Source organism: Protomyctophum parallelum, assembly GCF_964188405.1.
Source record: "Protomyctophum parallelum genome assembly, chromosome: 10".
Taxonomy (NCBI): Eukaryota; Metazoa; Chordata; class Actinopteri; order Myctophiformes; family Myctophidae; genus Protomyctophum; species Protomyctophum parallelum.
The window spans coordinates 25,420,289-25,564,467 of NC_139704.1; the positions used below are offsets into that span (position 1 = coordinate 25,420,289).

The window sequence follows — 144,179 nt, forward strand, 5'->3', positions numbered from 1 at the left end:
CAATCCCTAAACCTGGCAAAGACCCATTATCCCCGAAGAGCTACCGACCCATTTCCTTCCTCTGCATCACCTACAAGCTCTATGAGAGGCACTAACATTTCTGAACAGACTATATTTACATCAATATGTCTGGGTCCCCACATACTCACTCAGGGTTGACGTGTCACACCTGCAGTGATGGGAGGGGCACCAAAATGTGGTGTTTTGATTGGTTGATGGGGGCACTCCCTTAGTATAAAAGTGTATGTTTTGTGTACACATGACCTGATGAAGATCAAATAGATCGAAACGTTGTCAGTATTTCAATACAGAACGTTTTTTTTACACCTGTGATGTGCGGGCTCCATCCAATACCTACACCAGTTGTGATGCAACAGAGTTTGCTGTGACCGTTGTGAATTATGGGTGGTGTGGTCTTTGCCAAGACGGTGGATTGTGGCTCATGCCTTCCTGCTGTTATTTGTCATGTTGGTGTTCTCTATATCTTTTCGTCCTGGGCATGACGTTAAACTGTTCCGTTCGAGAGGACCGGCAACCCTCGAATGTAAACAGGAGTAGCAGCCTCTCTTGTAGGTGATGCAGAGGAGGGAAATGGGTCGGTAGCTCTTTGGGGATGATGGGTCTTTGCCAGGTTTGGGGATTGCAACCACTTTGGCCTTTCTCCAGACAGAAGGGATGGTTTTCTGTGCCATGCATGTATTCAGTATCCCCACGAGCCAGGTCTTTGCGTTAGGTCCCAGGTGCTGTATCATTTCTGCCAGTATGTCATCAATCCCTGCTGCTTTTCCGGGTTTCAACTTTCCCATTGCAGTTTCGAGTTCTTCTAGGTCGAAGGGTTTGGTTTGAGGGCTGGCTGATTGAGGTTGGTCTGATACCACTGTGCGATGGTATTCTCCTGTGGGTCGGTGGCGGTTTTTCGCGTCTCGGTTCCTCAGGTGCAAGCTGCATAGTTGGGTTTGTGTGTGTCTTTCTTTTTCTGTCTTTCTTTCTTAGGACGGAGATCAAGGTAGACGCCGTTGGAAGGCTCAACACAAGCCGATGCCCCTAGAGATCCATCCCAAAGCTTCCCTCAGGGAGTTCAGCAAGCCAGCTAGCCAGCAAGCCTGCCCAGTCAGCGAACGCAGCCAGTCGGCTCCGCCAGTCAGCCAGTGTAGAAAGTCAGGCTGCCAAGCCAGAGCATATCAGCCGTTGCAGTCAGCCACTGCAGCCATACCAGCCTTGCTCAGTCAGCTCAGCCAGGCCTCTCTCGAGGCCTGGCTCTCTGTCTGCCTGGCCCGGTCTGCCCTGCCCTGCCTTGCAGCAACAGAACCAGCCTTTCTGGCAAGCCAGCCAGCTCAGAATGCGAGCTGAGCAAGCCAGTGCAGCAGCAAGCCCAGACTAGGTTACCGCAGCCTTACTGTGCAGCCACAGCCACTCAGCCAAGACCAGCAGGAGCTGGCCAGGCTCCAACCCTTGCAGCGCAGCCTTAGGCCGGATAGTCCCCCTGCCTGCACTTTGTTGCCTTCCTGGCCTGTCTGCCTGCCTAGGCGCCTCGGTCTTCCTGTCTGTCTGCCTTGGCCTGCCTGTCTGAAACTGGTTTAGACTAACTGCGTGCTTGCCAGCTGCGTTGGCTTGCTGAGCTCGTATTCTGAGCTGGCTGGCTTGCTAGCAAGGCTGGTTCTGTTGCTGCAAGGCAGGGCAGGGCAGACCGGGCCAGGCAGACAGAGAGCCAGGCCTCGAGAGAGGCCTGGCTGAGCTGACTGAGCAAGGCTGGTATGGCTGCAATGGCGGACTGCAAGGGCTGATATGCTCTGGCTTGTCAGCCTGACTTTCTACACTGGCTGACTGGCGGAGCTGGCTGGCTGCGTTGGCTGACTGGGCGGGCTTGCTGGCTAGCTGGCTTGCTGGGCTCCCTGAGGGAAGCTTTGGGATGGATCTCTAGGGGCATCGGCTTGTGTTGAGCCTTCCAACGGCGTCTACCTTGATCTTCATCCTAAGAAAGACAGACAGAAAAAGAAAGACACACACAAAGTCAACTATGCAGTTTCCACATGAGGAAGGCAGGCAGGAAGGCAGGCAGGCACGCAGGCAGGCACAAGCTGCCTGCGTGCTTGCTTCGCCCTCCAGTTGCTGCTCCAGTTATTTGTTTTCCCTCAAACCCATCCTCAATGTGTTGGGTGAGGTTGAGCTCTGTCCAGCACAGGACGGGTCGGAAACCAGCTTGGTCTTTAGTCAGCTTGGTGTCTGAGTGGTATGAGGCGTTGGAGTAGCAGCCTCTCTTGTAGGTGATGCAGAGGAGGGAAATGGGTCGGTAGCTCTTTGAGGATGATGGGTCTTTGCCAGGTTTGGGGATTGCAACCACTTTGGCCTTTCTCCAGACAGAAGGGATGGTTTTCTGTGCCATGCATGTGTTCAGCATCCCCACGAGCCAGGTCTTTGCGTTAGGTTCCAGGTGCTGTATAATTTCTGCCAGTATGTCATCAATCCCTGCTGCTTTTCCGGGTTTCGAGTTCTTCTAGGTCGAATGGTTTGGTTTGAGGGCTGGCTGATTGTGGTTGGTCTGATACCACTGTGCGATGGTATTCTCCTGTGGGTCGGCGGCGGTGTTGGTTACGACTGTTGGCCACCAGTTGTGATGCAACAGAGTTTGCTGTGACCGTTGTGAATTATGGATGGCTCCCTGAGGTCCTTGATCGCCATTGGGTCCAACAGTGGTCATTGAAGCGTGCACACACACATGCACACATGCACCTACACACGCACAGGCGCACATGCGTATGCACACCTGGACCTTTAAATGAACAACAACACAAAAACTAAGGCACTGGTGTCGGACTTCTGGTTTACCGGAACGGGGTTCAACTCCCTGCAGTGCCCTGCTCAATGTGTTGTATTTCATTCATTGGTCCATGGTCTCAGGTCATTGAGCGGCGCGCTATAGTGCGCGATTCTTCATCATTGTTGAGGATTTTTTAAAGGTGAAAATCAAGGAAAAGCAAAAGGCTATAGTCCATGGTCACGGACCGCATACTGGTCAAGGTCATTTATACTGGTGAAGATCATTTACTAGTCTTATAAAGGTCATTTATACTGGTCAAGGTCATTTACTAGTCTCATGAAGGTCATGTATACTGGTCACAGTCATATACTGGTCACGGTCATTTCTACTGGTGAAGGTCATTTATACTGGTCAAGGTCATTTGTACTTGTCAAGGTCATTTATACTGGTCAAGGTCATTTACTAGTCTTATTGAAGGTAATTTATACTGCTCAAGGTCATTGATATTGGTCAAGGTCATTAAGTGGCACGCTATAGTGCACGATTCTTCATCATTGTTGAGGATTTGAAAAAAGGTTAAATCGCAGAAAAGCGAAAGGCTAAAGTCCATTGTCACGGAGGGCATACTATAGTATGTTGTTTTTCTATTTTTGGTGGTGTGCGGGCTCCATCCAATAACTACACCAGTTGTGATGCAATAGAGTTTGCTGTGACCGTTGTGAATTATGGGTGGTGTGGTCTTTGCCAAGACGGTGGATTGTGGCCCATGCCTTCCTGCTGTTATTTGTCATGTTGGTGTTCTCTATATCTTTTCGTCCTGGGCATGACGTTAAACTGTTCCGTTCGAGAGGACCGGCGACCCTCGAATGTAAACAGCCACGAAAGGAAACTATGTGTGTGTGAGGTGTTCTATCATTTCATTCCAGTACTACTACTTTGGGTAGTGGCTGGACGTTTGTGTAGATATTGAAAAGGAGGGGGCGAGCAGGCTACCTTGTGGTAGGCCGTTCTTTTGGGCTTTCCATTTACTCCTCTGGTCATTTAACTGGACATAGAAGCGCCTGTTGTTGAGGAGGCTTTTCCTGACCATTGTGCGGTGTTGGACAGTGTCGTAGGCAGCAGAGAGATCTCTGAATGCTGCTCCAGTTATTTGTTTTCCCTCAAACCCATCCTCAATGTGTTGGGTGAGGTTGAGCTCTGTCCAGCACAGGACGGGACGGGAACCAGCTTGGTCTTTAGTCAGCTTGGTGTCTATGAGTGGTATGAGGCGTTGGAGTAGCAGCCTCTCTTGTAGGTGATGCAGAGGAGGGAAATGGGTCGGTAGCTCTTTGGGGGTGATGGGTCTTTGCCAGGTTTGGGGATTGCAACCACTTTGGCCTTTCTCCAGACAGAAGGGATGGTTTTCTGTGCCATGCATTTATTCAGTATCCCCACGAGCCAGGTCTTTGCGTTAGGTCCCAGGTGCTGTATCATTTCTGCCAGTATGTCATCAATCCCTGCTGCTTTTCCGGGTTTCAACTTTCCCATTGCAGTTTCGAGTTCTTCTAGGTCGAAGGGTTTGGTTTGAGGGCTGGCTGATTGAGGTTGGTCTGATACCACTGTGTGATGGTATTCTCCTGTGGGTCGGTGGCGGTGTTGGTCACAACTGGTGGCCAACAGTCGTAACCAACACCGCCACCGACCCACATAGAATACCATCGCACAGTGGTATCAGACCAACCACAATCAGCCAGTCCTCAAACCAAACCCTTCGACCTAGAAGAACTTGAAACTGCAATGGGAAAGTTGAAACCCGGAAAAGCAGCAGGGATTGATGACATACTGGAAGAAATGATACAGCACCTGGGACCTAGCGCAAAGACCTGGCTTGTGGGGATGCTGAACACGTGCATGGCACAGAAAACCATCCCTTCTGTCTGGAGAAAGGCCAAAGTGGTTGCAATCCCTAAACCTGGCAAAGACCCATTATCCCCGAAGAGCTACCGACCCATTTCCTTCCTCTGCATCACCTACAAGCTCTATGAGAGGCACTAACATTTCTGAACAGACTATATTTACATCAATATGTCTGGGTCCCCACATACTCACTCAGGGTTGACGTGTCACACCTGCAGTGATGGGAGGGGCACCAAAATGTGGTGTTTTGATTGGTTGATGGGGGCACTCCCTTAGTATAAAAGTGTATGTTTTGTGTACACATGACCTGATGAAGATCAAATAGATCGAAACGTTGTCAGTATTTCAATACAGAACGTTTTTTTTACACCTGTGATGTGCGGGCTCCATCCAATACCTACACCAGTTGTGATGCAACAGAGTTTGCTGTGACCGTTGTGAATTATGGGTGGTGTGGTCTTTGCCAAGACGGTGGATTGTGGCTCATGCCTTCCTGCTGTTATTTGTCATGTTGGTGTTCTCTATATCTTTTCGTCCTGGGCATGACGTTAAACTGTTCCGTTCGAGAGGACCGGCAACCCTCGAATGTAAACAGGAGTAGCAGCCTCTCTTGTAGGTGATGCAGAGGAGGGAAATGGGTCGGTAGCTCTTTGGGGATGATGGGTCTTTGCCAGGTTTGGGGATTGCAACCACTTTGGCCTTTCTCCAGACAGAAGGGATGGTTTTCTGTGCCATGCATGTATTCAGTATCCCCACGAGCCAGGTCTTTGCGTTAGGTCCCAGGTGCTGTATCATTTCTGCCAGTATGTCATCAATCCCTGCTGCTTTTCCGGGTTTCAACTTTCCCATTGCAGTTTCGAGTTCTTCTAGGTCGAAGGGTTTGGTTTGAGGGCTGGCTGATTGAGGTTGGTCTGATACCACTGTGCGATGGTATTCTCCTGTGGGTCGGTGGCGGTTTTTCGCGTCTCGGTTCCTCAGGTGCAAGCTGCATAGTTGGGTTTGTGTGTGTCTTTCTTTTTCTGTCTTTCTTTCTTAGGACGGAGATCAAGGTAGACGCCGTTGGAAGGCTCAACACAAGCCGATGCCCCTAGAGATCCATCCCAAAGCTTCCCTCAGGGAGTTCAGCAAGCCAGCTAGCCAGCAAGCCTGCCCAGTCAGCGAACGCAGCCAGTCGGCTCCGCCAGTCAGCCAGTGTAGAAAGTCAGGCTGCCAAGCCAGAGCATATCAGCCGTTGCAGTCAGCCACTGCAGCCATACCAGCCTTGCTCAGCCAGGCCTCTCTCGAGGCCTGGCTCTCTGTCTGCCTGGCCCGGTCTGCCCTGCCCTGCCTTGCAGCAACAGAACCAGCCTTTCTGGCAAGCCAGCCAGCTCAGAATGCGAGCTGAGCAAGCCAGTGCAGCAGCAAGCCCAGACTAGGTTACCGCAGCCTTACTGTGCAGCCACAGCCACTCAGCCAAGACCAGCAGGAGCTGGCCAGGCTCCAACCCTTGCAGCGCAGCCTTAGGCCGGATAGTCCCCCTGCCTGCACTTTGTTGCCTTCCTGGCCTGTCTGCCTGCCTAGGCGCCTCGGTCTTCCTGTCTGTCTGCCTTGGCCTGCCTGTCTGAAACTGGTTTAGACTAACTGCGTGCTTGCCAGCTGCGTTGGCTTGCTGAGCTCGTATTCTGAGCTGGCTGGCTTGCTAGCAAGGCTGGTTCTGTTGCTGCAAGGCAGGGCAGGGCAGACCGGGCCAGGCAGACAGAGAGCCAGGCCTCGAGAGAGGCCTGGCTGAGCTGACTGAGCAAGGCTGGTATGGCTGCAATGGCGGACTGCAAGGGCTGATATGCTCTGGCTTGTCAGCCTGACTTTCTACACTGGCTGACTGGCGGAGCTGGCTGGCTGCGTTGGCTGACTGGGCGGGCTTGCTGGCTAGCTGGCTTGCTGGGCTCCCTGAGGGAAGCTTTGGGATGGATCTCTAGGGGCATCGGCTTGTGTTGAGCCTTCCAACGGCGTCTACCTTGATCTTCATCCTAAGAAAGACAGACAGAAAAAGAAAGACACACACAAAGTCAACTATGCAGTTTCCACATGAGGAAGGCAGGCAGGAAGGCAGGCAGGCACGCAGGCAGGCACAAGCTGCCTGCGTGCTTGCTTCGCCCTCCAGTTGCTGCTCCAGTTATTTGTTTTCCCTCAAACCCATCCTCAATGTGTTGGGTGAGGTTGAGCTCTGTCCAGCACAGGACGGGTCGGAAACCAGCTTGGTCTTTAGTCAGCTTGGTGTCTGAGTGGTATGAGGCGTTGGAGTAGCAGCCTCTCTTGTAGGTGATGCAGAGGAGGGAAATGGGTCGGTAGCTCTTTGAGGATGATGGGTCTTTGCCAGGTTTGGGGATTGCAACCACTTTGGCCTTTCTCCAGACAGAAGGGATGGTTTTCTGTGCCATGCATGTGTTCAGCATCCCCACGAGCCAGGTCTTTGCGTTAGGTTCCAGGTGCTGTATAATTTCTGCCAGTATGTCATCAATCCCTGCTGCTTTTCCGGGTTTCGAGTTCTTCTAGGTCGAATGGTTTGGTTTGAGGGCTGGCTGATTGTGGTTGGTCTGATACCACTGTGCGATGGTATTCTCCTGTGGGTCGGCGGCGGTGTTGGTTACGACTGTTGGCCACCAGTTGTGATGCAACAGAGTTTGCTGTGACCGTTGTGAATTATGGATGGCTCCCTGAGGTCCTTGATCGCCATTGGGTCCAACAGTGGTCATTGAAGCGTGCACACACACATGCACACATGCACCTACACACGCACAGGCGCACATGCGTATGCACACCTGGACCTTTAAATGAACAACAACACAAAAACTAAGGCACTGGTGTCGGACTTCTGGTTTACCGGAACGGGGTTCAACTCCCTGCAGTGCCCTGCTCAATGTGTTGTATTTCATTCATTGGTCCATGGTCTCAGGTCATTGAGCGGCGCGCTATAGTGCGCGATTCTTCATCATTGTTGAGGATTTTTTAAAGGTGAAAATCAAGGAAAAGCAAAAGGCTATAGTCCATGGTCACGGACCGCATACTGGTCAAGGTCATTTATACTGGTGAAGATCATTTACTAGTCTTATAAAGGTCATTTATACTGGTCAAGGTCATTTACTAGTCTCATGAAGGTCATGTATACTGGTCACAGTCATATACTGGTCACGGTCATTTCTACTGGTGAAGGTCATTTATACTGGTCAAGGTCATTTGTACTTGTCAAGGTCATTTATACTGGTCAAGGTCATTTACTAGTCTTATTGAAGGTAATTTATACTGCTCAAGGTCATTGATATTGGTCAAGGTCATTAAGTGGCACGCTATAGTGCACGATTCTTCATCATTGTTGAGGATTTGAAAAAAGGTTAAATCGCAGAAAAGCGAAAGGCTAAAGTCCATTGTCACGGAGGGCATACTATAGTATGTTGTTTTTCTATTTTTGGTGGTGTGCGGGCTCCATCCAATAACTACACCAGTTGTGATGCAATAGAGTTTGCTGTGACCGTTGTGAATTATGGGTGGTGTGGTCTTTGCCAAGACGGTGGATTGTGGCCCATGCCTTCCTGCTGTTATTTGTCATGTTGGTGTTCTCTATATCTTTTCGTCCTGGGCATGACGTTAAACTGTTCCGTTCGAGAGGACCGGCGACCCTCGAATGTAAACAGCCACGAAAGGAAACTATGTGTGTGTGAGGTGTTCTATCATTTCATTCCAGTACTACTACTTTGGGTAGTGGCTGGACGTTTGTGTAGATATTGAAAAGGAGGGGGCGAACAGGCTACCTTGTGGTAGGCCGTTCTTTTGGGCTTTCCATTTACTCCTCTGGTCATTTAACTGGACATAGAAGCGCCTGTTGTTGAGGAGGCTTTTCCTGACCATTGTGCGGTGTTGGACAGTGTCGTAGGCAGCAGAGAGATCTCTGAATGCTGCTCCAGTTATTTGTTTTCCCTCAAACCCATCCTCAATGTGTTGGGTGAGGTTGAGCTCTGTCCAGCACAGGACGGGACGGGAACCAGCTTGGTCTTTAGTCAGCTTGGTGTCTATGAGTGGTATGAGGCGTTGGAGTAGCAGCCTCTCTTGTAGGTGATGCAGAGGAGGGAAATGGGTCGGTAGCTCTTTGGGGGTGATGGGTCTTTGCCAGGTTTGGGGATTGCAACCACTTTGGCCTTTCTCCAGACAGAAGGGATGGTTTTCTGTGCCATGCATTTATTCAGTATCCCCACGAGCCAGGTCTTTGCGTTAGGTCCCAGGTGCTGTATCATTTCTGCCAGTATGTCATCAATCCCTGCTGCTTTTCCGGGTTTCAACTTTCCCATTGCAGTTTCGAGTTCTTCTAGGTCGAAGGGTTTGGTTTGAGGGCTGGCTGATTGAGGTTGGTCTGATACCACTGTGTGATGGTATTCTCCTGTGGGTCGGTGGCGGTGTTGGTCACAACTGGTGGCCAACAGTCGTAACCAACACCGCCACCGACCCACATAGAATACCATCGCACAGTGGTATCAGACCAACCACAATCAGCCAGTCCTCAAACCAAACCCTTCGACCTAGAAGAACTTGAAACTGCAATGGGAAAGTTGAAACCCGGAAAAGCAGCAGGGATTGATGACATACTGGAAGAAATGATACAGCACCTGGGACCTAGCGCAAAGACCTGGCTTGTGGGGATGCTGAACACGTGCATGGCACAGAAAACCATCCCTTCTGTCTGGAGAAAGGCCAAAGTGGTTGCAATCCCTAAACCTGGCAAAGACCCATTATCCCCGAAGAGCTACCGACCCATTTCCTTCCTCTGCATCACCTACAAGCTCTATGAGAGGCACTAACATTTCTGAACAGACTATATTTACATCAATATGTCTGGGTCCCCACATACTCACTCAGGGTTGACGTGTCACACCTGCAGTGATGGGAGGGGCACCAAAATGTGGTGTTTTGATTGGTTGATGGGGGCACTCCCTTAGTATAAAAGTGTATGTTTTGTGTACACATGACCTGATGAAGATCAAATAGATCGAAACGTTGTCAGTATTTCAATACAGAACGTTTTTTTTACACCTGTGATGTGCGGGCTCCATCCAATACCTACACCAGTTGTGATGCAACAGAGTTTGCTGTGACCGTTGTGAATTATGGGTGGTGTGGTCTTTGCCAAGACGGTGGATTGTGGCTCATGCCTTCCTGCTGTTATTTGTCATGTTGGTGTTCTCTATATCTTTTCGTCCTGGGCATGACGTTAAACTGTTCCGTTCGAGAGGACCGGCAACCCTCGAATGTAAACAGGAGTAGCAGCCTCTCTTGTAGGTGATGCAGAGGAGGGAAATGGGTCGGTAGCTCTTTGGGGATGATGGGTCTTTGCCAGGTTTGGGGATTGCAACCACTTTGGCCTTTCTCCAGACAGAAGGGATGGTTTTCTGTGCCATGCATGTATTCAGTATCCCCACGAGCCAGGTCTTTGCGTTAGGTCCCAGGTGCTGTATCATTTCTGCCAGTATGTCATCAATCCCTGCTGCTTTTCCGGGTTTCAACTTTCCCATTGCAGTTTCGAGTTCTTCTAGGTCGAAGGGTTTGGTTTGAGGGCTGGCTGATTGAGGTTGGTCTGATACCACTGTGCGATGGTATTCTCCTGTGGGTCGGTGGCGGTTTTTCGCGTCTCGGTTCCTCAGGTGCAAGCTGCATAGTTGGGTTTGTGTGTGTCTTTCTTTTTCTGTCTTTCTTTCTTAGGACGGAGATCAAGGTAGACGCCGTTGGAAGGCTCAACACAAGCCGATGCCCCTAGAGATCCATCCCAAAGCTTCCCTCAGGGAGTTCAGCAAGCCAGCTAGCCAGCAAGCCTGCCCAGTCAGCGAACGCAGCCAGTCGGCTCCGCCAGTCAGCCAGTGTAGAAAGTCAGGCTGCCAAGCCAGAGCATATCAGCCGTTGCAGTCAGCCACTGCAGCCATACCAGCCTTGCTCAGTCAGCTCAGCCAGGCCTCTCTCGAGGCCTGGCTCTCTGTCTGCCTGGCCCGGTCTGCCCTGCCCTGCCTTGCAGCAACAGAACCAGCCTTTCTGGCAAGCCAGCCAGCTCAGAATGCGAGCTGAGCAAGCCAGTGCAGCAGCAAGCCCAGACTAGGTTACCGCAGCCTTACTGTGCAGCCACAGCCACTCAGCCAAGACCAGCAGGAGCTGGCCAGGCTCCAACCCTTGCAGCGCAGCCTTAGGCCGGATAGTCCCCCTGCCTGCACTTTGTTGCCTTCCTGGCCTGTCTGCCTGCCTAGGCGCCTCGGTCTTCCTGTCTGTCTGCCTTGGCCTGCCTGTCTGAAACTGGTTTAGACTAACTGCGTGCTTGCCAGCTGCGTTGGCTTGCTGAGCTCGTATTCTGAGCTGGCTGGCTTGCTAGCAAGGCTGGTTCTGTTGCTGCAAGGCAGGGCAGGGCAGACCGGGCCAGGCAGACAGAGAGCCAGGCCTCGAGAGAGGCCTGGCTGAGCTGACTGAGCAAGGCTGGTATGGCTGCAATGGCGGACTGCAAGGGCTGATATGCTCTGGCTTGTCAGCCTGACTTTCTACACTGGCTGACTGGCGGAGCTGGCTGGCTGCGTTGGCTGACTGGGCGGGCTTGCTGGCTAGCTGGCTTGCTGGGCTCCCTGAGGGAAGCTTTGGGATGGATCTCTAGGGGCATCGGCTTGTGTTGAGCCTTCCAACGGCGTCTACCTTGATCTTCATCCTAAGAAAGACAGACAGAAAAAGAAAGACACACACAAAGTCAACTATGCAGTTTCCACATGAGGAAGGCAGGCAGGAAGGCAGGCAGGCACGCAGGCAGGCACAAGCTGCCTGCGTGCTTGCTTCGCCCTCCAGTTGCTGCTCCAGTTATTTGTTTTCCCTCAAACCCATCCTCAATGTGTTGGGTGAGGTTGAGCTCTGTCCAGCACAGGACGGGTCGGAAACCAGCTTGGTCTTTAGTCAGCTTGGTGTCTGAGTGGTATGAGGCGTTGGAGTAGCAGCCTCTCTTGTAGGTGATGCAGAGGAGGGAAATGGGTCGGTAGCTCTTTGAGGATGATGGGTCTTTGCCAGGTTTGGGGATTGCAACCACTTTGGCCTTTCTCCAGACAGAAGGGATGGTTTTCTGTGCCATGCATGTGTTCAGCATCCCCACGAGCCAGGTCTTTGCGTTAGGTTCCAGGTGCTGTATAATTTCTGCCAGTATGTCATCAATCCCTGCTGCTTTTCCGGGTTTCGAGTTCTTCTAGGTCGAATGGTTTGGTTTGAGGGCTGGCTGATTGTGGTTGGTCTGATACCACTGTGCGATGGTATTCTCCTGTGGGTCGGCGGCGGTGTTGGTTACGACTGTTGGCCACCAGTTGTGATGCAACAGAGTTTGCTGTGACCGTTGTGAATTATGGATGGCTCCCTGAGGTCCTTGATCGCCATTGGGTCCAACAGTGGTCATTGAAGCGTGCACACACACATGCACACATGCACCTACACACGCACAGGCGCACATGCGTATGCACACCTGGACCTTTAAATGAACAACAACACAAAAACTAAGGCACTGGTGTCGGACTTCTGGTTTACCGGAACGGGGTTCAACTCCCTGCAGTGCCCTGCTCAATGTGTTGTATTTCATTCATTGGTCCATGGTCTCAGGTCATTGAGCGGCGCGCTATAGTGCGCGATTCTTCATCATTGTTGAGGATTTTTTAAAGGTGAAAATCAAGGAAAAGCAAAAGGCTATAGTCCATGGTCACGGACCGCATACTGGTCAAGGTCATTTATACTGGTGAAGATCATTTACTAGTCTTATAAAGGTCATTTATACTGGTCAAGGTCATTTACTAGTCTCATGAAGGTCATGTATACTGGTCACAGTCATATACTGGTCACGGTCATTTCTACTGGTGAAGGTCATTTATACTGGTCAAGGTCATTTGTACTTGTCAAGGTCATTTATACTGGTCAAGGTCATTTACTAGTCTTATTGAAGGTAATTTATACTGCTCAAGGTCATTGATATTGGTCAAGGTCATTAAGTGGCACGCTATAGTGCACGATTCTTCATCATTGTTGAGGATTTGAAAAAAGGTTAAATCGCAGAAAAGCGAAAGGCTAAAGTCCATTGTCACGGAGGGCATACTATAGTATGTTGTTTTTCTATTTTTGGTGGTGTGCGGGCTCCATCCAATAACTACACCAGTTGTGATGCAATAGAGTTTGCTGTGACCGTTGTGAATTATGGGTGGTGTGGTCTTTGCCAAGACGGTGGATTGTGGCCCATGCCTTCCTGCTGTTATTTGTCATGTTGGTGTTCTCTATATCTTTTCGTCCTGGGCATGACGTTAAACTGTTCCGTTCGAGAGGACCGGCGACCCTCGAATGTAAACAGCCACGAAAGGAAACTATGTGTGTGTGAGGTGTTCTATCATTTCATTCCAGTACTACTACTTTGGGTAGTGGCTGGACGTTTGTGTAGATATTGAAAAGGAGGGGGCGAGCAGGCTACCTTGTGGTAGGCCGTTCTTTTGGGCTTTCCATTTACTCCTCTGGTCATTTAACTGGACATAGAAGCGCCTGTTGTTGAGGAGGCTTTTCCTGACCATTGTGCGGTGTTGGACAGTGTCGTAGGCAGCAGAGAGATCTCTGAATGCTGCTCCAGTTATTTGTTTTCCCTCAAACCCATCCACAATGTGTTGGGTGAGGTTGAGCTCTGTCCAGCACAGGACGGGACGGGAACCAGCTTGGTCTTTAGTCAGCTTGGTGTCTATGAGTGGTATGAGGCGTTGGAGTAGCAGCCTCTCTTGTAGGTGATGCAGAGGAGGGAAATGGGTCGGTAGCTCTTTGGGGGTGATGGGTCTTTGCCAGGTTTGGGGATTGCAACCACTTTGGCCTTTCTCCAGACAGAAGGGATGGTTTTCTGTGCCATGCATTTATTCAGTATCCCCACGAGCCAGGTCTTTGCGTTAGGTCCCAGGTGCTGTATCATTTCTGCCAGTATGTCATCAATCCCTGCTGCTTTTCCGGGTTTCAACTTTCCCATTGCAGTTTCGAGTTCTTCTAGGTCGAAGGGTTTGGTTTGAGGGCTGGCTGATTGAGGTTGGTCTGATACCACTGTGTGATGGTATTCTCCTGTGGGTCGGTGGCGGTGTTGGTCACAACTGGTGGCCAACAGTCGTAACCAACACCGCCACCGACCCACATAGAATACCATCGCACAGTGGTATCAGACCAACCACAATCAGCCAGTCCTCAAACCAAACCCTTCGACCTAGAAGAACTTGAAACTGCAATGGGAAAGTTGAAACCCGGAAAAGCAGCAGGGATTGATGACATGCTGGAAGAAATGATACAGCACCTGGGACCTAGCGCAAAGACCTGGCTTGTGGGGATGCTGAACACGTGCATGGCACAGAAAACCATCCCTTCTGTCTGGAGAAAGGCCAAAGTGGTTGCAATCCCTAAACCTGGCAAAGACCCATTATCCCCGAAGAGCTACCGACCCATTTCCTTCCTCTGCATCACCTACAAGCTCTATGAGAGGCACTAACATTTCTGAACAGACTATATTTACATCAATATGTCTGGGTCCCCACATACTCACTCAGGGTTGACGTGTCACACCTGCAGTGATGGGAGGGGCACCAAAATGTGGTGTTTTGATTGGTTGATGGGGGCACTCCCTTAGTATAAAAGTGTATGTTTTGTGTACACATGACCTGATGAAGATCAAATAGATCGAAACGTTGTCAGTATTTCAATACAGAACGTTTTTTTTACACCTGTGATGTGCGGGCTCCATCCAATACCTACACCAGTTGTGATGCAACAGAGTTTGCTGTGACCGTTGTGAATTATGGGTGGTGTGGTCTTTGCCAAGACGGTGGATTGTGGCTCATGCCTTCCTGCTGTTATTTGTCATGTTGGTGTTCTCTATATCTTTTCGTCCTGGGCATGACGTTAAACTGTTCCGTTCGAGAGGACCGGCAACCCTCGAATGTAAACAGGAGTAGCAGCCTCTCTTGTAGGTGATGCAGAGGAGGGAAATGGGTCGGTAGCTCTTTGGGGATGATGGGTCTTTGCCAGGTTTGGGGATTGCAACCACTTTGGCCTTTCTCCAGACAGAAGGGATGGTTTTCTGTGCCATGCATGTATTCAGTATCCCCACGAGCCAGGTCTTTGCGTTAGGTCCCAGGTGCTGTATCATTTCTGCCAGTATGTCATCAATCCCTGCTGCTTTTCCGGGTTTCAACTTTCCCATTGCAGTTTCGAGTTCTTCTAGGTCGAAGGGTTTGGTTTGAGGGCTGGCTGATTGAGGTTGGTCTGATACCACTGTGCGATGGTATTCTCCTGTGGGTCGGTGGCGGTTTTTCGCGTCTCGGTTCCTCAGGTGCAAGCTGCATAGTTGGGTTTGTGTGTGTCTTTCTTTTTCTGTCTTTCTTTCTTAGGACGGAGATCAAGGTAGACGCCGTTGGAAGGCTCAACACAAGCCGATGCCCCTAGAGATCCATCCCAAAGCTTCCCTCAGGGAGTTCAGCAAGCCAGCTAGCCAGCAAGCCTGCCCAGTCAGCGAACGCAGCCAGTCGGCTCCGCCAGTCAGCCAGTGTAGAAAGTCAGGCTGCCAAGCCAGAGCATATCAGCCGTTGCAGTCAGCCACTGCAGCCATACCAGCCTTGCTCAGTCAGCTCAGCCAGGCCTCTCTCGAGGCCTGGCTCTCTGTCTGCCTGGCCCGGTCTGCCCTGCCCTGCCTTGCAGCAACAGAACCAGCCTTTCTGGCAAGCCAGCCAGCTCAGAATGCGAGCTGAGCAAGCCAGTGCAGCAGCAAGCCCAGACTAGGTTACCGCAGCCTTACTGTGCAGCCACAGCCACTCAGCCAAGACCAGCAGGAGCTGGCCAGGCTCCAACCCTTGCAGCGCAGCCTTAGGCCGGATAGTCCCCCTGCCTGCACTTTGTTGCCTTCCTGGCCTGTCTGCCTGCCTAGGCGTCTCGGTCTTCCTGTCTGTCTGCCTTGGCCTGCCTGTCTGAAACTGGTTTAGACTAACTGCGTGCTTGCCAGCTGCGTTGGCTTGCTGAGCTCGTATTCTGAGCTGGCTGGCTTGCTAGCAAGGCTGGTTCTGTTGCTGCAAGGCAGGGCAGGGCAGACCGGGCCAGGCAGACAGAGAGCCAGGCCTCGAGAGAGGCCTGGCTGAGCTGACTGAGCAAGGCTGGTATGGCTGCAATGGCGGACTGCAAGGGCTGATATGCTCTGGCTTGTCAGCCTGACTTTCTACACTGGCTGACTGGCGGAGCTGGCTGGCTGCGTTGGCTGACTGGGCGGGCTTGCTGGCTAGCTGGCTTGCTGGGCTCCCTGAGGGAAGCTTTGGGATGGATCTCTAGGGGCATCGGCTTGTGTTGAGCCTTCCAACGGCGTCTACCTTGATCTTCATCCTAAGAAAGACAGACAGAAAAAGAAAGACACACACAAAGTCAACTATGCAGTTTCCACATGAGGAAGGCAGGCAGGAAGGCAGGCAGGCACGCAGGCAGGCACAAGCTGCCTGCGTGCTTGCTTCGCCCTCCAGTTGCTGCTCCAGTTATTTGTTTTCCCTCAAACCCATCCTCAATGTGTTGGGTGAGGTTGAGCTCTGTCCAGCACAGGACGGGACGGAAACCAGCTTGGTCTTTAGTCAGCTTGGTGTCTGAGTGGTATGAGGCGTTGGAGTAGCAGCCTCTCTTGTAGGTGATGCAGAGGAGGGAAATGGGTCGGTAGCTCTTTGAGGATGATGGGTCTTTGCCAGGTTTGGGGATTGCAACCACTTTGGCCTTTCTCCAGACAGAAGGGATGGTTTTCTGTGCCATGCATGTGTTCAGCATCCCCACGAGCCAGGTCTTTGCGTTAGGTTCCAGGTGCTGTATAATTTCTGCCAGTATGTCATCAATCCCTGCTGCTTTTCCGGGTTTCGAGTTCTTCTAGGTCGAATGGTTTGGTTTGAGGGCTGGCTGATTGTGGTTGGTCTGATACCACTGTGCGATGGTATTCTCCTGTGGGTCGGCGGCGGTGTTGGTTACGACTGTTGGCCACCAGTTGTGATGCAACAGAGTTTGCTGTGACCGTTGTGAATTATGGGTGGCTCCCTGAGGTCCTTGATCGCCATTGGGTCCAACAGTGGTCATTGAAGCGTGCACACACACATGCACACATGCACCTACACACGCACATGCGCACATGCGTATGCACACCTGGACCTTTAAATGAACAACAACACAAAAACTAAGGCACTGGTGTCGGACTTCTGGTTTACCGGAACGGGGTTCAACTCCCTGCAGTGCCCTGCTCAATGTGTTGTATTTCATTCATTGGTCCATGGTCTCAGGTCATTGAGCGGCGCGCTATAGTGCGCGATTCTTCATCATTGTTGAGGATTTTTTAAAGGTGAAAATCAAGGAAAAGCAAAAGGCTATAGTCCATGGTCACGGACCGCATACTGGTCAAGGTCATTTATACTGGTGAAGATCATTTACTAGTCTTATAAAGGTCATTTATACTGGTCAAGGTCATTTACTAGTCTCATGAAGGTCATGTATACTGGTCACAGTCATATACTGGTCACGGTCATTTCTACTGGTGAAGGTCATTTATACTGGTCAAGGTCATTTGTACTTGTCAAGGTCATTTATACTGGTCAAGGTCATTTACTAGTCTTATTGAAGGTAATTTATACTGCTCAAGGTCATTGATATTGGTCAAGGTCATTAAGTGGCACGCTATAGTGCACGATTCTTCATCATTGTTGAGGATTTGAAAAAAGGTTAAATCGCAGAAAAGCGAAAGGCTAAAGTCCATTGTCACGGAGGGCATACTATAGTATGTTGTTTTTCTATTTTTGGTGGTGTGCGGGCTCCATCCAATAACTACACCAGTTGTGATGCAATAGAGTTTGCTGTGACCGTTGTGAATTATGGGTGGTGTGGTCTTTGCCAAGACGGTGGATTGTGGCCCATGCCTTCCTGCTGTTATTTGTCATGTTGGTGTTCTCTATATCTTTTCGTCCTGGGCATGACGTTAAACTGTTCCGTTCGAGAGGACCGGCGACCCTCGAATGTAAACAGCCACGAAAGGAAACTATGTGTGTGTGAGGTGTTCTATCATTTCATTCCAGTACTACTACTTTGGGTAGTGGCTGGACGTTTGTGTAGATATTGAAAAGGAGGGGGCGAGCAGGCTACCTTGTGGTAGGCCGTTCTTTTGGGCTTTCCATTTACTCCTCTGGTCATTTAACTGGACATAGAAGCGCCTGTTGTTGAGGAGGCTTTTCCTGACCATTGTGCGGTGTTGGACAGTGTCGTAGGCAGCAGAGAGATCTCTGAATGCTGCTCCAGTTATTTGTTTTCCCTCAAACCCATCCTCAATGTGTTGGGTGAGGTTGAGCTCTGTCCAGCACAGGACGGGACGGGAACCAGCTTGGTCTTTAGTCAGCTTGGTGTCTATGAGTGGTATGAGGCGTTGGAGTAGCAGCCTCTCTTGTAGGTGATGCAGAGGAGGGAAATGGGTCGGTAGCTCTTTGGGGGTGATGGGTCTTTGCCAGGTTTGGGGATTGCAACCACTTTGGCCTTTCTCCAGACAGAAGGGATGGTTTTCTGTGCCATGCATTTATTCAGTATCCCCACGAGCCAGGTCTTTGCGTTAGGTCCCAGGTGCTGTATCATTTCTGCCAGTATGTCATCAATCCCTGCTGCTTTTCCGGGTTTCAACTTTCCCATTGCAGTTTCGAGTTCTTCTAGGTCGAAGGGTTTGGTTTGAGGGCTGGCTGATTGAGGTTGGTCTGATACCACTGTGTGATGGTATTCTCCTGTGGGTCGGTGGCGGTGTTGGTCACAACTGGTGGCCAACAGTCGTAACCATAAATTTTATACTGCTCAAGGTCATTGATATTGGTCAAGGTCATTAAGTGGCACGCTATAGTGCACGATTCTTCATCATTGTTGAGGATTTGAAAAAAGGTTAAATCGCAGAAAAGCGAAAGGCTAAAGTCCATTGTCACGGAGGGCATACTATAGTATGTTGTTTTTCTATTTTTGGTGGTGTGCGGGCTCCATCCAATAACTACACCAGTTGTGATGCAATAGAGTTTGCTGTGACCGTTGTGAATTATGGGTGGTGTGGTCTTTGCCAAGACGTTGGATTGTGGCCCATGCCTTCCTGCTGTTATTTGTCATGTTGGTGTTCTCTATATCTTTTCGTCCTGGGCATGACGTTAAACTGTTCCGTTCGAGAGGACCGGCAACCCTCGAATGTAAACAGCCACGAAAGGAAACTATGTGTGTGTGAGCTGTTCTCTATCATTTAATTCCAGACTTTCCTTCGTTCATTCCCAACTTCACTGTCTATCTCCTGTGTTCTCCATTCATCTTGAGCGATACACAGTTGTCTGATGTGCGGGGGGAGGTGCCGGCTAGTGCATAAAGGCACGGGACAGGTGTTGTCTTGACGCATCCCGTGTTGATGCGACAGGTGTCATTTAGGGCTGTGTCGACCAATTTGGTGTGACGTGATCGGCTCCAGCTTGAGCAGGCATACTCTGCTGTAGAGAAAGACAGGGCCATGGCAGTTGCACGGATTGTTTGTGGGTCTGCGCCCCTCTTGGAGTTCACTAGTTTTCACAGGATGTTATTGTGGGTGTTGACCGTGGCTTTTGTGTTCTCCAGGTGTTTTTTGAAGAAGAGGGTCCTGTCCAGTGTAACTCCAAGATACATGGGGTGGGTATGGTTGGAGAGTTTGTGACCATCCCAAGTGACGCTCAGTTCTTTTTTTGCGTCTCGGTTCCTCAGGTGGAAGCTGCATAGTTGGGTTTGTGTCTTTGTGAAAACCGTGTCTTTCTTTTTCTGTCTTTCTTTCTTAGGACGGAGATCAAGGTAGACGCCGTTGGAAGGCTCAACACAAGCCGATGCCCCTAGAGATCCATCCCAAAGCTTCCCTCAGGGAGCTCAGCAAGCCAGCTAGCCAGCAAGCCTGCCCAGTCAGCGAACGCAGCCAGTCAGCTCCGCCAGTCAGCCAGTGTAGAAAGTCAGGCTGCCAAGCCAGAGCATATCAGCCCTTGCAGTCAGCCACTGCAGCCATACTAGCCTTGCTCAGTCAGCTCAGCCAGGCCTCTCTCGAGGCCTGGCTCTCTGTCTGCCTGGCCCAGTCTGCTCCGCCCTGCCTTGCAGCAACAGAACCAGCCTTTCTGGCAAGCCAGCCAGCTCAAAATGCGAGCTGAGCAAGCCAGAGGTTGGGTGAGGTTGAGCTCTGTCCAGCACAGGAGCGGCCGGGACCGAAACCAGCTTGGTCTTTAGTCAGCTTGGTGTCTATGAGTGGCATGAGGCGTTGGAGTAGCAGCCTCTCTTGTAGGTGATGCAGAGGAGGGAAATGGGTCGGTAGCTCTTTGGGGATGATGGGTCTTTGCCAGGTTTGGGGATTGCAACCACTTTGGCCTTTCTCCAGACAGAAGGGATGGTTTTCTGTGCCATGCATTTATTCAGTATCCCCACGAGCCAGGTCTTTGCGTTAGGTCCCAGGTGCTCAACTTTCCCATTGCAGTTTCGAGTTCTTCTAGGTCGAAGGGTTTGGTTTGAGGGCTGGCTGATTGTGGTTGGTCTGATACCACTGTGCGATGGTATTCTCCTGTGGGTCGGCGGCGGTGTTGGTTATGACTGTTGGCCACCAGTTGTGACGCAACAGAGTTCGCTGTGATCGTTGTGAATTATGGGTGGCTCCCTGAGGTCCTTGATCCCCATGGGGTCCAACAGTGGTCATTGAAGCGTGCACACACGCACGCACACACACATGCACCTACACACGCACGGGCGCACATGTGCATGCACACGCTAACCAAATGTAACTCTGAGAGTGTAACACATGTAACCAAATGGACCCTTACAGCTCTAACTCTGAGAGTATATATGGTGGCCGACGGGCACGTACAGGTCTAGTGTAACCAAATGGACCATTTGGTCCATGTCTGTAAGTCTGAGAGTGTAACACATGTAACCAAATGGACCCTTACAGGTCTGTCATTCTGAGAGTGTAACACATGTAACCAAATAGACCCTTACAGGTCTTTAACTCTGAGAGTGTAACACATGTAACCAAATTGACCCTTACAGGTCCAACACTGGTTATCGAAGCATGTACACACGCACGCACGTGTAACCAAATGGATCCTTACAGATCCAACACTGTTTTTTGTTAATCATCGAATGAAATGTGGGAGGTCGGCAAAAGAGAAAGTTTAAAAAATCAAAGCAAAGGTAATTCGAAAATGTTATTTTTGTGCTTTTGTGTTTCTCTTCTTTATACATTACTTTACTGTTTGAAATGTAAAATTTACATTTCAACGAAAGGACCTGTAAAGGACAACACAAAACCTAAGGCACTGGTGTCGTACTTCTGGTTTACCGGAACGGGGTTCAACTCCCTGCAGTGCCCTGCTCAATGTGTTGTATTTACATGGTTCATTGAACGGGGTTCAACTCCCTGCAGTGCCCTGCTCAATGTGTTGTATTTACATGGTTCATTGAACGGGGTTCAACTCCCTGCAGTGCCCTGCTCAATGTGTTGTATTTACATGGTTCATTGAACGGGGTTCAACTCCCTGCAGTGCCCTGCTCAATGTGTTGTATTTACATGGTTCATTGGTCCATGGTCTCAGAGGTCATTAGAGCGGCGCGCTATAGTGCGCGATTCTTCATCATTGTTGAGGATTTTAAAAAAGGTGAAAATCGCGGAAAAGTGAAGGGCTATAGTCTATGGTGTCGGACTGCATACTGGTCAAGGTAATTTATACTGGTCAAGGTAATTTACACTGATCAAGGTCATTTATACTGGTCAAGGTCATTTATACTGATCAAGGTCATTTATACTGGTGAAGGTCATTTATACTGATCAAGGTCATTTATACTGGTGAAGGTCATTTATACATGTCAAGGTCATTAATCCATGGTCTCGGAGGTCATACAATAGTATGTCGTTTTTTTTCGATTTCGGAGGATTTGAAAAAAAAAAGGTGAAAATCGCGGAAAAGAGAAAGGCTATAGTCCATGGTCACGGACCGCATACTGGTCAAGGTCATTTATACTGGTCAAGGTCATTTATACTGGTCAAGGTCATATATACTGGTGAAGGTCATATATACTGGTGAAGGTCATTTACTAATCTTATGAAGGTCATTTATACTGCTCAAGGTCAGTGATTGATTGATTGATTGTCGAATTACAGTACATTTCAAGCACAAACTCAATACTAAAAAGTTCCAGCATGTGTCTCCACAGTAAGCTGAATAACAAAGTGTGAATGTAGTTTCTAGGTGAAAGTGATTTTTAAATTTCCCCATTGACATGAATGGGAAAAGGCAAAAATTCACATTCAAGTATTTGTTCCTCGGAGACTGTAATCACTATAGTTACAAAACTTTTAGGGATAATTCAACATTATACCTAAAATTATTTAACCCTAAAATTTTATCGGTCGGCCTCATGGTGGCGCTATAACAGCCCACTTTACCTTTTGGCTTATAACTCTTGAACCGTAGGTCGTAAAACAAAAAATATTTTTTTTTCCCTGGATTCCTTGGGTCATGACGCATCTCCCCATATAGGCCACGCCCATTTCCGCCATGATAGATTTTCCGCCATTTTGAATTTTGTCCAAAACACACTTTTTGCTTTTCCTCCTACAGATTTTGTCCAAATCTCACAGAATTCGGCACACGTGATCTCTGGACCCATCCAATTAAAACTGAACTGCAGAATTTTGAAAGTGCGTATCGTTCGGCCGTAATCGTCTTCCGAAGTTAGTAGGAGGGGCCTATATCACAAAAAATGCCATAAATCACGAACGGAATGTCCAATCCATCCCAAATTTGAATCACATGTCCGGGGTGGTTCAATCAACCAAGTTCTAAAAGCATTTTCATCCATAGGGGGCGCCGCAAATGTGAGAAATGTAACCGTTTGTCGCAAAAACATGAATTTCGGGGGTTAAATCCCCTCCGAATTACTTACGCATGATCTAAGGCGTGACTTGAAATTGTAATTAGCTGGCAATACTAGTGGGAGGGGCATATGTAAGCCACTGCGGCAACCACACTCTGCAATTTTTTTAAATTGCGAATTTTCTAGTTTATTAAAGTTCCTGTTGTTTAGCACAGCCCAACCGTTTTGGGTTTTTGGACTCAATGCGTTCTGGGTTTAGATTATTGGATTTATTGGAACCAAATGGACCCTTACAATTTGGTTCCATTTTGCACACCCCTCATTTTGTTGCCCCTCGGAGTTATGGGGGTCCTCCTAGCTCTGGTCCATAGCTCTAAGGCATTAGAGCAAGAGCTATGGTATGGGGGTCCCTTGGAATTAGTGTGAGAACCAGTCTGATCCCACAGTACTGATGATCTTAGTCAACTCAACTGTAGGCTACATATATATTTGTCTACTCTATTATTAATATTTTAGATTCGAGTACTTGAGGACACCAATGGAAACATAAAGCCGAACGAAAGGTTTTCTTGGTTTCATGACCCTTTTAGCAAACGGTTAATAAAGTATTCAATCAATCAATCAATCAATCAATCAAATAGTCGATAAACGCCGCTCTCCCGTGCGGCCCTCTGCCTCAAAACCACACACCAACCATAGAAGGATAGAACCACACACCCTTCTGGCCAGTGTTGCCAGATTTTGCGACAGAAATAAGCGACCAGCTCTATGAAAACAAGCCCAAAATAAGCCAATCCATCCACACAAAGGAGCCATTTAAATCTAATATCATATATACTCTAAGGCTATTATCCTAGATTTTTTTTTATGAAAATGTTTGAGAACCACTGGTTTAAAACAATTAACATCAGGAAACAATAATAAGAGGACATGGCAACATTGTTTCTGACGTAACTGACTGTAAACACTAGTAAACAGTGGGTAGGAGGACGGTCCCAACGACAGGGGAGGAGGGAGGGGGGGTTGGTTCACTGCTTTGTTGTCTTTCTGGAACTTTTACATTTACAACCTAAACACAGTACACACGGGACGGGATCCAAACAAGCCTCGATCATCATGTCTTGGGCGGCTTTATTATAACCCGATAACTCTAACGTTGATTAATAATATCAAACACATTTGGGAACACGTATAAACGGCAGCGGTTAGCGGCTAAAAGGCTAAAGCCGCCAATAATAAATGGATGAGCCGCGGGTGTCCGAACTCTTCGGTTCGGCGAGTGGACCGCCGTCTCGGGGACGGGGAACTGCTGCTGAACAGGACCAGACCCCTGGTGGTGACGGGTCCCTGCAGCAGGGGGTCCATGCTGCGGGGTCCGCCGCCGGGCTGCCCTCCTCCCCCTGTTCGGCGGCGGCGGTCCCGAAAGCAGAAAAGAAAGCAAAAAACAAGAAGTCAAAGTATCGGTCGTCCAGGAACTTGAAAGTGAGCAACAACCCCCCGTATAATCTACCTCCTGCAGAGGAAAGTATAAACGACAACAACCAGCCGTTTAATCTACCTCCAGAGGTAAGTCACATCGCCATCCTGCACGGTGTTGCCTGCCGACAAGAACTACCGTATCTACTGAAGTTATAGCTGTAAAATCATAGTTGTTTTCCTAGCATGCTAGAATATAGGATAGAGATCCACAAAAAGCTAAATACGTTGAATACACCTGGAGCTTTAAAAGATGAAATATTGAAAAAGCTTAAATGGTTTTTATTTTATTATATATATTTATTTGTATTTGTTTATTATTGTTGCTTTCGTTTGTAGCCTTGGATCAACAGAACACCGTGATAGTGATTATAGATGTATTTTTCTTTATCGAGTCTGACTTTTACTTTCGTATCTGTCAGAATCGATACAAATATCTGATAGTCTTTCTTTTGGTCGGTTTTTACACCCACACACACATTTCAAGCGTAGATGTTAGTTTTACCCAGTGCATCATTGTTGATTTGCATGTAATCAGTGTTTGAATATTTAAAAGGAACTAAAGGTAAATCCAGACAGTGTGCAGAGCACTGCAGACAGTGCATGCTGCAGCAGCAGACCAATGACACGTAATCAAAAGGAGGAGGGTGAACGGATGGGTTGGGGGGGTGGATGTTTTATTATTTTTCTTTCTAACTTGTTGCTATAATGTATATATATGTGCTATCATATAATAATATGATGTCGACGCAAACTTTGCACAGGAGCAAAAAAAACTATAGGCAGTCATTTGCGTGTGTCTGACGCACATGCAAATGACAGCGAGCAGCTGTGTTTTGTAAATAGCAGAGCCCTGGCTGGCGTGGAGGCTGCTGGCAGATCTACAAGCTCACAGCGCGTCGCGGTGCGGCGCGCTGTATAGCTTGTAGAGCTGCTATTTTACAGCAGTAGCGTTAGTGCGCCAGAACGGGGACGTGTCATCACGGGTCATTTTACAACGATGACCCTGGAGTCACCTCTGTGTCTGAGAGTCTGACCTGCTGCTGCTTTACTAAACTATGCTGCAAACTGATAATATACAGTCTGCCATGTTTTAAGTTCTACAGCTGAGCTCAGAGCCTCAAACGTGTAACTTCCTCCTGAAACGACTTGAACTTTGAGTAATGACCACAGAGGTATTGACGAGTAGCACAATCGTAGTACAATCAAAACGAAACGCTTGGACATGCCCCAACATGCTTGTCGTTTTTTTTTGGTGTGTGTGTGTGTGTGTGTGTGTGTGTGAGTGTGAGACATGTGTCCGCACGTATGGTATAGATATTATTAGACATTTGTCTTTTAGATGTGAATGCTTTTATGCTGCTAAATGGAGCAGACTATCATCTAATTTAACAAGTAGTTTGTTGGCTTATCATGGGACATTTCCTTACATGTTCAGAATTCAGATGAATGTCATTTGTCTGGATGGAAACATGAAGTGTTCAGTGATCTTCCATCAACAATTCCTTCATAGATGATGGTACATGTTGGTTTAGTTCAGTGGGTTCTCAACCTGTGGGTCGTACATAGCACCTGAATTAAAAAAAAAGGCTTAATGACAATGTATCTGTATTTGAACAAGATTGTAGGTATAGTATTGTTTGTTCCAAGAGAAAGTGATATGGCCCCATGCCATGAGTATTAACCACTTACTTATTTGTTCACCTGTGATAATCCATTCATTATAATGTTCTCTTCACATTTTGTGAATGAAGACTTTTTTTGTAACTTTATCATTAATCACAAAGTTTTTTGTTCGTTGAGGTTTGGCCTTACCCTTATAGATGGAAATGTGGCAACTGTGGAAAACGGTGTCCTTGATTTTTAGACTAGTCTAGGGCTGAGAAGGTTAAAAAAAAACCCCACAGGTTTAGTAATGGTTAATCTCAGTTGTGTGTGATTTTCAAACCTGGCGCCCTTTTTGAGCAGCACCTAGGCTGCTAACCATCAATGGTCCATTGTCTTACTTCCATTCAGTTTCACAACAGCTGTTACCCCCCCCCCCTCCTTTTTTCTGTTTCTCCCATTCTCTCTGGTTCAGGCTGAAGAGGGAAATATAGAGTACAAGGTAGGTCAAATAAATAATCTTTGGTTGTTCTAATTTAAATAAATATCTGTTCGACAATCAGTTTGTGTGCACTTAAAGTATTAGAGGGTGTGTTAGAGTAGACAGAGCAGGACTCTGGGACATATATTTGACAGGAACAAAGAGCATTGGAGAAACTATTTCAATAATTATGATATTATTTATAGTTGTGTATATGATATTATTAATATATCATTATACACAATAAACTGGAAAAATATGATTATATATTATATAATCATATTTGTCCAGTTTATTGTTAATATAAAGCCATCATAATTTTTAGTTATTAAATTATTATAATAAAAACTTTTTTTATTGGTCTCACCTGGTCGCCACTCACTGTCTAAGTTAAAGATGGGTATTTCTCTCCGTCTCTATAGCTGAAGCTGGTGGGTCCCACGCAGTATCGCTTTGAGCACTTGGCCACGCAGATGAAATGGCGTCTACAGGAGGGCAAGGGCGAGGCCGTGTACCAAATAGGCGTGGAGGACAACGGCATGCTCGTGGGCCTATCGGAGGAAGACATGAGGTCATCGCTGAGCACCCTCCACAGGATGGCAGAGAAGTAAGGCCATCGCTATTATTTGCTATCCTTCTATGTATGGCAATGAGAATTGTTTTGAGACCGATTTTATATGTTATTTATGTGGCCGATTGTCCATCTCTAATTTGTACTGTTGCACACTGGTGTCCAGCAGTGGTGTCATGCTCGTAGAACGCAGTACCACACCGTGGTACCAGTCATTTGTGACGTGCACGTGCAGGGACGTAACGGAACGGTGCATGTGCATGCATGCTAGAACGCGTCCCCCTAAATTCAAGAGAAGACGCAACTAATCAACCTCGTGTCACCAGACTTTCCAAGACGCACCAATCCAAGTACCCAGTGGTCTAGGTTTACTTATTCTTTCAGAGCGAACGTTTTTAACTCAAATCTTTGCCTGGAACAACATATTTTCTTTCCCCCTGGAACAACATATTTTTAGAAGGGGGTCTGCAGCCAAATACAGATAATTCCTGGGGGTTCTTGACATGATTTTTTTTTCTTCAGAAAACTGTTATGATTTAGAAGACATTTTGTAGAATCGGTCTCGGTCGAAATGGGTTAAAAAAAAAATCTTGATAGTTTGAGAAGCACTGATTTCTAAGGCATTTGTAGAATGGGCCTCAGGTTGTAATGGATTGCTGTAATTCATTATGACTAGATTGTAAATGCTGTGTTGATGATCCGTTCTCTCAGAGTGGGAGCAGATATCGCCGTCCTCAGGGAGAGAGAGGTGGACTATGATTCGGACCCCCCTCGTAAGATCGCCGAGGTGCTCATTCGCAAGGTGCCAGATGACCAGCAGGTGAGTTTAGTGTGCCATGTGGCCACTAGGGTGGGCAGGACGAATATATGGTGGGGTGCCCCTTTGGACATTTTTGGGGCGTCAAATCCCTGTAAACCCCCGAAATGCATAGAAAATGATTCTATCAGATCAGTTTATCCATCTTCTTCTTTGACCAACCCAATTTCCATCAGCACATCAACACTAAAACTCTCTAAAAAATGCTGCCCACCCAACCAGAAATGATAAATGGTACAGATATTTTGTGGTATTTTTGATATAGGCTAAAGATAAATATTCCCCATAACCTTTGATTGGGTGGGCAGGACGCACGTTTGGATGGGCTTTGCGCACCCAACTAAAAGCGAACAAAATGTGTGTGTATTTCCTCAGTTCCTGGACCTGCGGGTTGCCGTTCTAGGCAACGTGGACTCGGGAAAGTCCACGCTACTGGGTGTTCTGACGCAAGGCGAGCTGGACAACGGACGGGGGCGGGCGAGGCTCAACCTCTTCAGACATCTCCATGAGATCCAAACCGGACGCACGTCCAGCATAAGCTTTGAAATCCTCGGCTTCAACAGCAAGGGAGAGGTGAGCAATACACGACCAAGGCCAGAGACCACCCACCAGAGGTGAGCAATACACGACCAAGGCCAGAGACCACCCACTAGTGGTGAGCAATACACGACCAAGGCCAGAGACCACCCACTAGTGGTGAGCAATACACGACCAAGGCCAGAGACCACCCACTAGTGGTGAGCAATACACGACCAAGGCCAGAGACCACCCACCAGAGGTGAGCAATACACGACCAAGGCCAGAGACCACCCACCAGTGGTGAGCAATACACAACCAAGGCCAGAGACCACCACTAGTGGTGAGCAATACACAACCAAGGCCAGAGACCCCCACTAGTGGTGAGCAATACACGACCAAGCCCAGAGACCACCCACCAGTGGTGAGCAATACGAACAAGGACGAGAAAGAACATCCGCACACTAGTTTCTAGAGCTCCAAGACTTACTTTATTTAGAGGAAACAAATTGCAGCGTTTCAACCTACTATGTCGAAACGTTGCAATTTGTTGCGTGTGTGGATGTTCTTTCTCTTCCTTGATGTTTGCCTTGATGCCTGACATCCAGCACCTGGCCTAAATATAGGCATTGAGATGTGCAGTTGTGCACACAATCTTCTCTATTAGCAATACACGACCAAGCCCAGAGACCACCCACCAGTGGTGAGCAATACACGACCAAGCCCAGAGACCACCACTGATGACAGCGACACAAAGTACTTTTGTCTTTTTGTAACTGTATTGTATTTGATGTTTTAGATGTGTCCAACTTTCACTCCACTAGTCTACATTTCAAAGACAAATATTGTACTTGATTGATTCTACTACATTTCTAGGAAGGAAAAAAAAATACATTATGATTTAGCCCCATTTCAAAAAAATTGAACTCCAGTACTTTAACTAAAGTACAAATTTGACCGAGCAACATTCACCTGTCTTCTCCCCGTGCTGTGACCTTGTCGTGGTGGAGAGGCTTGGGTACTTCTATGACCCTGAGAGCTATGCTGGGGGGAGCCTAGTGCTCCTGGCAGGTTCAACCATACCAGACAGGTCTTGGGTGAGGAGTGAGACGAAAGGCAGCACACTGGCCCTCCAGGTTGGGGGTTGGGCGTGGCACTAACAATGCCACCCCATAAAAAAAAACATTGTCCTATTAGTAGACTCTGGCTACGCAAATTCTTTGGGTGGCAGTATGACCACTCCTGATGAAGCAGAACTGTGACGCAGGAGCTGGAACAGATGAACCTGTCCTGGGGAGAGGCGCACCATGCTGCCAGGGATCGGATGCAATGGACAGCGCTCATTGAAGCCTTATGTCCCATAGGGGACGAAGAGGAGTAAGATAAGAACATTCACCTGTAATTGAGTAATATTTGGCCAGGAGTATAGATCTATTCTATACTTTCACCCAAGTACTGGGGCGGGGGGCTGAGTACTTAATAGTCCACCACTGGAGACCATAGAATGAGTGCTGTGGATGTTAGTCTAGCCTAGAATATATGCTATCATCTCTCTGTCATACATGGAGAACCGAGGCAGTCAGTCACAACAAATCATGTTACGTCATGCTTATCTCTGGGTTTTTATTGTTAGTGCACCAGATAGGGAAGACAACACATGTCGTGTGATATATATTTAACATTGCATTTTACCACTTAAGCGCTATATACTTTCTTGGTGTACTTGGCATTACTGCCAACCCTTTTACAAAGCATATTGAAAGATTATATTCATTTCAGTACAGCATGAAAAACAAACTACAGAGATGCAGGCGAACCACGCGATAAACAGGACTGGTCTGACAACTGAATCAAATTTTAAACCCTTATAATGCAATCATAGATTCCGGCTCAAAGTCAAATGTGCCCAAATAGGTGACGTAACATTTGGCTTAGAGTTAGAAACGAAGTAAAGTCAACTGGCTAGCATCAAATGTAAGAACATTACCACAAAGAGAAGTAGCGCTATATCTAATTGTAAAGGTCTTTTCACACGGGAAGGAACACATGGGCCTAGAAATTCAAGGCAAGTGGGCAGTCTGCGAGGTGCATGCACTCCTGTTAATCTGTTGCGTTGGTGTTCGTGGTCATTTCACGCACCTGAATGCCCTGCCACAGGCCCTGAATGCCCTGCCACAGGCCCTGAATGCCCTGCCACAGGCCCTGAATGCCCTGCCACAGGCCCTGAATGCCCTGCCACAGGCCCTGAATGCCCTGCCACAGGCCCTGAATGCCCTGCCACAGGCCCTGAATGGCCTGCCACAGGCCCTGAATGGCCTGCCACAGGCCCTGAATGCCCTGCCACAGGCCCTGAGAGTCTTAAGAACCACTTTCAAACACTACTGTTTAAACAAGCATTTGTGGAATGTCCTTGATTTTCCCCTCCATGTGTGTAATGTGTCTGCTGTTTTGTTTCTGAGATTGTACAGTTTGTGTTTCTATAATTTGAATGATTCAGTGGTTTTATTCCCAGTCTTTATGTAAAGCACTTTCGAGTTCTCTCTGTGAGCAGTGCTATACTAAACATAATGGACTTTCTTACCTACTTACATACGCCCGCCCTCGACAAGGGTCGAAATATATTGAGCTTTATTTCTATGGTACGTCAAAACACAACTGAAAAGTGCAGTACGACCTTGGTGATCCAAACGAAGCAAGAACGCAGGCTTTGTCTCCTTCCCCTTGTGAAAACCCCTCAACTATTTTGTGCTATAAACCCAGGAAATGAAAAATATAAATTGTTCAGGAAATGAAAAGAACTGAAATACTGCCTCATCAAAGTTGGTATTGTGACTTTATATATTGTCAGATACTTGCATCATTGCATGAGAGGGGGAGAGGTGGTGGAGTTAGCTGCTTTAGCAGACAGTTTGAGTGCTTCTGGTTTAGTCAGAAGCGCTTTTTAACACTTGGTTCAATATTCTTTTGAACCAACACACAGGCGCAAAGGGTGATCAATAGCATTGATTTATAACGGAAAAAATAAAAATGGAGTTAGCAGATTTAGCTTATCTTTGTCTTTCTATTCCCAGGTTGTAAATTACAGTGAATCTCGGACAGCAGAGCAGATCTGTGAGAGTGCCTCAAAGATGATCACCTTCATTGATCTGGCTGGCCATCACAAGTACCTGAAGACCACTATCTTTGGCCTCACCAGCTACTGCCCAGACTTCGCCATGCTGGTCGTCAGTGCAAATACTGGCATTGGTGAGAAAATGTTTAAAACGCCTTTTCTTTAAACCTTAGGCTACCCAGTAAAACCGGGAAAGCATCTAAATGGTAAATGGTGCATTTATATAGCGCTTATATCCAAAGTGCTTTACATAGATTGTGCATTACATTCACACACACGCATTCATACACCGATGGCGGAGGAAACCATGCAAGGTACCAACCTGCACATCGGGAGCAATTAGGGGTTCAGAGTCTTGCTCAAGGACACTTTGACACTAACAGTACGTTTTAACAGCAGGAGTCCAACGGCGAGCGTCGCTTGAATTTCATTGGCTATCGCCCAATCGCCCACTACGACGTCGCCCAAAAGATTAATTATTTGTATCTTTTCGCCCACTTTTGGACCATCGCCTGTTCGCCAGCTATCGCCTCTATCGCCGCTAGTCGCCGGGTCCCATCGACAAATAATGCACTTACTGAAAATTCGTCTGGCTGTCGCCCGCTGTTAAAACGTACTGTGACTCTGGGGGAGCCCGGGATCGAACTGGAAACCTCTCTCTACCGGCCAATTTATCGCTGATCCACTGCCGAATCTGTGTCATTTTACATTTTTTGCTTTGGTTGGATATTCAAAAATAGTAGATCTACAGTGCAAGCTGTGTTGTTATCTGAGTGTGAAAGGTTTTCAGTTTTCAAAAAAATGATTTGCATGACAAATGGCTGTGTATAATTGAAAGAAGTCTAAATAAACTAGAAAAAGTGCCCTTCTGGGCACAGGTCTCCACCAGGATAGGAATGTAGGACATTGCAGCTTGCCTTCATCTGGTGGTTGGATAAAAGGGCAACAAAAGTAAATTAGAGGTAAAAACACTTTTCGGCCAGTTATAGCGCCACCTTGAGGCTGAGTTGAAATTGTTCATGTGGCATTTCTTCCTCGGCCTAGTGGGAATGTGCGTGCACAATTTCACGGAAATCACGCGATGTGTTCATGATTTGCAGCATTTTGTTTGAAACTGAGCACTCCTGTGAACTTTGGAAGCCAATCTTAACCAATCAGGATGGAGTGTGAGAAATCTGAAAGACCCGTTTCGTTGAATGGCTGTGTACCAATTTGCGCGATGTTTGGACAAAATCTGTAGGTGTACTGTGCAAAAACTTGTTTTGCACAAAGCGGCCTCCTGGTGGCGCTATAACAGGCCGTTCTGGAAATTTTGGGGCAGAGGTTCATCGTTGGCATCCAGGGAGTGTGTGTGCAAAATTTGGCATGCAAAAACTTGTTTTGCACAAAGCGGCCTCCTGGTGGCGCTATAACAGGCCGTTGTGGACATTTTGGGGCAGAGGTTCATCGTTGACATCCAGGGAGTGTGTGTGCAAAATTTGGCATCGACCGGGTTAACGGTGCCGGAGATTAGCTGCTCACGGACACACGGACGGACGGACGGACGGACGGACGGACGGAGTGCAAAACATACTCTCCCCCCATGCCTTCGGCCTGGTGGAGACAATAATAGTAGTGGTAGTGGTGGTGGTGGTTCAGGCTGTTGATAATAGTGCAGGACTGTGCACTCTCCGTGCCAGTGTGTTGTTTATAATACTAACTAGATAAAGTGCCAATCGGCACAGGTCTCCACCAGGATTCTTCCTCAGCCTAGTGGGAATATGCGTGCACAGTTTCATCGCAATGGGACGCTGCGTTGAGGAGTTGTGGCGATTTGTACAAAGCGGGCTACTCCTGAAAACTGGAGGAGGCAATCTTGGCCAATCAGGATGGAATATGAGAAATCAAACAAACCTGTCTTGATCACATGACTATGGAGATCATGTGTACCGATTTGCGTGAAATTTGGATAAAATGTGAAGGAGTAATAATAGAAAATGTGTTTTACATATGTCGGCCTCCTGGTGGCGCTATAAAGAGCAGATGTGAAAAATTCCAGGCAAAGGTTTTTCCTTGGCCTCTAGGGAGTTGGCATACAAAGTTATCCACAGATCCGTGCAGTTAGAGGTAAAAACACTTTTGGGCCAGTTATAGCGCCACCTTGAGGCTGAGTTGAAATTGTTCATGTGGCATTTCGTCCTCGGCCTAGTGGGAATGTGGGTGCACAATTTCACGGAAATCACGCGATGTGTTCATGATTTGCAGCATTTTGTTTGAAACTGAGCACTCCTGTGAATTTTGGAAGCCAATCTTAACCAATCAGGATGGAGTCTGAGAAATGTGAAAGACCGGTTTCGTTGAATGGCTCTAGAGAGACTGTGTACCAATTTGCGTGATGTTTGGACAAAATCTGTAGGTGTACTGTGCAAAAACTTGTTTTGCACAAAGCGGCCTCCTGGTGGCGCTATAACAGGCCGTTCTGGAAAGTTTGGGGCAGAGGTTCATGGTTGGCATCCAAAGTGTGTGTGCAAAATTTGGCATCGACCGGGTTAACGGTGGCCGAGATTAGCTGCTCACGGACGGACACACGGACACACGGACGGACGGACACACGGACGGAGTGCAAAACATACTCTCCCCCATGCCTTCGGCTGGTGGAGACAATAAGTAGTGGTGGTAGTGGTGGTTCAGGCTGTTGATAATAGTGCAGGACTGTGCACTCTCCGTGCCAGTGTGTTTGTTTATACTTTGCATGGGCTCCATGCTGTTGTGACCTATCCCCCTGTGACTCTGTGTCACTAAGCTTGTTATGTAACGAGGCCATGCCGCCCTACCCTCGGCCGCCTTCCTTCCCCCTCCCCTCTGCCCCTCCCCTCTGCCCGCTCCCTTCCCCCTCCCCTCTGCCAGCTCTTACCAGTCTCTCGCTCTCAGAATATCTCAAATACCTTCCATCCATTCATGTGGGTCAATCTGACCCTGAACCCACCACAAGAATGGGTCACTGGAGTCGGGTGATTTGGTGACTCTGACACCGTGTCAGTTATTTGACACTGAGCCCAGTCCGTGTTGCAGACTTTGCAGAAGGACGGCCACACTTGTTGAAGCCAAGAAACACTGTACTGTTTACAGCACATCTACAATGTCAGCTTGTAGATCGGCTATTTGTCAGCTTGTAGATCGGCTATTTGTCAGCTTGTAGATCGGCTATTTTCAGCATGCAACCAAGTGTAAAATCAGCCATTGCCACGCCATCAAGGCCCGCCAAAATAAATTTTAGTCGACAAAATCAACTGTATGTACATTTAGTCGAATAAAATCTAATGATATTTAGAAAACTAGACTAAAACTACAACTTTTCAGATGACTAAAATATGACTGAAACGAAAATACTTTTATTTTAGTTTTTTACTCAAAAGACTGACTAAACTAAATACAAATTTTCTGTCAAAATGAACATGGCATAATTGAAGACTTGAAGGAGTATTACGGTAGTCCATCCACATTGAGGGAGCATGTTGAGAAGTGTTAGCTGAAATCTGATCGGTGGCAACGGACTAGAGACGGTAGCTTGTAGGCTATTGGTTGGCGTATTGGTTATTTATGTGACTGAGGTCTGATCGAATGTTGCTGCCTTTGAAAGTGGGGCAGGGCATTTTTCCCTTTTATATATATATATATAATATATATATATACACAGAGATTAAAATAGGGTGCATTTTGCATCCCAAAATGCAGTTTATAGTTAAGGGACGCAATAAAACAATGACTACTGTACTGTTTTTTATTCTAGTTTATTTTGCTAGCTTTAGTTATAATAATCATTTCTTCTTCCGTTTTCTACATTATAACCATATAAAATTAAATGGTGAGTGAAATGGTGCAATTATAAAAAAAGATTTTTACAAATTGCTAAATATGACTCCTAACGTGGTTGAAGTGGGACTCATAAAATGTCCCTGGGACTCATCTAAAATATATATATATACACACACATTTGAAGAAGGTACTTATTTGAATGTTGTTTAACATCAAATCAAAAGGTTTGTCAAAGATCTGTGTGATCGCACCTCTCGCAGCAGATACATAATTTTGTTATCGTTATATCGAGGGAATTCATCACCATATTATATGGACTTGTGGAATATAAATAAACGAAAAACCCATGATAAAAAAATCCATTATTTGTCTTCTCCAGGCATATTCATAATGTGTCAGCTGGCTAATGAATGGAAAGAACTGAAGAAACATATTTTCATAACATTTAGTTAAATTAGTGGCCATTAATAGTTTTAAGTTGATATCATTTTACTGTCAGACGTGTGGCGGTTTCGAACCCACACCTCCAGGAGAGACTGCAACTAGAACGCAGTGCCTTAGACCGCTCTGCCACCCTAACATATCTGTGAGTGCTCAATAAACACCTCCCTACGACTGGGAGGGAGGGGGTTGGGGCCTTGTGAGCCACCGCAAGCAGGCCCAGATAAGAACTGTTTGCATTAAGTAGCTAATGGTGCCCTTCTGTGAAATGGTAATCTTTGTTTAAGAAGCATTAGTGATAAGTGAAACGGCACTGGCAAAAGCTACGTGTGTGTGTGGGAACAGACTATGGCCTCTCTACTTTGCATTGTAACTCACTGTACTTGGTTGCCGTCACTGTGCGCTGCTTAATCAATTCCTGTACTCCATAAAGACAATAGATCATTGTCAGAAGTGGGATTCGAACCCACGCCTCCAGGGGAGACTGCGACCTGAACGCAGCGCCTTAGACCGCTCGGCCATCCTGACTTACAGCAGTGCCTCTCTGCTCTCAGTCATATCGCTGTGTCGAGTGATACTGTTGCTAGGAACAGCTGATAGAAAGAATGTTGAAGCCTGCTCGTATTTCACCCACTATGCATGCTGTGTTCCACACTACCCAACCACACTCTGCAGTGTTTAATCTAGTAAACATTGAAGTTAGACTCGGGTTTTGTTTGTGTTTAATATACATAGATAAAGCAAACAATCACAATAATTTCAGGCTGTTCAGCAAATAACATAAAAAACGCACACGGCTAGAAGATGAGCCTTCGTAGCCTTCGAAGATTGCCTGCGTAGTGAAATGATTAAGTGTATCACAGATATCTGTCATAAATAACCAGGGAAAGAATCCCTCAACATACTGCCAATTTAAATCAGGAGAATGATCCCTATAGTCAAGTGAAAACAAATAGATGTTGAGAAATATAGCATTTGAGAGGAAATTACCTTCAAACGTCCTTAAAGTATAAATATAATTAATTATTGATTGAGTACGATATAGTAATAGCCCACGATACAGGCACATGGGATTGGAAACTAGATGCTTTATCTTTATCGTAGTTCAGACATCATTGCAATTACCGCTCCCCACGGGGAGAGACATAAAAAATACCTCACGGATTGTATCTTTACGTTTTCACAGTATACCATTTTAGTGCTGAATCATGCAAAAGACTGTAACCATAATGTACAGTTAAAAAACACACAATGCATTTGCTAATAGGAATCAACCTTTTCTAAATCAGTAATGTTAGACTAAAGCCTTCAGACAAAACTATGTTAAGGTAAACCACACAAGAAATTAATAAAGCCAATGTTTGTTGACTTACCTACGTGTGTGTACTGTATAACAGTGGTTCCCAAACTCTTTCATGTCAAGGACCCCCAAATTGACACTAATTAGCCCCATGGAACCCCATTTGAAAATGCATGCCAGGGACCCCCATAACAGAAGATTTTTACGGCTCTAGCAGTGATTCTCAACCCGTTTAATTTCAAGGACCCCCAGTTTGACATGCATTAGTCTATACGGACCCCCATTTAATGGCATTTCTATCTCTGGGACCCCCAATTTATATTGTAAAATCTAAGTTAATTTATGTCAGAGAGTGCACAAATGGAACCAAACAAATGGACCCTAACGGGTCCGTTTGGTTCCATTTGTACACTATCTGATGCCGTTGCCGGAGAATGCCGGTGTGGAGAGAGGGAACTAACTGGGTCAGAACATCCAAGCTGAATAACAACATGCACTCACACAGGACATGTTTTCTGCAACCTGAGTGCTGCAGCTTGAATTATGAAACGGAGGAAAGGCTAGTGTGTACATTGACCTACTACTAGTCTGAGGTTGATGCCGTTGAGCCAAAAGTACAAAGTGTGCCTAGGCGGTGCCTAACCAACCATTAAACGGCACCAGGATGAACTTTGAAGTGAGTGACCACTGACCATGAAATAAAACCTGAGGTCTAGTTTTAGATCTGTGTCTAGACGCAGACATTGCCTATATATGTATCTATATCTCTGTTTCCCTTACATGCCAGCTTTGTTTACAGGCAACATGACCCAATGGCCCATCAGGCAAACCTACACTGGAAAAATAGTGCTGCCCTTGAAACTCAGTGCAGTGTAATGAACTGCATGTTCCCTGTGTGAGAAGCCAAGCTGCTCTTCCTCTATTTCTGTAGTCTTTGACGTCTTGTGACTTAAAAATCATACGTCATACGCCTAGATTCTACTCAGACTTTTATCAGTTTGTGTTACACCAGAGCCTCAAGTTTCCACCTTCAGATAGGCAGAGTTATCACTCTACCACGACCAACCTGCATTAGTTGTGTGTAAAGCTAATGTGTTGGCATACTGTAGCAGACAAACTGTGCTGCATTTATATTATTTTTATTCATGGCATATGCTATGATCATGATTCTACCGGGCGCCATATTGTATCACTCTTTAGTATTTGTATTAAAATAAATTCCATAAAACTAGAAAACAAAATGTTTAAGTAGTAGTGAAAATAACCGATCTACAAGCTTTGTATATCTTTTCACTTATTTGTGTTAGGGGGAGGCATCAAATTTGTCTTTTGGGTAACAGGTTTTTGCATTAGTTTAACTCGCCAATTTGGCCTGACTTCTTCTCCGTCCACCTCTCTCCCATTTCAGCGGGGACGACGCGGGAGCACCTGGGCCTGGCCATGGCCCTGAAGGTGCCCATCTTCATCGCGGTCACCAAGGTGGACCTGTGCTCGCGGGTCACGGTGGAGCGCACGGTGCGGCAGCTGGAGCGCCTGCTGAAGCAGCCGGGCTGCAACAAGGCGCCGATGGTCGTCAGCAACACGGACGACGCGGTCACGGCGGCGCAGCAGTTCGCCCAGTCGCCCAAGTACGGCATACGCACATACGCACTATGTACTAATCGCATATCACACATGACTGAAAGACAGTGGTGGAAAGTAACTTAACTTAAGTACAGTTTTGAGGTATTTGTAGTTGTAGTTAGTTCCAATTTCCAAAACCTTTACTTCTACTCCACTACATCTCAGATCCAAATATTGTACTTTTTACTCGACTACAATTATTTGAAAACTTTAGTTACTTTGTAGATATTTATTATTATTACAAAACATACATTAACCACTTCAGCACCACCATATACAGTACATTTCGCGGATGTCGACCCATTCTGGGCAATGTTGAAAGAAATACATGGATTTAACCCATTCTGTACGGGAACCCCTTTTGGTGTTTTAACAATTGAAAAATAGCAGATCTACAAGCTCATAGCGCGCCACCGAGTGGCGTGCTACGAGCTTGTAGGTCTGCTATTTTTTGAAAAATCGTAAAAAATGAGGCACACATCTTTGAATATATATTCTTTCAGGTGACTTTTATTTTATTTCGACGTCAGGCCTAAATGGGTTAAGTTCTCTGTCGCCACGACTGATAGCTGATCTGCAAGCTCTCAATGCGTAGATTTCCGGTTATTATTTTGAGATTATGGCATTTGAAATGGTCAAACTAGCAATAATTATGTTCAGAAACTCTTCAATCCTCAATCTGTGAGTTCTTCACCTGGTTGGCAGTATGTAGAACAGTCTGTTTGAGGCTCCCGTTCATGCGACTGCGTTCCTTTTCCACAGCATCACGCCTATCTTCACCCTGTCCAGTGTGTCGGGGGAGAGCCTGGACCTGCTCAAGGTCTTCTTCAACATCATCCCTCCTCTCAGCAACTGCAAGGAGCAGGAGGAGCTCATGCAACAGCTCACAGAGTTTCAGGTAGATCAGAAAGTCCTATTCTTTGTTTTTCTCTTCCTGACCGCCATTCCATTTTGAAGACGCTCTGAGTCTATAACTACTGAACAGATGGATGCATTTAAAAGTGATTTCTCGCGATTGCGCAGGGAACGGCTCTCTCATTACTTGCGGTCCGGGGTGCGATCGTAGTGAAGAATAATATAATATTCTGTGACTACTTAAAATGTAAGATCATTTGTCAAATCTTTTCCAGGTGGATGAGATCTACACGGTGCCTGATGTCGGGACCGTAGTGGGAGGTACTCTGTACAGGTGAGCACAATACAGTTGTCTTGTCCGTACTCCGTACCTTGTGCTACTGCTACAGTATACATATTTAGTAAGAGAAATCTATGAAAATCTGGGAACTAAATCGTTACCAAGAAATTTCTTCACCAATGTGTTTCTAAATGTGTCTAATAACATGTACTAAAAGTTTGAAATTCAACTCCTGTGGGAAATTTAGTTATTAGCATAATATGTGACCATACCCATAACATCCTATATAAGGCCAAAAAGTCAAAATTTCATCATTCTTTAAGTAGCATGTGACATATGAAACTAGGGGTTTTTCATGATTCTGAATCCATTCCAAGCAAAATTTGTTTTGCACAAAAAACACTATCCACTTGACCAAATGTGCTGACCTCATCACGTTTGTGATGACGGCTATGGCCGTTTTCCTTCCAAGGAGTGTTTTTTGTGCAAAACTAATGCTTGGAATGGATTCAGAATCATGAAAACCTCCTAGTTTCATATGTCACATGCTACTGAAAGAATGATGAAATTTGGACTTTTTTTCTTTATATAGGATGTTATGGGTATGGTCACATATTATGCTAATAACTCAATTTCCCCCGGGAGTTGAATTTCAAACTTTTAGTACATGTTATTAGACACCTTTAGAAACACATTGGTGAATAAATTTCTTGGTAACGATTTAGTTCCCAGATTGGTCAAATACCTGATAAAATGCCCTTACTAATTGCAGTATTGATGCTTTTACTTAACTTGAGTACTTTTTTTCCACCACTGTAACCTTTGTATCGCTTCTCTATGCGGTGTTCTGCCGCGAGGCGGACCAGGGACAGTGTGCTAACCTTTCTATTGTCTCTCTCTGCGGTGGCGTATAGCGGTATCTGCCGTGAGGGGGAGCAGCTGGTGGTAGGGCCCACGGACCAGGGACAGTTCCACCAGCTGACCGTGGGCAGCATCCAGAGGAACCGCTCGGCGTGCAGGGTGCTCCGGGCCGGACAGGCTGCCACGTTGGCGCTGGGCGACTTTGACCGCTCGCTGCTTCGCAAGGTCAGACAACCTGATAAACCAGGGGTCATCGATATGTCCGTTGTACACGGACAAATGTGTCTGTGAGAAATGTTTTTATGCACCATTATAATGGACTTATTTTTCATCATATGACCCACACCCACTTACTGAAGGTCAATTCTTCCAAGTTTCCGTCAGAATATGTAGGACACTTAACTACGACACTATGGCACATTAGGAGTTCTCAAATGTTTTATTTGCAAGCACCCCCTCTCAGACTTTTATGATTATGGTGATGGTGATAGCTCTTTATTATGTGTTCCTGGTAAAAAAGTATTGTCCTCTCATTTTGTATGTCTGTGGAAAAAATTGAACTCTCCCAGGGCATGGTGATGGTGAGTCCAGAGATGGAACCCACCATCTGTTGGCTGTTTGAGGCTGAGATCGTGCTGCTGTTTCACGCCAAGACGTTCCACAAGGGCTTCCAGGTCACTGTGCACGTGGGCAACGTGAGGCAGACTGCTACCGTGGTGGCAGTGCACGGCAAGGTCGGTCCTTCCTTCCACTCCGTCCTAACACTGTCCTGTATTCTGCTTTCTGAATGGTCCGGCACGTTTAGACTACTGACAACATCCCACTTGACATGACTGCCAACTGTTTCCAAAGTGTGTTTGGTCTTCAAAGAAGCCAATGTTTTCTACTCACGTGTGTGTGTGTGTGTGTGTGTGTGTGTGTGTGTGCGCATGTCATTTGACCTTCAGGACGAGCTGAGAACAGGAGAGAAGGCGGTGGTTCTCTTCAGGTTCATCAAGCACCCAGAGTACCTGAAGGTGGGGGCCAAGCTGCTGTTCCGAGAGGGCGTGACCAAGGGCATCGGCCACGTCACCAAACTGCACGACGAGGACGAGGTCTAAAAAAACAAACTGCACCCCGGAAGAACTGAGAAAACCATACCGTCCCTCCTGAAACCAGGTTATTTTAGAGAAAGTTTTTCTTTTCCAACAGCCTCCACGCTGCCTCCTCCCTTTAAAGCCACTCACTCCGCCGTGAATTGACGTCTCTCTGTTGTTGTTGTTGCTGTTGTTCCAAAGCCTTTTTTTCTGTCACCAAACATTTATCTCGTGCCTTGTTGTCAAAGGCATGTTTTCTAATGATGTCAAGCTTTTTCGGAAGGGTTTGTTGTAGGCGTAGTGTCGCCTCTCATCATGAAGCCACCTGTCTAAAGCGTGATTTATCCTTACAGTGGCTGCGCGTCTGTGTCGCTCACAAAATTAGTTTTGTAGTTCTGCTATGTTCGAGTTCTCTCTTTTAATATTGTTACCTTTTTTGTACCGTTTTTACTGAGTGATTAAATACAAATAAACAAATACAACTTAAAACGAATGAATCGGGCTCGACTTGTTCGCCTAACAGCAGCAGCCTCCAGAGTCACATCGACCAGTTAACAATACTGGGTTACGAAGCCTATAAAAATTTGTCCAACAGTAGCTAAGCGTGTAAACAAGCGGTCACCAATGAGCACAGATCTGATTCACACTCCACTGTGCTGTTTACTAGGCATGTCACGATCGCCATACTAGGTTCACGATACCATTTTTAACCTAATTATTTTCCAGACAAATTACAGAAAAACCTTCATTATTTCTCTTCCAAAAAAACATGTCATTTTAACAACTGTATTTTCTCTTGCTCTTTTCAATATAGGAAATTAAATAATGCATTTTATTCATGAGGTACATGAATAATCTGTAAGGTACACAAAATAATTGTAATCAATTTATGATAAATCGTTACATGCCTACTGTTTACACATACCCCCAACACAGCCTTCGGGGGTTGAAAAAAGGTGTATACATATATACAGATTCATGTCAACGACATAGCAGTGTTGTATCACCTGTACAAGGCATCTGTTCCTATATCCTTGGAAGACAAATGTTTACAAACTTATGAATCTTCCTTTGCAGCTATGAGTATCATCACCACACAGCATGGTGTCTGCTGTGTTACCACCAGTATAAATAGTGCCTGACTGACCTGACTGAAAAGGACTATTTTATATCATTGTGTTTGAGTTAACCTCAACACGAGCTTTTCAGAAGCAAAGCGACCCACGTCATCTGGGCTAAAGCTAATGCTGCTCACTGTGGCACTTTATTAAGCAGTGAAGTATTGATTGATTGATTACTTTATTAGGCAGAAATGTAAACGGCACGAGTCAGACATTTGAGCTAAAAGGAAAACACCAAAACATCCTTGTTTCCATTGTGGTCCTAAAAGTAACTTGTCCGTGTTGGCTGACTGAGATGAGTGTCACGCTGGTTTTCACCTCGTAGTACCTAGTTAGACCCTCCAGAAAAATGTCATTATGCGAATTATGCAGGGGTATATTTTGTTAAAGGGTGCATAATCACACAAACATCCCGCATGTTTCACTGCATAAAATTACATATTTTGCAACTTTCCCGCATACCGGTATTTCGCATATTTCACATTTCAAATCTTTCGCATATTTTGCAACTTTCTGCATATTTCACCACTTCCCGCAATTTCACCGCATAAAATCACATAAAAAAAACTGCATATTTCATCGCAAACTCAATCAAGAAGTTTTGCCCGTGTTTTTCTGGAGCGTCTAACTAGTATTTCTTGCTAAGGCTTTATCATCATTTTTTAGATGTCTGACTCACGAGTAGCCTCATGCCTCAGGGCAGCCGCTGCATGGTGTTGTTACTGCGTACCTACCAAGTGCTTTAGTTACTCAGGTCAGTGTAGTTCTTAGACAGCATTCCACTCTTGCGGAACTTGCTTTACTCCAGTGGAGGACGGGTTTTATTGTTTGCTTGGAGCTCTAACAAACAAAGACGGGCTCTAGTAACGGCGTGGCTTCCATGTGGATCTGGGACATGATCTGTCATCTCTGTGACATGACTCCATGTTTGGGAAAGGTTTAAGCCTGATCTGGCTTCATTCATTATTATTATTAATATTAATTATTCTTAAATTAAAGTTAAATATCAAAAAGATATGTGGGAAGTAGTCTCGCGTTGTCAGACTGTTGCGTCTCGCAAGTTTCAAATGCAGTCTGGAGAAGGGAAGCTCTGATCGTGAGCAAGCGATAAAGCGGAAGTGAAGCCTCCTCACTTCCGTTTCGTCTTTAGTCGCGCAAATCTATCCTAATATAAATCAAAATGATCTAAGTATACTGTATATAGCTTGCGGCATAGCAGAAATGCAAATAAAATAAATAAATGTAAAGATACTTAGGAAAGGTCCTGGGTTCGATTCCCGCTCGGGGCGCTGTGGGTGCTGGCGGCGTGTTTCCTCCTCCGCGTCATCAGTGCCCATACCCAAAGGCGGGGTTGGTGAAAGGGCCTTTCTGTGTGGAGTTTGCATGTTCTCCCCGTGTCCCCTAGGCCTAGGGTAGGTACCCTCACAAAAACATGCAGTAATCCTGGTCTCTAAACTGCCTCCCCCTGGCCAGCCGGGACGCCTGATGGAGGGGAAAGGAACTGGTTGGAATAACGTGTTCCTTCCACGCGCTACGTCCAACCAGGGAAACTCCCCCCTGTCAGGTGTAAAGGAGCAACTTGGACACTCAAGCATGAAGGAAGCATGAGTTAAGTCCGTTGCTCTCCCCAGGTTGGCGGAGGGTGTGTAGAGCCCAGGATCACATTAGATGATTGACACAGGGGTGAAAAATGGGTTACAAAATCGTGGGATAAAAATATATATATATATAAAAAAAAGGCAGCTTCCTAGCTCAGACTTTGGGAGGTGACGTTCCAGACTATATAGCATTCGGAGATTGTGGAATAGTTGTCTGGCTACGCAAGACTATGTGGGAAGAAATGTCTTTGGCTCACTGGCAGCGTGCACAATAAATGTTGATGCTGACCGGTCCAGCATTTTGCGAGGTTATCCCCAGACAACTTTATTGTCACATCACAGTTTTTACTTGTAAAACTATGATGGGAGAATAAAGTTGATTCTGATTCTGACCCACAGACCCATTTCTAGACCGCATGTGTTCAATGAAGCCACGCCGTATAAAATGCAATGTTTCTCCAAAGAGATGCAGCTTGACGTGTGTGTTGATGTTGCATCATGCGTGTACTGTATTATTATGCAATGCAAACTGCCCTGTTTAATGTAATCATTTTGGTTGGAGGTAGTTAATGTTGTCTTATTCCTGACGTTACTGATCTCTATTAGGGTTTAATTAACAGTGCCTAATGATGATGGAACTACCGTTTTGAGAGAACTTCCACCACAACCTAAAGTTTTACAACTGAAGACGACGCGAGTAAAACTGAAGTAGCAGTGGTTCTCACCCTGTGGGTCGAGACCCCCACATATGTTCTTTTCCTCCCAGAGGACAGTGAAGTGACAATTTAAGAACTTTTAAGACCTTTTCAATACCGCATCAATAATAATCAGGAAACTACTATAAAAACTGGTCAAACATCGGCCAAATTGTCAAAATGTTTATCTATGGAACCGAATCAAACTAAATTGAATGCTTCAACTTCTACATTCCCAGTATCAGGGTTGGGGGTGGGTGGGGCTTGTCACAGCCTGAGAAGGTTGAGAACCACTGCTCGAGCCTAGAGGACATGGGGAAGCATGTCTAGTTGTTTGTTAAAGGCTGTGTTGGCCTTGACGACTGTCTTGTGTGCACAACGGAGGTGTGTGAGACTTTGGCCTGTTTTGTTGCACCTCGATCATTGTAATGCCCTACCTAGCGAATGTCTATGTGTGTGTGCGCAGATGGGCTCGGGGGGGGGGGGGGGGACAAAAAGAATGTATTTGAACCAAAATATTTTATTAGTCTTTACTATAAAAGTTTGATTTTTGCATCTGAGGAATTTGTTTTATAGATTTGTAGTGGCTTTGAATTTTACAAAACGGGAAAAAATAAATTTTTGTTTTTTTTGTTCATTTTCACTTTTTTGAGACCACAGATTTTATTTTCCTTTTTTAATTGAAGGTTATATATTAATCCATTTTGGGGTGTAGTAGGATATATATTTATGTACAATTACAGTTTGTATATTCCTGGTGTACATAAATAATAAAAGTTTTATCTCGTTGCAATCTTGTGTTTTCTTGCCTTTTTGAAGTCAATGTCATACTGCCATCAGGCATACACACATGTCTGTATTTGCTGTTTTCTTGTCTGTCTTCTTGTCTAATGTCTATCATTCATTCCCAGGTCTCATTCAATCAGCATTTGTTATTGTCCCTTATCCCTGGCTTAGACCAACAACTGTAATGTCAAATCCTTTGAGCTAGGTTTAGTGTTATCGCCCATCAACTGTTGATCAGTCACCATGGCAAAGCATGATTCGGTACAATGATACAGGTTTGAAAGGTCTTTCCCTTGTGTTTCATCATCTTGCCAAACTGGTGGCTCTCTCATTTGTTTCACTGGCTGATGTAACATGGAAGAAACATCAGAGCTGTCAGTGTCAGCTATACAAGATTACAAGTATACACATGCATTGTTTACAACACTAGTGGCGTTTCTTCAGCACAGAAAGAATTGGAAGAAAACACAAAAGCATGTGACTCACCCCAAAGTGCACCTGTCATTCTTAACCCACAGGCAAACTTTTTCGGTTCAGTTATGTCAAACCATTTGATGATAAACTACCCATGTTTAGAATTAGGACTTAATACTACAAACTTGGGCACATTGTAATCATGTAATGTTGATTGTACATGGCACTCTTCAATTACTCCTTACTGTGTATAGTCTAAGTAAGACAGAATTTAACCTGCTTCTGGAGTCATGGATTACATTCGTATATTGTGGGGCATTTAATGCAATTTGCTATTAGCCTTGTTTTTCTAAAAGCCCTGTCAAAGGCTTATCATCCGGTGAACTGCTGCTATGTGTAAGTGAGATTAGTTGACGTCACTTCCTACTAGAATTCTACCAAATAAAAACAAACTGATAGCTAACATTTCCCAGCTGCCAAGAGGGATGCCATGTTTTGTTTATAATCAGTCAATATCAATGTCTTTCGCATTAGTCTTCTTTCATAATAAGTACTAGTATTCAGTCACACTCTGTATTACTATTGGACACACCATGACATTATTATTACAGTACAAAAATAGAAAAATAAATGTCCCTGTTAGCAAATCCAGAGGAAATTAAATGGCCAAAACTTTAACTCTGAATTAGACTGGAAAGCAAAATAAACGTAGAACACATTATGTACCGTAGCATTGGTGACATCTAGTGGCGAGTCAGAATTTAACTCCCAATTTAACAACCAAACTAATTAAATTCAGTTTCACACATTTGTTTTTCTCTTTTCTTTGATTTCATCAAATGTTTAAAAATGACACAATACCAGGTACCAAGTTGTATAGTATTTAAAGCTACAATTATTGTTTTAATTAAAACATTTATTTTTTATTCAAAGTAGTTTTGGTGAAAATTAGAATATATTTAACAGATTCATGAGAGTTTTGTTCCTCAATGCTGCCCAGAAGTTGGGAAGAGGGGTCCTACTCACAGTTCAACCCTGAGAAAAAGGTAGGATTAGGACACAAAGATCAGTGGTCCTCCAACGGTCGTGCTTAAGCCCTATATACTTTGTAATATAAGTTACAGAGTGAAAATAGCCAATCTACAAATAGTACAAGCTGGTACAGTATGGCTTTCTTTTGTTTCAGTGGTCAAAACATACATTTGTCATGAAAACGTGTTAGGCATTTGATCCTTTATGAGAGAAATATAAGTTAATGTGGTAATAATAAATGTCCAATATTGTTGTACATAATTATGTTCTCAGTTCCTCTTGAAGAAAGAGTCCAGTGTGCCTTGGCTGTCCCCCTGGGTGCGCGGCCGTTTTGAATGCGGTCCTGACTGGCCCCTGGACTTTGCCTTGCCTCGAGTAGATGACCGCGCGGTACCTGCTCCTCCCGTTCTGAGAGAGGGTCCCGGGACGACCGAAGGTGAGGAGGTGGTGCCGGTGGATGTGGAGGAGAATGAATTCTGAAGGTCCAGGGCAAAGTGGTAATCTTTGTGTTCAGGCATTTCCCAGGCCAGCACTTCCTGGCCACAGCGTTCACAGGTGACGAGGTCCTCTCTGGCCAGGCTAGGAGGATGCCGAGAGGGGTCAGGAGGGTCACTGAGAGGTGGAGAATCATCTGGCGTTAAAGGCTGGGATTTTGGGGGGGAAATACCCACCGAGTCGCTGAACTCTTCATACTGCTGTGACTCAGAGGGCAAGCATTGTTTTATCTCCGTCTGTATTTCAGCCTGTACACTTGTGGTAACGTCACATGATGACTCAAATCTCACAGGGTCTCCAGAGCTTCCTGCTGGCGCCATGTGTCCAGGCCTATTTTCTGTTTCACGTCGGGTCCAGGTTGAGGCCAGTGGGTTAGGCTGTGAGCTCATTTCAAGTCTCTTCCTGTGGAAGAAAGAGGAGGCACCAGCAGTGGGGCCAGCCACGGCGTTCGCTGCAGAAGCAGAGTGAGACTGAGAGGAGAGCCCGGGAGAAGAGACAGGAGCCTTCTCAGATCGTTCGTCAACGGCAGAGGATGGCACCGGCTCAGGACAGGACGGTGACGGAAATGTCTGTCCGGCGCCTCCGTCGTCTGCACACTCGCCCACCCTCTCCACCGCAGCAACGTCATCTTCCGCCATCCTCTGCCTCTGTTTCTCAGCCGCCTTCTGGAAGAGGGACTGGATGGTGCTGCCAGGTTGCTTGGACGCCGACTCATTTTTGAGCCCAGGAAACTGCGTGGCGGCCTGAGTGGTAGAGAAAAGACTCTGGGTGGAAGTGACGTCGCTGGACAGGAAGCCACCAATTCCCGCATTTGTGGGCGCATCGCTGAACTTGCTGGCCGACAGGTGGAGCAGGGTGAGAGGTGGACTCCTGGGGACACAGAGGAATGGATGCAGGGAGAATGTAATAACAGGATTAGGTGACAATAACCACTTAAGCCCTATATACTTCGTCGTATGACAAATAACGAATATAACCAAACTACAAGCTCTACAAGCTTATAGATCTGCATTTTGTTTGTAAATTGTCAATAATTTACCCACAATTGGGACGCCAGGATTGATGTGGCTAAAAACAAAGTTGTATTTGACGTGCAGTATCATTTTTACCATGCCGCCTGGTGGTTTCCTGCTGCGTTGAGACTCTTGATGATGGCAAAGCCGTCAGTGGATATTCTGGCGGTGTCGTAGCGCGCTAAAGCACAGGAGCGAGAGTAACTGCTCTGCTTCTTGTCCCCCATCTGACGGACGCCGACCGTCAACAGCTTGGCCACCCGACCGTTCTGCAAGACAGAGCCGGGACAGAGAACTGGTCAAATAACATTCTGCAAACACTTGATAGGACAGAGAAAATACATGAATGCTGAGTGATAACAGATTAGGAAGAGAGTGGGGAGGCTGTGAGAAGACGACACACTGTCTGCAAAGACAAAAAGAGAGAACGACAACATGAAGATGATATGACAGTTTCTCACCAACTCTCTGTCCTTGGTCAATCTCTCCTCCAGCTCCAAGGCCAGCTGATGCAGCCAATGCTGAACCTATACAGAGGTTATTGTTTACTTGCTGTACATCCACTACAATAACAACACCTACAGTAGATCACTAATGGCATTATGGGAAATATAATATGATGCTGTATGTTTGTTCCAGCACAGTGCAGATTTGTGTTGTGGATGTGTTGCATCCCTATGCAACCACAACAGGGGTGGGATAGTAGACTAATTTCTTGTATAAGACAAAGGAACAGTACCTGCTCTTTGGTACAAAGTGACGTCTTCCCAGGGAAGTTCTTACTGCAGCCGATAGACTGTGGAAGCTGTCTGGGTTTCACTGCTTCAAAGTCAATCCCCCGACACAAGTCGTATAACCAGTTACTGCAAGGGAGAGAGATGACATGCTAGTGAGGTTGAACCATAAATAATTTCTGCAACGATATCACAGTGCAGCAATAGTTACATTGCAAAGGAAGCAATGTAAATTTATTAAGCTAATTCTGCCAAATTAGTCGTCTAACGCAAAAACTATTTTACTGCTCTATTGTAAATGTAAAATGAGCGAGGTTTGTAAAATGTTGAAGTTAAAAGGAGAATAATATGGTGAAATTATTATTTAATTTGTTTGAAAATGCTCTACTCCGGAATCAAATTAATTGCATTAATAATAAGTGGCTGATATAATCCTTATGTCATGTGTCTTCTGACTCTGAAATCAATCTCTCTGTTTAACTGTCCATAATGAGTAGCTTACCCAGTTTTGTCTCCAAAGTGCTGCCCCAGTTGAGCCTGAGAGAAACGGGTGAGCTCACCCATGTTCTCCACCCCAAGGGTCTCTGTGATGGAGGCACCCATCTTACCCCCGAGGTTACGGCTGGTATGTGGCAACGAAACAAACACTGTTAGTAAATTAATCAGTAATGTAGTGATATAGCGACCTCAATCCTAACACACTGGTCAGTTATGATGTAAAATTGTACAGAGGAAGCAATTCTCTGCTGCAGAGCAACATTCTTGTACTCACATCTTGCTGACTGGTAGAGTGCCAAAGAGCCCTGGCACCGAGTCTAATGGCACAACAGTCTGGCGGTTGGGTTTGTTCAGACCACAGGATAATTTGGCAATCACCTGAAAAGAGGACAGTAAAATGACGGCCATATTATTTCAATAATATAGTGTTATTAATAATATAATAAAGGTTACTGCTCAGTAAAATCACTATGATTCTATCCTATTCTTCCGTATAATGAAAGGAGAGACGCTGTCACCTTGTTGTGAGATATCCCTGCTGAGCAGCGGAAGCCTGTGTCCTTCTCCACCGCCGCTCTCATCTCCTCCACAATCAGTGCTCCCACAGCCAGCTGCAGTTCTGCACAGCTCTGCCCCAACGACATGTCGGGCAGGGAAGCCAACCACTGCTGCACACCGCTGGACCTACGCTCCTCTAAGGACGGGGAGAAGAAGGCATTTAGGGTGGAAAGACGCTGAAGGTACCATTTAAGATTTCTTCTTTTTTAACTATTATACAAATCATCCTATTATTTCCTTTCTAGCTCTTTTGTGAACCAAATCGTGGCAGATGAATCTCTTCAAAGCCAAGTTGTAGTCTTATACTTTGCAATAAGCACAAAGCTTCCGCTTGTGCCACAAACCTCCAGCCATAAACAAGTATGGAACTGTGCATACAGTTTTAAATATCAGCCCGTCTTAATCTAAGCCACTTTCTCATCCACGGGAAACCAATTTAGGCCCTGAAAGTGCGATGGCTTATGTGCATGAGGATGACGTTTATAATATGGTCTGCAGTTGTGATTATGGAAATAAACGTTCTGTTTATACCCCACCTTTATCTGCTACTATGTCGTCTGAAGGTGCGTCGTGTTCAGAAGATGCTTCTGGGTAACCCTGGATGTACGTGGCTTTCAGCAGGTGAGGTCCGATCCGTTGGTTCGAGTCGGCCATGTCTCTCAGCCTCTGTTGGACGGCGGCGGTGAGGTCCATGTACGCCTCATCGATACTGGCCCTCTCTATCACGGCGAAGCGGGACATCACCTCGATCACCTCCACGCTAGCCTCCCTGTAACTGCCCAGGGTGGTGCGCTTAGAATCCTCTGGGGTAAGAGAGTCTGATAAATGGCTATTAAAACCCATTTCGACCTGAGGACGATTCTATGAATGGCTTCTAAATCCTGACAGTTTGCTGAAAAGTTGCTAAAGTATAGCATAATGCTTAAATGGCTATTATAATAAACATTGCAGGATGAACTTACAGTGTCAGGTCTGCTTTCCCATGGGACTCTCGTACCCGGGCCACCTGGAGGTCTGGGCACAGTTCCTTTGCATCATCCGCCCACATGTTCCTGGTAACACCATGGGCCCTGGCCTCGTAACTCACAGCTATGATACTGGCAGAGAATAGGATTATTGATTGGGAACCATTTCTTTTATACAATATATAAAATATAATATCTCGCGAACATCATACCGAACATCATACCCCTCACTCAGGTGACCCAGTCCCGACTTACGACCCAGTAGCTACCCTCGATCAGACCCACTAGGGAAAGACCAGGGCCACACAATCCTTTGGAACCACTCCGGAACTACTGTGCCGGGACTGAGAGGTACAATTCTGGCATGTGGAGAGACTAGGCTCTGTGGGTTGGCTCCTGTCCGGGCCCCTCCTACGTCTCACCAGGTCCACTCCTGCTCTCACCAGGAGTACAGCGAGAAGCTGTGCGTTGCACCAGACTCCCAGCACCAGACACTTCATTCAGGAGTGGTGGATTCTTGAGCCACAATGGTTCTGCAGGCTCCACCTGGGCAACGGTAGCACTGCAGGCTCCACTTGTGGCTCGAATGGCCCTCCTAAAGGCCTCATCGAAGGTGTGTGTATGTATATATAGCCTATCTTTAAGTTTGCCATTAGACATTGCCATTGTGAGCTTGGAGATCTGCTATTTAAGAACATTATGACTTTTTTTATCTTGATATATTTCTTTCTTTAATTGCCCCACCTATGACATGCCCCAAAATAGGAACACCAGGGTTGCCATGTGGTTCTGTAGATCTGGTTGTACTAGGAGACTAGTGTATAGGGCTACAGCTACACAGTAAAACTCATTCTGGATCTGATTCTGATATGATGGAATCAATATCATCAACCAAATTACAAACATTGGAACTTTCTTATAGAGATAGAATCAGAACTTCCGCATTCCATTCTTACACTGGGAGTCTATGCTAGTCAAGTAAGTGACGTAACTCTCTCTCTTTCTCTGAAATAATTGCATTCATGTATGTAATTATCACCGACATTCTTCTAGGCTAGGGCTATGCTGGGCTTGATCAACTAGGTTAGTCGGAGTAGGACTGTTGCCTTGTTGTTAACATGATCACTACTATGTATGTAGACACTCACCCGCCTCCCTTCCAGGTCTTGTACTGAGCAACAACACAAGGTTTGTTCTTCAGAGCTGGGTTTACTCTCTGTTCAACCTGAACATAGAAACAGTCCATGTCCACCAGAGCCACAACCCTCTCCTTGCCATAGTCCATCACTGACTCCGTGTCAGTCACAACATTAGGGATGTTGATGTTGAAAGTATACGTTTCAATAACAGAGACTTTTACTTTCGTAATCGGCGGCGCGGGGTCCTCTAATGTTGTATAAAAACGTCATCAATAATCGACGAAGTAAAGGCTACTGCACGACTGCACCCCCGATCAGAGCAATTCATAATTTAGCCAGTAGATGTCACACTTTTACATTATATGCCTACATGATCGTGATGCATAAGGTAAGTAGTTCCCTGCTGTCAGCACTCTGGCAGCAATCATGTATTTTGCATGCAAGCCACACAGCTTTTCGTGAGTATTATTATTCCTTATGTGTAGGTTCCAACAGTCAAAAACTCAGAGTGTTAATTTGAGCTGTGTATTTTACTATTTTTTACACTTTTTAAGTTGAACAACATTTCAGAGAGAGAAACGACCTGATGAACAGAGAGCATTTTATGTTTGGGCCCATGGGTTGTGTCTTGATATTCAGGGGTTTATCACTACTAGATTAGAATAAGTTTTGCCACAATCAGTCAAATGAGAATTCTTGTTCTAACGTTGACTTATTTTGACAATAATAACGAGTGCAGACACCAAAGCCACATATTTTAATGTAGGCCTAAAATATAACAATCATTTAACATACAATAAACATTATTAGGCACAACAGCCATGTTAACAACCATGACTCACTGTGGAACATTGGTTTATTGATGTTATCTCATTTTTATTATGTTCCTATTGGTCTATTATTATGTTGCCTCAAGAAGCACCTACAAATGTTAATACAAATAATAGTAGGCTAATACAACTTTCTTTTTTAAATAGGCTACTCAGCAGCATTTTAATGCAGCATTCAAAAATAACTGCAGTTCTAGTTGTTTATATAGTTCTGCTGTTGTTAATGTCGGTCTTCAATTCAACGTAAGAAATATTTTACAAACATTCTGTGTGTCCAAGACATCACAGTGTAAGCAAAAGATAGAAATAAAGTAATTTCTTGGGTGAAGTATTCATTTAATAACTCTAAGACTAAACTTAAATGTTGACTCAGAGGTAAGAAGCCTTGGACTCATGTTTGACCTTGACCATGGCCTCAACCCATCAGGAGTAGCCTATAACAAAAGTCAACAGAAAGTGAAGAATGTATGGATAGGCTACGCCTACGTAATACCAACAAATTCAACTATTAATAAGTTTAGTTTTCTGGCCACCCTAAAACAAAACAAAAAACAATGAGACTGACACAATTAAAATACGTTAATGACACGTGGTGAGCTTGTAGAAATACACTGTCTTACGACAAAGAATAACATAGGGTTTAAGTGGTTAAATTGTGTGTTTGGTCTTATTATATTAATTGTACCCCATTATATTATGTGTAGGCTATCTTATTATTATACTGTAAATTAACATTCACCAACTTTTTAAAAACGTTCATTCTATTCCTCATTTTATTTCATTTCATAAAATGAAATTATTGTTTCTTTCAATTGATTGATTGATTGAATACTTTATTAACAGTTTGAAAAAAAGACAGAGGTAGCCTACAACACGTATACAATAATGCTAAAAGGATAACACAAAAGCCCTGAGGGCTTGTTTCCATTGTGGTCCTGCATTATGACGTTTTGATTGATTTGATTTGAACTAATAATACAGTTTAGTTAATGTCTAACTGGGTCAATGAAACCACCATCACCTGCTATCTCGTAGGATTAATAAATGCTAGAGCAGCTTTTATGACAGGAGCTAAAGGGTAAAAATGACGTCTAGATGTGATCGAGGAACATCAGTTCTAGGTGGTCTCGATCTTCACTTTGATGCAGCATCATGGACTTTTGCTTTATTCTTCTCTTTTTACTTTTTGGACTTAATGGTAAGTTTACTCTTTCATGATGTAGATGCCTTCTATGTGATGGTGCAAGTATTATGGTGGACATTTGAATTGTGTTTAGAAAGTTATTGTTTTGTAGTATAATGCTATTTATAGAAGATTGTGCGTTTATCAGCTGGGAGAATGACAGTACATAAAACAGATCACATATATGATGAACAATATTAGAAGCTATTGATAAATTATGGATACTCAAGTTCCCTAATATTCTGTAGACATAAAGGTTTATATATTTTTTGTGTGTTTTTGTAGGAATCCAGAGTATAACATCAGTGGATCACATCTCAGTGGTGTCAGGAGGTTCTATCTCTATCCCGTGCTTCTATTATTGGATGTACCATTTCAATGTGAAGTACTTATGTAAAGAAAAATATAACTTACCGGAATGTATTAATGTAGCAACTACTACTAAACCAGATCTCTCTAAAAAGTATTTAATCTCTGATGACAAGTTGAACAACATCTTCACTGTGACCATCAATAATCTGACTCTGGGTGATGCCGGATTTTATTCGTGTGGTGTGCCATTATCAATCCAGCATCGGAAACGATTTCAACTGTCTGTCAAAGGGGGTAAGATTACCTTCTCTCTCTCTCTCTCTCTCTCTCTCTCTCTCTCTCTCTCTGTGTGTGTGTTAAGGCTGTCCCCGAACATTCAAGGTTGTTCAAACCTTCGTTAGGGTTGCCACTCGAGTACTATGTTCATGTTGTGTTTACATGTTTAGGTGTTATTAATAATCGGGGGTCACACAACCGATGCGCCAGTGCGTCGTCAAAATGTTTTCTGCGCGGTAGATCAAAGGCATGCAACAGCTGAGACAGTCATGTAGAAATCTGACAGGCATTCAAAAGGAACTCAAATGTAACAGAATAATCAAATCAGAATTATATAATTATATAGACTTATATGGCTGTATTTTGCGTGTCTTAAGTACCAGGTCTTATTCCCTAACTTGAGTAAACTAAAGACCTGGAGGCGTGATCAATGCTCTTTGGCCACTCAGAATAGCCAAATGGCATTGATCACGCCTCCAGGTCTTTAGTTTACTCAAGTTAGGGAATAAGACCTGGTACTTAAGACACACAAAATACAGCCCATAGAGTCTTTGTAAAGCTCAAGAAACTGGAATGCTGCCGGTGTGTGGTGGTTAATAAATGTATTAATCTCAATCCAGAACATCTGTATAAGTGATGGAAAAGGAAACAAGGCAGTTTGAATTGATTTGTTTTTTAATCACCATATTTAGCTGTGTTTGTTTTTTTTAGTTGGAGATACTGATGTGCTCTATGTGGACAATCAGAACATACCAGGAGTTCAAGGAGAGAATGTGACCGTCAACTTTAACAATACGATAACAACACCTGGAGAAGTGCAGTGGTGTAGACCCAGCCTGGACCAGATCTCCTGTATAACGGGAAATATGGATCAAACATTTGTGACCATCAATACAAGCATTGCTAATATGTCAATTGTCACAATGAGTGGACTGGTGATGGAGAGCACTGGTTGGTATTGGTGTGACAAAGGAGGCTTCCAGATGCCAGTTCACATCACTGTTAATGACATTAATACAACTGAACCAACCACCACTACTGCACCAACCACCACAACAATGAGTAAGATTTATAAAATTTCATCTGTGATTATTGATTAACATTGAGATTATGATGAAAACCTGTTTTATTCACATTGTATCTTTACAGTGACACAACCACAAACCACGTACACCTCACCCACATCCTCGGCCACAGATGGAACCACTGCAGGGGGTCAACAAGTGGGACACAGGTCAGCATGATTTAAAATAAACAAGACTTTACATCATGTTGTTGCTGTCAGGCAGAAACTTTAATGTTTTCTCATAAATTAAATGAACACCCTACTTCGTCATGATGCGTCGCGTTGGGAACTTGTAGATCTGCTATTTTGCTCCTTTTTAAAATGTTTTGAAGTGAAATTGCAGTAATAAATTACAATATTAAAGGAGCACTTCACCACTTTTCAACCTATCTTCATATAATTGGTCCTCACTTATAAGTAATAATCATGATAAAATGGCACAATTTTTTTCTACTCGGTCTGTCTCATAGCATAGGAGGGATATGGGGGCAGTTCAGAAACCCGTCCAACAGTGACATCATCGATGGGGAATCCAAGCTAATAGTCCTGAAAAGTTGCAATGCGAAAATGCCATCATTCTCACGATAATACAACTCTAAGCATTTTTGTAAAAGATATCTTGTTTAAAAAAACTAATCTGCCTAATGATGTCACTGGTGGATGGGTTTATGAAATGCCCACAGCCCTCCTATGAGACACAGGCAGAGTAGAAAAAACGGTGGTATTTTTACTATTTTATCATGAAATTAGTGAGGACCAGTTATATGAAGAGAAATTGAAAAGTGGTGAAGTGGTCCTTTAACAATATGGAAGTGGCAGATGATGAATGGTTCAGAATTCACTTTCTGGAGGTGTCATGAGTAGCCTTAAATAATTCAGTGAAACGTTTGTGATTATTACCCTTAGTGGCGAAAAATATAACTTCTGGGAACTCAGATTATATTACCGCAAACACATATCCACCCTACCCCAAGAACCCCATTTTCCTCTAACATTTTAATTGTGTTTCTGCATTTTTCTGCACCCTGAAAAGCGCCAGCAATAGTTATGCCACATTCTGTGTGTTGGTAAATGCAGCCTATGCCTGTACAAAATGTTTGTAGTTTAATCAAATCTATTCGATGTGTTTCTGAATTATCATACAGTTCCATAGATGTGACCATTCTCGCCACCTCCCTGACCCTGAGTCTGGTGGCGTTGGTTGTAATCGCTGCCTTTATCGGTTTGATGGTGTTCATGAGATATAGTAAGTCTATTAATAGTCAAACTAAATTCATATCCACAAGGAATTCCGTCATCATCATAGATTGATTTCTTTAAAGGAATCAGTATATATTATGCTAATAATAAAATAACACAAGTTTATATTGTTGTTCTTCTTTAGAGAAGGCCAGAGGTGAAACGGGTACAAGCGTGGTAAGAAACCTATTCATTTTCTTTAAGCCATGCACTTCCACATGATATTGTTGATCATGAGAAATCCATAATCATTATTTCTTACGTTATTATGTTGATACTTACTGTCCCAGACCAGAGGGCACGCCCCTGTTTCCTGTAAAACAAGCGCCCCATCAGCACCCATCGACTCCCAAGCTCTGAAAAAAAGGGAGTCCTGCACCGAATCAGAGCATGTCTATGAAAATATTGAATCAGCAGGTCTATGAAAATATTGAATAGGGCCTAAATGGAAACAAGGCTGTAAGGACTTTTTGCAGTTTTTACATTATGTTCAATAAACTATTCAATCAATCAATAAATCTATCAAAGCATCAATTCAGCCACACTTTTACATTATAGGCCTACATGTAGCACTGGTCCATAGCCCTAATGCCGTTGTATTAGGGCTATGGGACTCTCAATTCATTGCCCAAAATGACATGCATAATTTCACTGCTCACCAATAAAAAAGACAGTTTTGTGATGAAAAAAGGCCTACTTTCCCCGATTGATGCACTTCTCAGAGCCCACCACCACGCGTATAAAATGCACTTTTTGAAAACACCGGAAGGAAAAATCTGGTCATTGAGCGGCAGTGGCTATGGGGTAGAGTGGCTGGATGGTAACCGCAAGGTTGCCAGTTCGAACCCGGGTTCCCCCAGAGTTAGTGTCGAAGTGTCCTTGAGCAAGACTCTGAACCCCTAATTGCTCCTGATGTGCTAGTTGGTGCCTTGCATGGTTTTCCGCCGCCATGAATGTATGAATGTATGAATGTGTGCGTGAATGAGTGAATGTGATGCACAATCTATGTAAAGTGCCTTGGATAAAGGCGCTATATAAATACACCATTTACCATTTATTTCTTCCAGTAAAGCCGAAACCGAACCAATGATTCACCATGCAACTCCTTGCAACATGCACGACTACTTGCATTTGCAACCATTATGATTATCCCCAAAGGCAGATTTGGTGTGGTTGACCTTAAGGAGTTGCAACTGGTATGGTTTGGGCTTTAAATGTGTATGTTTACACTTAAATAGCCGTAATTTGCAACACTATAGATAAGAAATCTAGTGTTGCTAATTTAATTGCATGAATGAACAGAGAACATTTTATATTTTGTTCCCATGGGTTGTCTAGCTGTTGCAACACTTGATTTTTTGATATTTTTATTATAAAAAAACAAATCTAGTGTTGCAAATTGAGGCTAGGGTTGTCTTGATATCCAGGAGTTTAATCACTTGTCTTTTGTCGGGCTTGATTAGAATACGTTTTGCCACCATCAGTCAAATGATAATTCTATGTTGTTTTAATAACGCTGACTTATTTTGTCAAAAGAAATACATTAAAAAAATCTGACACCAAAGCCACATCCTTTAAATTTACAATCTAACAATCATTTAACATGTCAACAATAAACATGCTCAGGCTTAGGCAGCCATGGGTTAACCATGATGACACACTGTGGAATATTGTTTTATTGATGTTATCTCATTTTTATTATGTCCCTTAATGGTCTGACTTCTATTTATATTGCCTCAAGAAGCAACTGCAAATGTTAATACAAAGAAATGTAAATACTTTTAGGCTACTCAGCAGCCTTTTAATGTAGCATTCAATAATTAACTCCTGCCAGTTTTGTACGTACGTATGTTTTTTTCTTCTTTTATTTGTACTGTATTTGAGTATCTGTTGGGGGGAGGGAGAGGTATGTTGGAGTGTGCATATGTAAGTTTTGTTATCTTTGAATGTTGAAAATTGTAACAATAAACATATTGTTGAAAAAAAAGATAGGGTTAGAAAGAGTCCTGTAATTATATTTTAGAAAGGAGATAGGAGACAAGTCAACCTTAAATGCACTGGGAGCATTGTTTTGGCATTCACTATATGTTTTATATAGTGCTGCTGGTGTTAATGTCGGTCTTCCAAGACATAGTAGGCTAGTATTATTTTGATTCTTCATTCACCATTGAGCTGGAATAGCCTATTGTACAAACTGTGTCCAAGACATCACAGTGTATGAAGCAAACGATGAAGTATTCCTTTAATAACTCTAAGGGCCGATTCATACTCCTATTTTAGAGCCGAATAAAAGTCGGTTCGGCTCTGTAGAGCCTACAATGTGACGTCATTTGAGGTTTGGGGGGGCGGATACCGTCCTAAAGTCGGCTCTTCTGTGCTACTAAAAATTTCTGACAAGCCGAAATCATTTCGGCACTACAGCGCCAAAACAGCGGTAAAATAGGAGTATGAATCGGCCCTTGGACTAAATTAAATGTTGACTCAGAGGCAAGAAGCCTTGGAGTCATATTGGACCTTGACCATGACCTCAACCCATCAGGAGTATAGCCTATAACAAAAGTCAACAGAAAGTGAAGAACTTATGGATAGGCTACGCCTATGTAATACCAACACATTCAACTATTAATAAGTTTAGTTTTCTGGCCACCCTAAAACAAAACAAAAAACAATGACACTGACACAATTAAAATCAAGTTTTGGCTGCCTGACAAGTTCAGGATTGGTACGATCTTGTTTTTCAAATCTCGTTATGGTCTGGATTAACCTCAAAGTGAATCAGCATTATAGAAACATTTGAAAAAATGACAAAAGTTCAAAAAATAAAATAGTATGTGACACGTGGTGAGCTTGTAGAAATACACTGTCTGACGACAAAGGATAACATAGGGCTTAAGTGGTTAAATTGTGTGTTTAGTCTTATTATATTAATTGTACGCCATTATATTATGTGTAGGCTATCGTATATTATGATGATACTGTAAATTAACATTCATCAACTTGAGCTCCCCTATCAGAAGGATCGAATTCCTTCGTTTCATTTCATAAAATGAAATTATTGTTTCTTTCAATTCATTGATTGATTGAATACTTTATTAACAGTTTGCAAAAAAAGACAGAGGTACAATAGAATAACACAAAAGAGCCCTGAGGGCTTGTTTCCGTAGTGGTCCTGCATTATGAAGTTTTGATTGATTGATTGATTGATTGGTCAATGAAACCACCATCACATGCTATCTATATATGATTAGATATGCTGATATATGATTAATAAATCCTAGAGCAGCTTTTATGACAGGAGCTAAAGGGTAAAAATGAGGAAGAGTCCGTCTAGATGTGATCGAGGAACATCAGCTTCCAGGAGCTCTCACTTCACTCACTTTGATGCAGCATCATGGACTTTTGCTTTATTCTTCTCCTTTTACTTTTTGGACTTGATGGTAAGTTGTCTTTACTCTTTCATGATTTAGATGCATTCTATGTGATGGTGCAAGTATTATGGTGGACATTTGAATTGTGTTTAGAAAGTTATTGTTTTGTAGTATAATGCTATTTATAGAAGATTGTGGGTTTATCAGCTGGGAGAATGACAGTACATGAAACAGATCACATATATTATTGAACAATATTAGAAGATATTGATAAATTATGGATACACAAGTTCCCTAATATTCTGTAGACATAAAAGTTTAAAAATGTCTTGTGTTTCTTTTGTAGGAATCCAGAGTATAACAACAGTGAAACACATCTCAGTGGTGTCAGGAGGTTCCATCTCTATCCCATGCTTCTATAATCCGATATACCAAAACCATGTGAAATACTTGTGTAAAGAAAGACTAAATTTCTGTCCTAAACTAGTAACTACTAGTACTGAACCAAGTAGCTCTAATAAGTATTTAATCTCTGATGACGTCAAGAAGAACATCTTCACTGTGACCATCAATAATCTGATTCCGCGTGATGCCGGATTGTATTCGTGTGGTGTGCAATTTACAATCATGCATTGGAAACAATTTCAACTGTCTGTCAAAGGGGGTAAGATTAACTATTCTCTCTTTGTCTCTGTGTGTGTGTGTGTGTGTGTGTGTGTGTGTGTGTGTGTGTGTGTGTGTGTGTGTGTGTGTGTGTGTGTGTGTGTGTGTGTGTGTGTGTGTGTGTGTGTGTGTGTGTGTGTGTGTGTGTGTGTGTGTGTGTGTGTGTGTGTGTGTGTCATGCAACACAATTAAGTTCCAGACCATTTAAGCCTAACAGAATAATATATCTGAATTATATAATTATATTATATACAGTCTTTGTAAAGCTCAAGAAACTCGAATGCTCCCGGTGTGGTGGTTAATAAATGTATTTATCTCAATCCAGAACATCTTTGGAAAAGGAAAAAAGGCAGTTTAAATTGATTTGTTTTTTAATCACCATATTTAGCTGTGTTTGTTTTTTTTAGTTGGAGATGCTGATGTGCTCTATGTGGACAATCAGAACATAACAGGATTTAAAGGAGAGAATGTGACCGTCAACTTTAACAATACGATAACAACACCTGGAGAAGTGCGGTGGTGTAAACCCAGCCTGGGCCAGATCTCCTGTATAACGGGAGGAAATATGAATCAAACATCAGTGACTATTGATACAAGCATTGGTAATATGATAATTGTCACAATGAGTGGACTGGTGATGGAGAGCACTGGTTGGTATTGGTGTGACAAAGGAGGCTTCCAGATGCCAGTTCACATCACTCATGTTAATGAATCTGCACCCACAACAAGTGAACCACCAACCACCACAACAATGAGTAAGATTCATACCGTTTCATCTGCCATTAATATGGGGATTATATAGTAAAAACCTGGCTGTTTATCTTTTTCATACTGGCTCTTTACAGCGACTCAACCACAAACCACCTATATACCTTCCACCTCACCCATATCCTCGACCACAGCTGGAACCACTGGAGGGGGACAACAAGTTGGACACAGGTCAGCATGATTTAAAATAAACATGACTTTACATCATATCGTTGTTGTCGGGCAGAAACCTCTTTATATTTCACCTTTAATGTTTTGTCATAAATGTAATGAACACCCTATACTTCGTCATGATGTGACGCGTTGTGAACTTGTAGATATAACTCGTACAATATATAATTAACAATATGGAAGTGGCAGATGATGAAATGGTTGAGAATTCACAGGTGAGGCTGCTGTAGGTGTCATCAGTATAATTCAGTGAAATGTCTGTGATTAAAGACTCCAAAGACACCCTTTTCCTCTAACATGGGTGTCTGCGTTTTTCTGCTCCTTGAAAAGTGCCAGCGATACTTATTTCACATTCTGTGTGTTAGTAAATGCAGCCTATCTATTTGATGTGTTTCTGAATTATCATATAGTTCCATGGATGTGACCATTCTCGCCACCTCCCTGAGTCTGGTGGCGTTGGTTGTAATCGCTGCCTTGATCGGTTTGATGGTGTTCATGAGATATAGTAAGTCTATTAATAGCCAAACTAAATTCATATCCACAAGGAATTCCGTTATCATCATCATAGATTGACTTATTTTAAGCAATCAGTGTATTGCTAATAATAATAATACAAGTTTATATTGTTTTTCTTGTTTAGAGAAGGCCAAAGGTAAAACAGGTGCAAACGTGGTAAGAAACCCATTCATTTCCCTTTAAGCCATGCACTTCCACATGATATTGTTGATCATGAGATACTTACTTTGATTGACCCTAAACCCGAGAGCATGCAGAGAAAACATTATTGAAGGAACTTGATCATACATGTCTAATACTGTCATAACTCTTGTGTCTACATTGCATGTGAGTTGTTAACCAACAAACTGCCGGTTGTTAGCTCTGCTAGGTTAACTCTAAAACTTGTAAACAAGCTGCAGATTTTCTACATACTTTGCCAAATTCTGTAGAAATAAAATAAAGAGGAAAAAAATATATATACTGTGTATGTGTGTTGTACAGTATACAGTATTATACTCAGTCTCTCAATCACATTCACAGTAAGTGATTGATCGTGCTGCCATTTATCACACAAAGCAAGTTAAGCAACCTTAATCCTTTAACACCCAGAATGTTAGCACTTCAACATGGCAGAAAGTGTACAGTTTTACTAGAAATACTAGAAAGTGTGCCGTTTTAGAAGGATGTAATGTTCCATTCTCATCCATCACATAGACTCCTCCATCACCTCCTTTTAGAAGGATGTAATGTTCCATTCTCATCCATCACATAGACTCATCCATCACCTCCTTCAGATCTATGTAATGTTCCATTCTCATCCATCACATAGACTCCTCCATCACCTCCTTTTAGAAGGATGTAATGTTCCATTCTCATCCATCACATAGACTCATCCGTCACCTCCTTCAGATCTATGTAATGTTCCATTCTCATCCATCACATAGACTCCTCCATCACCTCCTTTTAGAAGGATGTAATGTTCCATTCTCATCCATCACATAGACTCATCCGTCACCTCCTTCAGATCTATGTAATGTTCCATTCTCATCCATCACATAGACTCATCCATCACATAGGATGTAATGTAATGTTCCATTCTCATCCATCACATAGACTCATCCATCACCTCCTTCAGATCTTGAAGTGATGTACACCACTGTGGTTCCAGTGCAAAAAGGCCTGAAGGTAAACATCCAAAATGTTGGGGTTTCCATCTGGTGGCCCCAGAAACGAATATTTACTATTTCCTAAATAAAAATGAATAGACAACATTAAAGATTCTTTGATCATAATCTCCTATGCAGCAGGTCCAAACACCAAAGAAGAGTGTGATTTACAGTACCATCATAAAAGATAACGGGACCCAACAAATGGTACAAGTCTTTCATTGTCTCCACCAGGCCGAAGGCTTGGGGAGAGAGTATGTGTTGTGCACTCCGTCCGTCCTTCCGTGTGTGCGTCTGTCTGTGTACAGCTAATCTCCGGCACCGTTGGCCCGGCTGATGCCAAACTCTGCACACACACACTTCTTTTTTCTTTTAATAATTTTTATTCCACGATTTTGCAACCCAGTTTTTTCACCCAGTACCAATTATCTAATGTAATCCTGGGCGCTACACTTCCTCTGCCAACCTGGGGGGGCAGCGGACTGACCTCATGCTTCCTTCTATGCATGAGGAGTCCAAGCTGCTTCTTTTCACCTGACGGGAGAGTTTCCACGGTTGGACGTTCACTCTCCCTGCATGCTAACTTCTGTTCTGCCCCAAATTCTTCAGAACGGCCTGTTATAGCGCCACCACGAGGCCGATGTTTGATAAACACATTTCATTACATTACTCGTACACATTTTATCCATGCATCACGCAAATCGGTATACACTATCTATAGTCATGTGATCAACACGGATCTGTTCCATATCCCATATTCCATCCCGATTGGCTAAGATTGCCTTCCAAAACTTGCAGGATTGGTCCGTTTCGAACAAAATGTCACAAATCATGTACACAGCATGTGATTTCCGTGAAATTATATACGCACATTCCCACTAGGCCGAGGACGGATTGCCATTTCATTTTTTTTTAAATCAGCCTCACGGTGGCACTATAACAGGCCAATTTCTGTTTTTACCATAACTGCACCGATCTGTGTACAACTTTGTATGACCAATTTTTGCAAAACACATTTCTTTACATTACTCGTACAGATTTGATCCATACATCACGCAAATTGTGTACACTATCTCTATAGTCATGTGATCAACACAGATCTGTTTGATTTTTCATATTCCATCCGGCTACAATTGAAAGCTAAAGTTTGCATAACTGGCCCGTTTAGAACAAAATGCCGCAAATCATGAACGTATCCTCAAAGATGCTATGAGTGATCTGGCTCTGCATTTTCTCAACAAAATTAATGTTTAACTAGTTCAATGTTGATATTTTTCTAACAGACTGAACCAGATAAAGAAACAGTAATATACGATGAAGTATGTCCAGAATAGAACAGGTATGTTTTAATGAGTACTCAAAGCAACATGATGTTTGTCTACTTGTACTGTATGCATATATACATATAGGCTACACAACAGAATTATTAGTTATATGGAGTTGATTGCTGCTTATCATTTTTGACGAGTAATTTGTAAAGCTCGACAACACGTTGCATTGTGAGCTTGTAGAATATTGTTAAACTGTTGCAACGGACCCCACTTTGAGAACCACTGTTGTAAAATAAACTTTACAAATGCAATGTGGAGGCTTTCAAACACAGCTGATATTCTTTATGTGTGCAGTGTTGTACACAGAAATATGATCCTGTTTTAACTGACATTTCATAGAGTGGATGTTCATAGTGACACCAACAAGGATTGAGGAGCATGCAGCTACGTCGGACCTCAGACACGAGGTCCAACTGATATAAATTCAGCGTGCCAGAATGTCCGACTTTGCCCACCATACTCCTGTAGGGCCAATTTTATGGCTGGCCCCATCATGATCAGAGATATGGAAACAACATGAAATAAAACTGTGTGTCAAGGATGGATTAGTTATTGTGTTGTAGAAAGAAGAAGAAAAAAGAAGAAGAATCACTCCCCTGTGAAAGTGATAGAAACAAACTTTGCTTCTCTGTGATGCTGTATATTACTGCTGTGCTTTGGAGAATGATGAAGAGGAAGATACAGAACTACTGTGTCAAGCATTACCATGAAGTGCTTTAGGTTATCTTTGAGCTATCATAATTAAATCGTCAAAGCAATCGTCATAGCAATCAATCAGCAATAACGGTATGTTATTGACTATTATTATGTTTTTTTCTCAACCCATGTATATTCTCAACCCATAATATTGTTTTAGTGCAAATTAATGATCTCATGTATTAAAGAAAATTACATATTTCCAATGGAAATTCATAACATAGGCCTACTGTCTGTACAGTACTAGCATGATAATATATTATTTTCTAACTTCCCTTCAACATACAGTAGCCTATTTGTTGATAATTAACAACACACATGCACTGTCGCAAGTCCAATTCAATAGCCTATTATAGCCTTTGTATTTTTTATTGCATTAAATATTTCATAACATTTGCTGATCTTATTTGATGATATAGGGTATAGGCTACTGCAAGTAATCAAAACAAATTCCTATGTGTATATACACAATGGCAAATAATAAAGGTATCTGAATAAAATTCCTGATCTCTCGCAATATATCATTATTGTAGTAAATGCAGTGCAGACATATTGTGTCAATGAGTCAAACAGTTACAGTGACTAATGTGGAAAAGAGTTTGTAAATTATGTTAATCCAGAGCGATTTACAGTAAGCAAGGGCAACACAAGGCACCACATTCCGGCCTATTACCTTGTGTTGCCCTTGATCAAATGCATAGACTAGTGTAGGCCTGGCCTACTGTAGTGTAGTGCCTCAGTAAGATGATGATGAATGATGATGATGATGATGACCGTGCTGCTGCTGCTGATGACGGTGCTGATGACAGTGATGTTGATTTCAATGTGGTTATTAATAATAATAATAATAACAACTTATTATTACTATGATTTCATAATAATGAGGATCTGAAAGTGTGTTGCCCTTTGGGGAAACTATCCAGGAACAAGGATCGGGGTTTTCAATTTTTGGGAAATAATTGACATAATTATATAATAGCGTCTACGAGTTTAATATAAATTGTCATAGTCTATGTTATTACACGAAAGTTTTTGAAAGAACATCAACAGGGGAAAAAGAAACAATAAATGCTGTCTGAATGGCATATTTATTATAAATAAAATGCCATTTAGACAGCATTTCTATACAGGCATGCATGCGTGGCTCCTCTTGGGTCCTGAGAGACATCGCGCGAGCAACGTGAGAAAAGCGCTGCCCAAAAAGAACAGATCTACAAGGCAACTGCGCGAGGCGCGAAGCCGCCGGCGCGACTACATCGTCAGCGTGTAGATCTGTCCTTTTCGAGGGGCACGCGACACCGCGGCGCCACGGAACTCTACAACTCGACAGGCCTGATAGGTCCGGCTCTCCCTCGCGCTGCAGTCTCCTTCAGCTCGCCCTCCAACCGGTGACGCCTCGCTCTGCATCGGCCGTGCGGTGTGTGTGTGGAAGAACAAAACAGCAAGCCCCGTTTTAAAGTACCGCCTAGCGTCACCTTTTAATCCGGTAAGAGACGCGTTTTGTTTGGTCTTAAAAGCAACTCCTGGGCACTGTTTAGTTAGTCGGTGTGGTTTGTTCTCCAGAGCTGGTGAAGTGTGTAGTGAGCTAGCTATGCTAACGTTAGCCGAACAGTGAGTGTGCTGCTCTCTGCTCAGTGCTCTTGACAGACACGCATGCCAAGCAGGCGTCTATAGCTAGACAGCTACTCGTTCATAGTGTAACGCCACTGGCTTGCATTAAAGAAACCATGGCGTTTGCTCCAAAACTTATTCTATGAAGTATGAAATCTATCTTTTAAACAGTTTAGTACCTTGTTGTCTAGTTTCTTTTCTTCCAGTCGGCCTAGTTGGCTAGCTTTGGGGAGGAGAAGGGAGGGAGAGGTGCTCACTGACTGTTTTAGCTGTTGAGTAACTTGACAATGCTCTCAAATAAAGCGGTGTCGTTTTGCACGTACTTTATTATCACACATCAGGTTCGTGTAGCGGCAGTGTTGAGTTAAACATGGACATTAATGACAGTTTCAGGGCCCTGGGCGTTTAACCAGTGCGTCAAAATGGCTCCTCACTCGGTTAACCTTGCCCACCTGCTGACATGTTTCATCCGCTGCTGGTGGTGGTAGAATTTATTTATTACAAAACTGTTAAACACACAGATAAACCAATATTGGCATACAAGGTGATTTCACTGTCTTGGACTATGTGGTGCCTATTGCCTCAGAAACGGTTCCCTTATCAGAAAGGCAGGAGTGACTTGATCACAACCCACTATTATTCATGCCTGCGAAATTCATAGTAGTGATAACGTTCAGTATTGAATATATTATATGCCTACATTGTGCAACAAGGTATTGCAGATCATTCATTGTGTGTGGGTGGGGGAGTAGGTAGGTGGTTGAACAGCACACTACCAATGTCAAACCAATTCACACAAGGTCTTATTTCTCACCCAGCTGTTGTGGCAACCACAGATGACAGAACCCCCACCCCCCATGTAAACCAGGCAAACCGTTGCATTCTATATTATTTCTGTTGGAAATGGATAACTCAAGAAGACACATTATTTGTCACATTTTTAGCCTTTAACGTTATTCATCACCCTACATTTAGAATCCTTGTGGCATGCTAGCCTGTCCACTAGTCTTTGTAGCACTAAAATACAGGCTGGGCTAGTGCCACTGCTACCAACTCCAGAAGTGCTGCTCTCTGCTTGATGTAACGTTCTGTTCTGTCCCTGTCCATGAATGGAGCAAGAAACAAAAAGTACATTTTTGGCAAATGCAATGGCAGGATTTCTGTCACCTAGAAATTGTGCTGCATGGTCCTTTTTATACAAAAATTGCCACTGAGAGTGATTGAGTCACTGGAAATAAAGCTGTTTTGTCAGTGTTGCTTCCGATTACTTAACCACTTGAACACTGGTGTCCTATTTTTTTCCGGGCACATCATAATAGGCGATCATTTCCGAAAATGGCGGATATTCTTAAGCTTAGCTATTTTCAACTAAGTGATTTGGTCTGGTGTTGAGGGGAAAAAAAGAGGGCAAGGATGGAGCACTTCAGCGAAGTATATAGGGGTAAGGGGTTAAGTGGCTATCCTCGTAGAGCCACTCATACACATGCAGATATGGTGGCTTATCAAACTGGAGACCCTGCTGCATCTGGCTTTAAAGCTTGTCACCGTCAGATTAGTCACGTGAATGTAATCGGTAATCGCACTCGGCCGTTGGCACAATTGTCAAGATATAATTAATCCCCATTTTATTCCATATATACTGCTTTAGCAGAGCATTATGATTGTAAAATGTATATTTGTTGTGGTTTGATTTAATTCTGAATCTTCTACCGCCCATGCAGATACAATGGCTGTGCCTCCCTCGTATGGTGATCTGGGCAAGTCTGCAAAAGACATCTTCAACAAAGGCTATGGTATGTATGGATTAATAGATACAAAGGTTGACACTAAAACAGCTACAGTAACGTATTACAGAAAAGTGCTAAAGAGGTATGGCGCTTGCTCCAATAAGTCATCTTATTGACACAAACCTGACATTGAGGTTCTGTCTATACGAGGACGTATTCTACATTACCTGTACTATACATTACCTGTACAAGTACTTAGCCGATCTGCCCTTTCTGCCACACGGAGACAGCGTTTTGGGGGACTTAACCGGCTCTTTTTGAATCCGGCTCCCAGAGTGACAAACCTTGGAGAAGCTACTTTGTCGTGTGTACAGGGAATGCTGGCTATTTGCTGAAACGGTGACGCCATAGTCCCCTCGCCCCCTCCAAACTAACCTCACGTCACCAGGCTTTCCACCTCCAAAACAACTGATGTCTGCGTCCATGATCAGCCGGCTTTTTACAGAAACATTTATGTTTGCACATAATAGTCGATCTGCAGTCCTGTGAGCTTGTAGATGAGCTATTTTGGAGATTATCGTCTGTTTAATAAGTCTGAGGGCCATGAGATATGTCTGCAGATTTTCACTATGGAAGGCAGCATTACATGTATAATATTTTCTCTGACTCAACAAAGCCATTGATTCACCTTCAACTATACTGTCGATCTCTGCTGCATGTCAAGACGCCATCTCCACTGGCACTGTCATGTCATCTCCATTGTCTTTCATGTCATGTTGTGTGAAATGCATATTTTACAATATAGGCTACATCAACATACACAATACATGTCTATTCTAATATATAGCTTACACTACTACAGCTTTCTCTGATATCCGGAGCGCTACCGCTCTCATCTGGACAACATGCATAATTAACATAACCGCAATGTGGAAGCTCGAAACTTTGATGCCGGCTACAAACTTGTGGGGGTAACAGCCCGAGCCGTTCTTGTGTTGAAAGGTCTTACTGTCCTACATAAGATCATGAGACCTTTTCCTACTTATTTAGCCTTACTTTTTGACCAATGATCATTGAGTAGTGAAATAAGTACAACAAAATGTACAATATTAAGTTTGCAAGATGGTTTAACTTGAATCAAATTAATCCTTTAGGATTTGGCCTGGTGAAGCTTGATGTGAAGACAAAGTCAGCATCTGGAGTGGTAAGGTTATTTCTTGATTTTTGCGAATGGCAAACTAGAAATTACCTCTAGTTATTTGATATTTCAGTTTTAATTAACCAAGTAGCACTGAAAATAACAGCTTAGCAAAACTTGTATATAAAAAATATTATTGTTACTAGGCCTTGTGCTCAAACTTGACTTTATTCTTGTGGCTGTTTTTGTTTGTCTCAGGAATTCAAAACAGCTGGTTCCTCTAACACTGACACCAGCAAAGTGGCTGGCAGTCTGGAAACCAAATACAAAAGGTCAGAATATGGCTTGACCTTCACCGAGAAGTGGAACACGGACAACACCCTGGGAACAGAGATCACTGTTGAAGATCAGGTCAGGAGAAACATCTCGGCTATTCTTTATTTTATTGTCCCATTTCTACTGTGTGACTGTACTAAAATATTTGAGATATTAGTGAACATTGAAGGTAGATGAAAAAGTAATTATTCCCTGGTCTTTTCATTTTGTTTGACAGATTGCCAAGGGACTTAAGCTGACCTTTGACACAACATTCTCGCCAAACACTGGGTAAGATGACTTGCTTGCTGTGTCATTGGTTACATGAATGCGGGTGCTTTTGGCCGTCATCTGACTACAGTCCTGTGTTTACTGTCCCTACATGACATGATACTGGCACCATGAAATCCACCTGTCGTCTCTGGTCTACATAACATTGCAGACCTCTCTGTGTATACTGTCCCTACATGACTGATAGTCGCAATCTGATGCACGCTGAACATGTTCTTCTGGAGTGTTGAGCCAAGCAATGGATGTCTAACTAGATAAAGTGCCCCTCTGGTCACAGGTCTCCACCAGGGCAGGTCAGGTTGTGGCCTCCTGGTGGCGCTATAATAGGCCAAATGAAAAGGGTGCCTTTTCTTCTTATGCCTTGGATGGCAATTGGATGATTTGAGGCATTTTGTTCCAAAAATGTGTGTTTGCAGAAATCCACCTGTTGGTGGCACTTTAACAGGCCAATGTGAAAAGGCCAATATTATATTCCTCAGCCTAGTAGGAAAGTCTGTGAAAGATTTCATGTAAATTACATGCTGCATTCATGAGTTGAGGCTTTTTGTTCAAAACGGGCCAATCCTGCAAACTTTGAAAGCCAATGTTGGCCAATTAGGATGGAATATGAAATATCGGATAGATCCGTCTTGAACACATGACTATCTGGAGTAATATCCAAAAATGTGTTTTACAAAAGTCAGCCTCCTGGTGGCACTAAATTAATGAAAATAAATGTTAAAGTGGAACTTCTCTAGGTATTAAATGACATTACCGGTCCTATTGGGATTTATTTAATTTATGACGATTGTGTTCTTAAAGTGGTGGTGTGTCCTCGCATGCCATGGCAACCAGATCAAATTGTATTTGCATTCCGGGAAGCGTAGCTCATGCGAGGACATTGGGTCTGTAGTACAGTCTCTTCTTTCATGGTGGGTGTGGTTAAGAGTTGGAGACGGTGAACATGTATCCTGTCATGCATGTCAAAAGGTAATCAAATGCGGTTACGTTTTACACAGTATTTGTAGTCTACTCTAGGTAATCAACCATGACCTGCAGATCCTGTTCTATAGAGGGTATGCACATGCATAAAGTGAGTGGCAAAGAGTTTTAACGTTGTTTAATGCAATCAGATAGGACTTTTCTGTTTTCATGTATAGGCTGTCAAGGCCAGAAAGTAGTTATTTGCCACTCAGTAGGCGTTCCCACATAACTACCAGGTATATACAGCGTCGCAAATGAATCCCAATGCATTTTTCCCATAGACATTTCAAAAAGTATTTATTTAAAGACCTTTTAAGTGTCGTACGAAGCCAACTCGAGTCGTGACAAATCATGACAACAAACACAATATTTTGGACCAAACAAATAATTACAAAGAAGTAAAACAACAAAAAGTGTTTTTTTTGGCCCAAAACATTGTTTATTGTCATGATTTGTCACGACAAGAGTTGGCTTTGTCCGGCGTAAACGTCTTTAAATAAATACTTTCTGAAAAGTCTGAGGAAAATAAACAGATTTATTTTCTGGGTCTCTTTCTTTTCAAAATATTTTTATTTTCGTTTTATAACAGTATAGGTGTCAAGTCACAGATTCATAGAAAAATAAAATATCAGATTTTAGTATCAGTGACTGGGGTAAACAAACGTACTGTATGATCGTTGGCAGATATAATGGAAAGACTGTTATGCAAAACATGGCCCTTCAAGACAAAAGAAAAACGAAAAACATTTTCTCCCCAATTTAGTATAGCCAATTCCCAATTCCCCAGCCTCTTTACAAGTACTCCATCTCTGCTAACCCCCACAATCAGTCATTGGGAGGGTGAAGAAAGCCTCATGTCACCTCCGATACCCGGGCCGTCAAGCCTTTTCTGGGTCTCTCGAGGGGGCGGGACAGCGACGCTCTATTGATGTCACGTGCATACCCTCTATTCTATTAACATTTTAGTCTGGCGACGTGGAGGAAGTGTGGTGGCTAATGTAGTACATGGCTGTCATTTGACAAGGTGTTGGCACTCAAGTCTGACACTGGAACCAGTGGTCACGTGGGTCACGTGGATCATGTGTTAACTTGTTTTTCTTAGATCTTTTATACAAGTTTATATTTATACATTGTTTTGGTGGAGTGTGTGTATACACTTCAGTGCTGGAAGATGGGGACGGATACCCGGTTAACCATGTACAGTGTACACACAATGTACACAATGTATGACTGATTTGTCTAAATAAATAATATAGCCTAAGCTACATAATTATTGATTTCTTCTTCATACAATAAAGTGCTGCCCTCTCAGTGCTCTATGCTTGTTCTGTGTTTGAAAGAAACCGTCGGAAGTTCTCAGTCAGGATGCACACATTAATTGAATGAATTGGTTCTGCTTCTTGTCCCAGAGTGATTAAGTACAGATGTGCACCATTAGCGTAATGGCGACAGACCAGCAAGTGATGTAAAAGTGCCAGGCTTTGTATTTCTGAATGGGTGTTGAACCCTAGATATATGAATGTAGATGGCTCATTGGCTGCTGCTGTTGATTTAAGTGACGCGTCGTCGAGGCCGGACTGTTTTGTAATTCATGTATGGATAATGCCCCATGTATGGCAAATGGAGCTAAGAAGTAAGAATAATATAATATATTTAGACCTGGTCCAACCTATACATTGTTATACCTTTCAATCCGGGAGCTACCTCTGTGCCTCATTAGTTGTTGCTATACATGCATATAATGCATATATTAATATTTTTTGAGAATTAGACATTTTCTGAAAATGTAAGGTTTTATAACGTGTTTTTAGGATCGGCCTCGGGTCTAAATGGGTTGAATACATTTTCAAAGGCAGGGCATAATAAGCTGCTTTGTATTCTACATAAATCTTCAATTTGAAGAGCTTGGCTTTTAAAACAAAAGATTACTTGGCTCTGAAGCCATTGCTGATGAAAGACAACTAGGAAACTGAAAGGCAGTGGAAAACATTTCCAGAAAAAACGGGTGAAATTTGGCTATTTGAACACTGTTCACCTTTTCGGGCTTTTCTGCTTGCTGCAACTGTTGATTGCGTAACATGCAACTCCTATAATGCAGTTGTTGTGTTGACTGACTGTTGCTGTCTTAGCAATGACTTGATCCGTATTTAATCAGCTGTTCTCCCACATCAACAGCAAGAAGAGTGGAAAGGTTAAGACTGCCTACAAGCGCGAGTACGTGAACCTGGGCTGTGATGTTGACTTTGACTTCGCCGGGCCCACCATCCACGGAGCTGCTGTTGTCGGCTATGAGGGGTGGCTCGCTGGTTACCAGTTATCATTTGACACGGCCAAATCTAAGATGACCCAGAACAACTTTGCTGTCGGTTACAAGACGGGAGACTTCCAGTTGCACACCAGCGTGTAAGACAGAAAATGATTTACAACTAGACATACAGTATATGGCAGCTGAATAATGGAACATACATTATTTTTCAAATGTCATGTATAATCACCAACCCCTTCTGGCCGCGTCTATAGCAACGACGGTGCAGAGTTCGGAGGATCCATCTACCAGAAGGTGAACGACAAACTGGAGACGGCCGTCAACCTGGCGTGGACCTCTGGCAGCAACAGCACGCGCTTTGGCATCGCAGCCAAATACCAGCTGGACAAGGATGCCGCCGTCAGTGTAAGTACAGCATACTACGGCTATGGTCTAGTCCTGGTTTTCAAAGTGGGGGCCCAATTGAAATGTGTGTGTGTGTGTCCTTAAAAACCCAACGGTTCACTGAGCTGAAATAAAGAAATCTTTGCCTTTATTGATAGGGGACAGTAATTGGACAATAAAGGGGGAGAGATGGGGCGAGAAAACATGTGGAAAAGGCAGACGGGCTCGGGACTCGAACCCGCGACACGCCGTCGCGCTGTGTTACCGTCCTAGGTGCCTGGACCGCTCAGCCACGGCCCACGCCTAAACACCAGGTTTTAATCTTGCAGTTATGTTTTTTAATAATTAAAAAGAAATGGCGGATTTGTCGTGAACCTGGTGACGATGCCGTCGCGTTATGATGACTAAACCGGAAACCGCGTGCTCTGGGCTGCAAGGGCTTCTGGGGAAATTAGTTCAATGCAAGTGAACGGTAGTTTCAACTCGACTCCAGCAGCCCTCACTGCTTGTTGTTGTCTCGCATCGTGATGGTGGAATATTTTTCGTTTCGACAACAAGCCATGGAACTATTTTCAGGGGGATTTTCATGGATCAAAGGCGCAAATACTTCGGCGTATGCTCCAAAGGTAATTAAACAATATCGGCAGCCTCGGTATGTCACCTTTTAATCTAAAGCCGTCAATGTGTTAAAGGTATATTCAGTGATTTCACTCAAAAAACCTTAGGTTTCGTTTTTGGCTGTGGGACCCAGCCTTTCGTCCAATCAGGATAGAGAGTCAAAAACGAAACCTAAGGTTTTTTGACCCCCAGGGGTTAACTGGGGACAGGGAGGAACTCCTTATATGGCCAGCACACTCTATAGTAGGGAGGATTATCACAACAAAACAAAAAAATAAGTGATATTTGAATTAAGTGAAATCACTGAATATACCTTTAACCATGACCTGATAGTAAAGGTAGATGAAATGCTGTATTTTCTACTTTTTATGTTTGAGAAAAGAGTGAGCCGTGAACCAAATACTGTGAATCTTATCGAATTGTGGGTTGACATGCGTGATGTGGATCTAGATTAGAACATACAGTATTTGTATGTTAGGTAATGGTTAAATCACTAGGGACAATTCATTCATGTTGTGTTTTTTGTTTTTTCTCCACAGGCTAAAGTTAACAATACTAGCCTTGTTGGTATTGGCTACACCCAGACACTTAGACCAGGTAAGATGTTATGGATGACAATGATTCACATGACTGATTTGATTAATGATTATGATCAGACTCGGTGCTGTTGGCTTACTTGTCCCCTCACTTTCCTGTCACTTATTTTCAAAAAGAAAAAGGTAGCACTAAGGTAAAATACCTGTCCATGAGCCAGGCGATCCAACCGTTGCTGTAATGGCAGGTTTTAAGAACGTGCCATACACATTTCCTGTTCAGTTATTATTTTTCCGTGGCGTTGTTTGATCGGCTCTGCAGCAGAGCCTGTGTTTCCAGTTCAAACCTAGCATCACGTAGCCAGCCTTCATCTGCCTTTGCAATGCATATTAGCCCCTGGCAGATTAATTCTGGCCCCTCTCAATTGTGGGAGGACTTCATGGCCGAAATGGTGACGGCCAACCAGATTTGTCTGGAACCAGGCTATAACCAACTAGGGCCTAGTATCCAAATATAGGGGCTGGACATTGCGAGAAAAAAAATCTTAACACTGAGAGGGACGAGACTAATATCCACGCAGTGATATTAGTATCACTATGCGAGGCTAGTTCAAATCTGTGGCCGAGCCGATCGAACAAAGCAATGGGGAAAGTGAATTAGAACGGGAAACGTGTTCCATACAACCTTCTGAAAACATGGAACTACAGTTACTGTATGCACAGAGCCCATTGGAACTACAGTTACTGTATGCACAGAGCCCATTGGAACTACAGTTACTGTATGCAGAGCCCATTGGCCGTGTTGTGTATGGGAAGCTGGCAGGGAAGAGTGTTGCGTCGCTGAACTGTATGGGTAAAATAAACTCATACAAGTTGGTCTGAGCACCTATTCAGCAGGGAATGAAACTGTGTGGTATCGTGGGTTCCTCTGCACATGTTGGCCCTCCTGGGACTTAATGTGGTTGTCTACACCCTCCCCGTGGCCAGTCAGAGTAGGGGAATGACCATAACAAGGACAACACACATGGGGTTATTGGCATATTGACTGGGGAGACAACCTAAAAAGATAAAGCATGATGAAAGAAAGTTATTGCTGAAGTTATTGGCTCCTTTCTTACCCCTTGTGGCTGGAAGTGAAACGTGCGTGAAAGTTGGATTGAAATCTATGCATTTAGCCACAGATGGGGTTCATCTCTCACTAGGACATGCAGAGCATTTTCTTTTTCAGCTTCCTTCAGAAACTGCACATCATAAATTATTGATAGCAAAAGATTGGACCAAGAGGCAGTGCCATAAATTGACTTAATGTAGTTTTTTGTTCAACATGAGTATTAATGTTTGTTAAAAATAATTCTGAAGCATGTGTATAAATGTATAGTTGAACATTTTGTTTCCACTTGTGTATGTACATCATCCTAAAAGGTGATAATCCGAGTCTTCCCTTCTGTTAGTTAAAGTTAGTAAAAGGTGTTCTTTTGCCTTATGTGATAATAATCTCATCTCTCTTTAGTTGTAGATTGGTATAGGTGCCAATTTCAGGTTTGGCAGTAATGTTTGGACATGCTCTAAATGCATCTCACTTAACTCTGGAGGCCTCCCTATGTGACACTTAAACCTCATCTGCTGTATTTCACACTGTAGTGCAAGCTCTGAAAATAACTACTCGGATTACTTGATTTTTATTCTGAAGAATAACATTTGCTGTACAAATATACCCTAAATACTTTTTTCAGTAGTGTTTTTCTCCCCTAGTTTTAGTTCTGTGTCAAAATGTGTTTGTTTATTAATTGGTTTGTGATTCTGTGTTTGTAATTGCGATGGACACTCATCCTTGCCACCTCTCACCCGTGCAGGTGTGAAAGTCACCCTGTCTGCCCTCGTGGACGGAAAGAGCATCAACGCAGGAGGCCACAAGCTGGGTCTGGGCCTGGAACTGGAGGCCTAAGCCCTCCCGTCCGTGAAGGGGACGAGGGAATATCAGAAGAATCGGGCCTTAAAAAAATCTTGTATTTCCAACTCAAACCAGCAAGGGGATATCTTGAAGGGATCTGTTCAAAGGCTACAACAACAACAACAAACTCTGTCATTGCTTGAGTACAGTTTAACTGGTGCTCGTATCGATGGTCTATGTTTTTTTTTTTTTTTGTCTTCGCTTTGTAGATGTATCCATTTCATTCAAAAGACACTCGGTGGCTGCTATTTGTAAACCTTCACTGTTCACCCGTTCAGCACTGTCGTGACAATGAAAACCCACAAAGTCATTCTTCCAGTGTGGTCAACCCTGTGTGGCTTCTGTCAGTGCCTGACGTTAAAAAGTGAGACATCTGTTCTGTTTGTTTGTTGAGCTTGGTCATACCTCTTTTTCTTTGATTTTACCATTATGATAATCTGATATTCCTCTTGTCAAATGCGCTAGACTTCTTCCACTAGTATTTAAAATACTGTTGTACCTTATATTTTTCTCCATGCACACAAGGACAAGCCTAAAGATTGGTTGTTCTGTTTTGCTTTTGCGTTGGCCATTCAGGGTTTGAGATCATCTTACAATGCCGTACACACTACACAGCATGGCCCGCCCTTGAACAGGACAGTTTTTGGGTGGTTTAGCCTTCTGTAGGTTTGGGGGAAAACCTGTATTATTGGCCGGCCAAGCAGGCTTTCAATGTTTAGTTTTCTACATAGACAAACTGGGGGGAGGGGCATAAGGTTCACAGTAATGCCAAACTGGATAATTTTGCAGGTGACGTCTATTAAAGTTGCATGTGTGCACTCGTGGTCAAGCTGCCGCGTCACTGGGAAGCAGGGACGGTGCTCGCAGGGAAGGAGGTCCTTATGTGTATGTATAACTTTTCAATAAAGTCTTTGAACTCCACAACGGTGTGTACGTACTGTATGTGTGCCAGATTTAAATACTTTTTAGTTTCCAAGGCAAGCTAATGTTTCACTGCTGGAAAGTCATTTTGTCATCGGGCAATCCCAGGGCTTAACGTTCTCAGTCCTGGTGACGGATTTCAGTCCTGAGGATTTCATAGGGATCATTTAATGAAATCCGTGCAGATTTGCAAAAACAAAATTCAGTCTTGTGATTTTGTTTGGCTTTAACCCCTACAATCCTCATGACCTGACTGAGGCGCGTCTCCAGATTTGCTTAGTGTGACATTGTTGTCTCACTCGAGTAAAAACATCATTCAGTGATACTATACAGGGTATTTGCTATTTTCCAAAATGAGGATTTAAGGACTTACGGCATTTTAATACCTCTAAAATGAGAAATTAATGAAACCATTACTGTGTCAAAGTTAATCTACAAACTACTATCAAACATTGGTCAACATGAGAATAGCTCTCCCACAAGAGGAGTGAGCATGTATTTATCTATGGAACAGAGTAACAAACGTGCTTGGAGGGCGTAACGCATGCCGAAGACTATCCTTCCCAGTTCCGTGCCTTGCTGAACATGTGAGCCGAGCCAGCCCATTGTGTTCTTTGGAGTGCCTCGCCAAGCATGAGGCACTGTGAAGGACTAATACAAGTGGTGAACTTTATTCCTGATGCCTATTTGATTGTAGTTTTTATTAATTATTTTCTAATGGCTTGAGTCACACCTTTACTTTGTGCTCAGCCTTGACATGACGCTTGTGATTACTGATTTCACATGACGTTTAGGCTGAAGGTCAACTCCTTGTGTGTCGACAGCAGGCTGTCAGTTTGTCCCTTAACATTTGATGGATGATGCAGTCTTTGAACACAGGGTCACCTTACTGTACTGTGCTGCTGATACAGACTAAACTAGAACTGCACTCTGTCGAGTGCATACTTGCTTGTTGCACACTAGTAGGCCATAAATGGCCAACTAGTGCGCAAGCAGAGCGCGCATGTAATCTTTTCGCCCGCTGTAAACTGCCAAATTTCAGTATCTCTGTGGAGGAACGTTTGAAATGATTAATGTTTAGATGTAATTATTTGCTACCTACTATACATGTAATCATTTAGTATTAAGTATGATTTTAGTTTCTATCTATATAAGAAATACTGTTTTATTGTTGTAGATATATTCTGGATCCATTTTTTGTTTTTCAGAGACAAATAAATCATTTATATGTGTTGAAAAAAAAAGGTATATAAACTGAATTAAAATATGTTATACAGTATACTTTTTCTGTAAACGGTGGAATCTCAATATCTCTGTGAAGGAACATTTGAAATGTGTAATTATTAGGTGTAACTATTTACTACCTATCTAATTTATGTATGTAAACGCTTATAAAAAAACGCTTATAAAAAAAAGTATATAAACTGAATTAAAAATGTAATTTTAATTTTAAATCTATTTCATGTTAGACTATAGTGATATTAATACTAAATCATGGTCAGAGTAATATGTGTCTCTAACTTCAATTTCTATAATAATACTTTCACATTTGTTAAAATATACATGATCTAAAATATTTCCGTAATCTGTAGTTGGATTTGTATTTAATTGTTTAAAGCCTAATTTTGACATGTAGGTCTTTATACTTCTTTCTATCTCAGTATTATGGTTTTCATTGAAATCTCCTATTATCAAAATTGCAGAAGTCGGAGATGATATGTACTGTATCATGTATTCGAGAAATGTGTTTAATTTTGAAAGGTCTGTTTTAGGTGATCTGTACATAATATCCTGCTTTCAGTTGGAATTCTTTCAATGGAAATATTACTGAGAGCAGTTATACAATATCTATATACGTATATAGGCATATACTATATACGTATAGTGTGTTTGGCTGCTCGTCTCCTGCTCTCGTTTTGGTTTGTGTTTCTGCTGTGTCTAAGCCTTGGCACTGTTCAGATTAAGTCTCTGTTGGTGTATGATCGCCAATCTCCGGCACCGAGGAGGAAACGTCTCCGCCGCCGTGGCAAATGGAGTGGCAAGCTGGTGAAGCTGAAAGCCCGTGTATGCTACTCGTCTTTGTCTCACGTGAAACCTGGATTATCGTCTCCCTACGCCCTGCTGCAACGATGCCAGGTCCCCAGCGTGACCTGCCTCGCTCCTGTTGCTAGCCTGGATGTGCTATTCCAGCCCTGTCGTTCCTGCGCTCCTCAGCTCTGGAGACGCGGGGTGAATCTCTGCAATCAGCGGTCGCTGCGCCGCGATCCTAACTCCTCCGGATCAAAGGCTCCAGCCCCTGTCAGGATTGGCCAGGATTGGCCTGGTGAATGCTAGATCGCTGACAAATACAACATTTATCCTGAGGGATTTCTTCAGCTCCCGCGCCTTGGATCTCCTCTGTCTGACAGAGACGTGGATGGTGGCGGGTGAGTGCAGCGCCCTCGTTGAACTGTTGCTGGCCGGCTGTTCCTATTTCAACTCCCCGCGGCCCTTGAGCAGGCAGGGTGCGGGAACATGGAGCAAACACCATAGGACCTAAAGGATGAAGCGTTTGAATGTCGTGTGGGTGTCCAGCTAGCCAACAGTCCAACAGTGTGAACAGCTGCGGTTGTCAGTAAGATTACCAGAATGGCTAAACCTAATCGGCCTAGCCTAGTCGGCCTGGCTTTGTTCGGTTTCGTCTCATTGATCTGCAGCGGCTCTCCATCAAGCAGGGCGTTATCGCTTCTCCTGGGCGTCGTGTGGGATGTCTTCCCGGCGATGGTCTACTGGTAGTTGCCGTCTCGGCCCTTGTCACTGCGGCAGCTGGCGATTTGAGGCCGTTTGCGTCGTGAAGCTGAACCTCCTCAGTGGTCGCATGGTCGACCACTGCCTCAGCATTCCTGGCCACTCCGTCACTGAAGAGAGAAACCTGGCAGTGAACCTCCACTCAGGATTGTTTATTTTAAGGACCTTTTTCTTCATAGAGTTTAGGTTTCCAAAAATATCATGTATTTCAGTTGAAAAAAAAACATTTAAAAAATAGGTTGTTCCAAAAATATCATGGATTCAAGCTGAAAAAGAAATATTAAAAAAAATATATTATACTCGTATTTATTTACATAAAGAATCAATAAATTTGCATTGTTTTTTATCAATTTTCTTTACATTTGTCGCTGTGATAGTTACATTCTTTTTTATGTTATTTGTTACTATTTTCAGGCAGATTTTAAACATAACGATTTCTGATTTTAATGCATCTAAATGTTCATTAAACTTATTTTTATTACTATCATTTAATTCAATCAAATAATCTTCTGACTCACCCAACATTTCAGAAATAATATCATGTTGACAACTTATCAAAAGGTATTGATCACACACTGCTATATCTTGCGTTTTAAAAATGATCTTTAATCCTGATTTACAATTGTCAGATGTTTTATTACACGAATTACAAAAGTAACCTTCATCCACGAGTCGAATGACCGATTCATCACAAGTTCGACATAAAATCGTTGGCGAATCTTCCAATTTAAACTCAATAATCCTCCCCAAATAACTATATAATATTTCCGTCTCTAAGTCATTTACGTTGTTCATATTAAAAGAAAACTTTTCTGTTGGTTCCTCATTTAATATTACTTTTTTTCCTTCTTTTTCAAACCATAATCTTAATTCTTGAACTTCTGGTATATCAAGCTCCCTATATAATATAGTACCTGTATTACTAGTCAGATTCTTTTTGTCATTATAGCTAGTTATGATGGTTCCCTGTAAAATTAAAATAGGGTAAAGAGAGCCGGTATCCATGGTTGTGTCTTCTTCCCAAGCTGTATATATAATTTTTGTATTTGATGAATCCAATAACTGTAATTCCCTTTTTCTACGTGGTCCATTATTTGTAGAAATAGTCTTTACTTCTGAGAAATTAATGCAAATCCCCAATACGTCTATGACACATTTGTCTTCTAACAACTGTATGTCAGGTATCCTGGTGAAATTAAACTTAGGTTTCAAAATTTCCACATCTCTATCAAATACAATAATTTCTGTCCTTGATTTCAGTATAATTTCAAATTTTTCGCGGTCCGTAGAATATTTTGGATTTATTTCTTTAAATTGTCCGTCAGTGATGAAATAACATTGGTTTACTTCAATCAAATTAAAATATTTCTCACATTCTTGAGTAAATCCTGTTACCTTAATTGTTGCTGTACTGTCTGTAATCCGAAAGAAGAAGTATATTCCGTTAGTAAATTTACGTTGTTCACTTTTAGTAACTACCTTTCCACAGATTTTCCATCTTTCACGACTTCCAAATGATAATGAACTTAATGCTGAGATTTTAATTACGGGGTCCTTCTTCATCCTTTTATTTGAAGGTATATCTGTAGATAGTTCCATTGTTTTTCTGTATGTTTCGTTGTGGAGGTGTCCTATTGATCTAGATCTGTGTTTACAACAGGCTTCCGTGTGAAATTGTCAAATGATCTGGAGTGTTGATATGCCCGAGTCTGTCTGCGTCTTCCTCGGAGAGTCCTGGTTTCAATATCTTCCTTCTTTCACTGTGCAGCTGAGAGTCTTTGGCTGAGAGTCACCCCAGCTAACTGAGTCCTGGTTTCAATATCTTCCTTCTTTCACTGTGCAGCTGAGAGTCTTTGGCTGAGAGTTCCTCGGAGAGTCCTGGTTTCAATATCTTCCTTCTTTCACTGTGCAGCTGAGAGTCTTTGGCTGAGAGTCACCCCAGCTAACTGAGTCCTGGTTTCAATATCTTCCTTCTTTCACTGTGCAGCTGAGAGTCTTTGGCTGAGAGTCACCCCAGCTACCTTTTCTAGCCTTCCCCCGTGGATGTGTCAAATGATCTGGATTGTTGATATAGCCAAGTCTGTCTGCGTCTTTCTCAGAGAGTGTTAAATGACTGAGCTTCTTGCGATATTATAACTTAGTTTATGCCCGAGTCTGTCTGCGTCTTCCTCGGAGAGTCCTGGTTTCAATATCTTCCTTCTTTCACTGTGCAGCTGAGAGTCTTTGGCTGAGAGTCACCCCAGCTAACTGAGTCCTGGTTTCAATATCTTCCTTCTTTCACTGTGCAGCTGAGAGTCTTTGGCTGAGAGTTCCTCGGAGAGTCCTGGTTTCAATATCTTCCTTCTTTCACTGTGCAGCTGAGAGTCTTTGGCTGAGAGTCACCCCAGCTAACTGAGTCCTGGTTTCAATATCTTCCTTCTTTCACTGTGCAGCTGAGAGTCTTTGGCTGAGAGTCACCCCAGCTACCTTTTCTAGCCTTCCCCCGTGGATGTGTCAAATGATCTGGATTGTTGATATAGCCAAGTCTGTCTGCGTCTTTCTCAGAGAGTGTTAAATGACTGAGCTTCTTGCGATATTATAACTTAGTTTTTGCATATATAATTATATACTTAGATATATATTTAATTTTGCAAACCACACCAATATTATTAATTATGGTAACATTTTTGACACGTTGTGACTTTTATACATTCCAGAATCATAATGTTGTATTACATACGTCATTACTGAGAGCAGTTATACAATATCTATATACGTATATACGCATATACTATATACGTATATCTATATACTCTATACTCTATACTGTATAAAGTGTGTAGTTGTAAGTTGATTAGCGGTATTCTGTGATCGGCCTGGTCCAAAAACCGTGACAGCAAAAAAACCGTTCCGCCATTCCAGGACCCCCCCAGAAAAACATCAAATCTGTGCCCGTATTGCTGGACCAATGATGACGAAATGACCATATCTCTTACGTCATCATTTAGAGCTGGTCATACACGTATTTCTTACGTCATCATTTAGAGCTAGTCATACACAGTATATATCTATATACTCTATACTCTATACTGTATAAAGTGTGTAGTTGTAAGTTGATTAGCGGTATTCTGTGATCGGCCTGGTCCAAAAACCGTGACAGCAAAAAAACCGTTCCGCCATTTCAGGACCCCCCCAGAAAAACATCAAATCTGTGCCCGTATTGCTGGACCAATGATGACGAAATGACCATATTTCTTACGTTATCATTTAGAGCTATGAGCTATTAGAGTGTATGACTAGCTCTAAATGATGACGTAAGAAATACGTGTATGACCAGCTCTAAATGATGACGTAAGAGATATGGTCATTTCGTCATCATTGGTCCAGCAATACGGGCACAGATTTGATGTTTTTCTGGGGGGGTCCTGAAATGGCGGAACGTTTTTTTTGCTGTCACGACAAATGGACCAGGCCGACCACATTACTTGCGCGCTCTGCTTGCGCAAGTAATAAAGACTTGGTCATCAAGAATGTCTAGTCTACAACTGGTAAAGCAACACAACTGAGGTGTTATAGGATGGTGATGCAACAAGAGTGAACTGTAGGAAAATGTGGTTTAATTTAGGAAGTTTGTTTAATTTAGGTACTGTACGTCCTAAATTATGATTCTTATTAATGTAAAAATCACCCGTGTGATCATTCATCCTACATTTGCTCGGACACATGACGTAAATTCTCCATTGTCAATGGTTAGGACAAACCTCTACACTGTTGCTGAATATAGCTAGTGCCCCTCAAATTATATACAATCGAGGTATGCGCATGTATAAAGTGAGTTTTACGTAGTTTAATACAATCGGATAGGACTTTTCTGTTTGGATCTATGGGCTGTCGAGGCCAGAAAGTAGTTTTTTGCCACTCAGTCAGGCATTCCTGCATAACTTCTGGGTATGATGATGTCACGTGCATACCCTCTAACTGATATGGCAAAGCTATATGCCTGATATTTTCCTGCAACTGTCGGGATGCTGCTAGAAAATCTCCAATAATTGATTTGACATGGTCTGTGTGTGTATAATATTGGCTAATACTACTGCCTATATTATAACATGGGCTAGTACTGTAAATTGCCGTTGATTTATTGTGAATAGCCGAAAAAGTCAACTTTTATTTATATCAGTTTCTGGCATCTATATTTTAATTTATGTTGATGTGAATAGAAAAATATATTTACAATATAGTACAACATTTGGGTCATAGACCATGCTGAGGCATACAGCATGCCATGGCACCAACTGCAGTGTGCAGTAGACGAGGCTATAGTATGCATAATGTCCCTAGTATTGCCACTGGCTTTATACCTGTACAAAATACATGTAGTTAGTACACAGACTCATGGGTGTCTTTTAAATTGCATTTATTAGCACATTCGGTATTCACATTCATAAGTGGTGCAGAGAAAAATAGATATTGCAAAAATCAGCTTATTGTCATGTTGCATTCAGTTTCAGTTCAGCATCAACAAGAATATGATGCATAATAACATGTTACATTTTTTGTTTTGTTTTTCTATGGCTAAGCTATTGCGATACACATTTTGGGCAAGTGATATCCAGCCATGCTGTCACACAGTCAGTCTAAATGGAAGGGTTGGTCTTCTCTTTGGCTGCCTCGCCTTGTGGTGCTGCTTTTATTGGCTCATTATCCTCTGCTTTAATCCCTCCAGTCCCATTAGAAAAGCCATTATCGGTTTTGGGCTTGGCAGCCTCTGACATCAGGCCACCAACGGTCTTCGCCGTCACAGTTGACGTGCCTGGATCTTTCTGGGATGGTGTCTTGGTTTCAGATATTTCTATGGGTTCAGTTATATTTTCAGTCGTTTTCCCCAAATCAAAGTTTTTTACAGAATCCTTCAACTTCTCCTCTTTCTCTTTAGCATTGTTTATTTTCTCTGGGTCCTTAGATGGCTCCTGGGATTTGGTGCCATCTGGCTGTTTTGCGTCTTTGCTCTCCTCAGTAACGGCCATCTTTTCCTTTGGAAATATGGGTTCTACAGTTTGGGTTTTATCCTCACTGATTGACTTTTCACCCTCCAGTTTAGGAGGCTCTGCCATGTCGGATTTAGCAACTGTACGTTTATCTTTTTCTAAATCAGAAGAATCGGCTATAGCAATTGATGGCTCCTGAGTTTTTCTGCTATCTGACACACCCTGCTTTATGTCTTTGCTCTCTACAGTAACGGCTGTCTTTTCCTTTGGAGATATGGGTTCTACAGTATGAGTTTTGTCCCCACTGTCTGACTTCTCATCCTCCAGTTTACCATTAGATGGCTTCTGAGTTTTGCTGCTATCTGGCACACCCTGCTTTATGTCTTTGCTCTCTTCAGTAACGGCTATCTTTTCCTTTGGAGATATGGGTTCTACTGTATGAGTTTTGTCCCCACTGTCCAGTTTACCATTAGATGGCTTCTGAGTTCTGCTGTTATCTGGCGCCCCCTCTTGAGGGTCTTTGGTCTCTGCAGTAAGAGCTATCTTGTCCTTGGGAGATATGGGTTCTACAGTATGAGTTTTGTCCCCACTGTCTGACTTCTCTTCCTCCTGTTTACCATTAGATGGCTTCTGAGTTTTGCTGTTATCTGGTGCCCCCTCTTGAGGGTCTTTGGTCTCTGCAGTAAGAGCTATCTTTCCCTTTGGAGATGTGGCATCCACAGTTTGGGTATTATCACCAGTGTTTGGCTTTTCACCATCTCCTTTAGAAGGCTCTGTCGTGCCAGTTTTAGCAGCTGTACGTTTATCTTTTTCTAAATCGGTGTCATTTATAGCGTTTGATGGCTCCTGAGTTTTGCTGCTATCTGGCAAACCCTGCTTTGTGTCTTTGTTCTCCTCAGTAACGGCTATGTTTTCCTTTGGAAATATGTGTTCTACTGTATGAGTTTTATCCCCACTGTCTGACTTTTCACCCTCCAGTTTAAGAGGCTCTGTCATGTCAGATTCAGCAGCTGTACATTTATCTTTCTCTGAATCTGTAGCTTTTGATTGCTCCTGAGTTTTGCTGCTATCTTTTCTCTCTTCAGTAACGGCTATCTTTTCCTTTGGAGATATGGGTTCTACTGTATGAGTTTTATCCCCACTGTCTGACTTCTTATCCTCCAGTTTACCATTAGATGGCTTCTGAGTTTTGCTGTTATCTGGTGCCCCCTCTTGAGGGTCTTTGGTCTCTGCAGTAACGGCTATCTTTTCCTTTGGAGATATGGGTTCTACTGTATGAGTTTTATCCCCACTGTTTGACTTTTCACCCTCTAGTTTAGGGGACTCAGATTTAACAGATGCACTTTTATCTTTTTCTTTTTTAGCATCATCTGCAGCCTTCTCAATGCTTTTTGCCACTTTGTGGCCAATAGGAGACTTGACGGTATCTGCTTTATTGCATGCTGCCATTGATTCTGTAATTGTATCCTCCTTTTCCTCACCCCTGGGTACTACGCTTGGAGTTTTTTCTTTGTTTTGCTTCTCTGGCTGTAGTGTGTCCTTTGGCAGAGGCACGCTTGGCGCTACAGTCAAGTCAGTGATTTTCTGCATTGTTTCTGTAGGTGAGGGAGCCTCGCCCTGTGGTTTATCAACAATGCTTGACACCTGAACATTACCTGAGTCTGTGGGACATTTGTCACTGGACTCATCCTTGAGCATCTTTGCTTGTGCTGTGTCAATGTTCTCTGTGCTCTCAGCTGTAGGCCTATCATTGTTCTCTGTGCTCTCAGAGGTAGGCTTATCATTGTTCTCTGTGCTCTCAGCTGTAGGCCTATCAATGTTCTCTGTGCTCTCAGCGGTAGGCCTATCATTGTTCTCTGTGCTCTCAGCTGTAGGCTTATCATTGTTCTCTGTGATCTCAGCGGTAGGCTTATCATTGTTCTCTATGCTCTCAGCCTGACTTTGCACCTCAGCTTTGTCCATGGCGCTCCCTCCTTCAACCATATCGTCGTCTCCCTGCTCTGAGCGTTGGGCTGACTCTACCAGGTCCTGCTGGCTATCAGACGCCTGCTCACCGTCTCGGTCTGGACTGTGCTCATCACTCTGATTGTCCTCCACCTCCGCCGCCTCCTCCTCGCGGCTCTTTCTCTCGGCTTTATCATCACACCCCGCCTCCTCGGCTCTCCCGGCGTCCGCCGATTCCTCCGAGCCCGACTCCTCAAACTCTGACATCTCGATCTCCCTGGTGGTCTCCGTGATGATCTCCTCCACAAACTTGTACTGGGGCTCGGCCCTCCTTCCCGGGCCGCCCGGCCGGCCGAGGCACGGCAGCGTGTAAACGGGGGACTGTCGGTAGATGTAAGGCATGGAGACCGGGGTGCCCGAGATGGTGGACAGGCGGGTCTCCTCGCCTTCCAGGAGTTTTCTGTGAGGGGAACAGAAGACTGGTTTTATTGACCCACTTGAACCCCAGCGTCCACATTATCTTGGGGTTAACATTTGTAGAAAATGGCAAGCTCACCACGCAAATAGCCTGCATCCTGCATCCTTAGACTCACTAAATTGAGAAAGGATGCAATCATGTCACCCTCCGGGGGGTCCTGGGATGCAATACTGTGCTCAGTAGGCTACTGTAAGTATAGGACTCATAAAATGTCCACCCCATGGTCCCGGGACCGAATACATTGAAAACATATTTACATCGCTGCAACGCATCACGACGCAACGTGTTGTGAGATTATAGATCAGCTGTTTTCGGCGGAGATATTTAGTGTGTAGAGTAGTGTGTAGTGTGTGGGGCAGTTACGTATAGGGTTTTAAAGGTCATGCCCTATATATATAGGCCTAGTACATTGTCATACGATGAATAATGGCTGATCTACAAGCTTCGCGACAAGTCCCATTACCATGTGTTTTGTGCATGTAGATCTGTTATTTACGCTGCCTTTTTAAATGTTTGACTTTTGGACACCAAATGTGGCTAACCTCAGTGATCAAGCTATGAATTATTTCCTACAGTCTACAGTCAAAATAAAAACAACTTTTTCTCGCAATTCTGAGATGATTCATTCTGATATATAAGTCACACGGCACAAGCAAGAGAAATCTCAAGCAACTCCAGCCTTTTTATTTTACTGCCTGGCAGAAACGACTGTTTTCATTCACCTGTATTTTATTCAAACAAATGTATCGTTATCACATCTGAAATTAATATCGTCACTGTCGGGCAGAAAATCTTTATCTCTACATTTCACATTTCTGTTTTCTTTCATCACACAAGAGTGTCACACAAAAGTAGTGAAAGTAGCAGATCTACAAGCTACAAGTGAGCATTGTGAGCTTGTCCGGTCTACAAGCTATTTTCAATATATTTTTAAAACTGTAAAATATTAATAATAAAGATTTTGAACCAAATGACAATGCTTTACCTGTATGAAAGAATCTCCACATCCAACTCCATCTTGACATTTAGTAAGTCCTGGTATTCCCGCAGATGAGCAGACATGTCAAACTTGGCACTTATTAGTTCGTTTTCCAGCTCTTTGATGGTGTCCTGAAGCAGAGCACATATAACGGGCATTAGTTATTTCACAGTATTATCCTCTCATACCAATTAGTGCACCCATAATTTACCAGACATTACCTGACGACTAATATCTACACATTGGTATAACAAGTAGGATAATGTTATTGGCCATACAGTCTTTTTTTTTTTTTAAGATATTTTTTTGCGGCTTACGCCTTTATTGATTTTTTTTAAGGGATAGAAAGTAGGCTGACAGGAAACGGGAGAGAGATGGGGGGATGACATGCGGTAAAGGCCGTGTCGGGTCCGGGAGTCGAACCCGCGGCACACCGCGACTGGATCACCAGTCCGGTGCCCAGACCGTTACGCTACAGCCTGGGCCGGCCATACAGTCTTAAACAATTAAAATTTGCACTCATAAAGAGTGTAAAGCAAAGAAGCCCCCACCCTCCGAACCTTCAAAACTGCTCTCAAAACCCACTGCTTCAACATGGCTCTCCCCAGCTTTCTCATCTTTCCACTGTTTTTATTGATTTTATTCCTTAGCCTCAGTCCTTCTTAGTGTTTTTTTCCCCCTAATAAAGTTGTTCTTTTGTTAGTTATTATTATTAAAGCCCTTTATATATTCTCACCAGATTGTCAGCATAAGATAAAACGATAAAGGTGTTCAGGGGAATATTGTAATGGATGTTAATTTATTTTTTGACAAGTACTCTATACTGAAGAGATTGGCAGGTGTATTGTACTGTGTAAGTATTCTGATTCTAAAATCAAGGAAAACTCGTGCAGTTGTCTTTAGCCCACAGTACACCATGCATTCTATTTTTATTTAACATTTTTCTGCATATTATAAAGTCAACAGTAATTTCATGTTAAGTAAACACTCAATACTGTAGCAATGCTGAGCTATAGGTTTCATAAAGATGAATGTCACTATAGGTTACATCGTAATATGGGACAGGTGCAATAGTTTCCTTTAGGGGGAAACCAAGCCAGCTCCCCGCACCCCATATAGGCTATGTGGCTATAGAGTATAGACTGTATGGGCTACAGTTGACTCAAACTACCACTGAAAGCATATTCTCTTCTACCTGATAATGAAGAATGTCTTCGTTGTGGCGGTCCTCCACTTCTTGGAGTTGCCTCTCCAGAGCCTCCCTGGTGCCTCTGTTACAGTCCAGCTCGATGCTCTTGGCCTGCAGGCTCCTCCTGCACTCCTGGACCTCCTGCTGGCCGGCCCTCAGCGCCTCCCGCTTGCTCTCGGCGGCTTCGGTCAGTTTGGCGAACTGGGCTCGGAAACCTTCGTCCGCCTGCCGGAGGTCCGACGTGGCGTGAACTTCAACAGTGGTGGGGAAAGTACTCCAATGTTATACTTAGCTTAAAGTAAAAGTATCTATTGCAATAGAGAACAAGTCTGGAATTCAAAATGTAGGCCCTTGAGTAAAAGTACTAGGCTATATCAGAATGTACTTGAAGTACCAAAAGTAGTACTCATTATGCAGAATGTCCCAGTTCACAAGTTAATGTATAAAAAACCTTTTGAAAATAGCCGATATACAAGCTCACAATGCGTAGCATCGTGACTCATTGTGAGCTTGTAGATCTGCCATTTTCAAATGGCCAAAATATGTATAGGGCTGAAGTGGTTAGTGTGTTTTGCAATAATAATCAGAATCTATACAAAGTAATAAGTATAACTAAAGTTTTCAAATAATTGTAGTGCATGAGTACATTTGCCTCTGAGATGTAGGCTATAGTGGAGTAGAACTAAAATATATGGAAATTGGAAATTTCAAGTAAAGTAAAAATACCTCAACATTTTCCTTTTTTTCTGAACTCAATTGCACCCACAAAACCTGAACTTTGAACATTCAGTATTTTGTGTGGTCTGGGGTTTTCTGTATACATGATTTGCCTGTGGACTGTGGTGTATATGTATATTCAGTCCACAAATCGCATATGACAACAATTTGCCAGCAGAACATTGTTGAGGGATTTTTTTCCTGTTTTCATTACAGCTCAAAGGGCTCTGGAACACACAGAGAAACCCCCAGGACACAGAAAATCCACTGAACGTTCAAAGTTCAGGTATCAGGTTCTTTCAGTGTGAATGTCATGAAACCTTTAAGTACAGTACAAGTTGAGTAAATTTACTTTAGTTAGGCTATACTTTACACCACACTGACCTTCGAGCTGTGCCCTGATGTCCCGGAGTGCCGCAGTGAGGTCTGCTTTGCCAAAGTCGACGTGGTGGTGCGCAGCTCCAACATTCACCTGCTGCGCCGCAGCCGCCTGGACCTGCGCGACCATCCGCGACACCTCCGCCTCGTGGCTCTTCTTCAGAAAGTCCATTTCGTCCACGAGACTCTGGGCTTTCTTGTCCAGCTGGACCTTAGCCTGGCACGCGTCGTTGATGTCTCTCTTGAGCGCCGCGATGCCGCCCTCGGCGTCCGCTCTGCCGCGCGCCTCCCTCTCGTACCTGCTGCCCAGGCGTGCCAGTTCCTCCTCCAGGCTCTGGTGCTCCACTTCCACACGGTGCTTCTGCTGCGTGATGTCCCGCAGCAGCCTCCTCAGCTCGGCCAGCTCGGCGCCGTGCTCCTCGTTCAGGGAAGAAGGACTCCTCCTCCGCTCCTTCATCTCCTGGATGTCGCTCTCCAGCAGCTGATTCTGGTGCTCCAAGTGACGCACCTTCTCGATGAAGCCGGCGAAGCGGTCGTTCAGACCGTGGAGCGTTTCCTTCTCGTTAATCATTTCCCCCGAAAATACTGTTGTTGTTGTGGTCATGTCTGAGCGCTTGGCGGCTGCCCGGATCAAATTGAGTTCCTTATTTCTTTCATCGCTGCTGTGTCTTAGTCTGTATGGAGAGCACTCTGCTCGAGGTCTTCTATGCGGTAACCTGTGTTCCATCGTCCTCCTCGGCTGCGGTGCTTGTTGTTGATGCAAAGAGGATGCCTTCCAGCCTCTTATATAGTAGCCGCTGTCTTGCCTGCTATGCAGAACAGAACGGAACTGTCCACGGTGCTAAAAATGTCTATAGCATCAGCTGTTGGGTTAACACACTTGTCCTCCCCGGTACGTTTTTTTGTCGCAGCCAGCAGTGACGTAGCAGCCTATAGGTGTGAGTAAATCTCCCCCCGTGCAGGTTATTATTATTATTATGGAAATCTTACTGGTGTGTGTGTGTGTGTGTGTGTGTGTGTGTGTGTGTGTGTGTGTGTGTGTGTGTGTGTGTGTGTGTGTGTGTGTCAAACGATTTTGATGAATTGAAGACGTTCTCATATTAAGATGTAGATGTGAATCTATTACTCTAATGTCAATATATTGCAGACACAAATATAGGTTGCATTCATATAGACTTAAAAAATAAACTATATAATGCGTAGAAAATATAGAAATTAATATTTGATAGAATGAATATTATTTGTCTTAGTATACAATCATTACAATGTTAAATAATACACAGTAGGCATATTCTTTTGCTTTAAAGCAGGAACTCTTCCTTGCACTTTATTACAAATATAAATCGTAACATCCTATATGGTCGAAAAAGTAGGCTACTCATTTTCTTATCTAAGTAAAAGTATCAATAGGCCTACAGCAATATAGAAATACTCCATTACAGGAAGTAATTCGAAATGTATACTTTACTAAAAAGACACATTGTGAGCTTGTAGATCGACTATTTTCAAATGGCCGAAATGTCTATAGGGCTGATGTGGTTTAATGTATGTTTTGTAATAATAATCAGAATCTACAAAGCTTCAAATAAATGTAGTGGTGTAAAAGTACAATATTTGGATCCGGAAATTGGAAATACTCATAATACCTCAAAATTGTACTTAGTACAGTACTTATGTAAATACTTTCCACCACTGTGCAGTGACTTTATTTTTGGGTGAAAACAATAATTAACCCAATTGTTTGGGGAGCTTGTGGGACCCTGATACTATCAATACTTGCATCCCATTCCTCAGATAAAGTGCCCTTATAACCACCTAAATACACTTTGTTGGTCAAGTACAGCGCCAGGGTTCTGTACTTGACCCCCTCCTCTTTCGCCCTCTGCAGCAAGGGTGTCCATAGGGGAACCACAATAGCCACCCCCTATAGCATTCACATATAATTCATCATTCTATCCACCTTTTCTCTAGCCTGGCTTTGGCCATGCAGACACATAACGTGGATTCACTGAGGAAGCTTGAGTGAATCCACGCATGGCATAAGGCCAGGTAACCTTTTCTCCACCTCTGAACATAATTGTTACAGATTCATCTGATATTATCTGCTATTTAATTTTTTGCCATTTTTAAGTGCTCACTCTTTTGCCAACTTCGCCCCCATATAGGGATTTTATATCCACATTAGGGCATTCATGTAATTTATTCATTTATTAAATAGTAAAAGGACCAGGGGCCTATCAAGTCTAACTGCATAATGTTGTCCTAAGGCAAAGAACGAAATACCTTACAACACACAGTTTTAGTATTAGTATAAATAAAAGCTACATTAAAATTATTATAGTGTGTGTGTGTGTGTGTGTGTGTGTGTGTGTGTGTGTGTGTGTGTGTGTGTGTGCGCGTGTGTGTGTGCATGTGTGTGTATACATACATAATGAGGTGCTAACGTTTGTACTCATGAATCACATCACTGTAAAATAAACACAAAGCTGCATGGGCATATATAGGAGCTCGGGGCTATACAGCTCCCCTCAAAAATAAGTACTCATTCACAGGAAAAAATTACTCCTTGGCGGATTTTATTCTGACGTCTTTGTTGAAGGAGTCAATGAATGCTCTGATCTGATGGGGGTCATCATGGTGGTCTCTGCCCCGGCTTCCGCTCAGCACTCTGAGCAGCCTGGCCTTGCATTGCCTCCACTCTGCCGATATGTCCCCCAGCCTCATTCCGTCCATGTAGTGGCCCACGGCGGCGCTCTCTGACCCCAGGCGGTACATGTGGAAGTCTCCGTACAGGCGGTGCCAGGCCTGCCTGTCCTGGGCTCTCAGGTCTGGACGAGTCCACAGCTCCTGGAACGTGTCCTCGGCTCTTCTCGCGTCCTTCAGCTCGGCGTAGCGCGAGGCCAGCTCGATCTGGTTAAAGACGGGAGGAACACATGTTGTAGAAAGTGATACTGTCGTGTGGTTAATGTCCAGACGCACGCAGTGGTGATATTGGATCCACACTGTGTCTATGTTGCAGTGCGATCTGTGTGAGACACAGACACAAACCGTACATTTTGAACAAACGCAGACAGCGATGTATCTTTGCGCTCTGTAATCGGTCCATTGCATCACGGAAAGGGAAACTGCAAACAGCCACAAAACTTGGTTGAAAAGGCAGAGGTAAAGTGGCCGTGCCGTATCACGGCCACAAAGCACAGGCGTAAACGGCACTTCCGCATACTCCGTGTATGTCTCGGTCTATGAGTTGGCCAACTGAACCGCGGACAAAGCGTGCTCTTCTCAGTTATACTGTATATAGATAAGTGTTAAAAAAGTTGTTTCAGTGGACACATTGCATTTCAAATCAACAAGCTCACAGCGACACGCGCTGCGATTGGCTATTTTCAGCAAAAGCTCTCCCCACAATAACAAAAACAAAACAAAAAATTCACTAGTATAGAGCCCTGAGGGACTCCGCTCAACCATAATGGGGTTCAAGTAGTCCAAGAAGGAAGCATGGTCTGACCTGTGGGTAAATGTAGGTGGGGTTGAGGCGTGCTCCCTCCTCCAGGTGGTGGACGCAGCGCTGCAGCAGTGGCTGGTCGTGTGGGTTTCCACCGCGGATGGCCTTCCAGCGGTAAACATTGGCCAGCTCGTGGTGGAGACGCGAGGAGTTGGGAGCGTCGGTCAGCATCGTCCTCAGCACCGCCAGGGCCTCGTCAAAATGCTGCTCTTTCTTCATGAACCGCGCCACCTTGAGAAACGCAACGTATCGTTGCTGTCGGGCATTTTAATTAATTTGTTTGTTTTTGTGTCTTTTCGTAAATTAACGCCCTGCTTGATCGTACTACAGCGTCGTACAAAAGCAGAAAATCCACAAGCGTGAAACGTCACGTGATGCGATGCATTTGGAGCTTGTAGATCTGCTGCCTTTGCTAATTTATTTGAATCCTGAAAAGTACCAATTTGGACATAAGGTTTCCACCTGACATAGACAATATGCAGTTAGTATGTATTATAAATGCATATATTTAAGATACTTGACATGATCCTTCATTATAAATACATTATTTTCTAATGGGGGTGGGGGAGACTTTATTATTAAACATGGTGGTATTGAATTTGCATGAGATGCTAAAATGAAAGCGAAAGCATCCGTCTATTTTGGGTAAAAGTGTCAGTTTTTTCCATCAACTTTTCTGTGCTTGCTGAGGTTCATCTTTGCTGCTTTGTTCTGAACAATATAGGGGTCAGGCATGGTGAGTCTGAGGTGCACGTATAGTTTTGCTTTCCTGGATGATTATTCATGTAATGGTATTATTATTATTTTTTTAATTGATCGATTGGCGGGCCAGTCAAATGTGTGCCCACACATGCACCTGAGTTTGAGTATCACTGTAGTACTGTACAGAGACAGAGACCCTTCCGTAGACTAATGCATTTCAGAATCACTGCTAGAGCCGTAGAAATCTTCTCTTATGGGGGTCCCTGGCATACCTTTTCAAATGCGGGGTCTGCGGGATAATTAGTGTCAATTTGGGGGTCCTTGACATGAAAACTGCTGTATATGAACCTGCAACACCACGCTGAGGTTGTTGGGGGCCAGACTCAGGGCTGTCCTCATGTGGCTCCACGCCTCGGCGTTCCTCCGGTTCTTGTAGCACTTCAGACCCAGGTAGACCCGTGCAATGGCGCTGTCCGGCCGGAGCTCCAGAGCCCTCTTCAGCTGCCTCACGGCGGGAGAGTCCTCATACGGGAGCCTCTTGTCCTGCCTCGTCTCCAGGCCCTCCAGGCGGAACAGAGAGAAGGCGTAGCCCAGGTTCCACTCCGGGTCCCCGGGCTCCCTTTGAACGGCTTCACAGAAACACTCCTTTGCTCTTTAAAAAAAACAAAAGGGGATAGATAGGCCATTAGAACATAAAGGCTAATAATGTCTGGTCAGATGGTCAGATGGTCAGACAGGTAGAGGATATGCACGTAACATCATCATACCCAAATTTATGCGGGACCGCCTACTGAATGGTAAAAAACTACTTTCTGGCCTTGACAGCCCATACATCCAAACAGAAACGTCCTATCTGATTGCATTAAACAACGTTAACGATGTTAAACTCACTTTGCCACTCGATTTGCCACTCCCTTTATGTGCATACCCTCTAATGATGTTGAACTGAAAAGTGTCGTAGCCGAAAATACACCATTATGGCTATCAATCATCATTGGACAAGGTATAGGCGGAAGCAACTAAGTGAGTTCTGAATCTGTTTATGAAGGCTGTTTAAAAAACGAGGTGGCTTGCCTTGCGCACATCCAGTTCCTCGCTGGTGCTGGACAAAAGGTAGATACATGCAAAGAAGGAGAAGTCTGCACACAATATTTGCACCAACAGTGTTCATTTTTGTTAAAGCGGCCTTCATCAGGTGACAGTAATTTACCGGCACCTTGTGAAGGCCGTTCATGATGTGTCCATTAGTGCATTCAGGTTTTGATGTGTTCAGCATCTGCTGGACGCCAATGGTTTATATAGGTTGTTTGTACAGTGAAACCCAATGTATAAGCCAGTTATTTCACTGTCCCAAGGCGCATGCAGTCCGTAGAAAGAGACAAGAGAAAAACATATATAGGACAAGATGACAAAGAAGACTAGACTAGGACAACAAGAATTCAGTCACACTGACAGTCCATAGGGAGTTAGCCTAGACCACAGGCATTTTGTTTCAAAAGTAGGGAGTACACACACACACACACACACACACACACACACACACACACACACACACACACACACACACACACACACACACACACACACAACCCACAAAAACACAAGTGTGAGGCTCTGTCTCTCCCTCTGTCCCACTTGCTGATTGAGCTCCCCCCTGCCTCCCACACACACCCCCCTCTCTAATTTGGCACCAATTATTGGTCCAGTTTGTGAGATTTGCTCATCTCTAGGTGGCTTGCCTCTTACAGAGCCGCGTGACGTAAAAAAAGTGTCGACATGAATTATCCTGAGTCACCATCAGATAGGCTGTTACGACTTGTCACATGAAATCGTTGTGTCAGCCTACCTCACGTAGTGCTTTTTGGAGAACCTGAGGAAAGACCAGGCCTTTTCACTGAGTATCTCTCTCGGCAGGGCCGAAACGGAACCCGTGGGAGACATCATGTGATGGATGATCTTTTCTACTTTCTTTATGTATGCGAGCGATTGCGTCTCGTCTCCCTGGCGATACCGCAGCCAAGCCAGATTTGCGTAGACGACGACGGCGGCACACGGGTTTCCGTCATGCTCGCCGTGTCGTTCTGCCTCTTGGAAGCGTTCCAGCGCCACGGCCGCGTCGTCGCCTCTCAGGTGTTTGGCGTACGCCAGCAGGTTGAAGCTGTGCCTCCACACGTTGCCCTCGTCCCCTTCCGCCTGCCGGGCCGCCGTGTCCAGGGTCTCGCGGAGTTTGACCTCCAGGAAGTCGAGGTCGGCATCCTCCTTGCGTAAGCCCCAGGTGAAATGGCACTCGAGTTTCTGCAGCCTGCTTTCCAGGATGCCCTCACCGTCGGAGTCGCTGAAATTTTGTTTTGGAAGGAAATGTTTCTTTAAATAGTAATTGTGCATGCGTGCAGGGGTCATAGGTCATGTGCTATAAAAAGTAATTCTGTGCTTAAACAGACTGGCAGACATACAAACACAGCTGTTCTTGGGAGCGGCTAGCACCACTCAAAACTGATCGACTATTTGGACTAAATCGCACCTTTTTAAGACACACATTGGTTGACAACAAGGCTGACAACTGTACAACCATGTCTGTGTTTTTACTGTAAAAGCGCAATTATAATGGAATACCAAAGGATTTTAACCCAGTTCAGATTGTTTTAAAAACTTTGAAAAATGATAATTAACTGAACATTAATCATGCACAACAACTAAACAACTTCAGTAAAAATGCCATTTGATCATCTCTTACTTACCTCATAGTAAAGATGGGTTTTGACAACTTTTTATTAAAATAACAAAGCAGTCTGGCTAAAACAGAACTTATGTCTGCTGGCTTGGTCTAATCAACTCATTTTATAATCCTGATATGACATCAGTTCAGCTCAGACGACAACGGAGCAGAACAGGGCCTTATAAACAGTCTGATGACTTTCACTTTCCATTACAGAAGGTGATTTGGAAAATGAAACTTAAAGCAGTCAGTGATGATAAGTCTCTCTACTCTGTCCCACATGCAAAGTGTCCTTACCCGAAATGTGTAAGCTTTCGTTTATTGGTGTGTGCCAATAAAACAAATAGTGGAAATGTGAGTAGACTGTACTGCTTTGCTCTCTGTTGATTTGAAATTTGGGATGTGCTATTGCTACTGTACCTTTTCAGGCTTTTTTCAATTCCTATTTTTGATATGGCCTGCATTCATTTTTATTTAGTTTGTAGGCTATTTTCGTCTCTTTTGAGGTTTGGTGTAGGTGTAGTATGGGGAAAAGGAGGGGACCAAGTGAAGAGCACTGGTGGTGGACCCAGGTCAATTAAATATACTAGAATTCCGAGGGCCTGTGGCCCGCTCATCGTAGCGCATCCTCGATGCATGGCAAATTGGAAGAAGGCAATAGCGGGAGGGCGATGCGAGTGCTGTACTGTACCCCTTTGTACTGTACTGCACTCCTTAGTATTGTACTGTACTGCACTCCTTAGCATTGCACTGTACTGTAATGTTGTCCTCTGTACTGTACTGTACTGTTATTAGTGTTGTTGTCTCCACCAGGCCGAAGGCATGTGGGGAGAGTATGTTTTGCACTCCGTCCGTCCGTGTGTCCGTCCGTCCGTCCGTCCGTCCGTGTGTCCGTGAGCAGCTAATCTCGGCCACCGTTAACCCGGTCGATGCCAAATTTTGCACACACACTCCCTGGATGCCAACGATGAACCTCTGCCCCAAACTTTCCAGAACCGCCTGTTATAGCGCCACCAGGAGGCCGCTTTGTGCAAAACAAGTTTTTGCACAGTACACCTACAGATTTTGTCCAAACATCACGCAAATTGGTACACAGTCTCTCTAGAGCCATTCAACGAAACGGGTCTTTCAGATTTATCAGACTCCATCCTGATTGGTTAACATTGGCTTCCAAAGTTCACAGGAGTGCTCAGTTTCAAACAAAATGCTGCAAATCATGAACACATCGCGTGATTTCCGTGAAATTGTGCACCCACATTCCCACTAGGCCGAGGACGAAATGCCACATGAACAATTTCAACTCAGCCTCAAGGTGGCGCTATAACTGGCCGAAAAGTGTTTTTACCTCTAACTGCACGGATCTGTGGATAACTTTGTATGCCAACTCCCTAGAGGCCAAGGAAAAACCTTTGTCTGGAATTTTTCACATCTGCTCTTTATAGCGCCACCAGGAGGCCGACATATGTAAAACACATTTTCTATTATTACTCCTTCAGATTTTATCCAAATTTCACGCGAATCGGTACACATGATCTCCATAGTCATGTGATCAAGACAGGAATTTTTGATTTCTCATATTCCATCCTGATTGGCCACGATTGGCTCCTACAGTTTTCAGGAGTAGCAAATGGCCACAACTCGGCAGCGTCCGATTGCGATGAAACTGTGCACGCATATTCCCACTAGGCTGAGTAAGAATCCTGGTGGAGACCTGTGCCGATTGGCACTTTATCTAGTTATTATTGTTGTTGTCATTATTATTGTTATTATTACATGGATTATTGTTCTGATGTGAGCTTGTTTGTAAATGAGTGAGTTTACAAAGAAGCTTATTGTTATTATTATGATTATTATTAGTAGTATTGTGATTCTTATTATTACTGACATTTTTACAAACAAATAAATAGGCTAGTTACAGTAGCTAAGCTGCCCACTTAAGCACCCTGACCAAACCCAGAACAATGACATTAGCACCCCTGGCTAGTTACAGTAGCTGTCCAATTAAGCACCAATTAAGCACCAAGGCAGCAATGCATGCATGCAAACATGTTTCTCCAGCTGAGATTTAGTGTCTCCATCTCTCTCTGGAAGAGGTTGCACATGACCTATACAGCCACACTGAGGCGCTCCAACACAAACACATGAAGCTTCAGCTGACACAAAACAACACCACTGCTGTTTGTCCAAAACACACAATAACTCCTCACCCACCGACGTCATGTGTTCATTTATCTTCAGCCATATAGTCTGATATAGACTCCATTTGACCCAAATCAACACCAATGCTAGCCTGTTTCTCCACGTTTCTACTTCGCCACAACCTAATGTTAGTAACAAATCTATTGTTGTAGATTGTGAGAAAGGGATGTCAGAAAGCCAGTTGTCAGTTTACTCACAGCACAGCACAGCACAGCACCGTCACTCCTGTCAGCTAGGGTTGAGCTGCTTAACGACGACACTGTCTGTCAGGGGTACTGTAGTAAATATAGGACTAATATGTGCATGGAATGGATAGTGTGTCTGGGTTCAGCGCACACTCGCAATTGCGGCTGGAGGGCGACGCGACACACACACACACACACAGACACACACACACACACACACACACACACACACACACACACACAGGGCGATGTGTGGATAAATCACTGAGAGTTGGGAAATGCGCACGCAAGCACAGAATACACGGGAGTCGCCGCGTCGGGCGTGCAAACGATTAAGCACGCACAGGCAAATGTGTTCAGAAGCGTCTGTTTCGGTTTCGTTTGCTTGACGGTTTCGTTCGGATGGCTGGTCTCTGTGCTGCTATGGAGCAGTGTAGAGTAGGCGTGGCGCAGGCTGCCTTAGAAGGGCGCGTTCACGACATTGAGGGGTAAGAAACCATCCCGGTCACGTGGTTCATGTAACGCGTGTCACTGTGAAGGACTGGCCAGTCTGGCCCCAACATGACGATTTTGACGTAGGCTGTTGAGCTTGCGCAACAACAGCGTGTTTCACAAAAGTAATATTTGTAAAGTAAATAAGACATTTGAGTGAATGCAATGTAGCCTATATGTATTCTGGGAGCGTGCAGAAATTATTTTGCATAGAGAGATGTGTGGTAAAAGTGTGGTTCGGTCGGAGATAGAGCACGGATAAACGGCCATGTGCTCGTGTACCCCCTGTCTATTAGGGTAGCAGGATAAGGTTGAAGATATTTATGTCAATATCCATTTTGACTTTGAAGATACAGATTTTCGGAAATCAAAGTTTGAACATTTTCATTTTAAATTCTTGTTTAATTTCTTGTTCAATTAATTAAAGTTTAAATCAGATAAAAATATTGCAAAAGCAACAGTTTTGTGTTTTCCTTTTGGTTTGCATTACAGTTTGGTTACAGTATGAAGAATTACTGACGCAGGTACAGGATCTTTATTTCTTTTAGTCTTTAATATAACTCAGACATTCAGACATTCTATTTGAAAATAACAGTTATATTTGTAGATCTAGATTGAAAAGAAATGTGGAATGTTTTTTAAACATTTTAACGAGACACAAGGCCACAAGCCAAAGCATGTGAATTCAGCGCTTGATGGCCAGCGTTAGTCCATCGCCGATGGGCAGCATGCTCAGGTCAATCCTCTGGTCCTTGTGGAGTTTCTTATTGAGTCTGTCCAGAGTCTGGGACACCAGGTCATCAGGGGCAGGGTTCACCACCTTACCACTCCACAACACCTGCATGGGAAGAGAGACAAAGTCATGAAGAACTGTATTAACTACTAGGGGTGTAAAGATATAGTAACTGCATCGAAAAATCTATTTTAATTTCAGGAATCGAAGTATATCGACGGCAACATTGACTTTGTATCGTATTGTTTTGCAATGCAAATAATCAGTATCGAATCGTTTTGCTATGCAAATAATCGATTGCATCAATATTAGAACAAAGAAAAGGGGTTTAATTACTTAGTTTCAAATAATGTCAATGTATTGAAAATAGTTACTGTACGATTTAAAATCATTGAATCGCCACAATGAACCAATATCGTCCATGTATCGTATCATAAACCATGTATCGTGATACGTAACGTATCATAAACCATGTATCGTATCATAAACCATGTATCGTATCATAAACCATGTATCGTATCATAAACCATGTATCGTATCATAAACCATGTATCGTATCATAAACCATGTATCGTATCATAAACCATGTATCGTATCATAAACCATGTATCGTGATACGTATCGTATCATAAACCATGTATCGTATCATAAACCATGTATCGTATCATAAACCATGTATCGTATCATAAACCATGTATCGTATCATAAACCATGTATCGTATCATAAACCATGTATCATATCAAACCATGTATCGTATCATAAACCATGTATCGTATCATAAACCATGTATCGTATCATAAACCATGTATCGTGATATGTAACGTATCACTGTTAAAAGGTATCGTTACACCCCTAGTATTAACGTTTGCACACCACAGATGTAGGGCACCAACTATAGATTACTCTATCCATTATTAGGCCTACCTTTTCAATCGATCAACTAATCGTGTGTGTGTGTGCGTGTGCACGTGCGCACTCTATACAAAACAATTCGAACATATATTTTAGTAGTCACCTAAGGCATATTTTATACGTGTGACACAAAATATGCCTCACATAATGTGCATTGTGAGCTTGTAGATCTGCTATTTCCACTCTATCCACCAACTTTTGAAAATGTCCGACTACACAGAGGTGACCTGATCTGTCTTGCAATGCTACATTAACCGTACTATCGATCGGAGGCTAATCCGACTCCGGTTGTGAATGATGGTTCACTTACATTGTCAATAGCAATGATGCCCCCCTTTCTTATAAGCTCCAGAGACTTCTCGTAGTAGGTGTCATAGTTTGCTTTATCGGCGTCTATGAAAACAAAGTCATAAGTGCCCGCCTCTCCGGCCTCGATGAGTTCCCCTGATGACGAGACAAACAAAATGACAAAAAGGCATTATCACTGTACGTGTACGGTATGTGTTGTTAAAGGTGCAGCAAGTGATGTTTTTGAAAATAAGTGTTAAATATCGGTAGCTCTATATTCTGATAGTAATCATTGCTATAGAGTGTTTGTTCAGTAACAGGAGTCCCCATGTCTCTTCAGCTCTTTATAGTAAACAGACATTTTTCAGGTCAGGCCAATTTTCTCGTCAGGACAGAGAACTGATACGGCAGGGAGACCCTTGTTATTGAACACTCTACAGCGGTGGTTGTCAAACTACATGTACGGTTGTCAACTTTGCTTTATGGTGTCGTCCACTCACAGTTAACAGTTTTTGTATTGAGTTGTACTTGAAATGTACTGTAATTCTTTCAATCAATCAATCAGGCCTATTTGTACACCCACCCTGCACCCTCTGAGTTACAGACCTTTAACGGTCCATTTGGAAATCCCTCAAGGACCCCTGAGGACCCCTGTATGCAACCATCCAACCATAACATGTCACTTCTAGTAACTTTAATGATCGGCATTTGTAAAGGCACTTACTCAGTGTTTTTGTAGCTGCTTGCAGCCGGACATCAATCCTATCCTCGACTCCAGCCTAATTGCAACAGAGGAAAAAAAGAACGAAACTTGAGTGGTAAAAAGAGGACTGTGTGTGTGTGTGTGTGTGTGTGTGTGTGTGTGTGTGTGTGTGTGTGTGTGAAAAAAAAAAAAAAGTGCACACGCACGCGCGCGCGTGCATGCACTTCTTTTCTTTTTTTAGGTTTCACAGCTTGGCGTTCAATGAGGACCAGTGTTGCCAAGTCTGCATATTGTAAAAGACTTTGGGCTTGTTTTTGTTGGGTAAAGTCTTCTGCAAAGGCTTGTTTCTAATCTGCGTGGCTTATTTGGGCTTGCTTCCTAATGTTGTTTAAATCAGCGGTTCTCAAACATTTTCATGTCAAGGATCGACACCAAATTGTGAGCTTGTAGATCGGCTATTGTCAAATAGCCGCATGTGCGTGTGTGTGTGTTTCTCACTCCTACTGTATAGACGCTTCTTTTGGGCTTGTTTTAGTAGACCTGACCTCTTGTTTCTCCTGCAAAACGTGCCAACACTGATGAGGACGTTTGTAGGCACGGGGCGAGATGAGCATTGATCCTGCTGCTTGGCTCTGCATCTTTACCTGAGCGAACGCCTCGCTCCTCTTCCCTCAGGCCACAGTAGAACACACACTGACAGATCCTAGATAGTACAGTACGTCGCTCTCGCGGGTAGAAAACTTGTATGTCCAAAATCTTTCTCTCTTTTCATTGTTTTTTAACATTTGAAATGAGCAGATCTACTATTTTGAACCTGTTAAAACCGGGAAAGCGTCTGTGTCATTTTAGATTTTAGCATTGGTTGTTAACTTCAAAGCCCCCATTTTAGACGACCTTTGTTGTGTCTTTCTCCCCGTTTCCTGTCAACTTGTACATCTCTCAATAAAGGAAAAAATCCCCAAAAATATCCTCAGAGAAAAGTCCATAGACTTGGCTGGCAAAAAATTACATCATAACTACCGTAAACAAAAATTACAGTCCATAGACTTGGCTGGCGACGGGCGGCTGGCCTATGACGTCATTTGGGAAAGCCATGCATTGGAGGCTCAAAAAAGAAAACATGGACATTGAAACATGGAGATACGAGGTCTCTTCCCAACACTTCCATGGATTTACTTTGACAGAAACAATCAATCTGTCTCAGCTCCTGACAGCGGTGGAAAGGTAACCGAGTACATGCACAGGGTAAAAAAACTAACAGCGGGCTGCAAAAGACTGACCTCATTGTACACTGCGATGTAAGCTACAGTATGCTATGCATCACTTACTAGCCTGCCATGTTTTTACACTACTGTAGTTTTTAAACTGAACCGGATAATCAGCCTGCTTTCATGGACGTTTCACACAGACACTTTGAATCTGTTGCTCTGGTATAGTGTCTGTGTGATGAACTGGGGACCCACCCCAAAATAATCCTATTTGAACTGGGGACCCATCCCAAAATAATCCTATTTGAACTGGGGACCCATGCACACCAACCCTGACCTGAAGTACATGGAATTGTAGGAGTTGAGGCATACAATTTTCTCGGTTCCTCAAATTCATATTGTGAAAATAGCCGATCTACTGAATCTTGCACATGAAGCAAATCATCAAATAATTTGGGGACCCCCCCCTGGTGTCTCGAGTCCCAACCCACAGTTTGAGTAGAGAAATTACATGTTGCGACATATTTATCAATATAATATGTTCCCATCACCTCTTTAAAGAATGGCTTGGCGATGTCCACATATCCTTGTTCTATTTCACAGGCCACAACACGTCCATCGTCTGGCATGGCCAGTGCCATGTTCAGTGTATTATACCCAGTGTACATCCCTGCAGCATGCAAAAAAAAAACACATTTAGCTCAGGCCTGACCTCAAAATAAGCTATGAGCTTGTAGATCTGCTATTTTTCAATAGCTAAATTATAACAATGTTTAAAACACCAAAAGGGGTTTCCGCCCAAAATGGGTTATTTGATTAGGAAAAAGATACAGTATGAACAGTGGTGGAAAAGGTATTCACATTTTAGATTTATTTTACTTTAGAAAAACTATCAATAATGTAATGTAGAAATACTCAGTATTAAGTAAAACTTGAATATAAGTACGGAAGAATGTGTAAGTATTGGTAGCAAAATATACTTAAAGTACCAAAAGTAGAATATTACGCAGAATGTCCCATTTCACTTATCAAGTGTAAAAACATCTTTTGGATGCGACGCATTGTGAGCTTGTAGATCAGCTGTTTTAATGAAGATGGACGAAATACTCCAGTACAGTAAAAAATAACTCAACATTGTAACTACACATACTTTCCACCACTGAGTATGAATAGTGTTTCTGTTGTGTGGCAATTCAAGTATTTGAATTTCCTCTATGGTTTCAGATTTGTAGAGCTCATACCCTATATATTCTCACCTATTTCGATGGCTTTACTGGCATTGATGAGTTTCATGAGAACGGCCATTAGCTGGGCTTGTTCAGGGGCAACCATCATTCTGCTCCATTCGTCCTCAAGGGTTCTCTGAAATGGAACGACACAGCAACAAGAGACATGCAGATTCCTAATACTGTCCCAATTATAGGCCTATTACTGCAGGTGGTTAGGTTTTTTGGTTGGTTGGTCGGGGTGAGAGGGCACGTGACATCATCAGGGGTGGAGCACGTGACATCACATGCCATCATCAGGGATGGAGCACGTGACATCTGTGACATCATCAGGGATGGAGATGTCATCAATATTAATTGATGTCATCAATATTAAGCCCATACTGTATATGGAGATCCCTGATATTGGCCAGCGGAGATCCCTGATATTGGCCAGCAACTACATCTGAACTCAAACCTCAAACCCTTAGATCTCCATATATGGAGCTGACCTGTTCTGATCGACATTCCATATGTTGATCCTTCCTTCCCCATCCATCTTTCCTCTTCGATGTCTTTCTTTTGACTGATACCTCGGGCCTGCCCCAAAGTTATTAGTGCAGCTGCGCCCGGCAGCCGGCGAAAACAGTTCTTAACAGGCCCGAAAATTAAGATCTTACCCCCCATACCAAAGCGCTAGCGTTCGGCCAGCAGTCTGCTGACACCCAGGCAGATGTTTGTTGATCTTACCCCCCTGTGCCCCCAGATCAGCTGTTTTCAAATAGCCAAAGTTTAAATAGGGCTGAATGTTTTGTAATAATAATCAAAATCTACAAAGTAACAAACTAAAGTTTTCAAATAATTCTAGTGGAGTAAAAGTATAGACCTTTTTGCCTTCTTTGAGATGGAGTGGAGTAAAAGTAGCCTAGCGACGTACTGGAAACAAAAAACTAAATTGTAGGCAAATATAGCCTACTTTGTGACTTTACACCACTGATTGCGGGTGTAGCCTGGCTAGGCCTAATTAACCACACCTCCCACCTGGCCACCTCCCAGCTGGAGGAGGAAGTTCACTCAGCCTGGATTTTCGTTCATGGCTAGAGCAGGGAAAGCCAACACGGCCCACGGGCATCGGAGTCGGACAGAGATTCGGACAATATACGGACTTATAATGGTAATTATGACAACAGTCTTGTGGTCCAGTGCTTACAGCGAGTCAGTAGGCCTAAGCACTGGACCAGGGCTATATCAAGGCTAGAGAGACAGGCTAGACTTGTCATCATCATGTTCAGCCCTGACTGTTTTTTTTAGTTTTCAGTTTTATTTTACTAAAATAAAATAAAAACATGTTTTCAATTTCTGTCATAACTTTAAAATGGATACATGATACAGGAGCTCACCGAAATAATTAATTATTGGTGAGTACAGCACACGGCACACGCAGCTAAAATTGCATTACTCTGGAGGGCATGGGACTCAGTGGCGCATACTGTATTTTTTAGGTAGGCTCCATGTTGCAGTTGCCCTCTCATTACAGTCGACCAGCTGCATATGTGGGGGAAATGTAACTTTAATTTCAATAGTTCAAACGGTTTTTTAGTAGGCCACTAATTAGAACATCAAAATGTCATATTCCGACGTCCCAAATACAGAAGAGAAAAGGTAAACAAGGGTGCCGAAAGTGTACTACTATAGTTTACTACGGCACTGTGCTGCCCTCCAGTGGTGAATAACTGTTACTCAGGTAATCCAAGCCATTGAGTGCAGATATATTGACAGCTACAATAATTTAAGCTCTACAATGAGATTGGAGATCTGCCATTTCTGAAAAATTACCCTTTTAGTTTTTAGTTTAGTTTTTGACTATAAGACATGCCCTAGATAGGAATGCCAGGGTTTATGTGGTGAAGTCTCTCTTAATCATTTGTCCCTTCAAGGCTCAGCTAAATTAAGCCTTTAACACAATTTGAGGTTAGATGTGAATGCTAGCTCAGGGCAATTGATACCGCCCTTTTTGTCTTTTTATCTTCTTATCCCCCAGTAGCACAGTAGCTCTGAATGTCCCCGTTGTTGTGTCCATTCTCACCAGTTTCAGCTTGGTGAGGACCGGGTGCTCTCTCAGGGAGTTGTTGATGACGTACTGCAGCACCAGGTCGTCTCTGCCTTCGCTGTGACTCTTCCCAATGAGGCCTGACCTGCCCACGTCTGTCCCACAGAGAGAACAACCACACAGGAAGCCACCATTACGTTCACCACCGACTGTCCCCACGCTATTGGGTAAGACACCATAACCCATTATGACCTGAGGTTTGATTCTACAAATTTCTTCTAAATCCAGTTTTCCGAAGAAACGTATGGTTTCTATAGCAGTGGTGCTCAAACATTTTCATGTCAAGGATCCGTAAAATCATATATATGATGCCGCGGACCCCCATTTTGTCAGGAACCCCCCCCCAGCAGAGATGATTTGTGTAAAAAATAAAAATCTAATTGACTTAAGATTATTCAAAAATGTTCAACTTGCAACATGGCACGAAGTGGCACGCTGGAGCTCTTGGGGTCCCGGACCCCCACCCCACTTTGAGGACCACTGCACTGTACTTCCCTATACAAATTAAAGCCAAATTGCGGTAAGTACGTTTCTAAACACACCGACTAATTTGTGTATCCCAAAGGTCAAACTAACCTCTTAATTAGCCGTAATATCGCTTATATACAGCCGATATCTCATTCTCAGTTGAAACACTTTTTATTTATTTATTAGTATATATATTTTTATATTTCCTATGTTTACTTTGTTTTATTCCTTTTTATTAATTCTGACAGGCAATTCAGTCAAAACAGTTACATTTTGGTACCCTTCCCCGTCCAGAAACAGCAGACATAGATACAAAGAGTACAAAAGTGTGTACATGTGTATATATACAAAAGTATATATTACACAGAATGGATTTTTTTTTTTATATAAGATGATACAAAAAAACAACACAAAAAACTAAAATGAAGGCTAAAAATAAAATAAAAAATGTATATATCTAATATAGCAAATAATGTTACTCAATAGTAATGGTAGTAACCGCCACCATCAATCGTGAAACACTTTTAATTTTTCACTAAAGTTACTGCACTTTGTCTTTGTAGGGCAGTGTAGGGTTCTGCAGGACAAACAAGAGATCAACATAAAGAAAACGTTAAAGACACACAGTGCTTACTGTATATTACGCCCCCGCGGTTAGGTTCAAGTAAAGTGGAACTTATTGCCGTAAACAGTGGGCGCAAAACACAAGACACTTGATGACACCTTCAACAGGAGACCACTTACCTGTTAACGTGAAAACAAGTCCAACGCAGAACAACATCTTAATTTCCGCAGCCATATTTGTATATTATACTGTTGAGAGAACACTTAAACAGCCCTGTTGAAGCTTTAAGTCAAACAGTCAGTTGTATTTATACAAGGAAGGTAAGAAAGTCCAATCTTTGTTTGTTTTGACTGAACCTCTGGCTGCGATATGCACTGATTGTACAGTATTGATTATTTAAATCAGTGGTTCGCAAACCTTTGTAATTTCAAGGACCCCCATATCTCAGAGTGTACAAATGGAACCAAATGTACCCGAACGGTTAAATTTGACCATTTGCACAGTTGCACACACAGTTTCAGAACTGTAAGGGTCCCTGTTACAGACTGGTTCATTTGGAACCCACCTCAAGTTCAACCTGCCTATCGGGGTTGATCTATAGCATTATTGAGCTGGGACTCGTCCCAAATATGTTGCAGCAGCCCCGATGAGAAGGCCAGTGAGACTTTTGTTTGCACGAGTCCCTTTAACTTAAAATTCATAATTCTACAACATGTCTTCAGAAGTCACAAATCTATACAGACATTTATTGTGCAACCAAGAACACTTCATTTAGACAATGCTTTCATCATCAATGTGGAATGTTCAGGCTCTCCAAAATTGTGCATGCAATCAATGCACACCATGAGTATAGTACATTGTGAAATGTGATCGTTTCCTAAGAACACTTTGCTCATGTGCATTCCAAGCTGTATCCACGTGCAGCCGTGAACCCTGGCCTCTTGCTAATATTAACCTTTTAACCATTATTAACCATTTCTTTGTAACAAAAAATAACAAAAGAACAATAACTCATATGTGCATGTGGGGGCGATTGAGACATTTCAAAATGTGTCAAGGTTTCATTTCACTGTGACATACTTTAACCACATGCACCCTACTGTATACTTTGCCATACAACAGTGTCGTGTGGAATTAGCGTGTTGTGTGGTGACGCATTGCGCGTTTTGTAGATCTGCTATTTTGCACTGTTTTGGAAACATTTGGAAATGTATTAATAATACACCATAGTTCACTTTAAAGGGATAGTTCAGATTGTTTTTAACTTAAGCCGTATGAAATACTTGCCATTAATATAGTGGTTGCAACTGTATTAATTGATTGCCCGAGTTCTGCAGTAAAAGCCACGCATGAAAAGTAAATTAATCCACAAAACTAACGTCATTTGTATTGTAAAATACAACATTATAATCAGCGATTCAAGGATTACACAGAAAAGTCCAAAGACTTATTTCCACTGAGGTCCTCTCACACTGAACGGAACAATACTTTAAAATACATCACAAATACATAACAGTACATATACAATACATTACATACACAACACAACAGGTCCATCCCTCTAACATGACCCTTTATAGGGGAACCTTTTCCAGTAGCCATTGTTTTGTCTTCTGTTTAAATGTCCTCAAATTGGCCCAGGCCGTAGCGTAACGGTCTGGGCACCGGACTGGTAATCCAGTCGCAGTGTGCCGCGGGTTCGACTCCCGGACCCGACACGGCCTTTACTGCATGTCATCCCCCCATCTCTCTCCCGTTTCCTGTCAGCCTACTGTCTGTCCCTTCAAAAATCAATAAAAGGCGTAAGCCGCAAAAAAATATCTTAAAAAAAAAAAAAAAAAATGTCCTCAAATTGGAGGTCAGTTTAACACTGGTTTCCAGGCTATTCCACTGTGTGGCTCCTATATAAATTAATGAGCCTTTGCCCACTTTACTTTTAAAAGCAGGGAGCACCACATCTGCAATACTGGCTCTGGTGAAATGGTTGTGTACCTCGTTTACCTGCCTGAAACATGTTCTTAACTGCTGGGACCTCTCCGTATTTAATTTTATGGACCATGTTTATTCTAGCCATTGTAACCTTTGATTCTACTGGGAGCCAGTTCAGCTCTCTGAACTGGTTCCTTCCTATATGGGTTCTGGGTTCCATCCCTAGTATAACCCTGATCAGTCTATTTTGAGCTGACTGTAGCTTTGTTTTAATCAAGCCCTCGAACCACGATGTACATGCAAAATCAAAGTGGCACAGGGTAAGGGAGTTGGCCACCACAAATTTTGGGGGGGGATTCAGATTTTACGGGGGCCAGTTTCGAATTGCAGCCCTTTGAGAGCGGTTTTGAAGGAGTCAAGGGATTTGCATGTCTTAATGACGGTTCGTCACATTTTGGTGGCATAGGAGCGAAAATAATTTAGTCCCTTGTTTGTGCCGAATCTGTGCTGTACATGGTTTGTTGCACTCCCTCTGCTGTTGTGGGTGTGGACTTCGTTAACATTAAGGAAGTATCTAGACAGGTACATGGGTATCTTGGTGGTGTATCGAATCTTGTGGACCAGACCCATTGCAAGATGCTGTACTCTGTCGTTGACCCTAAGCCATTCCAGCCTGTCAAAGTGGGCAGGGGTGAGGGGGGTGAGGCCAAGTAGGAGCCTGACCAGTTTGTTTTGGGAAGTCTGGAGCCTAGTTTTAAGGGCCTTTGAGGTGCTGTGGTACCAGGAGGTGCATGCATAGTCAAAGAAACCTTGTACGAGGGCTCCTGTTAAGGTCTTCAAGGTGTTTTTGTTGACCAGTGAGGAGATCCTGTAAAGGAATCTTCTTCTTTGGTTGACTTTTTTGATTACGTTGGTGGCCATTTTATCACCGGAAAGATTAGCCTCCAGGATGGAACCTAGGTAGGTAATTTCATCTTTACGTGTGATAACATTGTCACCCACTCTAAACAAGAAGCCATTTGCCTTGCTGAGATTACTATTAGATCCAAAGAGAATGGATTCAGTTTTTCCCAGGTGTAAAGATAGTTTATCAGCGAGCCCGAGTGTAAAGCCTGAGTGTAAAGATAACTTATTATCTATAAGCCAGGAACTAACATTGGCTACTTCCTCACTCAGGGAGCTTTCTAATGTGGTTTGATCCTTGTGGGACATTAACAGTGCAGAATCATCAGCGTACAGGAACAAATCACAGTTACAAGCATCTGTCATATCATTCACGTACACTGAAAATAGGGCTGGACCTAGAATGCTTCCTTGTGGAACTCCACATTCCATGGTGTTTGGGTCAGATAAAATGCCATTCACCTAGTGCAACTTTCGTTAATTTTTTACCCCTCTATCACACGGAACTATGTGATAGAGGGGTACGAACGTAGTGATATGTCCATATCACTACGCCCAAATAATTGTTCCATGTGATAGAGGGGTCAAAGTTGAACGAAGGTTGCGCTAATATTTTAGAAATAGGTCAACAATACAAATGATGTTAGTTTTGTGAATTAATTTACTTTTACAAAATGACAAGAACTACTTAATATTTCACCAAAACCAGAGCAGAACTCCCACCACGGGACTCGGGCAATCAAGTAATACAGTTGCAACCACTATATTAATGGCAAGTATTTCATACAGCTTAAGTTAAAAAAATCTGAACTATCCCTTTAATTGGCCAGTGCATGATTATGATAGCATTGAGTCGAGACGAGTCAAGCTTTACGGATAGAGCACATACAAGTTAACGACACGAGAGATAAGGCAGACTAACCAGACTTGGATCACATGCTCGTGGACAGCAGTGCATTCACAATTTCACACAGGAGTGGATATTCCAGATTTTGAAAAGTCTCTATGGCTTTGTTTGGACAGCAAACTCGGAGTGAATTTTCATTGCACATTTCAGTTTTTCTGTATACGAGGACAATTCTTGTTACATGCTATGTTTATGAAGAGATTTCACAGTGGGGCTGATATATTGGCCATTTAACAATAATCATGTTCACTTTAGTCTTAGTCTTAATAAATGCAATGTTAATTTTGCCAGAAAAGATTTAGTCTAAAGGCAACGCAATCTTTTTCACGCAAATAATTCACATTTTCTGGTCGCATTTTCGCCAAGTCGCCAGTGTGTAATGACCTTAAGTCTTAGTCTTTTGAATAACAAACCATTTAGTCCTATTTAGTATTCTGAAATTGTTTAGTCTTAGTCTAGTCTTATGACTAAATATCAAAAACCTTAGTTAAAGGACAACTTTAGTTTTTTTCAACCAAGGTTCATGTTTTAGGTTGTTATTAGAGAAAGTAATTTTTATTTTTATTTGCTGCTTTCTTTTGTTTTAGGGATTTTAGCCAGGTTTTTGACAGGGGGGCGGGGGCATTCGAGCATGGGGCTAAATATGTGTTTCTTTACAAAATTTTATAGCAATTATCTTTTATAATTATTATTATTACATCTGGCTGGGGCCAGATGTAATTTCTTGGTAGGACTATACTAGACCCCAATAAATTACATCTGGCCCCGCCCTCTGTTAAAAACAGCTAAAATCCCTAAAACGAATGAAAAAAAAATCTTTTACTTTCTTTAATAACTGCCTAAATCTTGAACCTTGGTTAAAAAAAAACTAAAGTTGTCCTTTAACAAAAGAATCACTGCATTACATGGTCTTCTCTGTCCTTTCAGCGACAACATTTGGTGTAGAGGGAGAGGCCCTAGCCCTAGTATACAGTAGAGCTTTGGGGTACGCCGGTCAATTAAGTGCACATGGTAATCGTACAAGTGGTTAAGTATGCGCGGTACAAACAAAAAACCCCACTGCCTGCAATTTCACATCAAATAAATGAGCCGTGACATCTCTAGCTGGGAAAATACAAATCCCTCTTTCTCTATGTATACACACAAATGCACACATATGTACTGTAGCCTACTGTATATGTGTGAGTTGAGGAAGGGAAGGCTGCCGTAAGCTTAATCGTGACACATTATTAGCTCGAAGATCAACTCTTGTCACTATACACAGTCTAAATTAGGTTTCAGAATGTGCAGGCAACTCAGCTATAGTCCTCTCTGTGAAAATAAGATGCCACCACCATCTACCATCTCTCTCTCTCACTCTCTCTCTCTCTCTCTCTCTCTCTCTCTCTCTCTCTCTCTCTCTCTCTCTCTCTCTCTCTCTCTCTCTCTCTCCCCTCCCTGCTGCTTCGGGGCCTCTGCTTATACGTGACGCTAATTGTTTGTGCTACTCGTGCCAAGTACCTGCTCTTCCTCGGCACATCCTATCCTACAGACAGGCCCCGGTCGGTCCCTCGGCTGCTTTTTGTGTCTGTTTTAAGGGGATGAATAAAATGTCGCATCTGCATGCACTCTTTCCTGCTCCCGCGGCCGTGAGACTGTCAGAGCGACACAATGATACGCATTCACAAACTCTCTCTCCCCCCTCTCTCTCTCTCTCTCTCTCTCTCTCTCTCTCTCTAAGGTAAAGCGATGAGAAAACAAAACAGAAAGGCACAATACAACTGATAATATGAAACAAAATAATTCAAGAGGTTCCTGTTGTGGTGTGTTGAGTACATCAGGGAACCAACGCACGCACGCATGCCTGCGCGTGCGCACACACGTGCACGTACAGAACTAAAACTAGGATTGCTAGTCTGACTCTGCAAGAAGCTTCTATATCTTGTCCATAGATTAAATATAGCCTTCCGAGAATATCTACATATCTGTGTGTGTGCGTGCATGCGTGAGTGCGTGCGTGCGTGCGAGCGCATATATTTCAAATATAAAGTGAAAAACAAGTCTTGAAATGAGCTCAGGCTTTATGCAGACTAGAGCAGATCACCTAGATAGAAGATGCACTTCCACAGTAGCATTTTCCTTATAGAGATGGTTGTTCAATGGCAGCCTTTGACCAGCAAGTGTCAGTATTGTCAAGCCAATGCTCTGCCTTCCCCTAGCCAGTGTTGTCACAGCACAAAAAACAAGGCCTTCATATTCTAGTATACCACTGTGGCCTTCTTGTATTGTTGTTGCATGTTAATGTCTTGTTTCTTTTGGACTTTTTTACTGTTTCTATTGTGTAATTGCGGCCACAATCAACTGGGGGGGACAAATAAAGGTCCATCGTACCTTGTTAGAGTGACCTGTGCCATCATCAGTACTCGAGGTTTCTCTCATTGACGTTCCTGCAGTGCCACACAGTGCGTGGTGGTGGTGGTGAGTCTGGTGACACTGTTATTGTGTTTGTCACCCGGTTGCCTGCTTGTTATGCATGGCGTAACGACAGCAGCCAGTGGGGCATCATGTCTGCAGTCACATATAGGTCTGTGCGCGGATGTTAAGTGATGCTAACTGCGCCGGAGAGAGAGGGAGAGAGCCCCGGCGACGTCAAGAAAATTGACAAGACGCGTCTTGTCATTCGATTGGCACTGTGCGATTTGTCCTCCGCGTGACAAGCTTCGTAAACCAAATTGACGTGTGTGTGTGTGTGTGTGTGTGTGTTTCGAGGCTCCTTGCGAGACTCATCCATGCACGGCTGCGTTTCAAACGGCTGGAGCCGCGGCTGACACTGATTCGACCAAACTCGCACGTTTACAGCTGTGCAGGACCAAATGAAGGCTTGTTCATTCCTGGGAGTCTGCATGATATTCTCTCTCTGTCTCTTTCTCTCTGTCTCCCACACATGCAAGCACACACACACACACACACACGCGCGCGCGCGTACACACGTTATCTAGGCCACTAGGATATACTGTACATGTAGTGGAATATCTCTTCCTAAAACCCGGTTTTTCAATCATGGAAATCTGGATTTATTGTCTGCTGCATTAGACTAGTGCTTATTTTGGAGGTGAACGTGGTGGGATAAGCCAATCCAATTTATTATCATCATCCCCGTGCTTTGTATATTACTCCCACTGAACAGAACAGGCCATCATATCGCATGGCAGGGGGATAAAAAACAAAATTGAATTAGGCTTGATTGGCAGAGGTGGTTGTTTGACTTTCAAATCACTCCGACATCTGTTCTGTTTAGCTCGCATTGGAGATAAATACAGATCTCAATTTCCATACAGTCATGATGAGATGTGTCGACAGTCCTCAGAAAAAGATCAAAAGGGTTTCCTGCATGTGGGGCATGGGAGCCACGGTGCAAAACCGTGGCTATATATATATATATATATATATATATATATACGACAAGACTGCAACAGTATGAGCAGAAGAAAATGAACAAATCAGACCTGCCTGGACTGAGTGGTCCTTTCGGGGTGTCTGACTATTGGTTGTCTGACTATTGGTTGTCGGACTATTAGTTGTCGGACTATTGGCTGTCAGACTATTGGTTGTCAGACTAGTGGCTGTCAGACTATTTATTGGCTGTCAGACTATTGGTTGTCAGACTATTGGTCAGACTATTGGTTGTCGGACTAGTGGCTGTCAGACTAATGGTTGTCAGACTATTGGCTGTCAGACTATTGGTTGTCCGACTATTGGATGTCGGACTATGTAGTCTGTACTGTACTGCATCTCATCATGCACCTGTGCATGTGTTACACTGTAGTCTGCTCTCTGTACTGCACTGTGCTCTGCTAGTGTTACATTAACACTGAAAACTCAGCTTCCCAGTGTGAAGCTCAACAGCGCCACTTTGTCACCTGGTACTCTAAACAGACAGACATAGGGAGGGACAGGCAGACAGACCAGCAGGCAGGCATACAGGCAGACAGCCAGGCAGACAGGCAGACAGACAGGCAGGCAGACATAGGGACAGACACACATTGCTGTTCCTTGGAGTGGCTGCATGCACCACTCAAAAATAATCATCTCCCTAGAAAGCAGCTGAACCTTTGATTCTGAAGGCAGTGAGTCTCGCCAGCGCGTGTATCAAAATGACGGAGCGGTTGCGCCTGGCAGCACTGTTTAATGCAATTTATTTGTGCGAGTTATTAGTTATTAGTTATTAGTATTTTTTGTTGTTTTGATGACAAAGTTGTACAGTATGTATATCCATAACATAAACAAGCAGTACGCTAGAAAACAATTCACTAGTTATTTGTTTCAATCATTTTATTATTATTATTATTATTATCTTCACAATTATATTACCTGATCATCATCTATACCAGGGTTCCCCAATTAATTTTCCTCAAGGGCCATATTTTGACTAGCGTACCAGGCTGGGGGCCGAGTCTGCTCGCGCGAGGTCGAGGTCTTGCCCTGAAAATTAATTTTCAGGGCAAGACCCCATTTGAAAAGGATGCCCAGTTTGACATGCATAGGCTACTGACCCCCATTTAATGCCATTTATATCTGGGACCCTTAAAAAAAATAAAAAAAAATAATAACATTTATTTTTTATTTATTTTTGAAATTCTTTCATGGGCCACAAGGGGGCGCTCTGTGGGCCGCAAATGGCCCGCGGGCCGCCTATTGGGGTACCCTGATCTATACCGTCATATGCATACATCTGTCACACAAATTATCAAAACATTAGAAAGTAGGCTAGCCGGTGTATCTGTAATAATAATAATAATAAAGTGATTGAAAGAAAGAACTAGTATATTTTACAACTTTGTCATGAGAAATTCAACAAAAAATACTTATAACTCGCACAAATAAATTGCATTAAACATTGCTGCCGGGCGAGTCTTTGCACAACCGCTCCGTCATTTAGAATTAGGCCTCGCCAGCTGCTGTATTCTTTGTGATGGCTTCCCTCATTGGCTTCTGTATTCTTTGTGACAGCGTCCCTCATTGGCTGCTGTATTCTTTGTGACAGCGCCCCTCGTTGGTGTGTGGACGCTGCAGAAGTCGCGTATGTGAACTTTTAGATCGGCTATTTTCAGTATGCGGTATTTTCAGTATGTTGACTTTAAGGCGGCCTTAGCTCCTGACGGCGGCTTTCAGTCTGTTGTATTGAGTTTGTGCTTGAAATGTACTCTAATTCTGCAAACTGTTAATAAATATTTCAATCAATCAATCAAGGCCCGCCAAAACTCATTTTAGTCGACTAAATCAACTGTAGATTTAGTCGACTAAAATCCTCATGATATTTAGTCGACTAAAACTAGACAAACGCTAAAACATTCCAGGTGACTAATATGTGACTAAAACTAAATTAAAACTATTCAGGAGACTATGACTTGACTATGACTATGACATTTTGCTGTAAAAAACAACACTGGTCTGTTGTCTTCACACAAAGCAAAAAATATGCTCTGTCCAACCGGTGGACCCGGCAAATGAGAAATATCTTTTAACAATCTTATCTCTTCTACTCAAAACATATTGTATCCTGACCCAGATGGGTATGAGGCGTGCCACAGGGACACCGATCACTACTGGACCTTTCTCTGGAGTAATAGGAGTATGGTCAGCTCCGCAATGAACAACCACTCTTTTTTGCACCTTACAGTATATCTAACCTCATGTAGAGCTTTGCAACAAAACAAATATCTCACCCACTTCTTTTGCACCTGTGAGCCTGTGATGACGTGACAATAGAAAGGGACTGCGATTAGGAGACCTTTTCGTCTCGCTCACGTCTCTGTCGCGTCTCCATCACTCTCACTCTATGCACAAACAAAGGCCCGACGGCGGCCATACTGCGTGCGAGCACTAATGATGATAATGTTAACGTATGACCCAGGTCAACGGCACTATGTTAATGGAGTCAATTAATACAGTATGTTCTCTCACTGAGAGTATGTGACCCCTCTGGTCTGGGCTGGGGGGAGGAGGGGGAGGAGGGTGGTGGACGGAGAGGGGGAGGTCATGTGACATTGGAGATGCTGTGTAGAGATGGAGGCTTCCTCCTGGCATCCCGTCAGTGACGAGAAAACGCACAGTATATATGACTGTTGGCAGCCTCGAGGAGGTGTGTGTGTGTGTGTGTGTGTGTGTGTGTGTGTGTGTGTGCGTGCGTGCGTGTGTGTAGTGTCTCCGACAGTGCTGCGTATGCTAGTACGTGTGAAGGGTGTCGTGAGGGGGGCGGGGGGGATAGTAGCCTTCGGGGAAGTGTAAAAGGAGGGGAGGGGTCGGACAACGGCACATTGAGGGCTGGCTACAGGGGACGAGGTTTGGCTCGGGGGTTAGATATCACAGTGCATCCAGTGTAATAGAGCCAGACACGCACCGCATCTGAAGTTAATCCAATCAGGGTGAGACGCCGTGCTCCTCTCTCCCCCACACACACACACACACAAGCACGCACACACGCACAAACATAAGGTCAAAAGCAGCTTGTATTAGCACGATGATGTCAGGGAGAAGTGGTGTAGATAATTGACTTTCAACATGTTTCAAAGGCTGGGAGAGATAGAGAGAGGGAGAGTACATACTACATAGTGTTGCAGCATGCATACAGGCCCCCGCAGCTCACTAGATGTACTGTTACAGCACGAGAGAGAGAGAGAGAGAGAGCTTGTTGTTTTTTACAATGTCATTGTATTATTAGCCGGCTGGATCCAATGCTGCATCAGAGAGACTTTGACTGGCTGCACTCCATTGTTTTGCAATTGCAGGTTCACATTTTTCTTTTTAGGGCAATGACACTTTTAGAGAGACGGACAGCTAGAATGCTTTTCGCAGGTTTTCAGATTTAGAATCTTATAATTAGAATAATTGATTGCCTGAGTCCTGTGGTTCGAGTTCTGGTCTGGTTTTGGTGAATATTAAGTAGTTCTGGTAATTCGGTGGGGGGTAATTCAAAATAAATTAATCCACAAAACTAGCGTCATTTGTATTGTTGACCGCTATTTCTACCAGCGCAACCTTCGTTCAATTTTGACCCCTCTGTCACGTGGAACTATTTTCTGTGTCCAGCAGCACAAAGAATAAATAGTTCCACCATTTAATCTCTAACCCTTTAATGTCAATCCCCCATGTGTGTGTAGTCCCGCAGTCACTGCTAAACCCTACTGTTTGGTCTCGGGAGGGTGTCAACAACCACGTCGGTCTCATACACATGGATGTTTTTTCACCAGGAGGGCATAACGTAACGCGTGGAGAAGAACACGCTATACCCCCCCCCCCAGTTCCACTCCACTAAATGGGCCCGGCCAAGCCAGTACTCCTGGACTGAGATTTTAAATTCTTAAAAAAAGAAATAATATAATCCTGTATGATAGCTGTACTACTAAACACCTTCACTTGGTTTCGGTTGATTCGACTTCTACAAAATACAATACAAGAAAAACTACTGCATGTTCATGTGTTGTTTGGAATGCTAACGAGAAGAGTGTTGGTCGTGTGCACATCATTGCATTATGTGTTCCGCAGTAGAAGAGGACTCCCCTGATCACAAACCCACAGCGCAGCCTCACAACACCTGGGGAACCGAAAGCAATGTTGCTTTTGTTGGACGCGCAAACAAAGAGACCAAACACGCTCGGTCCCTTCTCGTGGGCGGCTTGGTTTCGCCTGTGATCGAACGCGTAACGTTCTGAAAAAGGACTAGTATTTACTATTTTCCCTTTTCATTTCCATCTTGTGCATTGGAGACAAAGAAAGAAAGTATGCATGCGGCTTCCCCTCATATGAAAACAGGGCCCCGGCCTAATGTTGCATGAAGAGCATGGTGAATTCACATTGATGGGAAGGCATCCTCTGAAGCCCAACAGCTATGATTTTTTCATAAGCCACTGGGAACAAGAAGTCAGTCAGCTGACAGGTGCTAACACCACCAATTGTGCCGCAGCTAAGAGATGGGACACGGAAGAGAGAGAGAGAGGACCAGCTTCACTCTTCTAAAGCTCTCTCTCTCTGTGTGTATGTGTATGTGCACGTGTATGTGTGTGCGCGCGTGTGTGTGTGTGCTCTCGTCGCGGCCCCCCCCCCCCATCCCCTTCTATATAGCTGGAGAGGATTTTACAGCGGAGAGACTGTGTAAACACCAGAATGCATGTCAAATATGATGAGTTCTGATAGCTGTAAAACATACCCAAGGACTGCTCCTCACTTATTATCTACAACCAGAGCCCTGCAGCGATGTCTGCATCCTCCTCGCCTCCGTACGGCGCGCACGTCGCGCCACAAGTCCCTCTCTCTGGAAAGCATTGATTATTTTGGCACGGAGCCGGTGGAGAAAGAGAGGTGTGATTTTCTTTTGTGTTCCTCTCAGAAAAGGGTGAAAAGGAAAATATATATTTATATACGACGACGACGAAAAATAAATATTTTCTCTGAGCTCAGTGCAAGCCACAAGAAAAATACGAGCGCGTTGGGGGGGAAATAAAGATGATGGATTTGCTGGCTGACTTGCGTCTGTTTGTGTGCACTCTCTCTCTCTGTGTGTGTATGTGTGTGTGCGTGTGCGTGTGCAAATTTGGTGCTCTACAGAGTTTTGTATGCTAAGCTTAGCAATGCTGGTGCATTGTTTTTCTTTTCACGTTTTCTTATGCTCATCATGTGGTGTTGAGTTTGTACACACAGCAACTGCGTGTGCGCGTGCAGTGGTGAAACCAGTACTCTGATATTTTAAGTAAAAGTATCAATACTGTAATATCAAAATACTCTTAAAGTATAGCGCCGTTAATGAAAATGTGCTTGAGTAAAAGTATAAAAGTATTGGCATCAAAATGTAGGCCTACTTAGTTCGGTATAGGCCAATCAGAGGCGTGCGTCACAGAAGGAAAGAAGTTCGGTAGGCCAATCAGAGGCCTACCTAACGTGGGTATCCTCTTTCTCAGCGGCACTTGCTTTGGCAATGTAAACGTTTGTTTCCTCATGCCAATAAAGCCCCTCCTCTCCCCCTAGTGCAGCGCTACGTCACATCATTTGGAGCGACGCCCACCTGGAAGGGTTGACTCCCACTTTTAGACCAGAGCGGCCAATGCGTTCCTCCAGGCTTTCAATTTTTGCACCAAAAATTAAAGCCTGGTACCGAGGCTAAGCTTGGATTGAATTGATCCCAGAAAACATCACTCCAATGAACTGCAGCGGACAATGAGGCATCTATTTTTTTTTTTTTTTATCTATGGGGCTGACGTGATAACTGTGTGTTTTGTAATCACAATCTACAAAGTAACTAGTAACTAAATATTTATAATAATTGTAGTGGATTAAAAGTACTCCTCTGAGATGGAGCGGAGTAGAGAAGTGAAAGTATTAAATAAAGTGCAAATAGCTCAACATTGTACTTAAAGTACAGTACTTGAGTACATGCAGTTATAGTTATAGTTACTTTATGAAAGAGAGAGAGAGAGAGAGAGAGAGAGAGAGAGAGGCAGACCGAGGCTGTAGGCAGTGTAGTGCAGGCAGGGCACCTCCAGGGAGCCACTGGAGCTGCTAGGCACAGGGACTGATAAGGCAGCCATGTGGCCATTCATCAGACCACATGAAGGCAGTAAAGTTGACCAGAGAGAGACAGACAGAGAGAGAGGAAGGCTGGCTGCCTGGCTGCGTGCCATCGCCCCGGGATGGCACTCCATCCTGGTCGCCCTCTCCGTGGAGACAGACCTGTGACCAGTGCTGTAATGTAACTAAGTCCATGTAATTATAAGTACTGTACTTAAGAACAAATTTGAGGTATTTTTGCACTTTGCTCGAGTATTTACAATTTTCAACACGTTTACTTCAACTCCACTACATCCCAAAGGGAAATATTGTACTTTTACTCCACTGCAATTATTTTAAAACTTAAAACCGAGTTACGTGGATTACAGACATACACATATACGTACAGATGTACAATTGGTGGTGTATAGATGGATGGCACACCCAGTTATGTAATGATTTATTTTTTTGCTGAATTATGCGTGTGTCTGTATTCCTTTTCTGGCTGTCAGAACAACATTGTGATGTCAGAACAGGCTAGCTCCATATATGGAGATCTGGGGGTGATCAGGTGTGTTCAATTGGCTAATTTGGGCCCTGTCCAGAGCCGGGCAGAGGCTTTTGTGCTGGTTCTGGACAACGGTGTATCCGACGTACTCGACACCGGGCACTGCACTCCCTGTGGAGGTGTGGAACGCGTGTGTCAAATTTGAAGTCGGTTCCCGTCCTGACTGGGTTAATTCAGAAGAAGGTTAAATAATTAGAGAATGTAGAATTATTGCAATTTTGATCAACGTTTGTCTGTTTTCTCTCCTACTGCGGTACCACATCAATACAGCATGGAATTGTGGACAAAATCGTATTCAACAACAACAATATATTCTTTAGTTTTGGGTGTGTGAGACTAAATCTCATCAAACGGTGGCCCGTGGCTCAGATGCAGAATAAATAATGGACCTTGGCATGAAAAGGGTTGAAAAGCAGTGCTGTATACTATAGCACACAGAACTGGAGAAACAGCGGCGTAATGGACCTCCAGGTGCATCATGGGAGCTGCATCTCCTCGCCACCGCACCGCCCCGCCCGTGATTGAAGCTCCTGCGTCTGCAAGTTGCTTATGCTCGAAACGGGAAAGAAACGGAAAAAGAGGAGGAGGAGAAAAAAGCGGAAAAAAGAAAAGCATCCATCAGGCAGATATTAGTGGTAATCTAGAGGTGATACATTAGCCTGTGAGCCGAGGGGATGCCGTGGTGCGTCTGTGATGGATGTCTCCGGAGGTCCTCCTCTGTGTTGCAGTGCCTTCGTCACGCGGCCGGGGCCCTCTGTGGCTGGAACAGTCGCAGAGCTAGAGTCGCAGAGCACTTATTTTCTTCTCTGTCGTGATTTGAATGCATTTCCACGGCAAAAACGTATTCTCTCTCTCTCTCTCTCTCTCTGTATTTTATTCTTAATCACGCTGCCCAAAGGATTTAGACACATCTCCGGAAACCGAGGGGAGGATGCGGCAAAGTTGCACACTCTTATGAAAGCAATACATTACTTAAGCACTTAGGCCAGCCGAGAGAGGAGAGATGAAGCTACTTACCGGCTGCTTGCTGGCGTGTTTATAAGACTATATTAGTGTCTCAGTGGTGCCTCGATGCAGCTCGCGCCATCATTTACCACAAAGACTCTATCTTCACTTGCATAAATCCCACCTCGGGGTTATTATGAATCCGATTTATTTGCTCCGCTTATGTTTATTATTGTGTTTTATGGTTTTATATTCCGTGTTAAACGTCACCCACGGTCCTGTTGCGGAGCTTGTGTGTGTGCGTCTCGTCCCGCAGGGGACGGGGAAATGCTTTATGGTGCCTCGCGAGTGCCAATAAACAGACAGCCGCGGCCTTTTGGATACACATCTTTAATGTTTTATGCATGATGGACTCCATAGTTTAGTGCAGTTTTCAAAGCCAAGCGGCTATAATGGCAGAACCGAGAGGATCTGTGGTGTAGTCAGCTGTATGTCCTCAGCAGACGGACAGACAGACAGAGACATGTAACTATGGATCCCATCTGGGTTGGCTGATCACAGTGTATGTTTTACCTGCCAGACAGGACGGAGGGAGCAGCCCAGGGCACGTACGGTCCAGGTCTGTTATGGGGTAATGGAAAGACTAGCCGGTGCTGCTGGTGGAGTAAATCCCCTCTCTTCTCCCTCGTCGTTCCAGTGTCCAGGGGGTGATCTGGTCATCTGGACACAGTCAACCTGATCCATCTCTGGATCAGTGCAGGCCAGGGGTGTGGCGTGGGAACGACGGGGCCCAGTGCTGTCTGTCTAATAGTCTATCCATCTATCTATCCCGGGGATCTCTGTATCCTAGTCCTAGACGAGATGAAAGGCAGGAAACCGAGCCAGACACCCCTAGCAAGGACACGCCATACAGTGTATGACCCTCCCGACCGACCAGACTATATGTAAACGTAAAGCTGACTGATATGACAGTGTGTTTTCTTTTGATATAACCCTGTCAAATTGATTATGACGTTGACCATGCAGGCAAATATGTTTGCAGTGTTTGCTTATTATTTACTTTTTCAGCTTCACAGCATTGATCAAAATAACAATTATTCTACATGCTCTAATTGTGTGTAATTAAAAATTAAGTAATGCAGATGTTTAACAGTACTTTAACTCTTGAGTGTTAAAATGAAACCAAATGGACCCATAAGGGTCCAGGAACCAGGGTTATTAAGCCTGATTGATAGCCTAACTTTGTCTTGCACAGAGAATAGCCAGCCTACAAGCTCATCGCAACCATGTTGTGACCTTGTAGACATGCTACAGAAATATAATGAACAAACATAATGAAGTCAAAGTCATGTGGAGTGAAATGGGTCCATCGTTACATATGCACATATACAAGACGTGTCCATGTCCGTGGCAAATCTTTGATTTAAACAAACTAGGACTATTTAGGGCCACGCATGTCGGGAACGATGCAAGTCTTTCCATTCCTACTGCTCCTTATTTCAGGCTAATTCAGGTCACTAAAGCAGATCATCAGTTAGTTTAGTTTCCATCTGGTTCTGTTTTCTGCGTCTTCTTCTGTGACTCCAGACGAGTCACCGCATCCATAAAGCTCTTCCTTGGCCTTCCTCTTTATACCTGGCAGTTACATCTTCAGCATCCTCGTCCCAATGAATGTAGCTCCTTTTGGCATGTCCGAACCATCTCAACCGTGCCTCTCGTGCTTTATCCCCAAACCTTCTAATGCAGTGGTTCTTAACCTTTTACCAGACCATGACCCCCACACAATGATCATATTCGAACTTGGGACCCCCCCACCCTGACAAGCACTTTCACAGGAATTGTAGGAGTTGAGGGCAGGCATTACATTTAGTTTGACTGTATATTAGCGGATCTAGTGTTGCACACTTTGTTCAACTAAACCTAAACCAATGATGACCCGAGTTAAGTGTTTCATGATGTGCGTTGCACTCTTCCGCGCTGTCACGTCATCACATCAACATGTGTATTACTTTTAAGGCCACTACAGGCTGAGAACGATGGTATTATAGTCCAAATTCACAGAGAGCCACATTTCACAAACTTCATATTGCCAGGTGTAAATGAGAGAATGTGTGGATCTCCCCCTGTTTTCCGCCCAGGCGCCTGTCTCTGCTGTGAGTGTGTCTTTGATAGCATCCACCAGACAGACAGACAGGCAGGCAGGCAGGCAGGCCCCCGCGCCCACACCACTGCATCTAACACTGTCACCACTGACGGGCACTGTTGACAGCCATCCTCCTCCTTAAACATAGTCCCCATTTCTGTCTGTCTGTCTGTCTGTCTGTCTGTCTGTCTGTCTGTCTGTCTGTCTGTCTGTCTGTCTGTCTGTCTGTCTGTCTGTCTGTCTGTCTGTCTGTCTGTCTGTCTGTCTGTCTGTCTGTCTGTCTGTCTGTCTGTCTGTCTGTCTGTCTGTCTGTCTGTCTGTCTGTCTGTCTGTCTGTCTGTCTGTCTGTCTGTCTGTCTGTCTGTCTGTCTGTCTGTCTGTCTGTCTGTCTGTCTGTCTGTCTGTCTGTCTGTCTGTCTGTCTGTCTGTCTGTCTGTCTGTCTGTCTGTCTGTCTGTCTGTCTGTCTGTCTGTCTGTCTGTCTGTCTGTCTGTCTGTCTGTCTGTCTGTCTGTCTGTCTGTCTGTCTGTCTGTCTGTCTGTCTGTCTGTCTGTCTGTCTGTCTGTCTGTCTGTCTGTCTGTGTCTCTCTCTATCTGTCTGGCTGTGTCTCTCAATGTCAGGGGAAATTGAAGAGATTCGCAGATAAGAGAGTGCTCTGTCTTATACTGGCACCTGTCACCGTGTTCTGTTTTGGTCAGGCCACAGAGAACAGGTATAAAGTTTGAAAAGACATTTTGATGGAATCTGTACTTTTCACAGTTACAGTTTCAGTATTCAGATGATCTACTGTAGTGTACGATATGGTGCGGTACGCGGGCGGGGGCCTTGCCATTGATCCATAGTGCTTGCAACACAGCGTTACTTTAAATTGGACACAACTCGAGTCATCACTGATTGATTATTGCAGATATATTGGTGCCAATTATCTGTATTCTCCTTGGCTTTAAAGGTTACTTTGTCGTTGCTTTTTAAGCATTGTAAGCATTGTTGTTGTTTTTGTGGTCGTGTCAATATGGTGACACTTATTGAGCCAGCAGCTATCAATCGGTGACATTCATATAACCGTAAAGAAGGCACAGGGGAGAGATATTTACCAGAGACATTTTAGCTTTGTTTCCCAAGACATCTTATGATGTCACCACCAATGTGAAACGCTGTCACTGACACAGCAACGACAGACACAAAGGGAATGAGAACTGTGGCAGGCTCACATGCACACCTCTACACGTGTGCACACACACACACACACACACACACACACACACACACACACACACACACACACACACACACACACAACACAAATGCGCATACTCTCTCTGGTGCATGCGTTCCAAGAAGCGTTTGTGCACATGTGCATACAAGCAAGTGCAAATGCGACCATGTTGCGAACTTGCGTGTGTGTCTGTCTTCTCCTGTGTATTTTTTGTTTAGGTAAGTACATAGGTTCAGCATTGTCTTTTTGTTGTTTGTTTGTTAAGTATAAGAGTATACATAGTTAGTATAAGATATTTTAAAACTTTGTAATCTTCACCCTGAAGTAAATTTTATCTGTGACAATTTTCATGTTAAAAACTGCTGCGCTGCCCAGGCCGTAGCGTAACGGTCTGGGCACCGGACTGGTGATCCAGTCGCGGTGTGCCGCGGGTTCGACTCCCGGACCCGACACGGCCTTTACCGCATGTCATCCCCCCATCTCTCTCCCGTTTCCTGTCAGCCTACTTTCTATCCCTTAAAAAATCAATAAAGGCGTAAGCCGCAAAAAAAACAAAAAAAAAAAAAAAAAAAACTGCTGCGCTGAAATAATAATTTTAATATTTACTATTTATATATCCACTCGAGTCCAGACCCCTATCAAGGTTCAAGGTTGGATTACTGTGTAGCTTTGTATCTTTTGTGTGAAGGCAGCATAACGTTGTGGCAGGATACGGTAGGCCTACTGGTGCTCCTTTGAGTACTAGCCAAAAATATAAATGTACTTATATGAGACAATTTAAAATTAAACCTCTACAGTGCTGACATCATGAAGTGACATTATTCCGGTAGAGTGGCTCAGCCCTGCGGTCGCTCTCTCGCATATATTAAGGCGTCTTACTGGTTATTGCTGCATCTTGTGTACAGGTACTGTAACTGCACATAACATTATGTTTGTTTGGCTTCCTTACAGACAATGCAGCTGCATTAGATTATAATAGATAGCATAACATTCAAAACAACAAAAACACATCAATCACAGCAAAAGTAACAGTACAGAATAAAGAGTGCAAGAAAGAGTCAATCAAGGAGTAGAATAAAATAGTAACATATACTGTACATGTGCATGTTTTCCCTGTAGTAGCAAAGTTAGGTCAACTTTTTTTGTGAACAGCTTCACAGTAGGTTGTGTTCCATATATATATATATATACACAGTAATAATACAGTAACAAAGGGTCGACAGAGGGCCGTAACGGTGTGCATAAACTTTGATCTTTATGTGTACGAGCCGAGAACACACTCATACACACGCACACTGGTGGACACACAAACGCATGCACCTGGGTGTGTCAGGTCGTGTCTGCGTCTCATCAGCCTATAGCGTTGGAACTTTGCTGTTTTTCACTGTGATAATATGTTCAACCTGTGGAGCCATTACCACATGACCAGTGTTGGCGGGGGGGCGGGGGGGAGTACTACTTGGATATTTGCACTTGGGTAAAAGTATCAATTCCACAACGTGGAAATATTCACTCAAGTACTGTACTTAAGTTTATTTTTTCTTTACTGGAGTAATTCCAAATTTCAATACTTTTACTTCTACTCCACTACATCGCAGAGGTAAGGAGTAAAGTAACTTTTACTCCACTACAATTATTTGTATATAGTTTTCCACGGGTCGTGGAAAGGAGGAATGGCGTTGGTAGCCAGCTGAGACCTCTCCCTCAGATGGTCCTTTCACTCTGTAAGTTACCATGCAGGGCGGGACGTGAGTCTCTTAATGTGTCTCTCGGTTGGTCGGCTTCTCGAATAATCACGTTACACATTTTACGCATTACATTTGGTTACTGCAACATACCTCTCACTTTCACTCCCCCCCCCTTTCTCTCTCTCTCTCTCTCTCTCTCTCTCTCTATCTGGTGCTCATTGAGGTCATTAGTGTGTGTTGAAAAGAGTGCAGACATAGGGGAAATATAAAGTTTCACTCAACTTGAAGCCTGTGGTCTCTCGCTCTTTCTCTCTTAATATAATGACAGAAGGGTTGGCTCCATGAAGTCTAATAAGTCTGGAATTGTCACCTCTCTCGCTGGGTTGATGAGAGAAGTGTTCCTTGAAGCGGCGGTGGTGGTGGTGTCTACCTACCCTTCACTTGTTCCCAGTTACTTCTCCCTTCACTTGTTTAAAGATAATGTCACGTCTTTCAAGAAGACTCCCCCAAAACAAAGTTACAGTCGTTCCCATTCTGACATGTTATTTTTTTCTTTCTACATCTCTCTCTCTCTCCACTCTCCACGCAATAAATAGTTACTGTAAAATGTGAAAGTTTTGCCATGTGGGGAATGTGGATCTGTTCCTCTGCGAACTTCCTTTGCATGTGTGTGCGTGCGTGTGTGTGTGTGTGTGAGAATGGGTGAATGTGCGGTCACTGCTCAAGTTGTTAAGTTTGTTGACCAGTGTTGATTTCGTCGGCTAATGATATGACAAAAAAATCTCGACTACCTTTTTTCACTGACAAAAAAACTAAATGGAAACTAAAAACTTAAGACTAAATATATTGACAATTTCGTCTAAAGACTAAAATGTTAGGAAGGGGACTAGTGGACAAGAGATCCAGTATAAGTAATTTTACACTTTGTTGCATGCTGCCATTGTCATTATGACGGCATACATTTTTAGTCGACTAATAAATCAACTGTAGACAAAAATCTTATATTTAGTCGACTAACACAAAAAAATCCCAGGTGACTAAAATGCGACTAAAACTAAATGAAAACTATTCAAAGAGACTATGACAAAAAAACTAAAACTTGCTGTCAAAATCAACACTGATGTTAACGTCACTTCAGCACAGAGGAAATTAATTTAGAGACTTTTATTTAGTCTTATTAAAAGGACCTATAAGGCCCAGTGGTATTATCATTGATTAATCTGCCAGATGTGGGCTTGTTGTGAGTTGGGGAATGACATCTCCATCTCGCACTAATCTGCAGCCGGCTGCTGCTGGGTGTGTTTGCTTAAGTTTTATGCATGTTTACCGAGAATGTAATTACCTCTTTTATTTAGACACGCAGCTGTTTGAAAAAAAACAACATTTTATGGGCTCTCGCGGTCATTGCCAAAAAAACCATAAAGCTCCCCAGGCTTAATTTGTCAATTATTAAATCATAATTACACTTTTGGTATTGCGTGTGTTTTTCTTTTAGTGGCATTTGAATTAGGATTATAGTTAGTATGGTCAGTAACTCTTTCAGTGCTCTTCACCAAACCAGCACAGCCAGAAGTGCCCTTTCCTTTTAGATCTCAGTGACGCGCATGCGGAGCCCCTTTTCTTTCCCCCAATTTAGCTAATAAAGTGCACAAATGACTCCTGGCAGACATAATGCATAATTCATAATTAGATTACCACTCGACGAAGTGGAATTTATTAATTATGAAGACGTACATACAGTACGCGGGCCGCTAATACTCTCATTTCTCTCTTCCGCGCCGCTTCTCTGTTCACTCATCTGTAGTCAGCTGCTGGATCTAGTTACCACGTTGTGGTAACACATTGTTACAACACATTATCCCAGGCTATAGCGCACGGACACACAGGGCACACTCTGGAGTGATGGCCGCAATATGCATTTGCCTTGAAAAGTTGAAGGCAAAGGAGTTTAATTTATTAAGGGTGTCACTCGGCGGCAGTGAGTAATCATTCTCAACCCCCCACACCCCCTCTCACCCCCAAGCCAACACCCCCCAACCCACGTGCACGCACGCACACACGCACGCATGCTTGCACGCATGCCGTGCATGCTATATGCACACATGTACACAGATAGACACGCATACGTACACACCCTGTGCTCTATACCAGTGCTTCTCAAAGTGGGGTCACAGCTCTACTTGAGGGGGATCCAGGGGGTCCCCAGCGAAATGTGTTAATATATAGCATCAAAATCAGTTTCCACCATTTTAACGACTGTGCTATTTCCCACCAAATATGTGGAAAAAGCTAGTGCAGTGCTTTTCACCCTTTTTCCATATCAAGGCCCATTATTTATTCAGCAATTGAGCACCATTTGATGACATTTTGTGTCTCAGACCCAAAACATTGAATATTTTGTTATCGTCGGATAAGATTTTGTCCAGCGTGTGCACGCCTTCGTCAGTGTAGGAATTACTGTAGTAGGGAACGGGTCCATTTGATTTCATTTTAGACTCGAGAGTTTAAAGATCTATATAAGGGTCCATTTGGTTAGCAACTCAACATCATTTAGCTGGGGACCACCTGGAACCTCCTCAAGGCCCACTGGTTGAGAACCACTGAGCTAGAACGCCGGGGAAGACCTACACTGTAGTTTTTTTTTTTGGAGGGGCGGAAGTTGCAGGATTTTAGCGGCAGTACAGCTCAAGGAAATGACGTTGACGCTTTATAAATCAGTTTACATTCACCGTGAATGAAACAAGAGTTGTGATTGGTCGACAAATTTTCGTATCCGAGGGAAATACATCGGATGGATTTTCTGTCCCGACACTTCCGCCAATACACTCTCGGCCTTTAGGTTAACTTGTGACCATGAGGCTTTTCTCTTCGCAGATGAGTATAAGGCTGGGAACGAGGCTACTGCGCTAGTGTACTCCAGGGCAACAGGGGGCGCTGTCCTAGAACACTGCAGGGGCCTGCTGGGATAGCACTTTTTTTGATTGATTGAAATATTTATTAACAGTTTGTAGAATTTACAGTACATTTTAAGCACAAACTCAATACAAAGACTGTCAACTGTGAGTGGACGACCCAATTAAGCATTACACTTGTTTACAACAGGGTCCACATTGTTCAATTCATCAAAACATTTAGAGACATACGGGGTCCTTGAGGGAGTTCTAGGGGGTCCCCCAGCTAAATGATAGTTTGGCATTTTGCATTTGTACACTCTCAGAGTTGAATTAACATTGATTTTACAATATAAATTTGGGTCCCAAAGATAGAAATGCCATTAAATGGGGATCCGTAGCCTAATGCATGTAAAACTGAGGGTCCTTAACACTGCTGTGAAAATCTTCTCTTATGGGGGTCCCTGGCATATCTTTTCAAATGGGGGTCCGCAGGGCTAATTAGTGTCAATTTGGGGTCCTTGACATGAAACCGTTTGGGAGCCACTGGAGTAGTGTGGTGCAGTGTTGATTTTGTCAACTAAAACTATGACGAAAAAAGTCCGTCGACTACCTTTTCTCACTGACGAAAACTACCTGGAAACTAAATGAAAACTAAGCTATGATGACCAAAACTAAGACTAAATATGTTGACAATTTCGTCAACAGATAAAAACTTGAGTAAAATGTTAGGAAGGGACTAGTGGACACGAGATCCAGTTAGGGTTGTCCCGATCGGATTGGGGGATCGGAAATCGGCTCCGATCACATGATTTTCAAAAGAACGGAATCGGGGAGAAAAGAACTGACTTTTTTATGTAAATATCAAAGAAAGATGTATAAGCAATGAGATTTTGTAAAAACTGTTGTGTTTATGCTAGTTGTTTTCCTTCTGGTTCCAGTCAGAGATCATCAAAGACTAGTCACACTCAGAGGCGTGAAAAACACCATATGAAAACAGCCCCTGCTATGCATGATGACATAGGTATTTCTCTGAATGAGAGATACTCTTTAAGAGTTTTAACTTGACTTCTTTATAAACTGTGGAACTGTATTCACTCTAATTAACCAATACATCATTATTTTGCTATGATTCCATGCTGTCATAGAAAAAAAAAAACCCACAATGACAGTCATTCTAATAAAAGTATAGTCACATTTTGCCTTTCAATAATTGAAAGGCAACACAACAGACTACACTAGAGTGACATACATTAGGATATTTGCTATTGTGATATGGCTTAAGTATTATATAAAAATATAAAGATCGGATCGGGAAAGATTGGTATCGGTATGTCTCAAAATCAAATGATCGGAATCGGATCGGGAGCAAAGAAACGTGATCGGGACATCCCTAGATCCAGTATAAGTAAAAGAGACAAGTGATTTTAGACTTGGTTGCATGCTGAAAATAGCCGATCTACTAGCTCACAACACGTTGTGCTGCGACGTGTTGTGAGCTGGTAGATCGGCTATTTTCAGAAAGTATAAAATCAGTCATTACGACAGCATCAAGGCCCGCCAAAACACATTTTAGTCGACTAAATCACCTGTAGATTTAGTTGACTTAAATCTTATGATATATAGTCGACTAAAACTAGACTAACACTAATACATTCCAAGTGACTAAAATGTGACTAAAACTAAGTGAAAACTATTCAAGAGACTATGACTAAAACTAAAATAGAAATGTGCTGCCAAAAACAACACTGGTGGTGGTGCCTGGTGTTTACCTGCAGAAACTCCATTTTTGGTGGTGTTTTGGTATCCCCAAAAACATCCACGTCTACCAAAACAAACAATGAAACCACATGCACTACTAACTCCTACTCAGTTGCAGGGGGAAATTATAGATATTCAGCTCACAATGTCTGTCACCATGAGAAAAAATAATGTGAAATGGGACTTCTACTTAACGGAAATATATCGTTGCTGTCGGGAGGAAACCTCATAACTCAATGTTTGAGGTTTTAGATTTATTTTTTGACAAAAATCAGTGTTATTGAACACCCTTTACGTCTGTGTGTTTCGAAAATATTGAACCAATGGAAAGTAGTAAAAAGTGCTTTGGACAAAACCTCTTACTGTAACTCCACTGGACCCTCAAAATGTCTGCTAAAGCAACTAACTCCACCACCTCTCAACCTCTCATGGAAGTAATTGACAATATATAAAGTTACAACGCCAACTTTGATGGGGCTGTATTGCTTTGTTTTAAAAATATAAGGTTTTCTTAATTTCCTGAAAAATTTATATTTTTCATTTCCTGAAAAATGAACATTTTGGCGTTATGAGGTTTCTTCCCGACAGCAGAGATATTTAATATATACCGTACCTGCCGTTCCTATTTTGAGCATGTCATTGTATAGCATGTCAACGTATTCAAATATTTTCACATCATTTCAACGATACATTTTCACAAATGTACTTGATTGATTGAATACTGTAACATGTTTATTAGCAGTACGGAAGTACGGTAAAAAAAATACTAAATGCTCTGCTGAAATGATAACACCAAAAGCCCTGGTCGGTTGTTTCCATCGTGGTACCATTGACATACAATAACGCAAAAACAGTGCATTTACATGTCGGTAACACCTCCCAATAGCATGCAGCTGAAGATATATTTACAGAAAGGTGTACTGGCTTTTTGAGCTATTTTCGATACTTTTGAAACTGGGCTTATATAAGTGGTTCTTATATGTTCATCTCCCTGGCGGTACAGAATAGAACTGTTCTTTTGCTTGTATTCTTCAGTGATATTCGTCCCCAGTCGGTGTGTGTGTTCTGTTTATAATGTGAGATCTGTGTTCGGGACCTTACACTCGGAGTGCAGTTTGCAGGGGCACGACTTTGCACAGCTCGCACCTGCATTTTGAGCAAAGAGAGAAAAAAAAGAAGAAAGAAAAACTCCTTTAATCCATTCTGAACTGAGGCCAATTCTACAAATGTCTTATAACAGTTTTCTGAAGAAAATATTTTAAAAAAGGAAGATTTTTTAAGGACCCCAAATATTCAAACATTTGCACACGTTTTCACGCTTATAAAAACAAAATAGCAGATCTACAAGCTCACTTCGTGCCGTGCTATGAGCTTGTAGATCTGCTATTTTTCAATAGCTAAAGTTTAAAATAATGGTTAAAAAGGTGACAGACTCGTTCCCGGTCTTAGCGGGTTAATGTTGCCGTACGAGCCGTAGCTGTCCAACATCTGGTGTCTATCACCTGAGAACACCATTGTTGTGCTGCCTTCCTGTCTTCCACTGTTCAGTGTGAGTTTCTGGCCCGTGGCCAGCAGCCAGCTCCAGTCGCAGCAGCTGCTGGCCATAACTTATCAACCTGCAGGATGCAAACGGACGCCTCTTTGATCCCGGGGTTTTCGTCGGGAACACTGTAAACACTCTTTCCCCTATTGAACAGAACCGCGTGGGTCAAATGGTATTTGTAAATAATTCCCATGGAGCGCACGTCTTTTAATCTAGCAGATGGGTTTTGCTTTATAGTGCGTCCGTCTGGACAGTTCAGATGGTGTCACACGACTTATTAGCTGTCGAATAAATAGAACTTTCAAATACTCTTTTCCTCCGATTGTCTAAACATTCTGGCACTCGTGTGTAGCGAACTGCACATCTGAAATGGCTATAAACGATCTCTGTACTCCCTAATAAACTACAGTAGTGACATTAGGATGACACAAAATGATTTACCCCCTGATCCTTTTAGGGTATTTTTTTTGTCACAGCAAAATGTTGTGTGGCCAGTTTTACTTTATAGACACTTCAGTAGCTTTTGGGCAGTATAATTCCTCTGAACTTTGGCTTGCAGTTGCACTATCGCACATACAGTACTGTAGCCATAATGCTAAAATACCTTTGTACTTTTCCGTATCACTTGACCAAGCCTCGGCGACCTTACAGGCATACACAAAGGCTAAACTTAAGTAACTTAGATTGCATTTTATGTAGACATAGCACTCTATAGTGTATACATATAGTTTCATTATATAGGTATTCCACTGTTAGGTGCTTACGTATGATTCATGATGACAATTTTTCTATGTATTTGATGTATTATCATGTTTTTGTTCTTGCTTACTGTGAGTCGCTCTGGATTAAGAGCGTCTGCCAAATGCCTAAATTGTACTTTGATTTTGATTGATTGTTCATTCGTCAAAGGACCCTCTGACCCTTGGATCTCCCAATTACATAATTGTATGAATGATATATGATCTTCCGTGTCACACTGACTGACATAACAAGTAGAAGCGGTGTCATTATACGTCAACGTGGCTCCAGATTGAGCTGTCGTATACGTCGTGCACACACGGGTCTGAGGGTCATTTGTGTGAGGCAACGTTATGAAGCCCTCGTAACGGCGCCGGGGGTTCAAGTACAGTGTCACAGATATTTCTAGCCTGCACGCCGATGATGTCCGCGACTCGAGCGCGGTTGTTGCCCCCGAAGACAAATAAGGGGCCGCGCTCTTTTTAACGGCCTTGGATAATAACCGTGCCTTTAGCATCCATGAGGAATCTCCCATTATCTATTGATTCAGTCTCTCAACCCTGCGTCTTGGTGACTTACGCCTCCCTCTAATTCCCATTACCGGGAACACTGTACCCTTATCAAGGGAAACAATAAGCCACTTGTCAGCGACCCGCCGCAAAGTATGAGGAAGCATCTGCCCAGCGCGGAGGAACCCATGACTCTGTTGCTGAAAAACACTCTTCAGTGTCTGTTTCACGCTGTCCACAGACACCCCCCCCACCCCCAAGGCGACATTTCAGAGAAGAAAATAGACTAAAGTTGATAGTCTATTTTCGGCGAAGAGGTTTTGTGTAGAGCAGTATAGTTTAGTCGCCATGGATCCCCAAATAGATGTGGCCATTGGATCATAAAGTATCAACAAATGGAAATAGACTCCAGTAAAGTAAAAGTTAATCAAAATTGTACTTAGTTACTCGACACTCCCCCCCCCCCCCCCCCCCCTCCTTTTCCTATACAGCCTTCGTCCCTGTGACCTCTGGTGTGTGTGTGTGTGTGGGGGGGGGGGTGTTAGACATATGAACAGCAAAGGTAAATCTGATGGTCACATCGATAAGTCCTAAATTTTAATTTCCCTCAGTCCACAAGAGGCGAGACTCTTCGGGCGGCCACCGTGCATGTGTGTGTGTGCGCGTGCATGCGCGTGTGGTGGTTCTCAAACTTCTTACAAGGACCCTCAAATTGATATGTATTTGGCCACACAGCACGTTGTGATGTGTTGTGAGTCACAAGTTAGCACATCGCAATGTGTTGTGAGCTTAATATATTTTCTTTCTATTTTCAAATAACCAACGCACAACATGGGGTTCAAATTGGTTAAACTGATTTGTGATGCTAACTGATATATGAACACATTTAGCTGGGGACCCACCCCCCGAAACACCCGCACGGACCCCTAGTTTGGAACCACTGATAAAGACTAGAGCACAGGTGGTAGAATGAGAGTTAGGGGGTTTAATAATACCCCACCCCCACCCTCCCTCCTCTCCCTCCACCCAAAAATAGAAGCCACACAGCTCCTGGCCCATAAAACTGTCACAGAGATATGTCTCTTCTGATGATGGCATCCAATTCTTTCTCCACCCAACCCCCCCCCCCCCCCTTCTTCTTTTTCCAACCTCCCATGTGTGCCAGGCGGCAGCTAGGCTGTTATCTCCTTCCTCCCTGCTATGTCTCCCTGCTCTTTAAGACAAAGGGTAATAAAGCTATAAATTGTTGTGTTCGGCGGAAGGTATGGACATTCTGTCCGGGAGACTGCTGTAAGAACTGCCATAAAGCACCCTCAAAGTCATAGATAAAGATTTACAGTTATTTAACATCCCCCCTCTTCCCCTAAATCACGGTGATAAGAGAATTAAGTGATGGGCTATAGGTTCTTTGTCCTTAGTTCTATTGATTTCCTCCCTTCGCCCCTCAGAAAGGGATCCTGAACATTATAATTATTGAGTCCTTGCCGGTTTGATGCCGAGGTCTGCGGAGTGTGTGTGTGTGTGTGGCCACCGCGTCGATTCTAACGCAGTTAAAACAAAAGGCACCCGTTTTTCAATTTGGTAATGGGCTTCCAATTATGCCTCCTTTTACCTCGTTTGGTCAGAAGATTGTTTCGTCCGAGGCCTCCCTCCGCGCTATAAACGGTTGCTTTGGCCGCATGGTGACAGCTATAGGGGCCCCAATAACAACTACGGTATGTGTGTGCCGCGCGTTCTGTAATGATCATTCGTCATATTTTGTCATCTGACATGACACTCCATTTGGAATAATACGCCTCATTGTACACAGCAGCAGTCACTGAAGACGTGAAGATGGACACGATGGACACGATAACCACAGAGGTGGAAAAAGCACTGAAATGTTTTACTTAAGTAGAAGTATATCAATACTAATAATAATAATATCTCAAACAAATACTGCAATGTATCTGGGCCGTGGCTCAGCGGTCCAGGCACCTTGGCCGGTACTCCGAGTATAACTACTCCGTTACAAGTAAAAGTCTGGAATAAAACATGCACTTTATTAAAAGTACAAAAGTACTGGTATCAAAATAGACTTAAAGTACAAAAAGTAAAAGTTCTCATGTCCCATTTCACAAGTTCAAAATGAATAAAAAAACGTTAAACATTGGATCGGCTATTTTCAAATGGCAAAGTAACTAAAGTTTTCATGTAATTGTAGTGGAGTCAAATTACAATATTTTCCTCTAAGATGTAGTGGAGTATAGTAAAAGTAAAATCAGTGGAGACATCCTATCATAGGTGATTGACTGACTTATTGATTGATAGACTACTGTAACACCATAGAAAACTGATTATTATTTAATTGATCAATGATTGATTCCTTATAGAACTGTATTATATGCTTTATTATTGGGCCGTAATTCTGTCTGATCGTGTACGCTGGTAATGATAGCAGACATTGGAGTAAAAATCACCCTCAAGTGAGGGGGTGCCCACTGTATTTACATATTGGCCACATGACGTCTTACGTCGTCATCTAGTGCACTAAAGAAACATTAAAGTCCATAGACTTGGCTGGCAAACGATGTATGTTCATAAGTGCTAACATTGTAATATCCTCAAAATCCCATAGACGTGACTGACTGCCATATGAGGTTAATCTTCAAAAGCCATGCATTGTAGGTGCTGGCGCCCTTCAAAACACATAGGCCTAAATGTATTCCATTCACAATGTTTTATGTTCAAAGCAGTCCCGGCCTTTATTATAGCAGCCATAGTGTGAGACACTAAGCTCCTCTTGCTCGCATCACTTTTCCAGACTGTTTTGTCGATGCCTGCACGTGACCATCTCCTCTGGGTGACCATTGACAGGCTCTCTACCTCCATAGACCATGTGATGGGTGGCCACATTACTGTGGACGGGTTAATGGACCATTATGTCTGACATAATAGTCAAATAATCAACACCCGTGTGAAATGAGGGGCGCTCTTGTTATCGTGCTATTATCATTTAACCATGATACAATGTTTTAAAAACATATATATATATTTATATTGTATGAATTATATTTAATGTTTCCCTTCAATGTCAATGGTGTTTGATGTTTAATGTACGTCACATTTAGTGGAATTATCAGCTCTTATCATCATGGGGACAAAATGTAGCGGACGTATGCCCTTACTGAGCTGCATTCAAGACACTTGCCTTGTGTCTGACACCTGACTTGTGTCTGAACACAGCTTTGATGGATGTGTTGTGCCCCCCTCCAAAAACCATATGGGCTTCCATTGGAAATGCATTGGAGCGGCCATTAAACACAGACACAAGACGGTGTCTTGAATGTGTGAACACAGCCTAGTAAGGGCATATTGTCAACCCCACCCGCCAAAATACATACAATATTTTTAGACTAAAATCTTATGATATTTAGTCGACTAAAACTAGACTTAACACTAAAACATTCCAAGTAACTAAAATGTGACTAAAACTAAATTAAAACTATTCAAGAGACTACGACTAAAACTAAAAGTATTAATACGAAGGCTCTACATCCTCCCGGTGGAGGCTCCTCACTGGCAGGTCAGTCAGGAGGATACAACAGCAGTGACGACACACAAATGTGTGTGGCGATCAATCAATTGACATGACTACTAAATTTGGCAGAAAAAAGGGTGTAAAAAGCAAAATAATTAAATAATGTAGTGTCCGCTGCATGCAGATTCACAAACTTTGGTTTTCTTATGACTCTGGGTTTGTTAACTGGAATCACTACATGCTCCACTCACAGCTTCAGTTTCATATACCATTCATAAACGGAACATTTCCATAAGTAGCTTTATTTCTAGATTTCACTTATGCATTTTGCTGATTAGTCATTATAACATTAGCCAACAGATGTGCACGTTGTGTAAAAGTGAGAGATGTGCGAGTGAGTCGAAGTTGGTTGATTTGCAGTGTGCACCGTTGAGACGTTTAAGTTTAAGTTCATAAATCAATTCTTTTCTCCAGTGAAAAAGAAGTGATGTCTAGTTGGCTAGACATTTCACATCAATATGCACTTTAAAATGCATTAAAACTCAAAGATAACGTACCTGCTACAAAGAAATAACAGATACGTTTAGAGTGATAGATTACAAATCTCAAACAAGGTTTATAGACCACTCTGCTGTGTATGCTTTAGAAGTATATGAGTCATATTCCTAAACATGTCAGACCAAGCTGTGAACTTGTAGATCAGCTCCTTTCACCATAAAAAGGAAAATAAAATAATAATTTTGTTTTGTTTTTCCATTGTATTGTTATACATTTATTTTGAAAAATATTAGATTTTCTTTTGAACATTTCTGAGAAATCGTGTCAACATGGAAGAAAGACTGTGCCGTCAGTCATAAGCACACAGTACATGCATGCACCATATACTCTCACTTGCTTTTCTCTCCCATTTAGTTGCTCTCTGTCTTTTTCTCTCTCTCACACACTCTCACACACACACGCACGCGTGCGAGCGCACACACGCTTGCCTCGGGCGCCACTGAGGGCCACAGCTCCACTTACCCCGTGGCTGACAGTTGGCTTCTTAACAAAGACACGGGGAATATAATTAAATCATATTTACCTTTGATACCGAGCCAGCTTGGTAATTAATTAATTCACCCAGGGTGTGCTGGAATTACATTTCACTGAGAGACATGGGAGAAAGTATATATATATTTGAATACAGCATACTTTGGGGACAAAACACAGCACTGCTCGCTCCCGTTTCTGTCCCTTCATCCGCCTTCTTAGACGCGCAGAGTAAAGAATTTAAGTCTGTTGGAAACCGTATTCATTTCGTAGAATATTACTGTGACGAAAAATGTTCTGTGACAAAGAATAGCTACAGTATGAGGACAATAATTATGACAAAATATATTGACAATTTCGTCAACAAATAAAAAAGAACTTTCTTACTTGTGCCTTTTATGCTGGCTGGCATGTAACGATCTATTCTCCACTCCTGTCTGTTGTGGGCCAGAGTCTTTATAGAACCCCAGGTTCTATAAAAACAGTGGCCTTGTGGTTAGAGTGTCCGCCCTGAAACCGGGAGGTTGGGGGTTCGATCCCCGGCCGGGTCATAACAAAGACTGTAAGAAATGGGGCCCAATGCCTCCCTGCTTGGGACTCAGCATCAATGGGTTGGATTGGGGGGTCAAATCAACTAATGATTCTCTAAGTAAAACAATTGAGTACTTTTTCCACCACTGCTTTTTCATCAGGAGGGCTGGAGTGGCACCTGTCAGCAGGGATTGTTGTTGGACAGGAGGAGTAGGACGAAGACCTCCTCACTGGCAGGTGAGTCGATATGACACAACAGCAGTGAGTCTCATTTTAGTCACCTGGAATGTTTTAGCGTTAGTCTACAGTAGTTCCAGTCAACTAAATATCATAAGATTTTAGTCGACTAAGTCTACGGATGATTTTGTGGAACAAAATGTATTTTGGTGGGCCTCGATGCCGTCGTAATGACTTGCTGAAAATAGCCGATCTACAAGCTGATGACTGCGACGCGTTGTGAGCTTGTTTATCGTCTAGTTTTTATTTGTCGACAACATTGTCATTATATTTAGTCTTCATAGCTTAGTTTTCATTTAGTTTCGTCGTAGTCGACGAACATTTTTCGTCTTAGCTTTAGTCGACGAAATCAGCAAATTGCAAATCCTCAAGTTGCAAATCCTCTGACAAGTTGTGTGCACATTTGTGCACAGAAAATAAATTGGGAAACAGAAAGCACAGTGTTATTTCACTGCAACGTGCAATACTGTATTGTCAACGTAAACGGGTTGTATGACACATCTGTCTGTCACGTCAACCATGTTATGCTTTTTGCTAGTAGGATCATGTTTAGAATTATGTTGGTGTCTCTGGAGTTTGTTCTGTGCATACTTCGATATAGCGGAGCCTCCATTCTCCTCGCGTGTTATTTTGTTGGAATGATTTTTCACAGTTTCGCCTCATGTCTGAGAGCGAGGGATTCGGGGTGCCCGTGTTGCATTTGGTTGATTGCATTCTATTGAAGGCAGCCTCCAAGCAAATTCCTCAGCGTCATCCTCTTGCCTTACTTAGCAGAGAACATCAAGCATTTGAATCGATGAGCCTTCTCCGGCCATCACATTTTTTTCTCCAGATTGCTCGGCTACCACATTCAAGTAGAAAATATACGGCGCTATTGTTGTCATTGGCTTTTTCCCCCTCTCTTTCTTTCTTTCCTTTCTTTCTTTCATTCATACTTTGTAAATTACCGCCGCTGCGAAATAAAAAGCATCTGAAAACCTCTTCCGTAAATTATCATCAATAAATAGTAATGAATCACTTATGGGAGTGAGAGACGTCTGATTTATAATTTGGTGCTGACTGCAGGAGGATATATTGCCTTGGGAGCTGCCTGGAAGCTTTGGTGAGGCCCTTTGGCTCGTTCATCATTCCACTCTCAGGCCATGTTTAATGGCTGCCTCTATAAGCCTTGCACTGTTCTGCCTACAGAGGGGCCATACCGCTCCCTCACTGTCAGCCCGCAGTCGGCACGGGCTCCCATAAAGTTTACTGACTAGGATACTTAATTATCCTAGCTTGCCGTTTATTGGAAATTGTTACAGTGCTAAGGCTTTCGAAAAGACATTCCAAACGGTGGGTTGTTTTTTAGAGGCGTATAGCGTCTCTAACAGTCTATTATTGGTAAAGGTAGGCGGTGTGTTATTGCCCAAGTTCGTTTTCTAAAGCGTGCATAATTGCTTTTCATCAACTTGCA

At 43.4% G+C, this 144,179-nt stretch overlaps 6 protein-coding genes across 7 annotated transcripts; 2 read left to right on the forward strand and 4 right to left on the reverse strand.

The window, feature by feature from the left end:
• Nucleotides 1-23,588: 23,588 nt before the first annotated feature.
• On the forward strand, nucleotides 23,589-45,592 carry LOC310865332 (GTP-binding protein 2-like). The gene is made up of 12 exons (XM_083774372.1): nucleotides 23,589-24,142; nucleotides 26,133-26,159; nucleotides 26,561-26,745; nucleotides 27,421-27,529; nucleotides 27,902-28,099; nucleotides 31,114-31,288; nucleotides 38,099-38,318; nucleotides 39,076-39,211; nucleotides 39,444-39,502; nucleotides 40,363-40,534; nucleotides 40,879-41,043; nucleotides 41,257-45,592. Exons 1-12 carry the CDS (start codon nucleotides 23,816-23,818, stop codon nucleotides 41,407-41,409), a joined length of 1,926 nt encoding a protein of 641 aa, XP_083630498.1. The 5' UTR covers nucleotides 23,589-23,815; the 3' UTR covers nucleotides 41,410-45,592.
• Nucleotides 45,593-47,141: 1,549 nt separating this feature from the next.
• polh (polymerase (DNA directed), eta) lies at nucleotides 47,142-52,638 on the reverse strand. 2 transcript variants are annotated; one of them, XM_083774760.1, is made up of 10 exons: nucleotides 52,443-52,638; nucleotides 51,292-51,426; nucleotides 50,879-51,104; nucleotides 50,290-50,460; nucleotides 50,046-50,149; nucleotides 49,776-49,895; nucleotides 49,279-49,402; nucleotides 49,001-49,066; nucleotides 48,636-48,808; nucleotides 47,142-48,396 (listed from the first exon to the last, which is right to left on the reverse strand). In XM_083774760.1, exons 1-10 carry the CDS (start codon nucleotides 52,577-52,579, stop codon nucleotides 47,301-47,303), a joined length of 2,352 nt encoding a protein of 783 aa, XP_083630886.1. In that variant the 5' UTR covers nucleotides 52,580-52,638; the 3' UTR covers nucleotides 47,142-47,300. The 2 variants fall into 2 exon arrangements, with proteins under 2 accessions (XP_083630886.1, XP_083630885.1); XM_083774759.1 differs by having other exon boundaries at nucleotides 50,290-50,465; nucleotides 50,866-51,104.
• Nucleotides 52,639-67,331: 14,693 nt separating this feature from the next.
• vdac2 (voltage-dependent anion channel 2) lies at nucleotides 67,332-78,721 on the forward strand. Its single transcript, XM_083775451.1, has 9 exons — nucleotides 67,332-67,486; nucleotides 69,333-69,404; nucleotides 70,493-70,542; nucleotides 70,735-70,887; nucleotides 71,030-71,082; nucleotides 74,221-74,448; nucleotides 74,566-74,716; nucleotides 75,853-75,910; nucleotides 77,700-78,721. The coding sequence occupies exons 2-9, from the start codon at nucleotides 69,338-69,340 to the stop codon at nucleotides 77,789-77,791; spliced, it is 852 nt and encodes a 283-aa protein (XP_083631577.1). The 5' UTR covers nucleotides 67,332-67,486; nucleotides 69,333-69,337; the 3' UTR covers nucleotides 77,792-78,721.
• Nucleotides 78,722-87,115: 8,394 nt separating this feature from the next.
• On the reverse strand, nucleotides 87,116-92,728 carry LOC310865756 (neurofilament medium polypeptide-like; the record flags this gene model as incomplete). Its single annotated transcript, XM_083774964.1, has 5 exons — nucleotides 87,116-87,171; nucleotides 88,128-88,876; nucleotides 89,880-90,004; nucleotides 91,069-91,313; nucleotides 92,164-92,728. 5 exons carry the CDS (start codon nucleotides 92,726-92,728, stop codon nucleotides 87,116-87,118), a joined length of 1,740 nt encoding a protein of 579 aa, XP_083631090.1.
• Nucleotides 92,729-94,716: 1,988 nt separating this feature from the next.
• Nucleotides 94,717-99,215, reverse strand: ifit8 (interferon-induced protein with tetratricopeptide repeats 8; the record flags this gene model as incomplete). Its single annotated transcript, XM_083774965.1, has 5 exons — nucleotides 99,103-99,215; nucleotides 98,211-98,699; nucleotides 96,713-97,016; nucleotides 95,666-95,893; nucleotides 94,717-95,067 (listed from the first exon to the last, which is right to left on the reverse strand). Exons 1-5 carry the CDS (start codon nucleotides 99,105-99,107, stop codon nucleotides 94,717-94,719), a joined length of 1,377 nt encoding a protein of 458 aa, XP_083631091.1. The 5' UTR covers nucleotides 99,108-99,215.
• A 3,426-nt stretch (nucleotides 99,216-102,641) lies between these two features.
• LOC310865502 (catechol O-methyltransferase domain-containing protein 1-like) lies at nucleotides 102,642-110,383 on the reverse strand (the record flags this gene model as incomplete). Its single annotated transcript, XM_083774647.1, has 7 exons — nucleotides 102,642-102,794; nucleotides 103,913-104,046; nucleotides 104,615-104,669; nucleotides 106,353-106,471; nucleotides 107,058-107,163; nucleotides 109,093-109,211; nucleotides 110,329-110,383. The coding sequence occupies 7 exons, from the start codon at nucleotides 110,381-110,383 to the stop codon at nucleotides 102,642-102,644; spliced, it is 741 nt and encodes a 246-aa protein (XP_083630773.1).
• Nucleotides 110,384-144,179: the final 33,796 nt, after the last annotated feature.

Coding starts and splice junctions, on each gene's coding strand:
- polh (XM_083774759.1), bottom strand. CDS start 52,579: ATGGACTATGGCAAGGAGAGGGTTGTGGCTCTGGTGGACATGGACTGT. Junction 51,427..52,442: donor AAGACCTGGAAGGGAGGCGG/GTGAGTGTCTAC, acceptor ATTCTCTGCCAG/TATCATAGCTGTGAGTTACG. Junction 49,896..50,045: donor ACTCTACCAGTCAGCAAGAT/GTGAGTACAAGA, acceptor GCCACATACCAG/CCGTAACCTCGGGGGTAAGA.
- LOC310865332 (XM_083774372.1), top strand. CDS start 23,816: ATGGATGAGCCGCGGGTGTCCGAACTCTTCGGTTCGGCGAGTGGACCG. Junction 39,212..39,443: donor AACAGCTCACAGAGTTTCAG/GTAGATCAGAAA, acceptor AATCTTTTCCAG/GTGGATGAGATCTACACGGT. Junction 39,503..40,362: donor GTGGGAGGTACTCTGTACAG/GTGAGCACAATA, acceptor GGTGGCGTATAG/CGGTATCTGCCGTGAGGGGG.
- vdac2 (XM_083775451.1), top strand. CDS start 69,338: ATGGCTGTGCCTCCCTCGTATGGTGATCTGGGCAAGTCTGCAAAAGAC. Junction 70,543..70,734: donor CAAAGTCAGCATCTGGAGTG/GTAAGGTTATTT, acceptor TGTTTGTCTCAG/GAATTCAAAACAGCTGGTTC. Junction 70,888..71,029: donor AGATCACTGTTGAAGATCAG/GTCAGGAGAAAC, acceptor TTTGTTTGACAG/ATTGCCAAGGGACTTAAGCT.